The sequence below is a fragment of the Kogia breviceps genome, chromosome 1 (genome assembly GCF_026419965.1).
Source record: "Kogia breviceps isolate mKogBre1 chromosome 1, mKogBre1 haplotype 1, whole genome shotgun sequence".
In the NCBI taxonomy this organism is placed as follows: Eukaryota; Metazoa; Chordata; class Mammalia; order Artiodactyla; family Physeteridae; genus Kogia; species Kogia breviceps.
This window is the reverse complement of record NC_081310.1, coordinates 201099194-201233437: the sequence shown is the minus strand read 5'-3', so window position 1 is coordinate 201233437 and position 134244 is coordinate 201099194. Positions and strand designations below refer to the sequence as shown.

The 134244-nt window shown below is 65.9% G+C and overlaps 5 protein-coding genes across 9 annotated transcripts in view; 2 read left to right on the top strand and 3 right to left on the bottom strand.

Moving 5' to 3' along the window:
* Window positions 1-2860, top strand: part of RER1 (retention in endoplasmic reticulum sorting receptor 1) — a 10837-nt gene extending 7977 nt beyond the window's left edge. Inside the window, exons 5-7 of the mRNA XM_059065391.2 lie at window positions 14-92; window positions 1347-1482; window positions 2038-2860. Coding sequence (XP_058921374.1) covers window positions 14-92; window positions 1347-1482; window positions 2038-2127 — 305 coding nt within the window. The 3' untranslated portion in view covers window positions 2128-2860. The remainder of the gene's footprint in view (window positions 1-13; window positions 93-1346; window positions 1483-2037) is intronic.
* Window positions 2861-3799: 939 nt separating this feature from the next.
* On the bottom strand, window positions 3800-9332 carry PEX10 (peroxisomal biogenesis factor 10). Of its 2 annotated transcripts, none has more exons than XM_067018986.1 (6): window positions 9070-9332; window positions 8042-8122; window positions 7263-7647; window positions 5835-6010; window positions 5610-5745; window positions 3800-4748 (listed from the first exon to the last, which is right to left on the bottom strand). In XM_067018986.1, the coding sequence occupies exons 1-6, from the start codon at window positions 9179-9181 to the stop codon at window positions 4607-4609; spliced, it is 1032 nt and encodes a 343-aa protein (XP_066875087.1). In that variant the 5' UTR covers window positions 9182-9332; the 3' UTR covers window positions 3800-4606. The 2 variants fall into 2 exon arrangements, with proteins under 2 accessions (XP_066875087.1, XP_058921247.1); XM_059065264.2 differs by having other exon boundaries at window positions 7274-7647.
* Window positions 9333-34409: 25077 nt separating this feature from the next.
* PLCH2 (phospholipase C eta 2) lies at window positions 34410-84872 on the top strand. Its single transcript, XM_067018999.1, has 22 exons — window positions 34410-34512; window positions 61272-61418; window positions 63182-63424; window positions 63571-63701; window positions 67069-67239; window positions 68751-68844; window positions 68998-69201; window positions 69482-69602; window positions 71242-71413; window positions 71800-71907; window positions 72943-73101; window positions 75796-75882; window positions 76244-76326; window positions 76698-76795; window positions 76907-77089; window positions 77454-77561; window positions 78213-78337; window positions 78417-78501; window positions 78580-78726; window positions 79142-79221; window positions 81375-81672; window positions 83151-84872. The coding sequence occupies exons 1-22, from the start codon at window positions 34482-34484 to the stop codon at window positions 84410-84412; spliced, it is 4137 nt and encodes a 1378-aa protein (XP_066875100.1). The 5' UTR covers window positions 34410-34481; the 3' UTR covers window positions 84413-84872.
* Window positions 84873-87326: 2454 nt separating this feature from the next.
* PANK4 (pantothenate kinase 4 (inactive)) lies at window positions 87327-103008 on the bottom strand. 2 transcript variants are annotated; one of them, XR_009335894.2, is made up of 19 exons: window positions 102865-103008; window positions 99214-99296; window positions 98710-98924; window positions 98063-98246; window positions 97613-97705; window positions 97092-97245; window positions 96824-97005; window positions 96061-96142; window positions 95274-95374; window positions 92987-93142; window positions 92178-92290; window positions 91823-91910; window positions 90757-90908; window positions 89901-89956; window positions 89696-89745; window positions 89179-89249; window positions 88727-88827; window positions 88555-88623; window positions 87327-87889 (listed from the first exon to the last, which is right to left on the bottom strand). XR_009335894.2 is itself a non-coding variant. In XM_059064963.2 (19 exons), exons 1-19 carry the CDS (start codon window positions 102986-102988, stop codon window positions 87676-87678), a joined length of 2322 nt encoding a protein of 773 aa, XP_058920946.1. In that variant the 5' UTR covers window positions 102989-103008; the 3' UTR covers window positions 87327-87675. The 2 variants fall into 2 exon arrangements, 1 of the variants encoding a protein (XP_058920946.1); XM_059064963.2 differs by having other exon boundaries at window positions 89179-89283.
* Window positions 103009-105682: 2674 nt separating this feature from the next.
* Window positions 105683-106704, bottom strand: HES5 (hes family bHLH transcription factor 5). 3 transcript variants are annotated; one of them, XM_059065447.2, is made up of 3 exons: window positions 106307-106429; window positions 106066-106231; window positions 105683-105963 (listed from the first exon to the last, which is right to left on the bottom strand). In XM_059065447.2, the coding sequence occupies exons 1-3, from the start codon at window positions 106358-106360 to the stop codon at window positions 105683-105685; spliced, it is 501 nt and encodes a 166-aa protein (XP_058921430.1). In that variant the 5' UTR covers window positions 106361-106429. The 3 variants fall into 3 exon arrangements, with proteins under 3 accessions (XP_058921430.1, XP_066879155.1, XP_066879180.1); XM_067023054.1 differs by having other exon boundaries at window positions 106066-106704; XM_067023079.1 differs by having other exon boundaries at window positions 105683-106231.
* Window positions 106705-134244: the final 27540 nt, after the last annotated feature.

The window sequence follows — 134244 nt, the reverse complement described above, 5'->3', positions numbered from 1 at the left end:
TTGTGCCTTTCAGACGACGGCCCCTCGTTACCAACCAAACAGAATGAGGAGTTCCGGCCCTTCATTCGAAGGCTCCCAGAGTTTAAGTTTTGGTGAGTCATTTCCTAACGGTGGTTGTGAAGGACGCTCGTCCCCGCACGTGGCCGTGAGACGGGGGCAGGCGCTTCGGTCCCAGCGAGCCAGCAGCTTAGACTCCTTGGAGGAATGCCAGTCTGTCGTTTCCTCGTTTTGAACGTTGACTCACCCAGAACGTGAAGCGTGCCCGCTGGGCGTGGAGGGGCGTCTCGGGGCCTTGCAGTGCCCACCCCCCTCCCAAGGTAACACCGCTGCACCTCGACGCCGCAGAAAAGAGGCTGCTTCTGGGGAGGCGGGTCCCGGGTATGTGGCACACTCAGCCTCGGGGGGACGCTGCTTTGTGCACGGCGCCCCTCCCGGTGGCCTGAAGGGGGACCAGCTCTCTCCCCACTCGGTCCTCGGGCTGGCCTGGGCGTCCCCAGGCCTCCTGGAGGCAGTCACGTGTGTGTGACGTTGTGACAAGGATGAATGTAACAGGAGGATGGAGGTGACCCCTTAGTGGTGTGTGTGTGGGGGGGTGGTCTGTGAACGTGTCTGTCCTGTGTTGTCACAAAAGTGAAGGCAAAGAGCTGCCGCCCTCAGCCCGTCGTCCTGGTGCAGGGCTGGCCGTGTGGGTGCTCGGTGAGTCCCTGTGGGATGAGTGTGAAACGCTGGGCCCGGGGCTGCGGGTGTGTGTGTGTGTGGGGGATGGTGGGGGTGGTGGGGGGGTGGTGGGGTGTGTGTGTGTGTGTGTGTGTGTGTGTGTGTGTGTGTGCGTGCGTGCGTGCGCGCGCGCGCGCGCGGGCGGGGGGGTGGCAGTGGGCAAGGCCGGGTCCTGCCGCCCCCCGAGGAAAGGGGGACCAAGGGGGATTTTAAGTAGGGCTGTGACCCTGATGGGTTGGGCCCTGAGCCGGAGGGAGGGCGGCCCTGAGGCCCGACTCCACCTGCTTCCCCGGGGACACCGCTCGGCCACTGGGGGACGGCCTGCTGGGCGTGTGGGACTCAAGCCTTGAGGCTCGGACTGGATTTCTAGACGTGGGCCCCAACAGCACATGGGGGGGCACCTGTATCCCCCAGCTGCCGGCCTGGGCAGTGCCAGGGCCCCCACTGCTGTTTTACACTTTGTGTAATTTCAGAAAACTTCGAGTGTTCAAGGGACTAAGAACGCCGTGTCCGTGGTCACACGTAGTACGTCAGACACGCCACACGCAGTGCCCACCGCGCTCCGCAAGTGGAGACCCACACCCTCCTCGGGGCCGCCGTCCAGCACTGACCTTCTCTCCTTCCGTTAGGCACGCAGCGACCAAGGGCATCCTGGTGGCCATGGTCTGCACCTTCTTTGAGGCATTCAACGTCCCGGTGTTCTGGCCCATCCTGGTGATGTACTTCATCATGCTTTTCTGTATCACGATGAAGAGGCAAATAAAGGTAAAAACCCAGATGGTTCTGCACCGTGAGACAGTGCCACCAGGTACTGGTAGCTTTGGGAGAGCCGGCTCGGGCCTGAGACACGGGAGGGCCGTGTGGACCCTGCTCTCCCTGCAGGTCTGATGGGTGTGGTGCCCGCTCCCCGCCAGCACAGCACAGCCAGTTAACACCCTCAGGTCTGGCACATCATACCGCGGGACAGTCGGGGCCCAGGACCTGCCAGAGGGTGTGTTCTGCCAACATCACCCTAGAACGGGCCTGGCCAGACGGGGCGGTGCGGCTTCATCCTGGCCTCTCCCCCGACCCAACCACCTGGGCCCGGGTGCCACCCATTCTGCGTCCCCGGCCCAGTAGCACACGGGGCATCACGAAGCCCATCCCACACCCTCAGGGTTTCCAGCAGCTCGGGCGGCTCCGCTGGGCAGTGGGGGGACGAGGGTGTCCGCCGGAGCTCTGGCTCCACGCCCGGTACGTGGAGAAAGAAGGTGGGGCTCAGAGTTGGAGGGAAGATGGGTCACGGGGAAGCCGTGCTGAGACGCGTCTGCCTGTCCCCAGCACATGATCAAGTACCGGTACATCCCGTTCACGCACGGCAAGAGGACGTACAAGGGGAAGGAGGACGCGGGCAAGACGTTCGCCAGCTAGACGCGGCCGCCCTCCGCGGGCCCCGGACGGCCACAAGTTGCTGTGACGCCGTCTTCTTTCCTCACATAAAGTAGTTGATTACGAGGGAGTTATTTTCTTTTTAAAAAGGAGCTTCAATTATTTGTAACTGAAATATCAGGTTCTTGAAGAAACTGGCATTTAAACCGAATCGCGTTGATTTATTTTCCAGTGCCGGTCAGGCGTCCGGACGCTGGCCTTGCGGAGTGCAGGCCGGGCGGACAGCCGTGTGGGCTGGGGGGCGGGGGCGGGGGCCGGGTCCGCGGAAGGAGCCAGGACGCTGCCAGCTGCTGCCTCCCAGGACGCTCACCGTGGCCCCGGAGGACGCTCGCCCGTCCGCCCGGCGCGTGGAGGAGATTCTGCAGCAACTCCGGGCTCTAATGCCGGTTTCCGAATTTCATCTCGCTAGAGATGTGTTGAGTTGGCCTCTATCATGACTCAAAACTTCGTTCTTAACTACCATGATTGCTTCTGAGGGCCTGGAATTATAAATATATATATTTTAATTGTTTGAGATTATTTTGACACATTTCTTTGATACGTGAAGGGTTGTTTTAACTTAAACGTGTTTTGATGCAGCAGCCCCTTTTCAGAGACACCTGGCAGGAGCAGCCAGTTCTGTGGCTTTTAACACACGGCTTCCCACTTTCTACGGGGAAACAGCTCTGACCTGCATGTCAACTTTTTTGATGTGATAAAAACCAGTACTCAAACATTTCACCGAGTGACTTTTTAATTCCAACTTCATTAAAGACGACGTCCCTGCTCTCCTGTAGTCTTCACGTGACCCGCTACGCCTCCAGCACCGAGGGCCTGGAGGGCGGGCCGTGCTGCTGACCAGCCACACCGGTGGTCTGTTCCCACTCCCTACCGCAAGCGCCGTTTCCATCTGCCTGCGGGTTTCAGACATCGAGTGTTTACCGCCTGGCTTTTCTTTTGCCAGTTGTTGCATAGCTGAAATTGAGCTCCTCTTGCTTTTAAGAGGCCGTATGAAGACCATTTGTGTACCTGATCCTGCATTTTAACTTCATGTGTAAACGATGTCCAAATTGGTACTTTTATTACCACATTGTGGTACCTGAGGTGTCCAAATTCTATAACTTTTGTTTTCCATACTTTTTCATGGTAAATGCACAGCCCTGAAATACGAGAAATTGCAGGCACTTGGTGAGTGTAAGTAAGGGGTTTGGGGAACCGTGGAGCCTCCCCTGGGGCTCCTGCCTGTCTGGAGCAGGGCCCACGGTCACGGCCTGCCTCTGGGGCTGACCTCTGCTCACTGAGGAGTCTGGGTTCCTGCATCACGGTGCCCGCAGAGTCACATGGAGGGAGAAGCGGCCTGCGGGGGCCCCGGGAGGCCCCTTGCACGCGGGCTTCCATTCACCTCACGGCAGTAACACCCCAGCGCTTCTGTGGAACTGGTGGTATAAGGATGCCTATGGTGAAGTCCTGTCTCTGCACAGCTTAGGTAGATCTAAAAACCTGAAAATAAAAATGGTGGCAGGAAGTGTGTTGGACACAGGCGTGAGCCGGTATAGGCAAGCCAGCCCACCACCAGCTTTGGAGACCGGTGGCCTCAGTGGGTTAGGCTGGCTGGGGCCTGCCAGATGCTCCAAGCAGGAGGTGACCGCTCGTGTTGCGAGGCCAGGACGCACACTTCCATTTTCTTTTTATTTATTTAATTTTTTTTAAAATTTTTGGCTGCGTTGGGTCTTTGTTGCTGCGCGCACGCTTTCTCTAATTGCGGCGAGCAGGGGCTACTCTTCGTTGCGGCGCGTGGGCTTCTCATTGTGGTGGCTTCTCGTGGAGCAAGGGCTCTAGGCGCGTGGGCTTCAGTAGTTGTGGCATGTGGGCTCGGTAGTCGTGGCTCACGGGCTCTAGAGGGCAGGCTCAGTAGCTGGGGTGCACGGGCTTAGTTGCTCCGCGGCATGTGGGATCTTCCCGGACCAGGGCTTGAACCCATGTGCCCTGCATTGGCAGGCGGATTCTTAATCACTGCGTCACCAGGGAAGCTCTCCACTTTCTAAAACGGGAAACAAACTTGACATTCATTACAAGGCACCTGCCAAATGTGTTAGGGGGCAATCTCGGTCCTTTCCGGGAAGGGCTGTGTCCCCTTGCCCCAAAAGCCAGCTCCAGTGACAAGGGCTAAGACTCGTGGATCATTTGGGCTGGAAGACTGACCTCGCTGGGAAGGCACACCGCTCGGTCCCGGCCCGCCAGGCCCCGCCCTCGCTGTGTGCCTGGCGTTGGATACAAATGACCGGTTTGGAGAAGGGAGGAAAGTTCTGTTTAAGTGCTGGGCTATCTGGCTGGCAGCCCTGCAGGCCCTGCCCAACCTGCCCTGAAGCCATTTCACGGCCAGGTCCAGGTCCAGCGCCTGTCCTCCCTGATGGCTGGCACGGTACCTTATGTGACAAAGGATAAAAAACTTGAGAGTTTCACGATTTCTGTGCAAGTAAAGTCAACTTGTCAACCTTGAAAATAAACTTCCTCCTGACGTCAGGCAAGACTCCTGGGCTCCTCCCTTCGTCGGGTCAGCGGTAGTGCCGCAGGTAGACCAGCTTCTGGGGGAGGAACTTCTCCCTGCAGAGGGGACACTCCATCTGTGGGGGGAGGAGGAAGGTCAGGGGTTGTGACCCATACAACCCCGGGGGTCCCTCCCCCACTGGCATCTCCAGTAAAACACAGATGTACACACATCTCTATTAAGACAAAAAAAACCTTTTTTGACATAATGCAGCCAGTTGGGGTGCAGAGCAGGGACGGTGACCAGCGAGGAGATGGCCAGGCCACGGGTGACTTGGGACGAGGGAGGGCGCTTGGCCGCGGAACGACCGTGGCTGACCTGAGCCTCTCGGGGGTTTCTGGGTGTAAGCTCACGGGTCCCCCGTCCCCACCCTCAGGGCCGGGTCCCTCCTGGACCAGGAAGGTCAGCCCCTTGCCTGCCAGGCACGCGTGTGCCCTAGGGCCTCGCGGAGCTGCCTGGGCCCCACGGAGGAGGCTGCAGCCACCCGCGCCCTCCATACCCTGAGGAAGGCTCCTTGGGCAGTGTGTGGACGGGACATCCCAGTAACGAGGCGGGCTTGGCCTCAGGCCCCAAGGAGAGACGGGGCAGAGGTACACAGGGGTCTGGGACCGGCCCCTTCCTGAAGCCAGCGCAGGGGTAAGAGGTGGCAGAGCTCCCTGCTCTGGCCTCCTGGACCCCACACCCTGAGATCTCAAGGCCGAGCATGCGGCTCTCGCTCCGAGGGTCCCCAGGTGGGTGGCTGGGGCCTGCCTTTTGGGAGTGGAGCCGCCACAGCGGGCTTCCGGCCACCGCAGCTCCCTGCCTCCAGCCCAGCTGGGGGCTTTTAAAAACAGGACCCCCCCCCCCGCCCCCCACCCCGAACTAGCACGGCTGTGGAGGCAGGCAGCGGGCCCAGTGCAGCAGGGGTGGCCCGGGGGCCTATGTTCAGGACGCCCACCTTGGTGTCGGCCCAGTGGGTGATGCAGCCCCAGCAGAACAGGTGGCCGCAGGGCGTGGCCGTCGAGTACCTGCGCTCCTCCAGGCACAGGGTGCAGAGCGAGGTTCTGGAAACTGCTCTCTCCTCTGCGTAGCTCCTGGCAAGAGAGGGGGGACGACGAGACAGAACTGAGCCTGAGTTCCGTGTGGCGCTGGGTAGCCCCCGCCCTGGCACAGCCCTGCGCACCTGCGGTGGGACAGGCCACGCTGCAGCCTCCATTCCCTCTGGGCGCGCTGCCTCTGCCGGAAGCCGTAGAGCTGCAGGCCTGCGGCCAGTGCCAGGTGCAGCAGGGACACGAGCCCCAGCAGCCTGTAGCTGGCACGGGCCCGAGGGTCCTCTTCGAGCGGGTGGTGGACACGGAGCTGTCAGGGACCCGGGGGGGGGGTACAGTCACATGATCCGTTGGCACGAGGCACTGAGTGGCCCAGGGGCCAGGCCTCCCCTGTGGGACGAAGCCAAGGCCTGCCCTCTGGCTGCGGGATGGGGCAGGAGCACCTGGCAGGCTCTGTGCTGGGCAGCAGCCGGTGGGGCACAGCTGGACAGCTCAGGGCCTCACCCCCCGCGGGAGCCCAGCACTGAGCGAGGACAGCCACGAACCTCGAAGCCTGCAGTCACTAGGCTGCAGGCAAGGTGTCGCGGGGAGAGGGGGGGACGACCAGGCCTCCAAGCCTCATAGAAAAAGAACTGGCAAAGAAGCCTGAGCAGGGGCGCCCAGTGGGATGGGAGGGGCGCCAAGCGTGGCAGACCCGCTACTCAGCCCCATGGGAGGAACAGAAGCTCCCGCTTCTAGCAAAGGCCCCAGACCACCCAGGTGATGTTCTGCAGCTGGGACTCCGGCCACGTCCCCCAAGGGAAAGCTGCTTGCCCCCTGCTTCTGTCTCCTTCCCCCCAGGGAATGGGGACAGTCAGGTCAGCCAGACTGGCCAGAGGCTGGAGCCCAAGAGGCAGGGCCCTGGGTGCCTGCGTAGGAAGAGCCCCGTGGCAGCCCCCAGTGCCCTGACTGGGTTGAGCCCATGCTTCCAGGCCCCTCTGTGGCGGCAGCTTAGCAAACACCCTCCCTAACCGGTAGAGCAAGCGTGGTGAGGACTGGGGCGGGGCTGAGGAGGGGGCATGCACGTGCCGGGACAGCACTGCCAAGGAAGCCCGGAGACCCTGGAGGCAGGGGGCCCAAGGGAAGGCCCTCCGGATGAACCTGGGAGCAAGGGCGTCAGCTGAGACTGAGGAGGGTCCAAGTGCCTGTGGCGGGCAGAGCCCAGGGGAGGCTAGCGGGGATGCTGGTGGCAACAGGGTCCCTGTGGGTCACCATCAGGATGTCCCTACACCTGACCCTCTGTCTGGGCAGCCTGGAAGGGTGGGCATGGGGCCCAGGAGCCGGGGCCCCAGGCCTGTGCTCAGGGTACAGAGCGGGGCGGCCACACGTGCTGGCGGCAGGAAGACAGACTTGCCCTGCCCTCAGGGTTTATGGAAACCAGACTTGTGCAGGTCTTTCAGCAAAATGGGACCTGACAAGACCCACGTTTCCAGTGGAGGACTGCAGCTCCGGCCCTGTGGCTGTGCTCGGAGACAGAGGCCCTGAAGAGCAGTTCCCTGCAGAAGAGCGGGCCCAGGCGGCACCTGTGACTCACGTAGGTGGTGCCTGTGAACCTCTTGGCCAGGTGGTAGAAGGTGCCATGGATGTAGAACCAGGCGACGTGGAGGCGCTGGAGGCAGCTGAGGCCCTGCCTGAGCACCGACACAGCGCGCAGGAGCGCCCCCTGCTGCTGCTCCGTCAGGGCGGCCGAGCGCTGGCGCATCCAGCGCCTGGCCCCCGACGGGCCCCGGGCGCTGCCGCCATCGGCCTGCAGCTCGTGCTCCACGTGGAGCAGGGCCTGGTCCAGCAAGTAGGGCAGGACGGTGTGCAGCGCCACCAGCACCCCGCGGCGCAACCTCGAGGGCACTCGGCCCTGGGTCGGGTCCACCTGCACGATGCTGACATACTCCTCCCCGAGGGTCTGGTAGCCTGTGGGGAGAGGGACCGGTGAGAGGGACAGGCAGGGACCTGCCAGCGACTTCCTTCTCTCTACCGGGTCCCTACGATGCTCACAGCCCAGGCCCTGTGACAGGGCTCAGTGCTGGGACCCCTCTCGGGCCATGGGTTCAGCCACGGAGAAACGGTCCCAGACAGACTTGACGGGTACTTCAGAGCTCCCAGAGGCCCCGGCCTGGGCTCAGGGCCTGGCCTTCCACCTAGGGAAAGGGTTCGGGGTCCCCTCCTTCCCTGAGGCTGCATGCGGCCCAGCTCGGGGGACACTGAGAAGCACCTCCAGAAGCTTCTCACTCTGCTGGCAGCCCCTCTCCTGTCCTCTGGGCTCGGCGTGTGTTGTGGGCCTTGAGGTCCTGCCAGGGGCTGCTACCTGCCAGTGTAGTGAGGCCAAAGTAGGCGACATCCGACACCAGCTCAATCTCTCTCCTCCACTCCAGCCACTTCTTCGCACCTGAGAGGAGGAACCACATCACTTCTGAGGGGTTGGGGTGAGGGTGGTGCAGCATAAGGATTAGGAACAAGCCTCCTTCCTGCTGCCAAGGCCCAGCCCCGTTACCCTTCCACGCGGCCGAGACTGTCCTAAACCACACTCTGTTCTCTCCCTGGCCTCCTGTGCTGTCCACTCTGCTCCATCTATACCTGCCTCGTCTGGGCCACTGAGTACCTGAGAACTTACCAACCTGCAGCCACCTCCCCATCCAGGACCCGCCTGGGCAACTGCTCTAGAGCCCAGAAGGGCCACGAGGACAGTGTAGTAGAGTGACCAGGAGCTCAACCCGAGACCACCCATCCAGCATCAAATCCCAGCTCCTCACACCTCAGGAAGTTACAAGATCTCTCTGGAATCCCCGCTTCCCTGTCTCTAAGAAAGGGACTAGCAACAGGTCCCACTCACAGGGATGTGTCGAGAAAAAAAATGAGTTAACGTTCTGAAGCACGGAGAGCAGTGTCTGGCACAGAGTAAGTGAATGTGTTAGCAAAACGAATAGACGGGCCATTTGCTCTGATCGTGTCGTGTCCCTCTCCTGCTCAAAACCTGCCCATGGCTACCCGCCCGAATCTACGGCCCAGCTTCGCTTCGGCTGCTCCGAAAAGGAGCCCGCTGTCGTCTGGAATCCACCTCACGCTCTTGCCCCTCCACTGGGCTCCGACGCCGCTGCTCCACGGGAGACTCCCCGTGTCCCCAGAGCCGTGGACTCTTCCACGCCTGGTGCCTGGCCCCCACCCCCGCCCCCCGGCAGCAGGGGGCAAAGCCCGGGGCGCTCGCTCCTTCCTTCGGCTCAGGTCTTGGTGGGGCGAGCAGGGCCTGGCCGAGCCTGCGGAGGGCTGACCGGAGGGCCTGAGGCTCGTCGGCCCGCTTCGCGCCCCAACGGCCCCCGCGACCCCGCGGGGGCTCACCCGCGAGGCTGTGCAGGGCGCCGCCCGCCGCGCTCCGCAGCCTGCCACGGTAGTAGTCGTCCTTCTGCGCCGCACGGACTACCTCCGGGGGGCTGGCGGCCGCGGGGGCCATGGCCTAGGGTCGCGGGGCCGCGAGGTCCGTGGAGACCGGGGAGAACTTGGCGACCGGGGAGATCGTGGTAACCTGGGGCTGGGGGTAAGCGGATAGCCACGCCCACGCTGCGACGCCTCATGACGGCGCTGGACTCGGCGTCCGGCGCAGATCTTGTGCGTCACAGACCTTGTGCGTCACGGCGCGCGCGCGTCCCGGGGCGGGGCCTGCGGCGGGGCGGGGCTGACGGGGGCCAGCGCGTGGTAGGGCCGTGGGTTCCGTGCGCGGTCCGTACGGGGCGAACGCGGCCCGGAAGAGGAGCGGGCGCAGGGCGGGAGGGGGCGGGTACGCGGGGTGGGGGGTTGAGTGGCGCAGGGTGGCGAGCGGCCTCGGGGACAGCCCCCAGGTACTGCGAGAGGCGTCAGAGCTAGAGGGCCCGTGCCGACGCCTAGTGAGGAGGCACTTGCCCGCCCCCTGGGGCTGGAAGTAAGGAGGGCGCTCATCTCCCTCCGTGCAGTGCCCTCCGCGGGGCGCTGGCACCTCCTGTGTTCTCAAACCCGCGACCTCCACTGCGGACCCGGGAAAGGTGCTCTGCGGCCTGGGGCGGGGTAGGGAGCCCTGATTCTTGAACCGCGGTGTTTCTACTGGCGGCTGCCCAGGCCCCACAAGTGCAGACCCCGACCCCTCCCAGCTGCTCTCAAGAGGAGGGACCGAAGAGGGCCTGGGGAACTTGGAAGGCCATGCACAAGAGGGGACAGAGCTAGGAGAGCCCGGCGCCCAGGCACAGGCCACGGCTGGACTTGAGCTGCAGCCCAGGGCCGGGGGAGGGGCCTGGGGGGAGGGCAGTGGGGGAGGGGCCTGGGGGGAGGGCAGTGGGGGGGTGCCCTGAGGGCTCGGTCTGGAGCAGGTCATGACATCTGTATCTGTGCCCCAGTGGAGGGGGTGCAGGGGTACCCCAGACAGACCAGAGGGCCCTGTCCTGTGGGCACTAAGGGGAGCCGTGGGCCCAGCAGGAGAGAAAGAAGGCAAGTGGGCTGAGGGGGCGGGGGAGCCACGGGGCCCCCCTGACTTTGGCTGGGAGGGCGTGGGTTGAAACAGGCTGCAGCTCTTGGCCTCACTTCTGCTCCCATATCTGGGCGTCAGCTGTGGGTACGTGCACAGGCTGGCACAGCTCAGCGACACAGAACCAGGCCTTGGGGACAGGCTCAGAGCTTGTTGGGCTTCCACCAGGGGCAGGCAGGCACCTTTTAGAGGGAAGGGGCAGGACCTGCGTGGCCCCGCAGTGCCTCCTGTTACCGAAGCCCCCGTGTTCCTTTGGAGCGGTTCCCCTGTCTGTGTACCCAGTTTCCTAGTCGCAGAGGCCACCTGTTGCTTTGGTTTGCAGCCAGGGGTGGGCCCTCAGGTGGGGGCCAGGTGGAGACACTGAGGCCTCACAAGTTTCTGGCCAACTAACAGACTGGCCCCTGAGACCCCCTGGTCTATGGGCTTGCACAGATGGACTCAGTGTCCACTGGCACCAAGTCAGATCTGGAAGAGGTCTTGTCCCCTTTCTCAGGGTCACTGGCTGGCTCCTTAGGGAAGCCTGAGGGGTGGGGCCTGCCCAGGGCACCTCCCACTGGCTGGTCCTGGCTCCCTGCCCAGAACTGCATCTTCCCAGTCTTCTAACCAGCACAGCTGTACCGGGCAGGGCAAGGCCAGAAACAGTGTTACCGAGGGTCTGTTCTTGGGGATGTGCAGCCTGGGGTCCAGCTGGGTTCAGATCTCCCCAGTGTCCTCACTTGCTGTGGGGCTGGTTGTTTGGGGTTGCTGCTGGTGCCCCAGGGCCCCTACTGTGACTTGAGTTGGGGTCAGAGCCCAGAATGGCCAGCAGATGGTGCCGTGGGCCCATCTGCTCCACCACGTTAGCGGGTAGAATTATGGATTGGGGAGTGAGTTTCACCCCAAAGAGTGAATCTGGATCAGAACCAAAGGAGAACAGAGTGCCGACTCGCCGGGTGCAGAGCTGGCCACATGGCCAGGGAGGGAGACGAGGTGGCTTCAGAGGGAAGGCGGGTGGGAGGGACAGACAGGAGTCCCTGCCGCATCAGAAGTCAGCTCTCCGGGTCCCCTGGCAGCCAGGTGAGCGCGAGCCCTGTGCGCTGCCCGCTGTGTTCTCGGGCTCTGGGATTCCAGATGGGCTGGAGGGACGAGGGCTCTTGCTGGGGGCCTCACCGCGTGACTTCTGACCTGGCTCCTGGGACAGGAAAGGGAAGAGCGGTGTGGACTTCGGGGAAGTGGCCACTCGCGCTGGGCAGAGGTATCTGACCGGGGTCCAGCCCCAGCGTGGGGCCCTGACGTCCACTGCTGTGTACAAACCGAGCGTGCCGAGCCAGGAACCTGGTGTGACCTCGGCTGTGTGACCTCATCCACTGGGACCTCTCACACGCACTGTCTGACCTCCGGGCCTCAGTTTTCTGGTCTCGGGAATGGAGACGCCGATATAATGAGCTGATGTTTATTAAGCGTGTGCTCTGCGCGCATCAGCAAACGCAGGCTGAGTCTAAGCTTGTACTGCTCACCGCACAACAGACCAATGATAGAGAGATGAGTTGTTGGGAGAGGGAATAATGACTTTATTTAGAAAGCCAGCAGACCAAGAAGATGGTGGGCTCTTGCTCCAAAGAACCATTGTGCCTGAGTTAGAATTCAGGCTCCTTTTGTACTAAAAGGGGAGGGAGTGAAGTCAGACAGTTCCTGGTTCTGGTCAGCCTCCCGAGGGGGCGTGTGAATTTCTTCCTCCTGCAGTCATCACACGTGGGCCTGGTCAGGATGTTTCCTGTGGGCTAAACAGAGGTATTTTAGCTTAAGGCTCATTACCTGGGAAACAGGGTTCCCCCAGATGGGCCATTATGTAGAATTCACGCAGGCAGCATCCCTGTAGTGACTGACTCACTTGTAGTAGAATACAAGTGTTCTTCACCATTACATCACCACCAAGTTCATTCACTTCCTCCCATTGTCAGGTTGGTCCCGACTCCAGGACGTTCACTGAGCCTGGCTGGCGGGCGGAGCCTGGCCCTGCTGCTCCCCGCACTCTCCCAGCTCCCCAGCTCATCTCCGACCCTCCCACAGCCCCACCCAGCAGACTGGTGGGCAAGCCAGTGGCCAGCTGGTCTGTGTCCCTTTCCTGGGGGGCCGGCTTCACCCAACACGGGCTTCTTGCTTGGGTGGCTCCTGTGCCGTCGAGCCTGTCTTGGGAACACCTGTCGGGAGAAGGAAGGAGGGGCAAGGTGGGTCGGCTCGAGGCCCCTGATTCTAGCCAAGGCGGTCTCACTGTGTGAGCCCTCCCGCCCAATCCCAGGGCTCAGGGTCATCCGAGGCCGGCCGGACACGGGCTGGGTGCACCCCTGCCCTGGGACTGTGGGGTGGGGTGCTCCCAGGCAGAGCCTTCACTGGACCCCTGTATCCCCATCCTATAAGGAGGAGGGGGTGTTTCTCACTGTCAGAGAATGGCAGAGGGGCCGCTGAGGCCGAGATGCCCACCGGGTGATGGGGGTGGAGAGACACGGGTTGCTGGGCGCCAGCCTTGCTGCGGGCCTGCATCCATGACTGGGCAGGCGCCTTCGGGGTGTGGAGCAGAGGTGGGTGCTGCTGCCCTCCGTGGGGCGTAGGGGGTGGGCAGCTGCAGTTCCGGCCCCAGGCCTGGGGCCGGACTAGCCTGTTTCTCCCCTTCCCTGCAGCCAGCGCCTCGGCGGGCAGAGAGGCTGGGGAAGAGCCTTCTGCCCCCCACTGACCTTTAGAGTTCAGCACTCCCTCGGGACAAACCTGGAGAACAGGCTCCTCCGGCTGGCGGTGGTGGCCGTGGCTGGGAGGTCTGGGAACACACCTCACGCCCGGAGCTGGCCCCGAGGTGTGTGGGGTGGGGGTGCAGTGGGCACAGGGTGAGCTCGGGCCGCCTGGGGTGGGAGGGGCCGTGGGCATAGGTGGGCGGCCCCCCAGAACGGAGCTGGGACTCCCACCAACCCCTTGGGCAGAGGCCTCCCCCAGTGCAGGGGTGGACCCAGAGCGGTGCCCTGCCAGGGGCTTGTTAGGTGGGGCAGGACAGGGGCTGCCTGGGGCTTGGGCTGGTCTGGGAAGTAGTGTCACGCAGTTTCAGGGCACAGGGGCTGGCCAGGGACTCTGCCGGTGGCCAGGGCCGGTTGTCCCTGTGCTGGCCTGGGACAGGCAGGCATGATTCCTGGCCCAACAGTGTGCTGGGACTCCGTGGCTGTGGGCCACTGTCAGAGCTTCAAGGGGGCGGGACAGGAATCTGGAGCCTGAGGGGCCAAGGAGGGAAGCGGCACCATCCACATGCCATCCATGTGGCAGAGCTAAGAGTCAGAGGTCAGAGAGGCCATGCCTGGTCCAAAGCGGGCGCAGGGTGAATCCCAGGTCTGTCTGGTCCCACATCTGGATCCTAACGGCTTTGCCTGATGCCAGGGTGGGTGGGTGGGGGTGGTGTGAGTGCAATCATCATCTGGGGCTGAGCTGGTTGGTAACTAAGGCCTGGACACTAAGGGCCCAAGGAAAAGGTGATCTGGGAGGACTTCCTGGAGGAGGCGGCGGCTTTGCACTGGCAGGAGAGGGAGGGCTCCACCCAGACCAGAGACTATCCTCCCCGCGTCCCCTGGGGCTGGAGGGAGGGGGGAGAAGCCAGGACCCCGTGGGGTGGGGCACCCAGAAGAGTGAGGATTTGTGGGCACCAGGCAAAGCCAGGGCGGCCTGAGAGAGGCTGCTGGCCGCGCAGGGGTGTTGAGAGCGGCTGGCGCAGGTCACCCACATGCTCGCCTCACTCCAGCCCAGGGAAGGGCATCCACTCGGGGCTCTGCGTGCGGACGGGCACAGGGAGGTCAGGCCTGCTTGTGGGCTCTTCGTGGAGGGGGCTGCACTGGACGTTCTCTGGAGACACCCTCCCCCCATGTCACTGTCCCCATGACGGCATCCTCTTAATGGGGGCGGCCACGGGGTCTGCCACCTCTGTGCTGGAGGTGTGACCTCGGGCAGGTCCTCACCTGCCAAATGGAGGATAGAGGGTCTTACATCCTGGGCCAGGGAGCCCCCGGGACCCACGCGTGTGCGGCGCGGACGGCGTGGGCCAGCCTGAGGCTCGCTGTGACTCCTCTCACGGGTGGGCCCCGGGGGCTGAGCGGCTCGGGGTTTGCTGGGAGGCGGCGTGGGGGCCATGGGTGGTAGGGCCTCAGAGGTTTGCAAGCATCTCAGCAGCAGCAGTGCTTGGTCTTCTCAGCAGCAGCAGTGCTTGGTCTGTGGACTCGGGTGACGGTGACAAGAGTCCCCGAGGGCGTCTCCTGTCTGGCTCCCTTGTCTGTTCCCAGCGGGCGCCTGGCGTGCGGCAGCGCTCGGGGTGTCTGTGTGGACCGAGCTCCGAGGCCAGAGCGAGTGGACAGGCCCCAGTGCGTGGCGGGCACTGTCCACGGCTTGTGCTCGCCCGGAACCCGAGGCCACGGCCTGCCCTGCCGGCGCCCCGCCGGCCCGGGCTGGAAGGAACCACCGTGCCCTGGCTTGCACCTCAGCGTCCACAGGGTTCTGACTTTGGGTTTTGGGGGGGTTTGTCCTGATTCACAGAGACAGGTAGCTGCCCACGGCCAGTGCTTCTTATGGCCCCTCTGCAGCCTCGGGGTGTTTACTTTCAAAGTAGAAGAGCTGATGCTATGGAAGGCCCACAGCCTCCTCACTTCAGACGTGAGAGTTGGGAAGCAACCAGGGCCTGGGGGCTGCAAGCGTGCGGCACAGGGGCTCCCCGAGGCAGAAGCGCAGGAGCCTGGCTCGGCGTGGCCTGGGGCTTCTCCCGCGAGGCGCTGTGTGGAGACAGTGGCTCCCGGTCTGGTGGAGGCCAGAGGTCGGGGTTCCCCCGCCCGCCCCCTGCCCCGTCCCCGGAGGCCAGGGCTGAGAGGGGGCCCCAGGGCGCGTCTATTACTTTTCTCCCCCGGGTGTGGCAGCTGTGGCCGGCGCCCTCACTGGGTGCCGAGTGTGACCTCAGCGTCCCCTGTGCTCCCGCTTCATCCAAACACCAGTCCCCCTCCCCGCCCCCCCCACTGCGGCCCCTCCAGACACAAAACTTCTCAGACGGGGTACTCCCTCCGGGTCCCCCTCCACTCTCCCCGCCATGGGATCCGCTCCTGTTGGGGGTCCTGGCGCCCCCGGTGCCAGGCCCCCCAGACCGTGGTCCTCGCCTTCCCCCGAGAAGGGGTCTGCAGCGGCCACCCCATCTCGGGGCTGGTCCGGGGGTCTGTCCTGTCTGCCCGGCCTTGGGTTTCCCGCTGAATTTCAAGAGACAACAGACATCCAGGGGAAGACGGAGGGGCGAGCAGGTGCCGGCCTCTGGCCGAGAGCGGGGGACGCGGCTGGAGGCCGGCAGGGGGGCGTGGGGGCCACAGCCGGCCTCCCCCGGGGGCGTGAGGACGGCGAGGGAGGAATGGGGTCAGGGGCACGGCCCTGGGGACGGCAGAGCAGGGAGGAGCCCGGAAGTGCTCCCCTCAGCTCCCCTGGGGGACGGAGGAGGCTTCTGTCTGAGGAAGCTGGACTGGAACTGGGCACTCCAAGCCAGCCCTGGGCCCCAGGGCCAGACGGGCCCTTCTGGCTGCGGGGCCTTTGCACTTGCTGCCCCTTCTGCCTGAGGCGCCCCCTCCCACAGATGGCTCCCCCCTGAGCCCCTTCGGACCCTCCCCGACACTGGACCTTTGTGGTGAGCGAGACCTTCCTCCCTGCCAGCCTGGGTACTACTGTGGGGTGAGGGTGGGTGCAGGACCCCCCCAGCCGCCCCTGGGGCTCTGGTCAGGAGCTCTGTGTCCTTGGGTTGAGGACGCAGGGACGCAGGGACGTGCCCTGTGCCTCCCTCCTCCCCGCCCCCTACCCCAAGCCTTGACTTACCTCTTCCACTCAACAGACACCGTCCCGCCCAAAGACTCAGGATTCCATTCGGGGCCGCGGGGAGCTGGCGTCTGATGGAGGTGGTCCAGGCAGGACCTCTGCTGTCCCTTTTGGGGCCCTTCCTCTGGCCCCCGGGGGCAGTTTGACCCATTTAGCACCCTTCCCCACTGTGACGTGGAGACTGACCTCGCCACACTTTGCAGATTCTCACAGAGCACGGAAGTTGGCAGTGATGCTCTCGTGGAGAGGGTGGGGCTCAGGCAGGACAGAGGGGCTGGAGCTGCTGGGAGGCTGGGGGGGCTCCTATCTCTGTTCACAGGGTGGACCCCAGTGATTGCAGCCCGGCTCCTGTGGGGGGTGCTTCTGGCGCAGGGGTGGGGGAAGCGCCCCCAGAGGCAGGGGTCCCAGAGCGTGAAGACACAGAAGGGTCTGTGCCCATGTGCCAGGCTGGGCTCCTCCAGACCTGGCTGGTGGACACGGCGCCTGCCATCTCCTGTTGGGGAAGGGCTCTCTGTGCACCTGCTTTACGGGCCAGGAAACCAAAGCTCAGGGAGAGTTTCGTGGCTACGAAGAGGCAGAGGCTTCAAAGCAAGTTCTGACCTAGAGACGCCGGCTTCCACAGCAATCTCTTCTGCAGGCCTCGGGCACAGAGGGCTCTGGGGTCCACTCCTCTTTGCCTCCCGGCCCTGCTCTTGACTGGTGCATGGTTGACTGATTGCGTTCACCCCACCCAGCCCCTTCTTGGGACGCACTCTGATGGGTGTTCAGTGTGCACCTTTTGTTTTAGTTATTTTTCAGAATGCACACTGTGTTTTGTTGCACTTACCTTAAAAGTTTTTTTAAATACAATTTTAAAGGTACTCCATTTCCAGTTATTACAAGATATTGACTATATTCCCCGTGTTGTGCAGTACGTCCTTGTAGTCAGTCTTACCCCCAATAGTTTGTACCTCCCGATCCCCCATCCCCATAGTACCCCTCCCCCTACCGGTAACCGCTAGTTTGTTCTCTATATCCGTGTGTCTGCTGCTTTTTTCTTATATTCACTAGTTTGTTGTATTTTTTTTAGATTCCACATATAAGTGATATCATAGAGTATTTGTCTTTCTCTCTCTGACTTCCTTCACTTAGTATGATCATCTCTAGGTCCATCCATGTTGCTGCAAATGGCGTTATTTCATTCTTTGTTATGGCCGAATAATATTCCATTGTATGTATGTACCACATCTTTTTTATCCGTTCATCTGTTACGGACATGATGGACACTCAGGTTGCTTCCACATTTTGTGTTGCGATTATTTTTGATCCATATCAATGTTAGTGGTGCAAAGGTCTTGGTCTGTGGAGCCCTTTCCATTCTGAACAATTGTTGGGGACCCCGAAGAGCTTTGTGTCCGGTGGAGAGAGAGCTGGCGGGAGCCGGCTGGGAGATCTCCAGTAATTCTGTGAGCTGGTTGTTAAACATAGCCATTGTTAAAATCAAATGATGTAAAAACCATCTAAGTTCTATAAAAGCACAAGCAATCAACACGCAAAACTTAGCACTTCCTAATTGTTCACATCTTACTATTACCCATGTTCTTGTCTAGAGAGGGTTTGTGTCTGTTCCATATGAAGACTGGAAATCCCAGGGGATGGAATGTCGCCCATTTCTTGCCGACTCCGCGCTCAGTAATCTCACGGTCATAGCTTGAAATCGGCTGCGGTGGGTGTGCTGACACCATGGGCATCAGCAAACACCATCCTCAGGGCTTTCCTCCCCCGAGAGGTGGTTGGTCAGTCTCGCCCACCACACCCCTGGTTATGATCACCTGACAGTTACCACGATAGAAAGTAAAAGTGATCATTTAAAAAATAGTTATGGGGCTTCCCTGGTGGCGCAGTGGTTGAGAGTCTGCCTGCCGATGCAGGGGACGCGTGTTCGTGCCCCGGTCCGGGAGGATCCCACATGCCGCGGAGCGGCTGGGCCCGTGAGCCATGGCCGCTGAGCCTGCGCGTCTGGAGCCTGTGCTCCGCAACGGGAGAGGCCGCAACAGTGAGAGGCCCGTGTACCAAAAAAAAAAAAAAAAGTGTTATGGATGAGGCCTTACTAAAAATAACAATCAACTAATTACACGTTAATATAAATAATATTTTATGAAAATAACTTTTTTCCAAACAAAAAATTCAGTGAGAAGAGTGACATTTTTTTACATTGTTGCCAATCTCTGTCGTGTTTGGGTAGAGAACACAGCATCCCATCTGTCCCAGTGCGTTGTGCTGAAGGCTGCGGGGAAATCTGCCAGACTCAGGTAACGGTGGATATTCTCGGATGCTCTGCCAAAACTGAACCAATGAGAGCTTCTTTAAGGGAGCTGAGATGTGAAAGTTGCATCCCTATCAACGGCCATCAGGGGCTCTGTTACACTAACACCCATTGGTCTGGTTTTTGCCTGGAAAGGATCTTCACCTGTGAGTGATTTTGGATTAGCCTGTCTTGGTCATCTGGGAAATACTGGTTTGCTGAGTTCGGTGGATTTTCCAAATGTTGACACGTTTCATTAGAGCACGTTAACACCACCGCCCTCATGAGAAAAAGCCTTCACTGTCTGGAAGCTGTCAAACTCACAGTGGTGGATTCAAGTTCTTCCAAATGCTGATGTTCACGTAAGCTGTGGCTTTGATCGTTGGCGACAGATCCTGTCGTTTTATTTATTTTCTTTAGAAGTGGCACGCTTACTTCACTTGTTTTTGAGGACACTTCAAAACTGCCAGATGTCTGCACACCCATATGGCATAGCCAGTTTGCCAGCTGTTCTTTCAGGTAAAAAATGGTGTCTGTGGGCTGTGTCCGTGACCAGCTTTGTGTGTACTCGGGAGCCCTTCCCCGTGGTCTCGAACAGAATACTAGAAAGATGCGAAACCAGAGGTGGGCTTTAATCAGATTTGTCGTTCTTACTGCTCTGTCGAGGACGGGCTCAGGGACACGGCGTTTTCTTTGTTTAATCCTGAGCGCGCAGTGATGCAGGAGGTGGTGCGGCTGTGGTCCCGCAGCCTTGATCGGTGCGGAGTGTTACCCACTGTTGTGCAAACGTCAGCACGGGGAGGGAGAGTGGAATCATGAAAATAGTTCAGAACTCGTGGGCCCCCAAAGCTTTTGGGGACCCCTGGGGTTCCGTGGGCCACACTTCGGGAAGCAGTGCTCCGTGGCGTGGTCCTGGTCGTCTGCCCCATCCTGATCTCTGCTTTCTTGGCTCGGCACTGTGCTCTCAAGACGCATCTCTCTCCCGCGAGACACTCTTTCTTCCTCCTTCTAATGCCGTGTTGTTCCAAGTGTGTGTCCCCCACCCTGGGGCCTCCAGCTCCCTGACCTGACAGGGCTGCCCTGGATATCCGCCCCCCCCACACAATCCCTTGGGGACTGGAGGGGTTCTTTCTCTGGAGCAGAGCGGCTGGGTCCCAGGCTGCACACACGTGCCCTGGCTGAGTGCTCCCTGCTCTTACCCAGGACTTGCCCTCAACTAAAGCCCTTCCCTCCTGTCCCCGGGCAAGGGTCCTGCTCCATGAAGCCCCCGGACCCAGACGTGTGGCTACATCACCCAGTCACTCCCGCCGGGCCTCGTGGTCAGGGCTGCTGCCATGTGCGGCCTGGCGGGCCCTGGGTGACAGCCTCTGCGCTGGGCTCTGGCTGGCTTGACCCACTCGAGGGGGGAGGCCGGGCTTGTCAGCCTGTCGGGCTGCCAGAGCCTCCATTCTCTGCGTCCTCATCCGCTAGGTCCAGGGTGAGGCACAGGGGAGGCTCTGGCAGCAGGTGGCTCCTGGTGGAGGGTCCAGTTCCAGACTCGCAGGCCACAGGGGAGCCCTGACCTGTCACCCCGTCATCAGGGCTCCTCCACCTTGGACCCCACTCCCAGCCTGGAGGCTGTGCTGGGGTGGCAGGCATGCGGAAATAAGCAGGCTCTGTGTGGGAGGGGGCTTCGGGGGAGGCTTTGGGCAGTGAGGGTCCCACCTGGGGAGGAGACTCTGCAGGCAGCTTTCGGGGAGCGGGGAGGGGGATGGGCAAGGCTGGGGTGGGGGGCCTGGGCAGCAGACGGGCCATCCTTTTTTTTTTTTTTTTTTTTTTTTTGTGATATGCGGGCCTCTCACTGTCGTGGCTTCTCCCATTGCGAAGCACAGGCTCCAGACACGCAGGCTCAGCGGCCACGGCTCACAGGCACAGCCGCTCCGCGGCACGCGGGATCCTCCCGGACCGGGGCACGAACCCGCGTCCCCTGCATCGGCAGGCGGGCTCCCAACCACTGCGCCACCAGGGAAGCCCTCTCCTTTTGATTCCCAGATACCGTGCCATGTCAGCCCTGAGGGGCCTCGGGCCAGGTGTCCAGCCCGGGGTGGACACCATGGGGGGCCTGGACAGAGGGTCGAGAAAGGCTGGACATTGGGGGCCAGGCCCAGTGCAGCCACACCAGCTGGGCTGGGGTTGGGGGGTTGGAATTCTTTCCATGCCAGTGCTGCCAGGGCAGGATGTGGCGGCTCCACTTCCAGGGCTCTGACACAGAAGGCGGGAGGCGAGAGGCAGAGGGTGGCCGGAGGGGGGCTCGCAGTGGCCCCTGTGGCACCCTCACTGCAAGCCCGCTGCTCTGTGGAGCACGGTGAGGGGGCACCGGCGAGTTGGGATGGAAGCTGTAGCCAGTGGCCAGGCCGGGAGGCCGGGCCTGAGGGACACCTAGGCCCCCGCGGTGGGCGACGGCAGGGCGGGTGGGCGCTGTGGACTCACCGGGAACTGCTAGATGGCAGCCACTCCGTCCCGGGGCCTCGAGGCTGGGCGCTGGCCACGCTGTGGAGGCGGATCTGCCCGTCTGGGTGTGGGCGTCGCCCCCTGGGCGCTTGGGCTCGGCCGGGCCACCCTCTGGCCTATCCGGGCCTGTGCCGAGGGTCCTGATTACACGGCCGGCTTCTGAGGGGCAGGAGTCCAGTAAACCTTTCGGCCCTGTGCCCCCCGACCCGGCCTGGCTCTGAATGACGTCACCGGGACCGCTCACCCGTGGGCAGTAGCCAGTTCCCAGGCCTGACGCTGGCATCTGGGCCAGGGTCTGAGCAGAGGCTGGAGGCCTGAGAGGGGCGGTGCCCCTCCTTAGCCCGGGGGTCAGCTGTGAGAGGAGGAGGGGCCGAGCTGGGGTGGCCGGGCAGCGCCCCTGACCCTCAGCCCCTCCGCACGGGGGCCAGTGTGGCTGGAAGTGAGGGACACCGTCAGGGGCCCGGTGGGGCTCGGGAGGCGGGGCCGGGCGGCGCGGGGCTCGCGGGCACCGGTGCCGTCGGGGCCTCAGCTCGCCAGCTGCTGACCTCACGGCCCTCCGTGGCCTCGCCTCAGCTCCTGGTGGGGGCCGTGGCCTACTTCGGCTCGACTGTGCCAGCCCAGCCCAAGCCCCACGCCCGGCCCTGCTCTGGCAGACATGTCCGGGCACAGCTCCTGGGCTCCCGCCGCGGCAGGAAGCGAGGGGCCTGCTCGGAGCCCTGGCAGTAGCTGGCTCAGCGGCCAGAGCTGGCGCCGGCCTCTTGGGTTGTGTGGCCAAGGGGCCGTGGTGGTCCAGCCAGCTCGGGGGAGCCACCGCAGGTGAGCCGGGGGCCCGGGCGGTGGCGAGGGGGCGCCCAGGAGGGGAGTGGGCCTGTGGAGGGCTGTGCGGGCCCAGCCGGGCTTGGGAGGGCGAGTGGGGGGTGCGTGGCATCCCCTCTGTGCTCGTGGGACCCCGGGGGATTCCCGGGGGGGCAGGGAGGGGGATGGGCAAGGCTGGGACGGGGACCCTGGCTGTCGGGCCCTGGGGGGTAGCCGGTTCCGGGTCTGCTGCTGATCTTGGGGGGCCGGGCCAGGTGGAGGGCTTGGGGCCTGAAGCCTGCCAGGGTGAAGGAAGGGCAGACTGCCACGGGGCCCCCCTTTCCGGGTGGCTGGAGAAGGGCCACGAGGTAGGGCGGCTCTGAGGGGCCCTTGGGAGGGGGCGCTGCCCCCCACACCCGCTGTTTTTCCCACCTGGGCAGAGCGTGGCTCCGGGTGTCTGGGGGCCCGGAGTCCCGATGTCCGTTCGAGGGCCAGGCCTCAGAAGCTCCGTCCTGGGTCCGTCAGAAGAGCTCCAGAGCCCAGCGGCCAAGGCCTCCCATGCTGGCCTCTGTGGGCTCTCTGTGGCCCCCAGGGAGGAGGCTCAGAGGAGGGAGTGGGCACAGAGGAAGTCTCTGGAAGGAGCTGGCCTGGGGAGCGAGGAGGGGGCTGGCTGGGGAGGAGCTGGAAAGGGGCAGCAGGGGGTCCTGAGCAGAGGCCAGGGTGGGACTGAGCCTCTGTGGAGGCCACGCGGAGGCCGGGCGGGGCCTGGGCCCACTGGCGGTGGGGGAGCCCAGCCAGACAGCCCCAGGTCCAACGGCTGCCTGGGAGGCCAGCGTGGCCTCCACCCACTGCCCAGACCGAGTGGTGGCTGGAAGGGCCTGAGACTGCAGACCTGGGGGTGACAGTGCAGTGGGACCTGAGGGCTGGAGAAAGGGCTGAGGGGCCCACCAGAGCCTTGGGCTAATCCTGTGGTCCGTGGGGCCCCAGCGTGGCCCAGGGCCGGGCAGTGCATCCAGCACCGTCACAGCAGAGGGGGGCTGGCCGCTCTCTGTAAAATGACTCCTGTGTTGCCTTTGAAATTTATCAAGCTGTGGAACAAGTCCCAGCACAGAGAGTCAACACTTTGGTGATGCAGCCATTGATAAGATCCCCTGCCCTCTGGCTGCACCTCCTCCTCCCCCAAGGCCTCAGTGTCCCGGGTGGGGTCGTCCTCCTGCCAGACTCCCTGCCAGGCTGCCCTGCACCCCACCTTGGAGGGCTGCTTGTTGGGGGATGGCGGGGGGGGGCAGCGGAGCTGGGCTGCAATGCAGCCTCCTCCTGCCCTCCGGCCCATCACTAACCTGGACACCGGACAGGCCTCACTCACCAGCCCCGCGGCCCCTGCCTCTCTAGCAGTGATGCGCCGCAGGCCCGGCCTCCATCCCGGCAGAGGACGCTGGGGCCCCGGGGCAGAGGGGGACCTCAGAGCAGCCTCGCCCTGCCTCCCTCAGATGGCCGGCCCCAGCTGGTAATCCAGGCGAGTCCCACCTCTCAGCTGCCGCCCCGCTGCCGAGAGCCCCCGGCCCCTCCGCGATGGTGCCCTCGCCCGAGGACCCAGGCCCCGGTCTGGGGTGCAGACGGCCTTTCCTGAGCACGAACATTCTGCCTGTGGGTGAGTGAGGCCTCCGGGTCGACGGCGATGCCGTCGGGGCTCAGTGCCCCAGCGGCGTGACGTCCTGGTCCCACCTGGGGTACAGGGGCCCCACCTGCTCCTCCAGGATGGGGGGCTGCCATGGCCTGCCAGCAGTGGAACGTCCCCTGGCACACGGGGAGAGGCACAAGCAGACTTATTGGGAAGGCAGCTTGGGGGCTGCCAGCTCCCCTGCGGCTCCGCCCGGCCTGGTCAGACCCCTGCGAGCCCTGTGCTGGCTTGGGGGCCTCAGCCGGTCTCTTGGCTGCGTGTGGCGCCTCCAGGCCTCCGTGTCCTGTGGCCTGTCGGCCGGGACACTTGTGGCCTCTGGAAGCGGGTTGTGTGGGTCGAGGAGCCCGCTCTCTCTCTCTCTCTCTCTGTCAACTTTAAAAACCTTGGGACTATAGTATCCAGACGGGAAAGTGCACAGACCTCAGGGGCGCAGCTGGGTGCGGTCATGCGCTCCACCCTCCCGATTGGGGAGGGGGACATCCCGCCTGCCCTGGGGCCACCCCGCCTGCCCTGGGGCCACGCCCCCACCCCCAGCAACCCCCGGCTCACCGTGCTTCTCACGTCCAACACCCGACATTTGTTTGCTGCGTCTCGACTCCCAACTGTTGGAATCACACAGGTGCGCAGGTGGACCTGGCCAGGTGCGAGAGCCCCTGCCTGAGGGGAGGGTGGGTGCCTGGCGGTGCCCTGGTTCTCCCCGGGCAGCCCAGGCTCCACGTCCAGCCAGAGAGACCATGCCCACACCGCAGGGCAGACTTACATACCAGGCTGGGCCTGGGCCTGCGGGAGGTGGGGGGCTTATCCCCTCCCCGTCCAGGGCACCTGGCTGCTTTCTGCCCCGAGAGTCCAGCGTGTCGGGCTGAGTTGGAATTGAGGCCGCCGCAATGTGTGCGTACCCCCTACTGGCCCTGGGCCTGCCAGCCCTGACTCAAGAGCTGCAGCAAGAGGGGGGCGCTCGGCGCACCTAGGAGAGGGGATGGGTTGAGCGGGGGGGGCGGCCCAGCACTTTGGTGGGTGCAGACCTGTCTCTGGCATCTCGGCAGTGTTTCCTCCTCAGGTGTGTGGTTGGGCCGGGTGCCTGGGGACGGTCAGAAGGGCTCTGGGATCTCGCCCACCTGGAGTAGGAGACCCCAGGGGCTGCGAACTTCTGGCTGGTTTGCTGGGCCCTCTGCTGAGCGGCAGGTCCACCTCTGGCTGGGGGGGGGGGGGCGGGGCGGGCAGGGGGTTCCTTGTGACACCTCCTTGGCGGACACAGCCGCTCGTGGGACCCTGACTCAGCTCTCCGGGGATGGTCCCGGGTGAGGGGCTGCGTGGCGCCCAGCTAGCACCAGGCTTGTGGCCGCGATGACAGGTCTGCACCTCAGTGGGGGGGGTGTGCGTGTGTGTGCGCATGTGCTCACGCAAGGAGACCTGCTCTTCCTGGGCGGCCGAGGCCCCAGGAATGTGCGGTGAAGGCGAAGCGTGTGCTCCCCGTGGGCCCCGAGCTGGCCGCGACTGGTTCCTCCAACATTCCCCGGATGCGCCCGGACAGGACAGGTCTCTTCTGCCTGAGGGGCGGGGGCGGTGTCTGCTCAGAGGCGCTCAGTCCCCTGCCTGGGCTCGGGGCCCTGCTTTTCAGCTCAGTCTGGAATGGATGCCAGAGGAGGGGGTAGTTGGAATGGGGGAGCAGAGGGGAGGGGAGGCCACCGGGCCGCTACTCTGGGGAGCGGGACAGATGGAGCCTGAAGTTCTGGGCGTGCGGAGGGGCTAGGATGTCGAGGGAAGGGGGCTCGACCCTCAAACTACCGACCCCTCCCCCTGCTCCCCCTCCCCCTCCCCAGCTCCCTGTCCCCCCCAATGCCTGGCTTGCTGATGCTGCCGTCAGGCTAGGTCCTCTGCTGGGTGCGGGGCGGAGGGCAGGCCTGGGGGGGGATGCCTGATCTGGCCCTGGAGGTCCTTCCAGAAGGCTCCTGAGGCAGCCCCTGTGAGCAAGGGAGGTTTCCCAGCCACGAGGGCGGGGGAGGCGCTTGGGCCGGTGTGTGCTGGAGGCCGCCTGGGGACGCTTGGTCTCCCTGCGGTCAGAAGGCTCCTCCTCGCGTTGGACTGAAGCATGTCCAGGCTCCTCTGTGCCGCAGTGCCTGCCCTGGCTGAAGCCAGCTCTGTCCCCAGACGCCAGAATGGGGGGGGGGGCCACCGTCAGAGCGGTGCCCGGGAGGCGTGGGCCCCGGGGCTGCTCTGGAGCCCTGGCTACTTGGGCTCTGGGGCTGGGTGCAGGTGGCACCAGTGACGTTACTCGGGGCTACGTGCGTCCACGGTGCCCACGATGGGGGCAAGCCCTGCTCCAGCCCAGGCAGTGAGTGTGGCTGGTGTTCCCGTGGCGCTGTGGCTCTCATCTCGGCCTTGGGCCCTCGGCCCAGAGCAGAGCCCGTGCACTCTGGAGAGGAGCCAGCTCCTGCTGGGCCTGGCGGACAGCGTGGGGACCAGGCCCACGGGGCAGCGGACGCGGCCACACCACCACTGCGCATCTTCTCACCCCGTTCTCCTGCGTCCCTGGTAACGGGGTTCATTTGGAGCTACTTAATCCCATTCAACAGGCCGAAGGATGGGAGAATGCAAATGAACTGCCCTGAGGCTATGGATTTGGGGGTGATGTGGGAGGTGCCTGGGGCCTGGGTCTGGCCCCTCACCACACTGGGTCTTACAGCGCTGGGATGCTGGACCGTGTGTCTGAGTCTGAGTCCTTATTGGCCTGGGGCTGGAGGGGCTGGGCGGCTGTAGCCTCTGGGCCATGAGGCTAGGGGAGGGGACTCGTGTAAGTCCAGACGGCAGGAGTGCAAGCTCTGGGCGCTTCACAGTGTGTTCGGATCCGTTGCTTGATCTGGGACTTCGCACCAGCTCTACGTTGGCCTTGCCTGTGTTTTCTGTCTTCCTGGCTGTGGAGGCAGGACTTGCTCCGAGGAGATGCTTTGGAAAGTACAGAGTACACCACCTTCCTTGAGCCCGTGTGTGCGTGGGTTTCTAACAGCTCCAGGTTACCAGCTGCGTCTCTCTGTCCCCACCGCCCCCCGCCCCCACCCACTGCCACAAGCCCGGCCCTGGGGGCTTAGACCTGCTCGGCTCCCTTCTAACCTTGGCGTCTTCTTCTGGAGCCTGCTTTTTTTTTTTTTTTTTTTTGCGGTACGCGCGCCTCTCACCGCTGTGGCCTCTCCCGTTGCGGAGCACAGGCTCCGGACGCGCAGGCTCAGCGGCCACGGCTCACGGGCCCAGCCGCTCCGCGGCACGTGGGATCTTCCCGGACCGGGGCACGAACCCGCGTCCCCCGCATCGGCAGGCGGACTCTCAACCACTGCGCCGCCAGGGTAGCCCTGGAGCCTGCGGCCCCTCGGGCGTTGCCAAGCATTCAGGAGCCTCGTGCGCACTGGCTGTTACGGATGATGTGGCAGGGTAGACTCGTGCTTGCGTCTCGGTCTGTGCGTCTGGTTGTCTCCTTGGAAGCACGGCGGCCTTGGCATCTGATGTTCGCCAAGCTCTTTGAAGCTCCCGCCTTCATCTTCCTGGGCAGCCTCGGTGTCTGGTGCACTTGAGCCGGCCTCCCCCGCTGCTTTTCCAGAATCAGCCCCACCTGCTGAGGGGTCAGAGGCCTTTCCGGAGGAGGCAGGACACGGGGACTCACCTTCAGGGCGATCTGCGCCTGGGAAAAGCCATCACGGCTTCCTGGACGGTAGCAGCTTTGGGCTCCTTCATTCTCTGGACACCCCTGGGGGCCTCTGGGCAGGGACGCGCTCGCCTTGCACCGAGGGTCCTAATCCTCACGGATACAGAATGCAGCCTGGTTTGGAAGAGCAGAACCAAACCCTGCCTCTGAGTAGATAAAGTCCAAGTTACTAAGTCCAAGGGCTGTGAGTTCATCTGCTCCCCTCGGGTGCTCTTCCGTGGCCTATTAACTCTCAGTTTATGCGCAGTTCTAACAGGCAGCCCAAAGGGTCAGCTGGCCAATTTGACCCTCCAGTCCTGGAGAGTGTGGAGAGGGTCTTTCTTCCAGGAAACACCCCACCCAAGCAAGCAGAGAAGCACTTGACTGCGGGGTTTCCTAGCCAAGGGGACGGGGGACAGAACCTTTCTGGTCCGGTCCCCTCTCTGGGATCCAGCAGGCCCCTCTCCCTGGTGCCACATGCACTGATGTTCCTTGTCACGAATCCTGGGCAGGTGGTGTGGATGAAGCCATGAGTTGTTTTTGTCCTTGGGCATCTACCCTGGGACTGGGCGCACAGGGATGCCCGAGCCTCCACACACGGGGGTGGCGTGGGGGGTTCCCCCATGCCCAGAGCTCGCTGCACAGGGAAGATTTCTTCTGAGAAGTGCGGGGCTTGCAGCTCTTAACTATCCGGCATGCGTTAGAACTGGGCTGGGCCCTGGGACAGAGACCTGGCTTTGATGGCAGATGGGCAGGAGGGCCCCAGACCATCCTGCCCAGTCTGCAGGGGAACAGGCAGCCCAGGGCAGCCTGGGAAAGGGGGACGGACCTCTGGGCTCCACATCAGAGTGTAGGGAAGGGGCTGCTGCAGTTAGAAGCTGGGGATGGAGCTGGGGGCTGGTCCTCAGGATGGCTGGGGCCAGTGGACAGGCTGCAGCTGCAGCTGGGGGCCCGGGTGCTGCTTCCTGCAGGAGGAAACCTGGTCCTGGGCCAGGGGAGCAGGGGGCCCAATGCACTGGATCTGGGACTCCTCTGAGCTGACCAGTGCTGGGGGCTGGCCCTCCAACCACCCTACCCAGCCAGCCTGGCCGGAGGAAGCCGGCCGGGCCAGCAGCAAGCTTAGCAGAAGCTGCTTTGGGTTTGTAAGGTGAGGGATGTTAGGGGTGGCGGGGTGGGGGGGGCTCTCTGCAGGGACTGTGGAAGGGGCCTGGGCCCCGAAAGGGGTCCCTGGGTGGCAGAACCTCCTGGTACATGGAGCCTGGGCAGGGCAGCGCTGGGAACAGCCGCTCACCGATGGGGCTCGTGTGGGGGCTGACTCTGCCCTGGCACTGCTGTGTTTTGACAGCGGAGCCTGGGTTTCTGGAGTCTTTGGGGGTCAGGCCCGCTGCTACCGGAGGCCCAGCCCGGGCCTGGTGTGGCCCAACCTTGGGGGCTCCTGCGGTGCCCGGCGTGAGGCACTGGGAGTCTCCCCTTTGGCCTGGAGGAAGCAAGGGCCCCTCTCCTCCATCTAGCCCGGGGGCAGCAGCTCCCTGAGCTGAGCCACCCGGTGGCCCGCAGGCCCTGGCGCTCGGGAGAGCTGGGGGTGGGGTGACCCCGCGGGCTGGGCCGGCCGGCCATTCCCAGTGCCCTGCTGCCCCGCACCTGCAGACTGGGGCCTGGGGACGCGGGGCTGCCCAGGGCACGGCCTCTCCTGAGCCTGGCTGGGGGAGGAGGGGTTGGGGCCGGGAAGGACACCCCTTGGGCGGGATGTGGGCGAGGGGGGCGTGAAGTCCTGCTCGGCCCCTCCCAGGGTTCTGTGCCAGGACTCCCCCCGGAGCCCAGAGCCCAGAGCCCCTGCCCTCCCTCTGGGCTGGGCAGCCCTGTGGACTGGGGACGGCCAGCCCTCAGCGTGTGCCGGCACGGGGTGCTGGACCGGAGCAGGCCCTGCATGAGGGGCTTTGGGGTCTGCTTTCTTTCGAGCCAGACACGAGGGGTGCACTGGGGCAGCAGCCGGGCATCACTTGGCCCAGCTTGGGCCCCCTCCTCTCTGAGCATGGTCCCCCGCCCCAGAGGCTTGAGGCCCACTGGGGTGACCCCGTTCGCGGTGCCCGGGCCCCACTCCTGGCTGAGTGCACCTTAGACCTCCCAAGGCCGGCCGGACGGTTCTGCCTGAGTCTCAAACTCATCAGCATGAGAACGGGACGTCAGAGCCTCCCCAGCTTTCCAGTCTGAGTGGACAGCACCCGCCCCAGAGCCCAAGTCCTGCCCGCCAGTGTCTCGGGTCCCCGCATTTTCCTCCACCTCTACGGCCCTGCCCGTCTGAGCCACCTGGGTGTCCCGGCCCCGCTGAGGAAGGTCTGCAGCCAGGCTGCCTGCTTCCCACGGCCCCTATCCCCCCCCTCCTCTCCCCGCGCCCCCAGCCGTCTGTCTTGATGATCTTCTGGACCTGACCCGAGAACGCCTCCTCACTTTGGTCTCTAAGACCCTCTGTGATCTGGCCCCCGCATCCCCTTCCTGCCTCGCCGCCCCCCAGCCCTCTGCGCAGTCCCTCCCATCCGAGGACCCCTCCTGCTGTGCCAGGAAGCCGTCTAGTGCGGCTGTGACGGTTTTCTTAAACTGGCGAGTTGGTCGTCTCCTGCTGGTCAGTGGGCGTTGGCCTCCAGGGCAGGGCTCTTGGGATGGGGGTGCAGTGAATTCCTAGCCACCCAGCCGGGCACCCCGGGGACTCACAGAGAGCGTTTGTCAGTGGTTGCAGGAATGAAAGAACAAAAAGGTGAATGAATGAATGAATGAATGAATGAATGAACGAACGGGGCCATCACCCAGCAGACGGGCTGGCTGCTGCGTGAGAGCCACAGTTGGTTTATAACAGTGGCAGGTGCAGTAGGCCAGGGGTTTGGGCATGGGGTGAGAAGAGGGGGCAGGGCCCAGCGTCCCCTGGTCCAGAGATGCCCTGGGGTGGCCCTGGGGAGGGTCTCTGTGCTCTGGCCAGCCCCTCTCTCGTGCTCCCTCCCACTCTCCAAGGCACACTCCCCTCCCCCATGCACGTCCCTCCCTGTCACCCAGGTCCTTCCCTGCTCCCCCCAGGCCAGTGGCCCCCAGCTAGGGGAGAAGGCAGTGGTGGGCACTGAGCGTTGGGGTGGCCGCAGGGAGGGAGCTGTGCTTCTCCATCCTGTCCTGCCCCCGCCCAGGGCCACGAGGGGGCACCTCCAGCCACCCCCAGTTTGGGCAGGTCAAGGACTCTGCCCTCCTCCCTGCCCCCCACCGCAGCCCCGGGCCCCTCCTCCCCGGCCCGCTGGCCTCCACATCCACGTTGGCCGTGAGCTGCGGCTGCCGACTCTTTTCTCCCCAGCTGGCCTTGGCTCTCGTGATGGGAGCAGCCCCCCACACTCCCACCCACCTGCCCTCCAGCCCCCCACCCTCCCCGTCCACAGGCACCTGCCCTGCGGGTCCCAGGACGCGAGCGCCCCCGGGGGGTTGCCCACACGGTCTACCTCTTGCACTCAGATGTGGCTGCACTGCCTGACCCAGGGGTCCAGGCTGGCCTGGGAGAGCTGAGGCTCTTGCCCTGTGGATGGCCGTATTAGACGTGGCCTTGACCAGGCCCCCTCGGTCCTGACCCAGCTCACGGGCCCCATCCTCGTCCTGCCAGACCCACATGGAAGTGCCCACCCCTGCCAATGAAAGAGGTCCTTTGGGGGCAGGATATCTGGTCTCGGGGGGCCTGGGGCAGGTGCCTTCCTCTCTCTGCACCTCAGCTTCCCCCTCAAGGGAAAAGTAGGGTCAGGAATGAATGATTCCTAAGGGCTGGCAGTGCCCACAAAGACCTCTGGCCCATCAGACATGCCCCCCCGTCGGCACCACCTTGGTGCAGCAAAGTGCCCTGGGGGCTTGGGCAGGTGGGCCAGCCCTCCTCCTGTGCCTACGGAGATGCCTGGCGGCCACCCAGACTAACACTAGCCTGGCCAGGGCTGTCCCGGGCTCCGTATGCAGGAAGCAGGAGACGGGAGAGCTCAGTTTGTTCTGAGTTCTGATTGAGAACTAGACGTCTTCAGACCAGCTGCTGGTGAAAACTGAAACACGCTTTCTAAATTTAGCGGGCGAGAATTGCACATTCACCCGATTAAGCTTATTGATCTGGTGCGCATGCCCTCTTCTGCCCACGGCACTCACTGTGCCTTTTGCTGCCTGTGTGTGTGTCTCTGGGCCCCATGTGCTTGCTGGTGACCTCCAGCTGCAGAAAGGTTTCTGAGCCGGGCTCTCGCTGGGGCCACCTGTTACACCCAGAGCCGGGCAACGCTGCCCGTCGGGATGGTCTCTGGGTACACGGGGCAGCAGGTCAATCTGGCAAGCAGACACGCCCGAGGCTAGCTGCCAGGCTAGCTGGTGTGTTTGGGGATCGTCTTGCTGGAGACAGACTCGAAACAAGGGCAAGGCCCCTGTGACATCTCAAGGGAAGTTCTGTGATGCAGTCTCAGAGGGGGCGTGGTGCGTGGAATGACGGAACCGGGGAAGGCTTCCTGGAGGAGGGGGCCTCACTCCAGTCCTTGGGAGCCAAGTGGGAGGGGCAGAGGCCAGTGGGTGGGGCCCCCTGGGTACCCGGGCCGAGGGATCTCTGTCGAGTGACGGGAGAGCAGAGTCCCTGAGGGTTTCGAACCGGAGTAGCACTCTCAGGCCTGTGTAGGAGCAGCACGGGTAGGGTGCCTCAGAGGGAGGTCCAGAGGTCAGAGGGGGTGAAGGGGAGGCCGGATAGCAGCCCGTCTGGGAGATACAGGTAAGGAAGGGTGGCCGGGGTGGCTCTCAGCGGGGGCGATGCTGGGCGGGGCGGGGGGCAGGCTGTCTGCCCTGGCTGCTGAAGCTGCCCCCGGAGGACCTGGTGGGCGTGGTAGGCACGTGCACACACCACACACCGCGTGCAGCCTCCTTGTCTGGAGGCCCTGAGCCCCGCCTGCCCAGAGGTCCTGTGGCCTCCTTCCGGGGATTCTTGGAGTCTCTGGCGCGGAATGGAGATTTATTCCGAGGTTTCTGATTTGCATTTCAGTTTTGGTGTCGTGCAGCAGCAAGCCCGGGTTCCCTGTCTGGTCGTTGCCCTTGGTTTCCCCGTCTCTGTCTCTGGGTGTGAGTGTCTGAGTGTCTGTCTGTCCCTGGCTCTTGGGCTCTCAGCCGTGTCCCCTGGGCACAGAGGGCACATCCCTGTGGGCTGCTGGAATCTCCCTGTGCCCAGGACCGGCATCTCTGCCCCCGCGAGAGGAGGCACTCCCCCCCCCCCGCAGGGCCCCATGCTGCCTCAGAAAGGTGTGCAGGTGTGCAGGTAGGAGGTGCTGCCCGCCCGGGGTGCCCAGGGATTTTCCCCACCTGCCCGCACCCAGCCCAGCTGTCACTCAGGAAAGCCTTGGAGGGCTGGGCGTGGGCAGAGAGCAGAAGGAAGCCCCCAGCCCTGCTCGCCAGGCCCTGCTGTGAGCCCCCACTGGTGTGAATGCCGCGGGGCGTCCCGGTGGGGGTCCTGTCCCGGCCGGGCCTGGCTCCCCAGGACCTGCGGGGGCTCCTTCACTCTTACCCTGCCTTCGCTCGCGCCCCACTGAGCCCCCTGCGCGTTTCTGGGCGTCTCCATACTCCACCTTCTCAGCCATCCCGGGTCCTGGGCACCGTCCAGGTGGGGCTGGGGAGGAGGGAGAGGAGTGGGTGGCCCTGGCCCGGCCTGGGCATCAGGCCCTGACCTGGGGGGTGGGCAGAGAAGCCGCTGGAGATGGTATTCCAGGACAGGAAGCAGCCCGGAGCCACCGTGCTGGTCCTGAAGGTGGAGGGATGCCCTAATTGCTGCCTCTGCAGCTCTGGATGCATTGCTCTGACAGCCCCTCACGGAAATGTTGATGGGGTCTTTGCCTCCACTTCACAGTCCGGTGGGAGTGCCTGATGCCTCCCTGAGCGGGGGCTGCCAGAGCCAGGTCAGCCTCAGCCCAACGAAGCATCCCCAAACACACACCTGAGCACAGTTTCCAATGCAGGTGTGCAGGGCTGCACTGGGAATTGGAGCCCAGCCCTTGTCCAGCGTAGCTGGGAAGCAGGAAGCCTCGGGAGTTCAGCTGGTCCTGGCAGATGCCAAGATGCTGTCTCTCGTGAGTCAGCTTTGGCCCTGAGAGGGACCTCAGGCCCACCCTGGGGTCTGTGGCACAGCCAAGCAATCTGCTGTGTGGCTCGGGGAAAGTCAGGAACTCCTCTGGGCTGCAGCAATCTGGAAAGAACCTTAGAAACCAGCAGGTCTTATACCTGGGGAAACTGAGGCCCAGAGAGGGGAGGGGTTTAGCTGGCTACTCGTGGGTCCGCAGGGAGCTGGGACATGAGCTTGCATCTCATCTCCTGTTGTCACCAGACCAGGCCCAGCGGGTGGGATCTCGGCCTCTCTGGACACGGATGCTTGGCCGGACCTGTTCTCCTGAGCTGCCTCTCCTGCCCCTCCTCCACTTCAGCAGAAGGGAAAGAAAGGCAGGCTGTAGGGGGCTCCCAGAAGCCTGATCTGGCCGGGAGGTCCCACGAACGAGGGTCCCCAGGGTCCAGACCTCGGCTCTGTCGCTGCTTGGAGGGCCCTCCGGGACCTCGAGCGGTGAGAACCGGGCGAGCGTGCTGGGGCTGGCGCGGCCGTCGCGCGGGGGCCCGTTTGGGGAGACAAGGGGGCGGGCAGCTCTCACTACTGCCTCAGGTCTCGACGCTCTCTCCAGACTCGGGGGTCACAAGTTTCCAAGACAGCAGCGCTAAGCGCCCCTCCCCCAACCCAGGGTCGTCTGCCCCCTGGTGTGAGCTGAGCGGTACCCGGTGTCCTGAAGAGGAGCCGCTCCCGGGCTGGGCTGCCACCCCTCCCCCACCAGCTCCAGACGCTGGTGCAGGTTTCTGCACGTGCCACCTTACATCCTGGGGGAGGGGTGGTCCAGGCCCCTCGCTTCAAGCACCAGGGTGGCGGTGGTTTGGGAGCGTGGGGGGCGGTGCCTGGCAAACACCCGTCTCAAGGAGCCGAGCCGCCCGCTGTGCAAGTGCCCAGCCTCTGGAGGGCGAAGCGGTTCTCGGCCCCGCCCCCTTCCCGGTCCCGCGGCCTGGGCCAACCCGAGAGGGGATTGGAGGGGGAAGTGGCGGGTGCGGGGAGGCTGCGGGCCCGTCTCTGCGGGGCAAGTACTTTGGCCGCGGGCGCGGGGCGGGCCGGCTGGCCCCAGCGTGCGCCTGGGCTCCGCGTCCCACGCCCGCGGCTCTGCGCCGGCCGCGAGCCCGCGCCCCCGGCCCCCTCCCCGCGCGGGGCGGGCAGGGGGTGTGGTGCGGGCGGCACGAGTGACAGCGCTCTCCGCGCGCGGCGCCTCCACGGGGCGTAGTGTCAGCGCGCCGAGCCCGCCGCGCGCACAGCCCGCCGCGGGCTTCCGAGCCGGCGGGGCGATGCCGCCCGAGCCCGAGCCCCGGCCCGAGCCCGAGCCCGGGGCCAGCCGCTGACGGCGCCCCTACCCCGGCCGCCCCCGCCGCCGCCGCGGAGACAATGGACACGGGAGCCGCCCCGCGGAAGCACAGTAGGTGCCGCGCCGCTCCTGTTGCTACGCCTGGGGCTCGGTGGACGCGCGGGGGCGCCGCTGCCCTGGGCGGCGGGCCCGGCCGGCGCGGGGAGGGGCGCGCGCTGCGCCCCTCGTGCCGGCCGCCGCGGCCGCCGGGTGGGCCGAAATGCTTCGCAGGTCCAGACCCCGGAGGGGGGCCCCACCATGTTGGAGGGCTCCGGCCGGGGTGTGGGTGTCGGATGGCGCGGGGCAGGTGAGGGGTCCGGGTTCTTTCGGAGGCCTCCGGGGCGGGCTGAGGCATCTGGGGGCCGCCCCTGCGAACTTTCCTGCCCTGGTCGAGGACGGATGTCTCCCCGGGGCCCCAGAGCTGAGACTGAGCCCTGCTGAGCCCAGGCCAGGGCACCCCGCCCCCTCACTGGTTGTAGGTGGTGCACTGCCATTTGGGTCTGCGGCGCGGGGCTGGGGGAACGCTGCACAGAGAGGGGCCTGGCACATCTCCCTGGGCTGCAGGTGCCGCTTCTGGCCTTGGGCCAGCCTCTCCCAGCACTGGCAGGCAGGCGTGCGGGCGCGCGGGCGCTGCCGCTTCAGGCGGGACCCAGCAGGCTCCGGGGCAGCTCTGCCCAGGTTGTCTGCAGGTGCTGGTGGGGCCGGGAAGCAGGAAGCCCTCCTGGGGCTCTGTGCCTGCAAGCGGAGCTGTGGGGCGGGCGTCCTTGAGGGCACGTGGACACTTCCGGAACTGCCAGAGGGACGATGCCAAGGCGGCAGGAGACTCCCCAGCCCCCATCCTGCCCGGCGGCTGTTGAGGTGGACAGAGTGACCACGGATGCCCTGCTGAGGCTGGCCTTTCCCCCTTGGCCTTCTCCACCCCCCACCCATGAAAATGTGCCAGTCTGTGTCCTCTCTGTCCCTCTGTGCCTGACCTCTGAGAGGTGACACTCGGCTCCCCTGGCACTTGGTGCCCCAATGCTTCTGTCACGGGGACCCCATTTGTGATCTGCCGGGGTCCTCTGAGCCCACAGCTCAGTCCGAGAGTGGCAGCCCCAGAGGGGAGTTCTGGCAGGTCAGAGTTTGTCGTCTCCTCTCCTGGGTGGTGGGGGCAGGACCCCGGGATAATGGGAGAAATTGGCTCTAAAGACCCCCAGCAGCCCCCCGACCCTGTCATATTTCCTCCGTACTTAACCCATAGCCACATCCTCTGTGTGGCCCTGTGGGGAGGGTCTGGGGGTTCCAGAAAGGGTGGGGAGGCAGGCGGAGCATGTGCCATTGGCCGTGTCTGAGGGGTCCCCACGGCCCCCTTTCCAGAGGCCCGACCGCTCGGCGGCCCCGCCTGGCCTGCGCCTGACCAGAGGCCGCGGCCCTGTGCCCGCGGTGGGAGAGGGCTGGCCCTTTGTCGGGCCCGGCGGTGTGTGCCGCGCCTGGGGCTTCCCAGAATGGGGGGGGGGTCCGGTGGCCTTGATGCCTTGGATGTGGTGCGTCCAGGGTGTGCAGTGAACCCGAGGCTGGGCTGGGGTGTCCAGGGGTCATGCCTGACACCCAGCCACGGATGCTGCTTTTGAGGGGCAGCTGGGGGCCCTGGGAGGATGTCCAGCAGGCTGGTAGTGGCCCCTCCTGTGGGTGGCCGGCCAGGGACCCCCTCAGCCGGCGCTTGGGCCAGGTCTGCGGGGTCCCATAGGTGCCCGAGGGACTTGTGGGTGGAGAGACCCCTGCAGACCCTCTTGGGGGTTCCCCGAGGCCCTCACCCTGTGTAGCTGAGAGCTCAGCTTACATAATCACCCCGCCTGGCACACGGGCTGCCGTAAGAGCAGCAGCCAGGTTTGACAATACGAGTTGTAATTGGATTTTAATTTTTAATGTCTGCAGTAGATGGAGAGATATGGGCCCATTTGTATATACTCTGTCACCCTGCGTCTAATAGGCCGACTTCATTAGCTGCTAACCGTCGTGCCCGCCCGGCGCCCTGGTCCCCGCTCCCCGGAAGGGAGTCCGGTTTGGAGACCCACGGGTTGCCTGCCACCTGCTCCACTGCTGTCACTGCTGGGCCCGCTGTCCCCTCCCCTGTCCCGCACCCATGTCCACTGGAGCCCCCAGGCCCTGTGTGGTGGGGGGGTCACTGGGAAGGGACAGCCATCAGGGGCCACTGAAAATGCAGCTTCCTTGTGGGCTAGCTGGGGCTTTTGACCCCAAAGGCCACAGGGCACAGATGGGTCTTCCGGGCTCTGCCTGCCGCTCGCAACAGCCGGGGGCGGGAGTCAGGTCTGGTCTCCCAGGTGCCGGGGGTGGGCGTGCCCCGAGGTGCCCCCGGGACCTCCGGACAGAGCCAGGCCCCAGGCCCCAGGCAGGACCTACCTGCCTGGCCCCATGGCCCACCATAGCTTGAGGGGTCCTAGGAGGCTGGACGGCCTTCTCCCCTGCACTGCCCGCCCCTCGGATTATTCTTGGGTCTGTTGTGTAACAGGCCCGCATCCACGGCTTGGGTAGGAAGGGCTCCTGGGAGACGTCTCCAGCGCAGCCGCCCGTCAGCCGAGAGCGGAGCTTTTCTCCCTTCTGCTGCCGGGCACAAAGGGACAAAGGAGGCTGCCTGGCCGTCCAGCCCAGCCCAGGCTGTGGAGAGGGGCCCAGGGCCGGTGGCGCTCGCTCCCTGGGGCTGATCTGGCTTGGGTCTCCTCCAGCCTCCGGCCCCTGCAGCCCTCTGTATGTGTGTCCCTCTGGGGCAGAGTGGTCTGGGGGGGCCCCACCCCGCTCCTGTTCTGCGCACCCCCCCGGCTCTTCTTCCCCACTCTCTGCTCCTAGCAGCCTCTGGAGCGTTGATCTCAGGGTCTCCACCCCCACGGATCCGCTTCAGACGGGGCGGGCCGGGGGCTCCAGGAGCCTCAGGCTCAATGACAAACAAGCTGGCCCTGGGGAGGCCCCGGGTCGGGCCGTCCACTCACAGCCCGGAGCGTGTGTGGGGGAAGAGGCTGCGAAACGGTCACCTCGCCTGCATCCCGTGGGGTCAGCGTTCACGTCATCGCCTCCTCCCCCGCGGGGCTCTCGGAGATGTGCGGACCCCGGACCTCGTGCGCACACGCTCACTGCCGGGCCCCCTGGGGAAGAGGGTGCGTGGCCGGCACTTTGGGGCTCCCACTTTCCACCTGTACTCAGAGGGGGGCGCGTCCCACTGGCTGATGGGACCCAGCGGCCGGGTTGGTGCGGGGAGCTGGGAGAGACACGGGCCGGCGCTACAGGTGTGATGCAGGGATCCGGGGACCAAAGGCGGGTCCGGGGGCGTGGGGGCTTTCCCTGGGGCTTCACTTAGGACCGAACCCCCGACCCCAGGAGCCAGGAGGGCAGGGAGGTGGGGGCAGGGGGCAGTCTCTGAAATGTCCCTGCCCTGTCCCGCAGGGAGGCAGAGTCCAGGGGGCCTCGGACCTGAGCGAGGAGCCCGGTTCCCCCGCCTCGCCTCCCTTGGTCCCCTCACTGCTGTGGGACCTTGGGTCTGTCACCGAGGCGTCTGTCCTCCCGGCCCTCCCTGCCCTCCTCCGGGGAGTTATGACCAAGTGCTTCTTTAATGGAGCTCCCTGCCCACATGGGGTGGCTCCTGGGCCTGAGGCCTCTCTGTGGTCCTCGTCCTGGTGGCCTCCTGGGCAGCCAGACCCGAGCAGAGACACCCACCTCATCAGGAAGGCACTCTGCTTCCTGAACCCACGTGCCCTGCGGCCAACTCGAGAGGGCGGCACGAGTGTCCTGGGGTTTCTGGAACAAATGACCACAAACTAGAGGACTTAAAACTACAAGACTACAGACATTTACTCTCTCACATCTGGAGGCTGGAGGTCTGAGGTCAAGGTGTCGGCAGGACCGCGCTCTCTCTGAAACCTGCAGGGGAGGGTCCTTCCTGCCTCGTTCAGCTCCTGGCGGCCCCAGGCTTCCTTGACTGAAGCCTGTGTCTCCGTCTTCACATGGGCTGGTCCCCCGTGTGTCCTGTCGCCCCTCTTCTTGTGAGGACACTTGTCACTGGATTTAGGGCTCCTTTGAGTAATCCAGGATGGCCTCATCTCAAGATCCTTAACTTGATTACATCTACAAAGACCTTTTTCCAAATAAGTTCTGGGATGTAGCCGCATCTTTTGGGGGCCACCATTCAGCTCACTACAATGGTTGTGTTGTCTGCCCGCTGCACCCACTGTGAACACCTGTGAGCCAGAGGCAGGGCCCGTATCTCACCCCTCTGGGCCCCATGGGCTGAGGATGGGCTGGCATGGAATTCCCTGACAGCACGAGCAGAGCTGCCTAGGGTGGAGCCCTGCCTGCTGCTTCCTGGGGCTGCCGAGGCTCCTGGGGGAGGAGGGAAGGGGGCCCTGGCGGTCCTGGCCTCCCGGGGGATGTGGCGGCCAGGTGGGTCCTGGGCAGGGCCCTCACCCCCTCTCGGTGAATGGCTGCTCCCAGATCCCGCAGGCCCGCTGCTCATAGCGCCCCTGCTGGGGAGGGCAGGCAGGGTCTCCCAGAGGCCCCTCATCCAAAGCTGACCTCTGTGGCTGGCGGTCTGGGGGCTCCAGTGCGTCTCTGGGCCAGGAGCAGCCCGCCAGCTCCAGCGCATCGTTGGCTGCTCTGACCAGGCCCTCCTGGCCCCAGCACGGCTCTGAGCGGCCCCAGAATGGTATGTAGCGGGCTTTAGGCATTACCTGGGAGCGTGAAAAAACATATTTGAGAGAGGCGGGGGCTCCTTTAGTAGAAATACGCGTCTTAAACAGGATTCCAGGTGAGGGGTGGGTGGAGACCAGGTCTGCAGGTGGCTCTGCGCTTCCTGGGGGGGGGGCACCCTCTGCTCGGGGCTGGCCCTCCCAGGATGGGCGGGATGCGGGGGTGGGAGGGGCAGATGTGGCTTGGCTCCTGTTCTTCCACCGGCTCCCATGTGGCCTTGGGCGCGGGTTCAGCCTCACTGTCTTCACCTGTGAAATGGGCGGATAGTAGCCTGCAGAGCAGTAAAGGAGAGGCTGTGTGTGGTGCTCTGCCCTCCGCCCCCGCCTGTGGGGACCACCGCTGCCCCTCGCCCCTCTCCCGTTCCCCGAGCTCCCCTCAGCCTGTTCCCCGCCGTTCCGCAGAGCTTGGCTCTGCCCGCTGCTCTTCCCTGGAGAACCGCCAGCGCCCAGCCCCCCGGCTTCCGAGCGCTGAGCAGCGGCTGCCGGCCCCGAGGGCCCTGGGGCGTGGGTGAGCAAGGCCGCTTCTCTGCACCCAAAGCTCAGCGGAGCTCAGCCTCCACCAGGGCCCCCAAGGGAGCCCACAGCACCCGCCCAGCAGCGCCGGCACCCCGAGGCTGGTTGGAGGTGGTCCTCCCCTCCCTGTGGCTGAGCTGCCAGGCGGCCGATGCCGGGAGCCCCACCCACCAGGGCCTGGTTCTCCACCTGCAGAATGATGGTGGGGGCCCTCCTGCTCCCGGAGACGTTCTGTTTCCTCGAGCGTCGCTTCCTTCCTAGGTGGCCTTTCAGCGCAGGGCGTTGCTCTGGGCCAGTTACCAAAGGGCCCACTTTTCCAAGAGCCTCCAGTTGCCTCTCTGAGCAGCGAGGACAGGGGCCTCCAGGAGGCCCCCTGCAGCCTTCAGAAAACGGCAAAGGGGCAAATTCACAAGCCTGGTCTTGAGCCACGCGTCCCACCCACCCAGGCTCCCGGGCTGCCGCTTCCTGGGCTGTGGGTTCCTGGGCCAGACGCCGGTCTCCCCGAGCCTCAGCGTTCCCACCTGTCACAAGGGGTGCTGGCGATGGTGGGCTGCGCCCGTCAACCTGTAGCCAGGGTGAGGGACACGCTGGAAGGTGGTGATCGCTCCACCAGACCTGGAGCTTCTTTGCTCGCCCTGAGGGCACGTGGGCTCCTGTGGCTCGGCCCCTGGAAGCAGGACCCAGGGTGCCAGGCAGGGGGCAGCGGACGGGGCCCGGTGGTCCGGGAGGGAGGCCTCTCTTGGCCTCCACAGCGCCGAGGGGCCAAGGGGCCTCTCGATCCCCCAGGCCCCGCCATCTCTGGACGGGGGCCGGGAGGCGGCCCTGCCCCGGCTCCTGACTAACTGTGGGTCTGCAGCCTAGAGCTGCGTGTGCTCGGCGGTGCTGCCTCATCCCACACAGTCACTTGGGGGAGCGTCGCCAAGGGTTGCAACCTGCGCGACAGGCCAGGAGCTGCCACCAAGAAAGTGGCTAATGAAGATGGATTCGGGGGCAATGCCGGCCGCTGGGAAGCCCAGTGAACTCCTGCCTCCCCGGAAGCCCCTCCCCCTGCCCGGTAGCCTCTCTCCAGCCGCGGGAACCGGCTCCTCGGGCCACAGCTCACCCCCAGGGCTGCTACCCCGACACCCCTCGTGAGAAGGGCCGTGGGCAGCCCTGCGGGTCTGTGGTATGGACGGCCACGGCCCCTCACCCCGTGTGGGGGCTGCCCGGAGAGGGTCGCCTGCACTTGGGAGCAGAGTGCCCGTGTGGCCGTGGGTCGGACCCCTCCCCGAGGGGCTGGGTCGGCATCGCGGGGCGCAGCAGCGATGCGGTGGGCGGTGGGCCTCCGCCTCCTGCGTCCGTGGGCTCTGGGCCCCCCGCCCCGCCCCCTCGCCGCGCACCAGGGCTGCTGGGAGGTGACGACTCAGGCCCAGGCTATGGGGAGGCTCTGGCATCCGGCACGCTGTGCACAAGCGTCGTTCAGACGGAACACAGGTTCGGAGCCCCTGGACTTTGTCACCCTCCACAAATGCCAAACCCGTGCCGTGGGGCCTGTGTTCCCAGCGGCCTATGGAGGGTGGGCTGAGCAGGCCCCCCCACCCCACCCCCGGCAGCACAGGTACAGCATGGCTCCCCTGCCGGGAGGGGGCGCCCCCGGGGACTGGTGGGGGCCTGTGTCACTGTCTCCTCACGGGCACCGTGCCCGCCCTGGTTTACAAAAGGAGAGGTGAGCCCAGGGGATGGCTGGGCCTGGGTGCTGGACCGGACCCTTCAGGGAGCAAACCGGGGCTTCCCGGAGCAGTGCCTGGGCCGGGATCCCCAGCTGCCCATGCGGCCCACCCTGTGCCCGGGAGATCAGCCTGGGGGGGCGGATTTAATCTCAGCCCAGAGGCAGCAGCGCCGACCTACAGTGAGCCCCGGGGACAGGGCTGGCCAAGGCGGACCGTGGCACTGCCCCCGCTCTCCCCTCGCTGCCCAGGAGAGCAGCAGGTGGGCCTGGAGAGGTGCCTAGATAATTCCCGGTGGGGGAGGCTTGGCCAGGCCTCCCCAGCCAGAAGCGGGAACAGGCCTCCCTTCCTGGGGGCCTCGCCCATCGGTCTGGGTCTTGGGAGACCCCCTTGTGCGTGTTACTCCCAGGCCCGGAAGCCTTGGTCCTGCCGTCGCCCCATTTACATGGAGGCTGGGTGGGGTGACCTGCCGGGGTCCTGCGGCGGCAGGCAAGGAGCAGGCGAGACCCTCGGCGTCCGGTTAGCTAGGGCTGTCTGTGCACACAGCAGGCGCTCAAGGGGCGCTGGTTCCGCTTCGCTTCGTGGAAGGGGTCGTGGGGCCCGGGCATGCTGGCTGCGGTGGGGGGCTCAGGGCCGCTCCTCCTGGCACGGACAGGACCCTCCCCCCCCTGCACCGCCCTTCTGTCCACTCCCCAAGCTCCGTCCTCCCCTCTGAGGAGAGCCGTGCCCAGGGGTCCAGGTCCTGCCGTCCTTCCGGGGTCCTCGTGCCCGTGCATGCTGCCCCCAGGGATGCCGTCGCCCCACTCTCGCCAACCCCCGCAGCGGGCACCCCCCCCCCGGATGTGGCGCCCCCGAGCTGGCGTGGGCTGCTGCAGCTCCCGGTGTCCCCAGGGCTGTGGCCCACAATGGGGCGGGGGCCGCTGAGAAAGCCCTTCCTGCATTTCTCAAGTGGGGAGGGGTAGTGAGGGGAGGCCCCATCCCTGGGTGGGCAGGACTTCTGGGGCTGCCCGGGCCTGCTCCCCCAGGGGCGCAGGGAGGGGACCGTTGGGGAGCCCCTCCCCAGGCCCAGGCGGGTGGGCGCACCCCGGGGACGGGGCTGCGGGCCAGGGCACCTCTGCTGCGCGCAGCTCCCTGCAGGCCACCTGCCGCAGACGCAGATCCCGTGACCGTGGAGCGTTTCCGAGCAACCGCTTTCCAGGCCAGGCCGTGGCCCACTTCTCAGGCTGCAGCGGGATTGGCAAAGTGGAATTTCCCAACCAGCGGGCGGCGAGGGCCGGGGCTCCAGCGGAGCTCCGTTTGCCTTGGTGGCCTTGGGGGTGGAGGGGTGGGCAGGGGGTCTGCTTCCCCAGAACAAAGCCAGCCTGTGCCCCTCTGGGTGGAGCTGCGTCCCGAGGGACTGAGCAAATGGATGTCACCGTGGCCTGTCCTCGTCGCCCTCACCTGTCCAGCCTGGTGTGGCCTGTGTTGCTGTCCCCGGGGGTGGCTGCGATGAGGGGTTATTCTGTGCAGGCTCTGCGTGTCCAAGTCCTGGCCCTCTCATTCTTTAGGGGCTGGACCAGCGGTGCCCTGTATGGGCTGGGCCCCTTTACTGGCAGGGTGTGGCCTGATGGCCGGCCCCAGCCTTCCTGGGGATCCTGGGGTCGGGATCCTGGGGTGTGGGGCTCAGTAGGGCCCTTGGAGCTCCCCTCTTGGAAAAAGCCCCGAGTTTGGGGAGGGGAGGATTTGGGCTCCGGTGGGCTTCTCCAGCCATTCATGGGGTCCAATTGGCCTCTGCAGCGTCTGGGCCCTGCTGGATTCTCAGTGGCTGAAGAAGAGCCGCTGGACCTGATGTCTCAGGTACAGCCCCTGGTGGCGTGGGATGCAGGGAGCCGGCCTGTCCCAGGACGGGCCAGTGGGCACCTGGAACCGGGTGCCAGCGGCTCTGGGTCTGGCCAGTGGGCACCTGGAACTGCCAGAGACCCAGTAAGCGCCTCCTGCACCTGCCCTGGACTGATGTGCACCTGGCCCGCAAGAGGCCCCCCACCCGTTCAGCGGAGCCGGAGGACGGCCACCCGACAGGCCCACCTATGCCGCCCTCGGGTGTGGCAGGCATTGGCTGCACGTCTGGTTGGTGGGGGGAGCACAGGACACCAGAGAGGGGCGGAGGGCCCAAGAGGGGACCGGGGCGGGTGGGGGTGGGTGGAGGCCTGGGTAGCCCCACCTTCTGGAAGAGGAGAGCTCGTCCAGCACTGCCCCCCATGCTGGGGGAGCACGTCCCAGGAGGTCTTGGGGGCAGGGTTGGGGAGGCTGGGGGTCAGCCTTTGGAGGACTTTGCCGCAGTCAGGGGTGGGAGAGCACTTTCGGGGTGGCCCGTCTGCGCCTCCGCCTGCACCACTGCCTGGGGCCTTCTGTCAGCCGCTGGGGTGGGGAGGGCAGGGTCCCCCTCCCCCCTATGCCCTCACCCTCACCGCCTACCTGCCGTGGGCGGGGCAGGCATCCTCGAAGCGGGTTTGTGTGTGTGTTTGGGTGTGCGTGTGCATGTTTAGAGTATTTTTAAAGCAACTCTGCAGCTGTGCTCAACTCAGCCACATTCTCCGGTGGGAGCTCGGCACGTGGCTCATCGTGGGGTTATTTTGGGCTTGGAGTTATATTCTGTGTCTGTAAGGAGACAGCATCATTGCAGGCTGAGTTGGCGGGTACTGGGTGCACCTTGGGAAGCGGGGCCCAGAGTGAGGTGGGGCCCTTGGGGGCTGTCAGAGTGGCAAGGTGGCCATCTCCCGGGGGCTGCCCCCTTCCTCCCGCCCATGGCTTCTGATGGCCTTGCCTGGGGAGTCCTTCCCCGGCCCCGCTTGCAGGGGCTGCTCTGCAGAGACCTGCCGGCTTGAGCTGGACGGCCGAGGGGCCAGGCAGGACAGGCTCTGGGCAGTGTCTGATCCTGGGGGGCTTTTCTCAGGACAGCAGACAGTCAGGCAGATGGACAGGGACCGACAAAGGCCCAGGGAGAGTCAGCACAGCCACGTGAAGACGTGGGGCACAGGGAGCCCAGCAGCCCCCACCCCCTGGGTCTGTAGCTGCAGTTGGGGTCACCAAGCTGCCAGGACCAGATGGCACGTCAGGCCACAGCTCCAGAGCCCTGCTGGCCTTTGGTCTTCTCCGCCAGCTGCCCGGGACAGGAGGACAGGAGCGGGATGGGGGCTGCCAGGCCGTCCCTCCTAGGAAGACCTTCAAAGGGCCACAGTCCGTCTCTGGGACACGACACCCCCAGTCGTGCAGCAAGAGGCCCACCTGGCCCTGCCGGGTCGGCAAGCGCGTCGTGCACCCTGCCTCCGGGACGCCCGCTCCGGTCCTGCTGAGGCGCCAGCTGCAGCTGCGGCCCCCGTGCCTGCAGGATCTGGGGGGAGTCCCGTGGGGGGCACGTGGCTGTGTGCTCAGCCCTGACCTCGCGTCCTCTGCCACGTGCTCTCACGTCTCCTAAAAGAGACCTAAATTGCCCCCTGCACTCAGCTGTGCCTTAAAAAGCCCCGGCGGTGACTCAGCCGTCACCATTGGGCCCTGCTCCTGGAGACACATAAGGTCGCTGGAGCCGCTCGGCCTCACGGAAACCCCCAGGCAGCTCCCCAGCAGCCTCCTGTGCAGCCCGGACTATTCGTGACCGTCCCCTGGCCCCAGAGGGCGGGAGGGAAGATGGCAGGACAGGGCACTGGCCCACGTAGGGGACCCAGGCTGGACGCTGCCGCCACCTCAGGTGCCTCCCCTCCTGGGACTCGGGAGCCGGGCCTTCCTCTGACCTTGGCTTCTCCAGGGGTCTTGGTGGGAGGAGTGCCTTGCGCTTGTACACTCCCCTGTCCCCAGAGGACCAGCCCTTGGCTGGGGTAGGACCCCTCCCACCCATTCCGGGGCCGGGGCAGGGCTGTGCTGGGTGGGCCGAGAGCCGGTCCCAGAGCCACGCAGGCTCCCAGAAGGGAAGGGAACTCGGGGTTTGCTCCCACTCTTGGGACACCACGGGGGTGTACGACACCTTCCCTGGGCCTCTGCTTTGGGTCACCTGGCTAGCCTGGGTCCTGGGCCGCCGTCCTTTCCTAAGGAGTGGGGAGCCGTCCCCCAAACCCCCCGGGCTGGCCTCTCCTGTCCTCAGGCACCCATGTGTGGCTGCAGTGGCTTTCGGTCCTGCCCTGATGGTCGTTACACTGGCGAGTCCTTACCCAGGGTGGCCTGGGGTTGGGGCATTCATGGCTCTCTCATGGTGGGCTGCATGGGGACGGCCACGCTTGGAAGAAAGCCTGGACTGACTGGCTGGTGGCTCCATCCATCGGGGACGGGAATGCGGTCTGGCCCTGGGGACCTGCTCTGGGCCGGCCTGCCCCCGATTTGCTGGGGCTCCTGCCTGCCTGCCCACTCCGGGGTTGGGGGCACGTCCGGCGGTGGGGTGGGGGCTGTGAGGGACCAGGGGTTTGGGAGGCCTGCGCACCTCCGCAGCCCCGTGGGCTGTGATACAGCGTTCCTGTCCCCTCTGCTTCCATTTCCAGCTGCCAACGGCTTCTCTCCGTGTCGCCCGAATGAATGAGGCTCCCGGGGGAACTGAGGTCTGCTGAGATGGGTGGGGGGGTGAGCCTGCAGGATGGTCTTCCGCTCCTGAGGGGCACCGAGGAACTGCAGGTGGTCAGTGAGGACTCCCTGGAGGGGCCAGCTTTCCTCGAAGTGACTGCCCAGAGGCTGACCAGCGCTCACCCCATGTCAAGGGGCACCGGCGCCTGCAGGGGTGGGTGTGGCGGGGCCGTTTCCGTCCTGCCCACAGGGTGCTGGGCGCTGCTCCCCGCCCTTTGCTGGACACCCCAGTGACTCACCTGCCCCATAGGCCGACCCTCTTGCTTCTTTTCTTGCCCTGAAGAGAAAATAAACATTTGCATGTGTAGCACTTGATGGCTGCTGGGTCCACTCATCCGCTGGGGGAGCTGGGGGTGCAGAGTGTACAGGGGAGGGCAGGTGGCCAAGGGCATGGTGCCCGGGCTCCCAGTGCTGTGTCCTCCAGGGCTTGGCTCCCCCCAGGCTGCGGGTGAAAGTGCGTGTCGAGGGGACCCGTGTGGCAGTCACCATGGGGCAGGGGACGTGCCCCGTCACCACCCAAGGTCTGTCATCTTCGGGCGCCTGAGAGTGAAGGAAAGGTGGCGGGCCGGGGCTGGGGCCTCGGGGACGCGGAGCAGGAGGCTCATGGACACGGGTGCCCAGACTGACCGCTCGTGCCCTCTGCCTGGGGCCGCCGGAGGGACCCCTCCACATCCCACCAGGCACTGAACCCACGGCTGTCTGGTGGGTGGGCCCCCTGGTCGAGTAGGATCTTGGGGTCTCTGTCTTGTCTTGAGGGAAAACGGTTTCCAGGTGCCCTGGCCCCGAGCTCTGTATTCAGCACCCCCCGCCGAGTTGTGTATTCACACTCTCCCCTCCCCCAGCTGTGCGTTCACACACCCCCCACCTCCCCTGGCTCTGTGTTCACAGCCCCCCAGCTATGCATTCACACACCCCCACCTCCCCGAGCTCTGTGTTCACACACCCCCAGCTGTGCATTCACACCCCACCCCCCTGAGCTGTGCATTCACACCCCCCCACCTCCCACGGCTCTGTGTTCACACCCCCCAGCTGTGCTTTCACAACCTCCCACCTCCCTGAGCTGTGTGTTCACACACCCCCAGCTCTGTGTTCACCCCCCCCAGCTGTGCGTTCACACCCCCACCTCCCTGGGCTCTGTGTTCACACCACCCCAGCTCTGTGTTCACACCCTCCACCTCCCTGGGCTCTGTGTTCACATCCCCCCAGCTCTGTGTTCACAACTCCCCCTCCCTGAGCTGTGTGTTCATACCCCCCCACCTCCCCCGGCTCTGTGTTCACACCCCCCCAGCTCTGTGTTCACACCCCCTAGCTGTGCATTCACACCCACCCACTTCCCCGAGCTCTGTGTTCACACCCCCCCACCTCCCCGGGCTCTGTGTTCACACCCCCCCGGCTCTGTGTTCACACCCCCCCAGCTCTGTGTTCACCCCCCCCCACCTCCCCGGGCTCTGTGTTCACACCCCCAAGCTGTGCATTCACACACCCCCCACCTCCCCAGGCTCTGTGTCACACCTCACCACCTCCTCGAGCTCTGTGTTCACACACCCCCAGCTGTGCGTTCACACCCCCTACCTCCCTGGGCTCTGTGTTCACACCCCCCCAGCTCTGTGTTCACAACTCCCCCTCCCTGAGCTGTGTGTTCATACCCCCCCACCTCCCCCGGCTCTGTGTTCACAGCCCCCCCAGCTGTGCATTCACACCTCCCCGAGCTCTGTGTTCACACCCCCCAGCTGTGCATTCACACCTCAACCCCTGAGCTGTGCATTCACACCCCCCCACCTCCTTGGGCTCTGTGTTCACACACCCCCAGCTCTGTGTTCACCCCCCCCAGCTGTGCGTTCACACCCCCACCTCCCCAGACTCTGTGTTCACACCTCCAGCTGTGCATTCACACCCCACCCCCCTGAGCTGTGTGTTCACACACCTCCTCGAGCTCTGTGTTCACACTCCCCCAGCTCTGTGTTCACAACTCCCCCTCCCTGAGCTGTGTGTTCATACACCCCCACCTCCCCCGGCTCTGTGTTCACACCCCCCAGCTGTGCTTTCACAACCCCCCACCGCCCTGAGCTGTGTGTTCACAGCCCCCCCAGCTGTGCATTCACACCTCCCCGAGCTCTGTGTTCATAACCCCTCAGCTGTATGTTCACAACCCCATCTCCCGGATCTGTGTTCACACCACCTCCCCTCGGCCCCTTTGTGCCCTGAGCTGGGTCCTGGGCCGAGAGCCCTGCTCGCTGTGGTGGGCGCGGCCCAGCCAACACCACCGCCCCTGCCCCGCCCCCACCCCTGCTCTGCCTGGCGGCGGAGGCTGCTTCTGCTTTGCCCATTGCTTCCTGGCCCCAAGTGCGAAGCCTGGCACACAGCAGGTGCCTAATAACCGCTGGCTGTCGGTTGGGGGACGGGCAGTGGAACAGGTGGGAGGGGGAGGGGCAAGGGAAGATGGCCCAGGGCCACACAGGTGGCCAAACCTGGCCTGGGATGGCGGGTGCATGCCGCCTGCGCCCCCTCTGGCCCGGGAACGCGTGCAAGGCCTGCGAGCCTGGTAGCCAAAAGCAGGGCTTTGAGTGCACCTGCTTCTAATTTCAAGGATGTTTGTATTTTTAATCGATGCAAGTGGCCAAGTGGCTTCCTGTCCCCATGCCTGGGTGGCACACGGGCGCCAAGCTGGTGCAGCACAGGCTGGCGAGGCTGAAGGGGACGCCCAGGTGCTGGGGGCCTGGCCTGGCCTGCCACGGGGCAAGTGGCGGGCAGCTCCGCGCAGACCCTGCTGGGGGTGTTGGGGGTTGCCCCGGGTGGACCGGGCCAGCGACTGTGTGGCCGCGTTTGGCCCCGCATCCGGCCCCTGTCTTGGTGCCAGGCTGGCCGTGGCTCTGCCCGGCACGCATGTGGGCGCGGAATCTAGGTCAGGCTTGTGCAGGGGGGCTGGGAGGCGAGGGCAGCGCCGCCTCCCACGGGCCCTGTCCAGTGACTGGGCCGCGGCATCCTGGGGCTGGGCGCTGACCCAGTGACCCGGCCGGGCCCCCGGCTGATCGGGGCTTGAGGTTATCCTGAGGGGGCGCAGAGGGAGGCGCGTGGATGTGCTGTGGCTGCAGGTACCACTGTCCGAGTGCGCACTGGGCCCCTGGGCAGCTGGGGGCCTGGGCACGAGGGTGTGGCCTCGGCCATTCAGGCAGAGCCTTCTGGAAGCTCTTCTCCCTCCCGCCGTCCGGGGCCTCCTCTCCCTGCCAGCCCGTCGTCGCCCTGGACCGCCCCATCCTTCTCGCGTCCGCGCACGGTTCGTCTGCGGCCCCAGGCCTCTGGCCAGGTGAGGGCCTCGGCTCCCCTCCTGCCCCAGCAGCCCTGGAGGACGCTCTGCGGATGAGGACCTCCCCGGCCGGTGGGACTCCACCGCCCCTGGTGCCCCCCGAATCCAACCACTCCGGGCTGTCGTTTCCACTTTGTTTCGTTCTTCTGCCTGGGAGTGTGGCGAAGCTGGTCCCTTCCAAGTGTCTGCTGGCTCCACCAGGCCTGGGGGACCAGGAGACAGGGTCACGCTTCTCCCTCCCCAGCTGCCTCCCGAGGCCGGGTGTTGCTCAGCCCGTACTGGAGCGTCGAGTGTGTGTCTCGGGTGGTGGGGCGGGTCCGGCCACCCACGAGGGCCTCCCGAGCGGCTCAGTCCCTTAACGGGAGCCTTACCATTTACAGAGCTCTTAAACCAACCAAGAAAGCGACACTGAATTGGCTGCAGTGTTGAATAATTAATGAAACTTCCCCTGCGTGGCTGCCGGGCCGTGTCTCTCCCAGCAGCGGGGCCGTCAGCACCGTGCCGACACCCAAGTGGCTGCCTTTCCATCTTTAAACAAGTGCTCGACTCTTGGGAGAGGTGTGGCCAAGATGCGCCGTGCGCTGGCTGGGTGTGGGCCGCGGTGCCCACACTTGAGGCGGCGGGGGGGGCCAGTGTGACCTTTGGGGTGACCCAACTGGAAGGGGAGCTGCCTGGGGTCAGGGCCAGGTTCCTGGTCTCGGCTCGGCCTCTGCCTGGCCGTGAACCCCCGGGCAAGACCCCTCTGTTCAGTTTTCCTTTCGGCAAAGCGGAGAGGTTGGACCCGGTGGCCTCTGGGGCCCCTTCTCACTGGGACATTCTGAAGAAGCAGCCTTGGAGAAGCAGAATCAGGGAACGGCCGGGGCCCCTCCGCTGTGCACGGGTTTCCCGCTGCTGGTGGGTCCTCGGCAGAGCCCTGCCTGAAACTGGGCCGCAGCCTCAAATCAGTTTCTTGAGCGGGTCGTGGGGAAGTGTTTCCTTGGAGATGTATGTAGGACGGAAGTCGGAAGCCGAAATCCGAGGGGCCCCGTGGAGGTTTCTGAGGGCGTGCGTCCGCTTGTACTCCGCTGGTGGGAAGCTGATCGCTCACGGCCTCTTGCTCCCGGGGGCCGTCAGGCTCAGCGGCCCCCGCCACCCAGGCACGGGTCAGGGCCGCGCTCTTTGCACAGCGCCCCCCCCCCCCGCAAAGTGGGCATTTTTGCCCTTGGACCTTTGGCGCAAGATGGCCTGCCCCGGCTGGTACCCCGCCAGCTGCCCACGGCTCCACACTGCCCTCCAGACCTTCTTTCGTGGCCTCAGGTGGGGCTCCAGGCTGGCCACCCCCTCAGAACTGCTGGACCTTCCTCGGTTACAGACACGACGCTGAGGGCAGAGGGCGGTGAATTCCACGTGTCATGTGGAGGCTGACCCAGGCTGTGCACGGAGGTGCCCTTGCGAGCCCCTGGGCACGTGCACACACACAGGCCCTTGCGGCCCCGCAAGGCAGGAGAGGCCCCGGCCTGGTCACGGCCCACGTCTCCAGCCTCGCCCTGGGACAGGGGCTGGCTGATGGTTTTTTTTGGAGATCAGAGGTGTAGGAGTTTTTCCTGCAGGGCCACAAGAGAGGGGCTGCGTTACACCCTTCAAGTAAATCGTGAAGCTCTAGGTGGAAAGTGGGTTTCGGGCTGTGGCAGGGCACTGGCGGGCCATGGAAGTCGGGGACCCAGGTTCTGACCCCTGAGACCCTGGGCTGCCCCTGCCTCTTGGGCACACGTGGGGAGCATCAGGGCCAGGTCTGGGTGGGGCAGCCCAGGGCCGGGAGGAGGGGAGGGCTCGGCAGGGTCCCCACGCGGCCCCGGTGGTCGGGAGCGGACGGGGAGTGGCTGCCCCCCTTTGCAGAGCCTGGCCCCGGGAGCACGTGTGCAGTGTCCCCATTGTTCAGGAAAGAAAACTGAGGGGACGTGTGAGGTTTGCCCACTTGCGGGCCTGGCCGGGAACCCAGGGCTCTGGGTCCCAAGGTCCAGGCTGGCCTCTGCGTCTTAGGGCACAGTCTCCTCCCGGCGGTGCTTGGGTGGACCCAGCTGGGGCTCACGGCCAGGTCCAGCCTCAGACGGGCCCCTGTCCGGACACGGCACTTTAGACCTGGAACGCAGGGACCCCATCCCAGAGAGGGGCTAGAGGAGCAACTGTTCTAGGCTCAGTCCTCCTCCGCTGTTTTGACCTGTGAGGCCGCACCCCCTGCCCCTGCCCTGGGTGTCCAGGCCTGGGCTCTGTCACCAGGGCTGGGGAAGCGCCGGCCCTGGATGTAACCCCAGGCCTGAGCAAGGCCCTGTGCCCCGCAGTCAGGCAGGTTTATGCAGCCGGGCCTGATCCCGAAGCAGGGGTGCCGCCCCCAGGGGCAGGGTGCTGGGAGGGAGGCAGCTGAGGCTGCAGGAGGGCAGTGCGCCCGGCCGGGGACAGGAGTGGGGCTCAAGGGCACACGGCGCCCACCCCAGCGAGAGGGGCTCGGGCAGGGGCCCCGCGCCCGCTCCCCGCCACCTGTGTATTCCGGTCCCCTTCCTCAAACAAGAAGGAAGTTGAACTCCCGGGGGCCGGCAGGCCCTTCCTCCCACACACTGCTAGCCAGGCCAAAGGCTCTCAAAGGCGGGAGTTTGCTTAAACGCCCAGAAAGGCGATTGAGGAGATCAGAGTCTTAGGCATATTAACGTGTGCAGCGGGCGGGCGCGGGCCCAGGTAACGGAAATCATCTCGCTGGGCTGCGAGCGGTGCGCGGGGCTGGCGACACGGATGGATTACTCATTAGAACCTGAACCTGAGTTTCCTCCGACTTCTTCGCAGGGTGGGGCTCAGGGGCCTTTGGTCCGCTCCAGGGAGTCGAGGCCGGGCCGGCCACAGCCCCCACCCCCGGGGACCCTGTGGTCCGCACGCCCTCCCGCACGTTCTCGCTCTCTCGGGCCTGGCTTTGGCTCTGCCTCTCATCTCCTGTCCCTTGGTGCCCTCTCTCCCTGCCTCGGTTTCTCCTCTCCTGAGGGTTTGGGGCTGCTGGGCCTTTCCCAGAGGGGGCCGGACTCACCAAACCCAGGTGTGCGCTGCTGGACCGCCCCTCCCTGCTTCGCTCGCTGGCCTCTGCTCGGCTCTTGCACATTTGCACTTGGCGCCGCTGCTTGGACTGACTGGACCCCTGTCCTTGGCTTCAGCTGTAGGAGCCCCTCCTGCTGCCACCAGCGGGAACTTCAGTCAGACTTGGTGCCCGAGGGAGGGCGCTGCCCCTCCCTCCCGTGGTCTCTGCCAGCCCTGCGGACCCTGGCTGTGCTGAGCAAACACGTGACCAGCGTGGACACGGGAGGGTCACAGTGTCAGGTCACGAGGGCAGGTCCCCAGAGCCCAGGCGGTGGCCAGTCTGGCCCAAGGGCCAGGTCTCCAGGAGGGACAGCCAAGGGGGGACGGCTGCCCCTCTAAGGGAGCTGGGCAGTGGGCCCTGAGCCTTCCCTGGGTGGGATCCAGTGGTGATGGTGACAGCTGGCGTGCTCCCATCGGCACCTGGGTGCCTTGCCTGGCAAGAGGCAGTCGCCCCTTGGAAGGCGGCGACTCAGAGAGCCCTGAAGCTTGCCTGCCCGTCCCCAGACGAGGCTCCCCATTCCCTGTAAACCTCCCCAGGCCACCCCCTGGGCTGTGGGTCAGCCCTGACAGACGGGGCTTCGGGCAGAGGCGGCAGCTTTCCAAACAGCCCCCGAGGGACAGAAATCTCTTTTGTTGATGTGGGAAATGTAATTTCCCTCAGACGCTGGATGCAGCAGGTCAAACCAGAGCACGGGCCGGTTGGGGGGGGGGGGAGGCAGGCTTTGCTGGGGACCGGGACCAGGTGGGGGCTGTTCGGCACTTGCCCTCCTGAGCCTCTGCCCCTGGCTTCGCTCCCAGCAGGACCCCTCCAGGCGGCGCGCAGAGGCGGGCATGGGGGGCTGTCCTCCGGTACCCCCAGCAGCCCACCACCTCCCAGCCCCCCGGCCTGTGCAGGACCCTCGCTGGGGGTGCGTGGGAGGCAGGGAGGGAGCACAGGAGGGATCTGGATGCCCGGGGGGCTGGGCTGTCACCAGGGGCCCTGGAACCCCCACTGTTGTCATGCTGTACACCCCCCAGCAGGATGGCCAGTGAAATGTCACCCTAGCCACCTCCGGAGCGCCGAGCCTTCGTGGGGGCCCGCTGTGGGGTGGGTGACTTGTCCTGGATCCAGCCCATGGGCCTGGGAGGAGGCTCTGTGCAGTGACGTGGGGGGATGCCAGCTGGGGGACATTTGGCTCCTGGGGGGATGCAAGTGTCTATCCGCTCCGGTAGGGGGGCCAAGCCGGAGGATGGGAGGGAGGCCAGGAACAGCCGTGGGTGGTGGGCAGAGAGCCCCTGCTGGAGGAGCGCACAGCACCCCCCGCACCAAGCGCCTGCCCCTGTCCGCACCCCCGCCCCCCACTCCCAGCCCGACACGTGCCCCGCGTGCCCCATTCCACCCTCTGTGCTTCCCAGCCCGTCAGCGGCAGTGACAGCGAAGGGTTAAGGCAGGCGGGGATCCCGCGGGAGCAGCCGGGCGCGGGCAGCGCGTTGATCGGGCGTGGGCACGCGAGGGGCGCCCAGCTTGGACACGGGGGCCCACGGGGCCAGCACGCTGCCCGGGCACCCCTCAGGCTGCGCCGGTGGCAGCCGGGGTGGAGTCTGCGGGCCAGGGCGGTGCCCGGGGACCCTGGCGGGCTCAGCCGGGACCAAGGTAAGGGGCACAGGAGGGGCTCAAGGAAGAAGGCTGTGGTCGGCCCTGTGGGGGGCCCAGGACCGGGTGTTGAGCTGCCCATCGGTGACCCACCGACCCTACGGGGGCAGCGCCTGACGCCCCCGACCAGGGACCTCTCCGATGACCCCGTTCGCACCAACGCCCGCACACGTCTCCCCACCCCCGGCCCCCGGCCCCCACGTCATATCCCTGCCCGTGACCGTGCCACTCTGAAGGGCGGCGACCATCCCGACGGACAGCAATAGGCGCCCTGCGCGAGCCGACACAGCCCCCTGACCGCCACCCTGCCCCCCACGGACTTCAGCCTTGTTGGGGGTCCGATCGGGGCGTCCTGACCTGTGGGCCCCAGGGGCCAAGCCCGCTCACGCCGTCCCCATCCAGGGCCGTGGAGGCAGCCCCGAGCCTCCGTCAGCGCCACGGACAGGGCAGTGGCAGCCTCTACCCGAGGGGCCTGCCCTTGTTTGATGAACCCTGGCACCCGTGTGGCCAAGTTCCTGCTCGCATCTGCCACGCCGTCTTGATCTGGGGGCCAGGACACTGCTCCGGGCCGTCGGCACAGATCAGCAGGGCTGGCAGAGGCCCTCTGAGGCTGCCCGGAGCTGCCCGGCACCGAGGAGCTTGCGTGTGGAGGGGCCGGGCGCGTGGTGTCGGGGCCCGTCCTGCAGGGACATGGTGGGGCCGAGCTTCTCCGGAGAGCGTCTCTGTGTGTCCCCAGTGCAGCACTTGCTCCGGACCAGGGGTGAGAGTGGCAGGGAGGGAAGGCGGGGCCAGCGCCACGGCTGCAGCAGCAGTGACGTGACTCGGGCCGGACAGCAAAAGGATTTCCCGATTAAGGGCTGGGATTCCAAGGACAGTAGGAGCTGCCTTCTGGTGACTTGTCTGGGTCCTGGTGCTTCTGGACCCGATTTGTCCTGCCCTCTGATTGGCATGGACGCGGGGGAGGGCCTGGGGAGCCCCGGAAAGCACGTGTAGCAGGCAGAGGCATTACCGCCAGGCGGACTGAGGATGGGTCCCCGCCGGTGCCTCTCATGGGCTGTGTGACCTCAAGCAAGGCACCGACCCTCTCTGAGCCTCTCATGGAGGAGAGGGACAGCATGCGGTTGCCTTCATAGGGTGGCCTTGGGAAGAGTGCGCCTGGGCCGCGTGGCTGCTCCAGGAACGCCTGTCCCCTCCCGCCTCCCGAGATGAGTTGCCCTCTATGAATGGAGGACAGCGTGGAGGGTATAGAAGGGGCCGGTGGTGCAGACGTTCCCAGCTTGGCCGGGTGCTCAGGCCACCCCCGGTGCACCCACTCCCTGACCGCAGCCCCCAGCGCAGGGCAGGGTTCCCATGGGTGGGTGGTCCCTGGGGAGGGCCTGGCCCAGCACATTCCTGCCAGTCTGGCCTGCAGAGAACCCTGTGGAATCAGCGGTCTTGGGCCGGCCCGGCCTCGTTCAGAAACGCTGGGTGCAGGACGCCTGCTTGAAGACGGTGCAGGAATGGCTGCTGCCGTGTGGCCCCAGGGCCCCAAGGTCCAGGTAGCCCCGACGTAGCCAGTGTCTCCAGCCACGAGGGAGCAGCCCGGGCCTGGGAGGCGGGTGGCAGCAGGACCCGCCGTGAGCCCACCTCCGTGCCCTGTCCTCTGGGCCAAGGGCTCGGCCAGCCTCGAGGGTGGGCACGTGCGGCGTGGCCCTTATCTCCTGGGACGGCGTGCTGGGCCCCCCTCCCAGGGAGGGAGCGGTCTCAAACGTGCAGCTGAGGATGGAGCAGATAGCTGGAACCTCGGGTCCGGCCTCCAGCTGCACAGCTGATGAGCCCCGTGGGGCCGAGGTTTCGGCTCTCCCGCCACCTGTCTCCTGAACAGCCAGTGGTCCGGACCGGGAAGTGGGGTCCGGCCCCCACCGGGAAGCCCCCCTCTCCAGGGGCAGGGTGCGGGGCACGCGGGGCCCCCTCCTGTGCCGTGCCCGGGCCGGCTCCACGTTCTCTGAGAGCTGTCGGTGGGAGGGGGGCTGAGGTTGAGGATGAGCAATCGGAAATGTCTGTTTCTTCCTGGGACTTTGCTTCCAGCTCACGGGCTCCCGTGGGCCGGCCGGGCGTCCTGTGCGGGAAAGGCCGGTGCGCGTGGGCCTCCGGGTGGGGCAGCGGGTGCCCTCCCCAGGACAGGATGTTTCCGTGGCTCTGCGCGCCGTGGGGAGAGGAAGTCACCCACCTGGGCAGCCCTCGACCGGGGTTTCCACACCCGCTGGGGCAGCGTGTGCAGAGGGACCCAGGTGTGACGGGCGCCCCAGGGCCCCATCTGTGGCCCCCGTTATGCGGACAGAGGTGGCGCTGGGCCCTGCTCCCTCCAGGGTCGCCCGAGTCTGCTCTCAGGCAGCCCCCCTGGGGGGCTGTTTCTCCGGCCTTGGGACCTGGGCGCCGGGTGTGACTGCGGGAGTGGGGGTCCCAGCTGTTGTTGCTGGCCTGGCACCTTTGGGGGGCTGCTGGGGGCGCGAGGCAGGGGTCCCACACCTCCTGGTTTGGGGGGCTGAGCCCTGTGGGCTTGGGGCCTGTAGGGGGTTCACCTCCGCCTTGGCAGTGACTGGGGGCATGGCCTTTGCACCCAGCGTGCTGGGCGGCACCCCACGAGTGACGCAGCCTCCCCTGCGAGGGGCGCTCCCGCCAGTGTCCTGCAGCCCTGGGGCGTCCCCGTCTTGCACGGCAGCTGTGGTTCTGCGCCCACCTGACTCCTGGAGCGTCGGAGGAGGAGCGGGGGCTCCCCTGGGCAGCGGCCCTGCCTGAGGCAGATTAGCCGGACCTCATCTGCCTGGTCAGTGGAGGATTATGGCCTGGGGCAGCCGTGGAGACTCAGGGAGTCTGGGATGCAGGGGCCGGGCCCCCTCCCAGAACCCCTGCCCAGGAAGATGGGGGCACCCAAGCCCCCCGGGGTGGCAGCGGGAGACCCTTGATCGGCCAGTGGCTGAGAGCCCAAGGGCGTGACCTTGGGGGAGAGCTTGGGGTGGGGGCGCTTTGGCGGGGGAGGCGAGGGCACCTCCAGACTGGATCCAGCCCTGGGGAGGGAAGAGCGGGGGGACCAGGTGTGAGCTGGCTTCGAGGAGACGCAGGCTTTGGGGCGGGAGTGTGGGGCCCGGGGCCACGGAGGGGATGAGGGCAGTGACCACAGGAAGGGTGAGCAGGAAGGAGGGGGGGCATCACACGGGGCCCAGGGCACCGAGAGAGTGGGGGCCACTGGGCCTCGGCCGGGGCCACCCCTGGCCTTGCTCTGGTCCCGATGCACCCGGGGCTTTCCGGTTCCCCTTCCCCGCCGCCCATCACAGGGGCTCCGGCAGCCTGTGTCTTCCTGAGGACGCCCAGGACGGAGTCCCCTTTCCAGCTCCGGGCAGGGCCACCTCCTGCAGGGACGGAGCCAGCGCCTCCTGGGCAAGGCTCCTAACTGGGTTCGGGCATTTGATTCTGAGTCGATGACGGGACGCTGGTTCTTGTGGTCACAGCCCAGGTGCCCCGTCCTGTCTCCTCAGAGCCTCTGCACCACCTACACCCTCCCTGATGCCGGAGCCAGGGAGTGTGCCAGGCTGCCCGGCCTCTGGCGCCCTCTGGCACCCTCTGGCCCGGGCCCCGCCCCTCTGGCTGCGGAGGGAAGGCTGAAGGCCCCGGCACAGCCCAGGAGCAGTGAGGACTGGGGGGTGCTGGCCCAGCACTGCCACAGGCGGCCTGGGACACGGATTCATGCTGTCCCTGCGGTGCCTGGGCAGGGGGCACAGGGTCGGCTAGGGGCTCGTGGGCCCAGCGGCAGGAGGAACGTGAGGTCTTCGGGGCGAGACCCAGTCCTCCCCGCTGCCGCGACTGGGGTGGGTTTCTGCCCCCGGCCTGTGTCCCCTTGTCTGCCAGGCTGGCCTTCCCTGGCAGCGCCCGATGCCCGGCAGCCCCTGGCCTCCAGGAGGAGGGGATGCCGCCCGCCCCGCCTCCCCCGGTTGCCCCTCGTCTGGGCCTTAGCTGGGGGGCCTTGACTGGGCCTTGTGTCCGGTCAGCAGGCAGCAGGAAGGTCTTCCCTGGGCCCGGCCCTCCTGCCCCCGGACGGGTCGGTCATGAGCAGGGCAGCTGGCCCGGGCCAGCCCAGCCTCTGAGGGCAGAATGCTGTGAGGACTGTGCCCCCTCCACTGGGAAGGTCAGTCTTGGGGGCTGGTCCCTGGGGACTGCGGCTTCACGCCCGGGGCCTGGAGCTGGGTGGCGGAGGCACGGGGGGCTGCACCCGGGCTTGGGGACCTGCGTCCTCCAGCCAGTGCTGGGAGTAGCGGCAGGAAGGGGCCCAGGAGGCCCCGGGTCCCCCGTGGGCCACACAGGCCTGGCCAGGCAGTCCCGCCCACCTTGGCTCTCGGGCTCCCGCCCACGGGGCGCTGGGTGCTGGGGGGCAGGATACTGCTGCTTCCGTCCCACCTCCAGGCCCACTGGGACTTCAGGAACCCACCCGGAGTCCCCCTGGAGTATGAGAGATGGGGGGTGAGAGCAGGGCCTTCCCCTGGGGCACAGGCTGGGATGGAGCAGAGCCTCCAGCCTGCGGAGGGGGGTAGGGAGACCCCCTGGTAGGGCCTGAGGGTGCACCCCAGTGGGTGGTCCCACGAGGACCATCACCCCAGGCCTTACCGCTGTGGTCTTCAGGTCCCCAGGGAGACCACCTGCTCTCCTGCCTGCCGTTACTCAGCCGGGGCATGGGGGCTGGTGGCCTGGGGCCTCGGTCGGCACTGCCACCTGCCTGGTCCCCTCCCGGTCCCCGGCCGGGAGTTCCCTTGGCCTAAATCCTCTGGCCAGCTGGGCTGGATCCAGGCTTGGATTAGTGCAGGGGATTGGGTGGGGCGGGGGGGGGGGCGGGCAGAGGCCCTGCAGCTTCCCCACCTAAGGCCCTGGGGCGTTGCTTCTCCTGGGACCCCTCTGTGGTCCTGGTGGTGGGTAGGCTGGCTCGGGGGCCGTCGGGGACAGCAGGTGAGAGGCCAATGCCAGAGGCGCCTGGGAGCGGCCCTGCAGGGACCTCGGTGGGCAGTGCGGGGGAGGAAGAAGCCGAGGAGAGAGGGGGGCCCCGGGGAGCCCCGGGCTGCCTGCCACCGCCTGACCTGCCGCTGAGGTGGGGCTGGGGGCTGGCCCTCGCTGGCCTCCGTGAGCCCACCCCTGGCCACCATCAGGGCATGTCTGTCCCCTGGCCAGTTACCCCCAGCCGGACCAAGGGAACGGTGGCCTGCCTGGCGGAGGCCCTCCTCTGGGTCGGCGGGAGCGTGGCTGTGTCCCCGCGGCGGCAGCTTGGCCCACTAGGTAAGGGAGCAGCCCTGTGTGGTCATCTGGGCCGGGGACCGGCCTGCTCCTCCCTGGCCAGAGCCCCGCCCAGCCCCAGGGTCACTGGGCTCAGGAGTGGGGGGCGCTGCTCCTGGGGTTGTGAAAGGCCTGGGGGCTCCCGCCCCACCTCCATGCAAACCTGTAGCCTCCTGACCCCTCGGGTCCCCCTCTGGGGATCACGGGGCTCCGGCAGCATCCCCCGGGGTGCCTCTCTGACCACCCCCCCCACCACTCAGGGCCTGGAGGCTGAACCCCAGGCGGGCCGTGGGGAAGGAAGGGGGGGGGAGTCAGGGGTAAGGAGGGGCCGGGGCCACGGTCCTGGTGGCTGTGCGGCTGGACACTCTCTGAGGAGGTCCCTGTTATTTTGGGGGGCAGCAGCACTTTCAGCCCAGGCGTGGCGAGGCCCGCAGGCTGGTGCCAGACGTGTCGGCCCTTAGAGGCCAGCAGAGTGCCCGTCGCTGCGGTGAGACTCTGGAGGGGAGGGTGTCTGCCTTAGCGGGGCCGGCCCACGGAGGGCCCCATTCAGGTCTGCCCACCCCTCCGGCTCTCTGTTCCAGCTGGCGGATGGGGCTGATCCAGGTACCACCTTCCAGAACCCGGTTCTAGGCCTCTGGGGGCCGTCCCTGTCCCCATCCCCTCCCCCCCCCGCCCACCTGCTACCTGTGTCCGGGCAGCCACGCCGCGTCTTTACCTCCCGATGTCTCCCCTGGAGCCCAGCCTCCCTGTGCACGGCTGCAGTTCAAGGTCAGAGGTTGGCTTCCTCTGAGAAGTCCTCACTGCCTGTTCCCTCAGGCTGACACTGCCCACGGGCCTCCACGACACCCCCTGAGGGTTCCTCATCGGGGGGACCCTGTGGGTTAATTACTTGGTGCTTCGCCAGATGGTACTTCCTGGGTCCTGGGCTTTGTGTAGGCAGTTGTGAAGGGCTGGAGGGGGGCCAGGACAGACCTGTCCCTGGGACTTCTGGAGCCTGCTGCCTCTCCATCCTGGCCAGCCATGTCCTCCCCTGGTACCTGGGAGACATGCAAGCTGCAGACAGGAGGCTGAATAGATGGAGGAGGAGGAGGAGAAGGGAGGAGAGGGGAGGGGAGGGGAGGGGAGGAGGAGGGGGAGGGGAGGGGAGGAGGGGGGGAGGGGAGGAGGGGGGAGGGGAGGGGAGGAGGAGGAGGGTAGCGGAGGGGAGGGGAGAGGCAGTGGGGCCCTCTGGGGAAAGGTGTGGGCTCTGCACCTTTGCAGACCTGTGTGGGGCCTCGGCCTTGTGGAGCCTCCTCCGTGGCCTCCGGGTGGATGTGTGGTGCCACCCTTGTGGCGCGTGTGAGGAGGGCAGCTTTCCTGAAGATGCCACGGGAAGGGGATGCAGGCTCTCAGTAGTGTCTGCAGCCGGGCCGGTGAGCCCGGCCAGGCATCGTGGGGGGCCGCCTGCATGCCGCCCACCCGGGCCCACCCTGAGCCTGGCCCGGGACCTCGTTGCATAGCAGCTCCTGAGAGCGGGCCCGGCCACGCATCCGCGTGTCCTCTCGTGTGTCGTAGCCTTTGGGGCAGGTCCTGGTGGTGGAGGGGGTGCCGCTGAAGCAGGGCAGAGCTGGGGGGTGGGCAGGGTCCCATCTGGGACCTCGCCTGGCCCTTGGGCCGCAGGACCATTGTGGAGGCCAGCAGGAGGCCGGCGGGGCAGAATCGGTCCGATTCTCTGGGTGGACTCTGGCCTCTGATCAGGGTCCCAGATTGGATCTGTGACCTGGGCCGGCACCTGGGGCCACAGGCAGGCCTGGGGTCTGAGTCTGGTGCCCTGGCGGGTGGGTGGTCTCTGCACCCCCTTGAGCGCGTGGGGGGTGGGGCTGAGGCTGCGACGAGCGCAGAGGGGCTGCCGCAGCGCTCACCGGCACCCCGTCTGTGTCTGTCTGTCTGTGTCGGTCCGTCTGTGTGCCGGGTTGGCGGGCCTCCAGTGGAGCGATGTATGCGCGCCATGCAGGCGGGCACGCAGATGGTGAAGCTCCGTGGCAGCTCCAGGGGCCTGGCCCGCTTCTACTTCCTGGATGAGCATCGCTCCTGCGTCCGCTGGCGGCCCTCGCGCAAGAACGAGAAGGCCAAGAGTGAGTGGGGCGGTCCCGGGTGGGCAGGGCAGAGCCCCCAGACCAGCACCCAGGGGGGCAGAGGACCCTCCCAGAGCAGCCACTGGGCCGCTGAAGGGGCGGCAAGACCCAGAGCCCTGGACGTCCCCAGGCCCGGCCCATGGGCCCAGCTGGCCTTGGAGATCCTCGGTGACGTGTGGACGCAGCGGGGTGAGGGCCCTGGCCCCGCTGCCCGCGCAGCAGAGCCCTCTGGGACTCAGTGGAGACCGAGCAGCCCCAGCGCCCAGCCCTGCGCCAGATGCTGCGACGGGCCGAGAGGCACAAGTCCTTCGGTCTAGCTGGGGCAATAAGACCGCTCGTGGGCAGAGAGGGAGACCCTGCTGGGGACCCCGAGGGAGCGACCCCGGTGCCGCGTGCTGGTCCGGGCGGCCTGGGGTGTGAGCAACTGGCAGGCGTGTGGAGGCTGCAGAGCTGTCTGGATGGGTGGTGGCGGGTGGTGAGCTGTGAGGATTTGGGCGGGGACCAGGCTGGGGGTCCTGGGGGTCAGGAAGAGACACGTGAGTCCTTACAGGCGAGACAGGGGACTTTACGGCCCCTCCTCTGGCTTTGGCGACTGGAGAGACGCGGGTGTGTCAGGGCAGGGCCTCAGCCCCGAGGCTGCTAAGGGCGCTGCTGCCATCGTGGGGCCCAGGAGAGAGCCACGCCGTGGAGCCCCCTGGGAGGGTGCCTTGGAGGAGGGGGCCGGGACTGCCCTGTGCGCGCCCCGGGGAGGTGGAACCGCCACCGGCTGCTCAGGCAGGGGCCCCCGTGCTCCATCCGGAGCGCCTGCTCCGTGCCAGGCGCCGTTCCCAGCACTGGGCACATCCTTTGGTTGGGAGCTGAGCCGCCATGAAGCTGGTCTTTTGAGTGCGAGGTGGGTGACACCACCTAACGGTAGGATAACTTCACGTCACGCTGAGTGACGAGAAGAACACGAGATGGCAAATAGAGGGGAGCAGGTGGGTGGGGGTCGTGGAGGCCCCTCTGGGGAAGGGGTGATAGGGCAGAGACCAGCAGGCTAGGACGGGGTGAGACCAGCTGACTCTGGCCGTGGAGGGGTCCCCAGGAGGGAGGAACAGTGTGGAGGGCAGCTGTCTCCTGACTGTCAGCGCCCCCTAATCTGGGGGCCCAGAACCCCCACCCCAGCCACGAACACGCGTGCTCACGGGGCGCTGGAGAAGCGGTAGCTCCCGGGGAGGGGCGGTGGGGGTAGAAGACAGAAGGACTCGCGCACCCTTCACTGCGCGGGTGGGGAAGGGCCATCGCCATTGCACGGGACACGATAACGTCCAGGGTGGTGCCGAGCCGGGCGGGGGGTGCAGAGCCGGAGTCCCTGGCTGTGCCGAGCCCAGGGTGCCTGCTCCCAGCGGGGCCGCTGCCCAGCTGTGCCCCGACTACCTGAGAAGCGGCCCTGCCTCAGGCACAGGAGCAGACCCTACAAACGCCCTTCTCAGCTCATCTCCTTGCGGTGACTCAGCCTCTGAACGGAGGCTCCACGGAGCTGCAGGCGCCGCAGCCAGTGATGAAATTCCTGATGGCGCCTGAGCTGGTGCGCGCCAGGCGGGACCCCGCTGCCCCCCGGCCCCCACCTGCTGGTGCCAGACTTTGTTACCGAGGCGGCCCCAGGCTCAGACGGGGCGGGAAACCCCAAAGGGTCCCAGCTGTTGCTGAGAGCACCTTGGGGCCTGCGGCTGGAGGAGGCCTGGCCCCGGGGAGGGCGGTGACCGTGCCCCCCCCCCCCGCAGTCTCCATCGACTCCATCCAGGAGGTGAGCGAGGGGCGGCAGTCAGAGGTCTTCCAGCGCTGCCCCGACAGCAGCTTCGACCCCAACTGCTGCTTCAGCATCTACTACGGCAGCCACCGGGAGTCGCTGGACCTGGTCTCGCCCAGCAGCGAAGAGGCGCGCACCTGGGTCACCGGCCTGCGCTACCTCATGGCCGGCATCCGCGACGAGGACAGCCTGGCCCGCCGCCAGCGCACCCGGGACCAATATCCTCGCGGCCGGCCGGGGGGGGGGGCCGGGGACACCCCTCACTTGGGCGGGGTCCTCCACGACTTCCTGCCAGGGGAGGAGAGGGGAGGGGAGGCGTGGCCGGCCTTGCTGCACCTCCGTTGGCCCCTAACTTGGCCCCAAAGTGGCTGAAGCAGACGTTTGACGAGGCGGACAAGAACGGCGACGGCAGCCTGAGCATCGGGGAGGTCCTGCAGCTGCTGCACAAGCTGAACGTGAACCTGCCGCGGCAGAGGGTGAAGCAGATGTTCAAGGTGAGGCCGGCGGGGCCGCCAGGGGTCTCGGGCCCCGAGCGAGCGCTCCCGGGGACAGGCGTGTGTCCAGGAGCAGGCCAGCCCTGTCCAAGCTGCAGGAGGTCCCGGGCGGTGCCATCCAAGCTGCAGCAAATGGCAGGGAAGCAGCTGTCCTGCACCTGTGCGGGGCGGTCAGTCAGATGCCCCAAGCTGCGCCCTGTTCGCGGCTGTGCCGGCACCACTGCAGCAGCTCCCGGGGCCTCCCCGGGCCGGCGGACCCGGCACGTGGGCAGGCGCAGGGTCAGCGAGGGGAACCACCCACAGGACCTGCCCCCCCCATGTCCCACACTGCCCCGCGATTCCCCAGGCTTACTGGGGTGCACGGGCTCTGCCTTCTGGGCAGTGGCTCTGGTTACCCACCGCCCAGCCTGTGGTCCCCAGCCACCCCGGTGTTAGCAGTTAGGAAAATGCATCCTCAGCTGAGCGGCCGCCTTTACTGTCTGTAATTAGTTTCTCTCTTTGTGGAACCCCTGCTGGGCCGGGGGAGGAAGGCGGAGTCAGCAGGTCCTGGATCCGGGTGGGGATGGGCGGGCAGACTCCACCCTCACTCAGGCCTCGCTATCTTGCCGCCACCTGGGAAGAGGGTTCCGCGAGCTTGAACCAGGCCCTGTGCCCCAACACACACACACACACACACACACACACACACACACACACACACACACACACACACACACACAGAGCCAACAGCTCCACAAGGCTCGGCCCCCGTCTGCTCCGTTCGGGGCTCCCGTGATGGATGGGAGGCTGTGCTCGGCTGGAGCGAGGGGAGCTGGCCGGCTCAGAGCACGTGGGTACGTGCGTGAATGGCGGCGGCGCGGTGGTGTAAGCAGGATGCTCTCAGACTGCTGGGGGAGGACTGGGGGGCTCACAGGGCCCCTCCTCAAGGCCCCAGCGGCGACAGAGCCTGCCTGGGCAGTGAACAGCTGACATAGCTCAGGCCTGCAGAGCAGCCCCGCCGTTCCCTGCCTGCCCTGCTTCCAGGGGCAGCTCGGGGGTCAGCAGTCCCTTCCAGAACGGTGAGGCTGTGTCAGGGGCTCAGATTGGCCTCGGAGGCAGGACGAGAGACGAGTGGCCCCCACGGAATGGGTGCGAGTGGACACAGGCTTCCGGGGCCTGAAGGTCCACCATCAAGACCTGGCTTGAAAATGCCCCCCGCTGGGAGCTCCGGAGAGCCCATGTCCCCTGCCCCTCCTGTAAGGAGGCTGGGCCTCTCCCCCACCCCCTGGGCACGAAAGGGGCTCCCCACAAAGCCCTCTGACCAGCCCCAGGACTAGTGGTGTCGGGGCGCTTTCCAGACCGCCTCAAGAAGGACCTGCCAGTGGGGCCCTGGCAGAAGGCCAGCAGGGGCTGTAGGCCAGAAGCTGCTGACCCCAGACCCTGGGCAGCTCAGCCCCAAGTGGGCATTGTCCACGGTGCCCCTGAGTACCTGGGCCTCCCTGCCCATCTGCACGGGGCCCTCTGTGGGTGCTCGGGAGCCCAGGGAAGGAGGCCTGACCTCCAGCGGGGCAGAGCGGCTCTGATAATTAGTCACTTTTATGGTGGAGAAATCTCGATATTGTTTGCACTGCGTGGAACTGCCCTAATCAAAGGAGAGATCTGTATGGTGGGTAAAGAGTGGCTTGAGGGTAATTTCGTTAAGCCTAAAATAACCGTGGAACACAGGCCAGTCCACACCCTGGGCGGCTCTGAGGCCTGGCCCAGCAGCGCAGCTCCGGCCGGCGTGTGCTTTCAGCCGCTGCGGTTTCCCTTGGTGGAGAGGAGAGCGGCTGCATGACCACGCAGAGAGGCGTTTCTGGGGCCGAGGGCTCAGAGCCGCCTTTCGGGCCCCCGAGGGCCTCGTCACCACAAAGCATTTTCAGCCACCACCTCGGCGTGCTGCCCAGCCTGGAGCCCGCGGAGAGGCCAGGCCACCCTGCAGGGGGACACTCAGTGCATGGGCATCTCTGCCCAGCTGCAGCCACGGCCCCTGGGAGGGCCACCAGCCCGACTCTGCCCCAGAGGGGCCCTTGGACTGCACTGAGTGCCCTGCCGGGGTCTGTCCCACCAGCCCTAGACACGGGGCCGCCCCCAAACCTGGCACAAGACACAGGGGTCCTCATCTGGCCTCTGCTGGCCCCGTGTAGGTGGCCCTGGGCTGGGCCCCTCATACCAAGCCGGCCCTGTCCTGGCCTCGGTGTGAGCACCGGGTCCTGGAGGGAGATGCTCGGGCTGTGCTGGGCGCCCACCAAGGGGCCAAGCCACAGGGCCAGGGCAGGCAGGGCAGCCTTCCCAGGAGCCCGACTCTCTCTGGGGCCGGGGACATGGGGGTGGCTGCAGCCTGCAGCTGGCTCGCTGGTGATCCTTCCGGTTCAGAGGGGGCCTCGTTCCCATCTCCAGCCACCCCAGATTGTGTGGCCATAGGAGAAGAGACACTGCAGACACCCCGAGAAGCTGGCTGCACTGCTGTCCATGGTGCTGAACCGGTGCCTCTCTTAGCTGGGCAGTCGCATCCACCCCCGCCCCCCGCCCTGCTCACCGGGCTAAGGACCCAACCTGGGCACTCAGGGTCGTGAGCACCTTCCGCACTGCCCTTCTTGCCCAGATCCAGGGCCCCCCATGACCCTGTGGCACCTCAGCCTTCCTAGGGGCAGCCTGGCCTCCATCACTGGGTGCCCTTGTCCTCGGGGTCTGTCCCTGGCCTTGGCTCTTGGTGTCCCCAGGGTCTGACACCTCAGCAGGTGCTCCCTGAGTGAGTGGATTCATGAAGGAGTCTGTGGTCTCATTAGCGGCCTGGTGGGTTTGCCTGGGGGGTTCCTGTGGGTATTGTGTGAGCTGCTTTCTGGGCAAAATGAGGACAGCGGCTGAGACCAGCGTCCTCTCATCTCGGCTGTGGCAGCCAGAGCCTGGGATTCCTACATGCCCGGGGGCCCTGTGCTTTTCTAATCAATGGATGGCCAACCCTAATTACAGATCACAGCCCAGCGTAGGCATTAACTCCTGGGTGGGGTGTTGTTGGCTGCAGGGTGGGGTATTTCTCCAGGGTGGGGTGACCTTGCTGGGTTCAGATGCAGGTTGACCTTGGAAGGCTCGGAAAGGGGAAGGTGAGGTGAGATCTGTGTTAACGGGTCACTTGGTGGCTTCTTGGTGGGAGAGGCGAGGGGGAGCCCGGTGAGGACGCCGCTGCCGGGCTTGGGGAGCACTCATGAGCCCGTGACGTGGGCAGTGATGCTGGAAGGGGGAGGGGTGGTTCGACTCAGGGTTGACTGAGGAATGGGCAGCGGGGAGGCACCCTCGCGGTTGAGGCCCAGGGTGGGATGCGAGGGGACCCGGAGGCCTTGCGTTACAGGAAGCAGACACAGATGACCACCAGGGGACGCTGGGCTTTGAGGAGTTCTGTGCCTTCTACAAGATGATGTCCACCCGCCGGGACCTCTACCTGCTCATGCTGGCCTACAGCAACCACAAGGACCACCTGGGCGCCGCTGACCTGCAGCGCTTCCTGGTGGTGGAGCAGAAGGTGAGCCCCCAGCAGGAGCCGGGCTCCTGGCCGCTGTGGCCTCACCTCGGCCCCCCGGGGCGTCTGCGCCCGTGCACGGTCCCGGGGCGTCTGCGCCCGTCCACAGTGTGGCTGACAGCTTGGGGAAGCGTGGGCACCGGTCTGGCATTCGAGGCCCACTTACTGGACCTGCCTTGGCTCCGAGCACGGGCCAGCCACCAAGCTGGTGGGGAAGGAGAGTGGCTCGGCCCTGACCGCGGCCCCCCCCAGAACTTCCAGAGGGGAGCCCGTGCTTGACCACGGCCCCGACATTAGCGTCGAGCATCTCCTGGCCTAGGTCCCTTGGCCTAGCCTTCAGGCCTGGTTCGGCCATGTGGATCTGGCCGGCTCCCACCCCCAGGGCTCTGGGCCCATTGCCAACTCCCTGCAACGTTTGTCCAGCAGACGTGCAGATGCCTCTGGGTGCCAGCAGGGTGTGCCTGCCCACCGTCCCCGACCCCAGGCCACCCCATCCCTCCTGAGAGGCCGAGTGCTCCCCGGGCACTGCCTAGCTGAAGCTCAGGGTCCGGAAGCTCAGGGGTCTGGACCCCTCATCCCGGGCCCGGGTTGGGGAGGGGAAGGCCACCCCGAGGGGACAGAGCTCCCACAGGAGGGCTCGGGCCGCAGACAACTTGGGCGCGGCTGCTGTGGGCAGCACTGGGGCGAGGCTGAGGGGCTGCTGTTCCAGCAGCTGCCGTGCTCGGAGGTGGGGGGCGGGAATGTGGCCCGGGCTGGGGTAGGCAGGACGGACCCGTTGCTCCCTGACCTTTGCCCTAAGCTCTCCAGAACTCTTCCTACCGTCTGGGGCCAAAACTGCCCACCATCTGGGTGCTTTGAGCCCTGGCCCCCGACTCTGGGCCTCCTGGGTCCACCGGCTGCTCCGAGCTCTGACCCCATTTGCCCCTCCCCCTCCACTGCATGTCCACCCCCACGTTCCTGGGGACGTCCAGGTAGCCCCACTGGTGGGCCTGCCTCTGGGAGCGGGGGCTCCCGGGGGCTGCACCGTGGGCCTGGGAAATCACCCAGCCTCTGCCACACGGGCTCGGCTGCCATGCGCAGCTTTCTTGAGAGGGATTTGGGGAGGTGACAGGAGGGGCCAGGTGAGCCCCTTGGGCTCCTCCAAGGTGGGACGTGGTCCTGGCTCTCCTGCACCTTCTCACACCAGGCCTCGTTCCCTGCCAGCCCAACCTGGTCCACAGCTCTCGAGGCCCCTAACACAGCAGCGGTGGCGGGTGGCCCGGCCGATGATGCCAAAGACCCCTCCCCTGCCAAGGATCCTCAGTCAGCGCCAGCTCTTCCAAACCCAGGGGACCCTCTGTAGTCTGCTGGCCACTGAGTCCCAAGTCTCACGCCACCGGGGGTGGCCAGTGAGCCCCCCAGTCGGGGGAGCACGCCGCAGGGACCAGGGCCTCCGCCTCGTGTGGTCAGTGCCCGCGGCCCGCGGTGGGGCCGGGGATGGGCCAGCCTGGCCTCAAGCCCCTGCTCTGGCCTAGATGACGGGCGTGACCCTCGAGAGCTGCCGTGACATCATCGAGCAGTTTGAGCCCTGCCCGGAGAACAAGAGCAAGGGGACAATGGGCATCGACGGTGAGTGGGCGCCACGCGGGCCCAGCTGCGCTGCCGGGTCAGCGGGGCGCGGGGGGCTGCGCGCGGCACGGGGGCGGGTGGTCCCGGGGTGAGCCCACGGCGGGGCCGGCCCACGGGGCTGAGCCCCTGGCCCCCACCGCGCGCCCCCAGCAGGTTTCACCAACTACACTCGGAGCCCCGCCGGCGACATCTTCAACCCGGAGCACCACCGTGTACACCAGGACATGACGTGGCCGCTGAGCCACTACTTCATCACCTCGTCTCACAACACGTATCTCGTGGGCGACCAGCTCATGTCCCAGTCGAGGGTGGACATGTACGCCTGGGTCCTGCAGGCCGGCTGCCGCTGCGTGGAGGGTGAGTGCCGGGGCTCTGGGACCCGGCACGCCCCTCGGCCCCAGGGGCCGGGCCTTGGCCGTGGGCCGACGTCTCCCGTGGGAGGGCGGGGCGGCCCCGAGGAGCCCTGTGGAGTCTCTGGGCACGGTCTCTGCCCTCTGCCTGGCAGGGGCTGGGGTAGGTCTCTTGTGGTGTTAACTGCGGGACAAGAGGACCGCCTCCGGTCCGTGTCCACGGACTGTGGGTCTCTGGGCGTTGGTGGCCCGGCCCCCGGAACCCACTGCGGTCTGTCTGCGTGCAGTGGATTGCTGGGACGGGCCTGAAGGGGAGCCCATTGTGCACCACGGCTACACCCTGACCTCCAAGATCCTCTTCAAAGACGTCATCGAAACCATCAACAAATACGCCTTTGCCAAGAACGAGTGAGTGGCTGGGACTGGGGGCGCTGGCCCAGGGGGTTGGGGGGAGGGGCTCAAGGGCCTCTTCCTGCCCCTCCGGCACATCCTTTCTGCGGAGCAGTGCGACATTTTGGCGGCTGGTTTCTTGTTGAGGATGAGGGGCAGGGGAGGGGCAGAGGAGAGGGAAGGCGGTGGATGTGGGAGCAACAGCCGGGCCAGGCGGGGCGTGTGTGTCAGCGGCCCCCGGGCCACAGGCACCTGGTGTCAGACGCCTTCGACCGTGGTGGCTCTGGCACCAATTGCCCTTAAGAAGTTACTCTGTGTCCAGACTCAACTTGCTGTCACTCAGGATGGCTATAGACACTGTTGAACAAAATCCAGTTTAGTTTCTGGATATAGAAGACTGCCTCCGCCCGCTGTTACCCTCGAGTCTCAGCTCAGTGAGGCTCTCGGGCGAGGGAGGAGCGAATTGAGTGAAGGAGGGGTGGCCAAGCAAGACTGATTGAAGAACTAGAAACAGAGGTGCCCCTCCGGGAAGACGTGGCACAGGCTCTGTCTTGGAAGGGAGTGGGAGTGAGGGGCCTCTGCAGGGCCTCCTGGCCTCTGGAATTGCAGGTGAGGGGGCGTCTCAGGGCAGGGGGGCTGGGACACACAGGTCTCCTGTAGCTGCCAAGGAGCCAGGGGCCTGCTGGGGTCTCAGGACGGGGCGTGCACCTCCCATGCCAGCCTAATCTTTGTGGGCACGAGGCTCTCCCCTGAGCCTCCGTCCCCTGACTGGGAAATGGGGAGGGGAGCGCCTTTGCCCCAGGCCGTGCCTCTCCACCTCGCAGGACTGCCCATGTCTTGCTCTAGCTTATGACTTCTAGGTCTGGGTCATTTACGTTTCCTAAAAGGATTATGTTGCCTTTGGGCAAAAATCCAAGTAAATGTGCACGTGACTAAAAAGGTAAATCAAACAACCGCAGAACTTATGAAAATCGCCACACCGCACGCCCCATTCGGCACCACGTAGCTGATAATGACGTTCCCCCCAGATGGTGCGCACCAGGCTGTGTCTCCTTCCTTACTGGGCCAACATTGGGCCCCAGGGCCGTGCGCAGGACAGTGTCTTCAGTATCTCGGTGAACGGGGTTATCTCTCTCGCGGGATCATCTCTCTCGCCGTCTATCGGTTGCTCCACGCCGCACCCCAGTGTAGTCCACATCATTTCGTTTTTTTGGCTGTGCTGCGTGGCTTGTGGGATATTAGTTCCCCCACCGGAGGGGAACTAACCCTAGCCCTGTGCTCCCTGCAGTGCAAGCGCAGAGCCCTAACCCTGGACCACCAGGGAGGTCCCCCACGGCATTTTCAAACCATGACTTGCTTGAACGTTTCCTTTTGTTTTTCCTGGAGTTTCTAATTGCCTTTGTTATTTTCTTATTGGGAGAAGAAGTACATGCCTTCTTTACCCATCCCTAAGGTCTCCCAGCTCCCTTCGCCCACACTCACTCGCTTTTGAGAGCCATTGGTGGGCCCCCTCCCAGAGCGGCCGGCAGCCCCATCTTTCCTGGGCTCCTGTGAAGTAATCCTCCTCACTCAGTGGTGCAGGTGACCTGCAGTCCCACGTAGGTGAGACCTAGCCTTCCCCTGGCCTCATTCTGTTTCTCCCCTCTTGGGGCCACAGGTACCCAGTGATCCTGTCCATCGAGAACCACTGCAGTGTCGTCCAGCAGAAGAAGATGGCCCAGTATCTGACCGACATCCTTGGGGACAAGCTGGACTTGTCATCAGTAAGCAGCGAGGATGCCACCATGCTACCCTCTCCACAGATGCTCAAGGGCAAGATCCTGGTGAAGGTGAGCCCCTCCTGGGGCCAGCATCCTGCTGAGCCTCTGACCTCTGACCTCTAACCTGCAGTCAGGTCTAGGGCAAGGCCCTGCTCCAGACAGGCTGGGGTTCCGCACCATCTGTGATAGATTTGAGGGGTCAGGGCAAGCCCTGCCCCTGACCTGGCCTCCGTCTCCCCCTGGTGGTCGACCAGTTTGGGGCCTTTGGCATGCACACCCGGGCATGCCCCTCCCACGCTGCTGCTGCAAGGATGGGTGGGCTGGCCCTGCCCCCGGCCCGAGAGCCACAGGCCAGCTTGGGAAAGGCTCCTACGCTTTGCGGCTGATGCTCCTGTGGGTGCCGGCCCCCCGGAACTTCCCACAGGGCCCCTGCCAAGGTCCACCTCCTCCCCCAGGGCAAGAAGCTCCCAGCCGGCATCAGCGAGGATGCTGAGGAGGGCGAGGTGTCTGACGAGGACAGTGCAGACGAGATCGATGATGACTGCAAGCTCCTCCACGGGGACGTGAGTGGGGGTGGGGGGCCTTGGGGGCGGGGGGCTGCCGCCCTGAGCAGCTAGCTCAAGGCCTCGCTGTAGAGGGAGGTGGCAGGGACAGGGGGGCATGGGGCAGATAAGGAGGGCGATTTGCAAAGCTGCCAGGCTGCTGGGCATGCACTCGGCCGGGGCCAGTGGGGACCCCCCTGCCCACCCCTCCACACAGGACACGAACCCCGAGTTCCCAGCTAGAGGCTGTCACCTCTTCTCAGAGAGTCGCTGGGACCAGGGGCAATGCTGGGAGGCCGAGGAGTCCACAGGGGCTTTGAGCAGCCAAGGGGCAGGCGGGGGAGGGGGTGCTCTCTAATCGCCGTCTTCCCTTTTCTGGGTACCGCCAAGGTATTACTTCTCCCTGAGGGACCATGGGATGGGAAAATAATTGTGCTGCCGGCTAATTGTTTTAGAAAGCCCTGAGGCAGTGGATTCCTCCCGCTCTGGGAGGGCTTGCACGTTTCCCCGCCTGGCCAGGGGTGATAGTAAACCCTCCGTCTGTGGTGGCCACCTTGCACCCACTCCAGCCTGGGCATGGGGGTGCCCAGATGCCCAAGGCCCAGGCCCTGCCTGGAGGGTCCAAGTTCATCAGGGCCACACTGGGGGCTGTCCCCACCCCATCCATCTCCTTGAGGCGCACGGTGGCTGGTGGTGGGTTCCCAGATCCTGAGCTGCTGAGCGGCTCTCAGAGCCCGGAGCGGCCGCCGGGTGCCCGGTGAGCGGTCCACTGGGTCCCACGGGCAGCATCGTGCGCCTGAAGGAGACAGGTGTTAGAATCAGATGGGCCTGGGCTCAGGGCCCGCTCGGCACTGTCTGAGGCCCCGGGACAAATCACATGCCGGGGTGCACAGCAACGTGAAGTAGGAACGAGGCTGGGGCCGGCTCCAGGCGTGGGCTGGAGCTCACTTGGGGTGAGCGTGAAGTGGTGCTGGCCCCGCCCGAGACTGGACGCTGTCCAGCTGCTGCCCCAAGCTGGGGACCGAGGCCAAGGGGCTGGCCGTCCGCCTCTTGCAGGCCTCCACCAATCTGAAGCGTGTGGAAAACATTGCCAAGAGGAAACTGGATTCCCTAATGAAGGAGTCGAAGATTCGGGACTGTGAGGACCCCAGTGACTTCACCGTGTCCACGCTGCCCCCGCCTGGCAAACTTGGGCACAGGGCAGAGGCCAAAAAGGTGAGGGCCCTGAGGCAGGCGGGCTCGGCCTGCAGCTGGGGGAGCGGGGCCAGAGGGCGGGGCTTCTGCACACACACACCCGCCCCCCCAAACCCTGCCCACATACACACGCCTGCATGCACGCACACGCCTACACACACACACCTGTACGCACGCACACATGCACACCTGCACGCATACATGCATACACACACACCTGCCCACATACACACATGCCTGCACGCACACACGCACACCTGCACACATGCACACACACACCTGCCCCCCAAACCTGCCCACATACACACACCTGCGCACACCTGCATGCACGCACACACCTACACACACGCACACCTGCCTGCATACACACACACCTGCACACACACACGCACACCTGCATACACACACACCTGCCCGCATACACATACCCGCACACACACGCACACCTGCACGCATGCACACACCTACACACACACACCTGCCCACATACACACTCACCTGCCCACATACACACACCCCTGCACGCATGTACACCTGCACGCACGCACACACCTACACACACACCTGAACACACACACACACCTGCACACACACACACACGCGCGTGCACACACACACACCTGCACGCACACACACACACTGCCCCTGGTGTACATCTCCACTCCGGGTCCTCTAAGAGCTCACACTTGGCTGTTCCAATTATCATGAGGGACCCACAGCCATCACCATGTCTCAGGCAGATGGCCCGGGAGGGGCTGCCCTGTTTGTGTGGCCGACAGCCTGTCCCCTGGAGGCCTGCGGACAGCTCCTCTAGCCCACAGCCTCCCTTCCTGTGGGCAGGAGCGGGCTGGCGGCCCCCGGGGCACCTGCAGCTCCTTGCAGAAGAGGACCTGGGCGTAGCCTGGTGGGTCTGGAGGTGACAGGGAGGGGCTCCAGGCTCTCAGAGCCGAGTGAGTCCTGGGCAGCTGTGCAGTCCCCTGCCCGGAGGCCCTCCAGCCGCATAGGGAAGGGCCGCTGAGCTCTGGGAGGTTCCTCTGTGGGAGAACAGTGTGGGGGCCGTCAAAGCGGACGTGAAGCATATGGGGGGCGGGCCAGTGCGGCTGAGCAGTTGTGGTGCCGTCTGGAGGGGCCGGCAAACACTCGAGATGGCCACATCAGCTGAGTGGCCCGAAAGCCGGCACCCTGCCTGGGCTGTGATGGGCGGGGCAGCTGGCCTTGGGGCCAGGAGGGCGCCGGCTGGCCCCGCAGACCCCATTTTGCGAGCACAAGGCCCAGCAGGCGCTGTGTCCTGGTGGGAGGGGCTGCCCACACCCCCTGAGGGCGGCACGCGGGTGCTGCCTCCCCTGCTGAGCTTGGGGTGCATGCGGCGGGGGTGGGTGACAGCGGATTCTGGCTGCGGCCACAGCACTTCTCCAGGGTCGGGGCCAGCAGGCGCCTCTGTGCGCTTGTGCCCAGATTCAGGGGTGCTCGTGTGCTGGGTGACCACGGGGTGTAAAGAGCCAAGAGGTGTGTCAACCCCACCGGCTCCTGATACGCCGTGAACACGGCTTCCCGTGCCTCTGCCAGCTCGCGGATTTTCTGAGCGCCTCCGTTGCTGCGCCTTGGGCTGCGGACCAGCGCCCCTCCGGGCAGCCAGCCAGCGGGTGGGAGACAGTGCTCCCCAGGGGGTGGAGGAGGGGGTGGGGGCTGGCCCCGTGGCTGTCCCTACCCCTCTGCCCTCCTTGGCCGGGCCTGAGAGGCCTCGCATCTCCCACTTGAGCTCCAGGCTCCCTGCTCGGCGACCGGAACCCAGACCTCAGGGGTTCTGCTCATTTTCTGGGTGACGCCAGTGAGCCAGGCAGGGGCGTGGCCGAGGGAGGCGTGTGTGCGCAGGGGCGCCCACAGGGGGGTGCGTGTGCAGATATGTGCAGATGTGTGTGCCCCTGGCTGAAGCCCCTCCTTGACAGGGAACCTCGGCTGCGAAGCCGGCTCCCGCCCTGGTGGGCACGTCCTGAGCAAAGTTGGAAGAGTTCAGGGGTGGGGGGGGCAATCTGTGGAAGGGGCTGGGGGGCGGCTGGTGACGGCTGTGACGAGGGACCTCGGGGATGCTGGCACAGACTCCCAGCCGCTCCAGAGGTGTGACTGAGCTTCAGGATGGATGAGAGCTTTGTGTCTCGGCCCCAGAGGGGAGGGACAGGCCGGGGTGCCGCCAGGACCTCGGGTGGGGGCAGGGGCCGGGAGGGGAGCCGCCAACGCGCAAGTTCTGTGAACAGCAGCGAAGAAGCTGGTCCTGCAGCCTCAGGAGGTTCACAGTAGCCCCGAGTGCAAACGGTAACGGTAAATGGCCACAGCCCAGGGGATTGTCGAAGTAGGTTGCAAGAAGCAGGCGGGGACTCCTGAGCTGCGGGGTCCCCGTGTGAGGATTACCTAAGCGGGCACGCCGAGGAATGTTCCAGACGCGCAAGCGGCATTTATTAGGCTGTCACCGTCCGTGGGAAAAAATCAGAGCTGGGCACTCGATGCGTTTCAAATGGCGCACGGTGGGGAGCTGATATGGGCGCCGAGCGAGCAGTGTTCTCCGGCCTCTGTGCACCCCGGGGGGCTGGGCCGGCCTGGGGCCCGGCTCCCCGCTTCCTCCACGCCCCTCTCAGCTCCTCCTCTTCCAGGAAGGCGCCCGGGGCCTCTGGGAGGAGCTGCCCATCCCAACCCACCCCCGCTGTCTGTCTCTCCTCCCAGGCCGAGGAGGACGTGGAGTCTGGGGAGGAGGCCGGAACCAGCAGACAGAGCAGCCGGCTCCTCGTGGGCAGCTTCTCCAAGTGCAAGGTCTGCCAGGCTCCCGGGTGGGCTCCCTGCCCCCATGTGCCCCAGCTGTCCCCGCGCCGGCCGGAGTTGGGGGGTCTCCTCCAGGACCAAGGGCCTCTGGGATTCCTGGAGCCCTGGTCGGGGCTGGATGGAGCAGGTGCCTCGACGGCCCTCCCCTGGTCCACACTGGTTGGCGCCCAGAGTGCAGGCCACCCAGGGCCCGGGCCAAGCAGGGCGCTGCAGAGGAGGGGGCAGGCGCGGCTGCAGGGTGGGCGCCAGGACCCCAGGGCTGCGGGCCCTTCCCTCGCAGCCTCTGGCCTCTGCAGACGGGGCTCTGAGCCCGTGGCTCCGCCAGTCCTGACTCCGCCCTGGTTCTGCACAGAAAAAGAGCAGCAAGCTGAAGAAGGCAGCCAGCGTGGAGGAGGGGGACGACGACCTGGACTCCCAAGGCGGCCAGAGCCGAGGGTCAGTGCCCTGCCTCCACGCCGGGCCCTCGAGGAGGCACCGCGGCAGCAAGTGCTGAGACCGTCGTCCTGGCAACAGCAGGCGTCAGACGCGCAGGCTCAGGGACCCGCACGGTGGGGGACGGCAGTGGGGGGGGGCCCGGGGCAGGGACCCCGGGGTTCAGGGCCAGACTGGCCAGCGCGGGTCCCTGTGTTTCTCTGTAGCAGCTGTCGCGGTCGGCCACCTGCCCCCTCCCCCAGTGTCGCCTCTCAGCGCGTGCACCGCTGACCCGACGCCTGGGACACGGGGGCATAGTGGACGCCTGGCGGACGCTCCCCGGAGGCTGAACAGGGAGGGGTGCGACCCAGGTCCTGACCCCACCCCTCCCGCAGGGCCGCCAGGCAGAAGAAGACCATGAAGCTGTCCCGGGCCCTCTCAGACCTGGTCAAATACACCAAGTCCGTGGGCGTCCACGACGTGGAGATGGAGGGTGAGGGGCCACTGGGTGAGGGGCTGCCGGGTGTGGGCCCCGGGGGGTGGACATCGGGGCCCTGGGCAGGTGCTGACCTGGTGCCCTGACGCCTCCCGTCTCGCCCGGCAGTGGCGTCCAGCTGGCAGGTGTCTTCCTTCAGCGAGACCAAGGCCCAGCAGATCCTGCAGCAGAAGCCGGCTCAGTACCTGCGCTTCAACCAGCACCAGCTCTCTCGCATCTACCCCTCCTCCTACCGAGTGGATTCCAGCAACTACAACCCGCAGCCCTTCTGGAACACTGGCTGCCAGATGGGTGGGTGCCGGGGCCTGGGGCGGCCGGGCCGGTGAGGGGGCGCAGCTGGGTTCTCCGCGGCCGCTCTGCTTGCCCTTGGCTCTGGAGAACCCTCGCGGCATCCAGCCAACTTCACCAGGATGGCGCCGGGGCGGGGGCCTCAGGACCCCAGGGCAAGGCGGGAAAGACACAGGCTCCTCGGGTGCTGCGCGCGGGGCCGCCGTGCCGGCTCTGCAGGAAGTCCTGCTGGGACGCACGGCCCTGGTCGTGCCCGACGTGAGCCCCGGGGCCCCTGCTCACATAGTGGACGCGGGCTCACGGGCAGCGGCGGGGCGGGACACGCGGGCTGGGCGCTGAGCCAGCCACCTCACTCCCTTCCCCGCAGTCGCCCTGAACTACCAGTCGGAGGGGCGGATGCTCCAGCTGAACCGGGCCAAGTTCAGCGCCAACGGCAGCTGCGGCTATGTGCTCAAGCCCCAGTGCATGTGCCAGGGTGAGGCTGCGGCCCCGGGACGGGGACACGGGGGTGGCAGGGGGCGGCCACGGCGAGGCCGCCGGGCGGGTCAGGCTGGGGCACAGGGAGGCGCCGCCGTCCTGCCGGGCATCTGCAGCCCCTCCCCACCCTGCCCGGCGCGAGCGTCCCCGGGCGAGGCACCCTTGGGTGAGGCCTGCCTGGCGCTTCCTCCCTTCCGGGTCACCTCAGCTTTCTCCCCGAGGTGCTGAAGGCGACTTGTGGGTTTCCTCCCATCGTCACCCTAACCCGGCCCCCCACGCGCCCCTCGGCTTGTGCTGGGCAGCCTTCATCTCTGCCGTGGGGGCCCTTCGAGTTATCGACGTGCGCAGCCCCAGGCCCCCCGGCCTGGACCCTGTCCCCGGGCACCCGGCCCCCCACCCAGAGGCGGTGTGGCCTCGCACGGAGCCCCCGTGGTCCACCTGTGGGAGGAGCGAGCTGGGCCCACATCGTGGGGAGGTCACAGAGGCGACCGGCCTACGGCCCCCGGTGCCCACCCCTCCCCTTCCCCTCCCACACCCGGGGCTCCCATCCAGCGGATGGGGTGGGGGTGGGAGTGGATGTACTGGGGCTGCCCCGGGAGCCGGTGGTGGGTCTGCCCTGCCCGCTCAGCCTCACCCTGACCCCCCGCAGGCGTCTTCAACCCGAACTCCGAGGACCCTTTGCCCGGTCAGCTCAAGAAGCAGCTGGTGCTTCGGATCATCAGTGGACAGCAGCTCCCCAAGCCGCGGGACTCCATGCTGGGGGACCGAGGGGAGGTAGGAGGGAGGGCCTGGGGGGCCGGGGAGGGCCCGGGCGTCGGCCCGGGCCCCGGTGCCACCCTGCACTGTGCGCCAGATCATCGACCCCTTCGTGGAGGTGGAGGTCATCGGGCTCCCCGTGGACTGCAACAAGGAGCAGACGCGCGTGGTGGACAACAACGGTGAGGGCGTGGCCGGGCCGGGCCTGAGAGGCGGGGCTGGGGCAAGGGTGACAGACACCTCCTCCCGCTGGCCTCCAGGATTCAACCCCATGTGGGAGGAGACCCTGGTGTTCACGGTGCACATGCCTGAGATAGCGCTGGTGCGCTTCCTCGTCTGGGACCATGACCCCATCGGGCGTGACTTCATAGGCCAAAGGACGCTGGCCTTCAGCAGCATGATGCCAGGTGGGCGGGGACCCGTGCGGGTGGCGGAGGGCAGGGCCCTGGGCCGGTGCCCCCCGAGCGCGTCCCCCGCAGGCCAGCAGAGGGCGCCGGGACAGGGTGGGGCTCAGCTTCCTCCTGCGAGTCGGCTCCTGCCACGGGTGGACCTGGGGATACTGAGGGACCTGAGGAGGAGGAGGTTTCGAGGCCACGGCATTTTGTGGTCAGGGTGGGGGAGGGGAGCACCAGCCGCGGAGCCCCGTGGCCCCCGGAAGATGATGGCTCTGCGGGCTAGAGCAACCCCGGCAGGCTTCCTGGAGGCGGTAGAGTCCCCAGGACCGGGCTCACAGGTTGTATTCAGGGCTTTGGGACCTTTAAGTAGAGTGTGGGGGACGTGGCTGGGTAGGAGCCGTGGTGAGCATGACCCCGGCTGTTGCAGGCTATCGGCACGTGTACCTGGAGGGGATGGAAGAGGCCTCCATCTTTGTCCACGTGGCCGTCAGTGACATCAGTGGTAAGGTGAGTGCCACCTGCAAGGTCACTTGCTGTTAGCAAGGGGTGCCCCAGCCCCAGCCCCACCCCCACCCCATCCGTGTCACTGGGGCCGTGAGGCCTAGTGGTTACCTTGGTGGGCCTGTGTCTCCACCCACGAAATGCGTGGCCGGGGCCCCCGGGCGCGCCTCTATGTCCCGGGGCCAGTGTGGCCAGCAGCCTATGGAAGCTGTGGGGCCCTTCCTGGGCAGCCCCGGCCCCTCTCGTCTCTCCTGAGCCTCCCCTTCTACTGCTCGGGGCCCCCTGGTTCTCTGTCCCCCCTCGAAGGCTTCTGCCTGGCCTTGCCCCGTCCCTCACCTGCTCCCAGTACATTTGCCCCGGGACGGGGTCTCACTCCGACTGCCCCAGTCTGCAGAGCCCAGGGGTCCCTGGTTCTAAGGTTGGGGCCTAGCAAGGCTGCACGCGGTGGTCTGTCAGGCACACACGGGGGTCCACGTGGCTTCCGGTACTAACCATCTCTCTCCTGCCGTGTTCCTCGGCCCCGGGTGCCACCGACGGCGGCCCCGCAGGCCTCCCAGCTCCGTGTGCGTCCGTGGTCGCCCTGTCGGTCCTGTGTCCCCGTCTCCGCGCTCCACGCCCGCTGTTGGTGTCTCACGGCCTCACTCTGTCTCTTTGGTCTTGCAGTGGGCTTCTGTATGTCCAAAGTCTACTTTTAGAAGCACGGCCCTGTTAGGAGCTCGAAGGTACCCCAGCACGGGGGCGGCGTGGCCTGCCCGCCCCCCGCCTGCATGCTTAGGCCACCCTGTTAGCGTCCGTGAATTCCTGGTAGCGTTTGGGAGACTGTCAGCTCATGTGACATGGGTCAGGACGTGGTTCCGGGTCCCCTGGGCCATCCTCAGGCACAGAGCAGCATTTACGAGGCAGGTCCAGGACTTCAGCCAGGCCTCCTGTGTGTCCGCCCCGAGGTCTGGCCCATCTCCTCCTGCCCTTGGCCTTTCCGACTCCTGCCCCTCCCCACCCCCCTGCCCTGCCCCACCCCTCCCTGTGTCCGGTCCTCTAGCTGCCAGCCCGGCCCTCCCAGTACCCGTGCCCGCCCTCTCTCCCCGCCCTTCCCTCTGTGCTCCGCCTGCCTGTGTGCCCCCCTGATCTGTCTGTGCTTCGATGCCCAGTGCTGGAGGGGGAGGGGGGTGGGGTGGGGGCAGGGTAGATCCCAGGGACCAGGAGCTCCGAGCTTGAATTCTGGACCTTCTTCTAAATGACTTTCTAGCCAACTTTGACCAAATCGCTCTGGGTTTGGGATCTTGAATCAGACGGCTGATTCAAGCGCTGGCCGCTAACGCCTCTGCCCGGATGTGCCCCCGTGTCGCAGGGACCGTGGCTGTCTCCAGGGTCTCTGCATGTGAGGGCGCTGCCAGCCTCTCCGGTGTTGACCCAGGCACGTGCCAGCCGGTCCCGGGGACCCTGGCTGCCTTCCTCAGGCAGGGAGGCTGCGTGTGGGGAGAGGCCTCATAGGGGCGTCCCGGGCCCGGCCGTCTGGGAAGGACTGCCTGGCAGGCATCTGGAAAGGCTTCCCGGAAGAGGCAGCACCTCCAGGGGAGAGGGCCGGGCAGGAGCACGGGTGAGCCGGCCGCGGGGCCGCACCTGGCTGTGCTTGCTTCCTCGCTGGCTGTGGTGCCTGGGGCCGCGTGAGTGTGACCCGTGCTGCTCTGTCTGGTTCATACCCCGTCTTGCTCTCCACACCAGGGCCACCCTGGGGCGCCGTGCCAGCCTGCCCCGCCAGAGCTGGGGCCCCGGGGGCTGGAGGGGTAAAGAGTGCCGTGGGCACGGGGCTGGGGTCCAGGTCTCTGCTTGGAAGACCCTGGGGGGCCTCCCCGCTCCAGCCCTCCCTGGCCACCCGCCCTGAGAGCCACAGACCCTCCGCCAGCGCCCACTCCCTCCACCCTGGTGCAGGCAGGCGCCGTCCACGCTGTGCTGAGGCCACGGCCTCCGCCGCCCCTGGTAGAGCCTCCCTGGAGACCGTCCTCCTTACACACGGCCCTGAGTGGTGCCCCAAGCCAGCCGGCCCGTCGGGCCGCAGCGGGCCCTCCCGGGCCACGGCCTCCGGAGCACAGCGGGACGGGGCTGGGCGGTCCCCGGCCCCTGGTGCCCAGCCGTCGGCTATGGATCTCCTTCTCTTGCAGGTCAAGCAGGCTCTGGGCCTAAAAGGCCTGTTCCTCCGAGGCCCAAAGCCCGGCTCCCTGGACAGTCATGCTGCTGGACGGCCCCCGGCCCGGCCCTCCGTTAGCCAGCGGCTCCTGCGGCGCACGGCCAGCGCCCCAGCCAAGACTCCGAAGCCAGGCCGCCCGGCCTTCCCGGAGCTGGTCCTGGGCCCGCAGGGCGTGGGCTCTGAGGGGGAGGCCAGCGATGCGGCACGCTCCAGCCCTGGCCCGGCTCCCGAGGCCCTGGCCCCGGAGGAGCCGGGCAGCCGCAGCCCTCGAGGTAAGGCACCGGTGGAGAGGAGCCCGGTGCAGGCGCGGCCCCCGCAGGCTCCCGAGGGCCCCGGGCCTGCCGGGATGGCCACCGCCTGCATGAAGTGCGTGGTGGGCTCCTGCACCGGTGAGGACGCCGAGGGCCTGCGGACGGGGCGGCTGCCCAGCCCGGGGCCCGAGGGCAGGCACGCGGCCATCAGCCAGCAGCCCCGCGCCTGGGCGGGCTCGCTGGGGGCGCCCCACACTGCCCTCGGGAGAAGCCGAGGGGCCCGCAAGGGCCCTGGGTCCCGGCAGCCAGGGCCAGGCGGCCGCGGCTTCGTGTCCTCGGACTCCAGCAGCCCGGGCGGCCCCGAGGGGGCCCCCCGCTGGCCCGAGGGTGCCCGCAGGCAGGCGGGGGCCCTGCCGAGGGAGATGAAGGCCCTGTTCATTCAAAAGCTGGAGGAGATTAGAAGTAAGTCCCCCGTGCTCTCCACCGGTGAGCCCAGATGCTCCTCTGCACCCGTGCTGGCTCCCGCGCTGCCCCCGCATGGCCTGGCTGGCGTCCCCGCTGTGCTTCCGTGTCCAGAACCGTGGCCTCCGTGTGTTCACCGTGCCTTCGTTTCCTTGCTCCGCTGGCTGGTCCCATGGGCCCCTCAGCCCCCAGCCCCCCGTCTGACCATGATTTGCCCCGCAGGCCCCCGATGCCCCCCAGGGGCTGGGAAAGCGATTGCAGCCCTGGCCGCGGACTGGGGAGTCCGAGCCGGGTCCGCTTGCCGAGGCCTGCAGCCCAAAGGGTGGCCTCTGGAGACCAGCCCCAGTGCCCGGGCCGAGCCCCACTCCCTGGCCTGACCGCCAGGGCCCGGGGGCAGCTTCCAGGCCCTCCTCCTGCCTCCCGCTGGCCCCTGGCCGGCCCCGCAGTCCTCTGGGGAGTCTGGCCTGGGTTCCTGGCTGGGGCTCAGAGTCTAGACGTAGAGGCCTCTGTTTGCAAAGCGCGAGGGGAGCAGGTTGACCGTGGCCCTTGGCCTTGGGGACGCCCATATGAGCGGCTCTGCTCTGGACGCCCCCACCCCGGCCCCGGGGCTGGCCGTGACAGAACTGCCTGTGGCCCCTGGTCACGGGGAGCCGTCCCAGCCTGGGGAGGGCGTGCTGGAAGCTGGGCCACCCTCCCGCCCCCCTCTGTACCCGCCCAGCCTTAACGTTCGTCTGTCCACGGCCAGCCCCACCCCGGCGCTGACCACCCTCTTCTCCTTTCTGTCCCCACGCTGCCTTCCTAGTCAGGGACTGAGTGCAGCCGAGTGCCAGGTAACGGGGCCCGGCCGCCGAGGGCCCTGCGCTGCCCCGGCCCCAGGAGGACCCCGCCTGTGCTCCAGGCCCATCCCTCCCGCCAGCAGCAGCGGAGCCGGAGGGCAGGGTGGGGGCGGCTGTGAGCACGCGGAGGGGCCTGAGCACGGGGATCCTGTGGCCTTGGAATCCCGCACGCCCGACACCGGCCTCTCCCTCTCCCCACAGACGCCCACCCCTCCTCCTCCCTGTGCAGCCTGGGAACCATTGCCGAGGAGCCAGCCCGGGGTCCTGGCCCCCCGCCGCCGGGGGCCGTCTCCCACAGCCACGCTCCTGGAGGGCCCCAGTGCTCTGCAGGGCCCGGCACCAGCTCGGCGAGCCCCCCAGGGGCGACTCTGGGACCTTCCGGGCCCCTCCAGCTCGGGACCGGGATCCAAGGGAACACTGAGCCAGCCCCCGAAAGCAGGCAGCGGGCGTGCCACGGCGGGGGCCCTGCTGGGGCCGGCAAGGGGGCCCCCGGTAGCCAGACGGACGGCAGGGGCCACCCCCGGGCTCTGGGCCACGTGCCCAGAAGGGCCAAGAGCGAGGGGCAGTTCCCCTCGGAGTCCCTGGGTGGACGGTGGCCCCTGGCCGGGCCCCGCCCCGTCGTGGCCTTGGATGCCACTGGCGGTGACCAGCTATGGCAGCCGCTGGAGCCAGGCAGCCACGGTGGCAGCGTGTCCTCGTCCTCCAGCCTGTCGTCCGGTGATACGGTCATCGACCTCTCCCTGCAGGGCCTGGGCTTGGGACTTGAGAGCCTCCCAGGGGCCCCGGCGGGACGCCTGCCCCTGTGGCCCTGCTCGGCCTCGGCCGCCCGCCTGGACCTGCCCGCTGTGACCAAGAGCAAGTCCAACCCCAACCTGCAGGCTGCCGGCCAGCTGCCTGTGGGGCCTGACGAGCTGCAGCCCCGCCCCCTGGCCCCCTGGCCACCCTGGGCCCGCCACCCCCTGGGGGGCCTCCCGGACTGCACTGTGGCTGCCAAGTCCAAGAGCCTAGGGGACCTGACCGCGGACGACTTTGCCCCCCGCGTGGGGAGCCTGCGCCGCGGCCTGGGCCTGGCCGGGGGGAGGCCGGCAGGGCGGGGGGCGCGGCCGGACGCCCTGACGGAGCAGCTGCGCAGGCTCACGGGCTTCCAGCAGGCTGGGGGCATCGCACTGCCCAGCGGCGGGGGCCCGGCTGGGGAGGGGCCGGCGGGGGGCCCGGGCTTCCCGCGGCGCCCCTCCTCCCGCAGCCAGAGCCGTGTGCGCGCCATCGCCGGCCGGGCCCGCCGGGCCCAGGAGCGGCTGCGGCGGCTGCAGGGCCCGAGGGGCCCCCCGGAGGAGGAGCGGGGCAGCCCTGAGGGCGCCTGCTGCGCGGGCCAGGAGGGCTGTGGGGATGCGCCGGCCCCCGCCAAGGGCGCCACCAACCAGCTGTCGGGTGCTGCTGCCACTGGCCTCCTGCTGAGACTCTGAACAGCCCTCCCTGCAGCCCAGGGCTCGGCGGGGCCAGCGTTTGCTCGGGATGCGGAGCTGCCGCCCCCCAGGCTGCCCGCCGGTCCGGTGCAGCTGTGCCCCTCGGCCCTGCCCCTCCTCCTGGGAGGAAGGAGCCCGGCCTGGGGCAGGGTAGGGTTTTCACGACCTTTTAAGATCCGCGTACACGTAGAGAGATACTTAAATTTTTAGAGGCAAAGCTTCTACGATAAGAAAATGGTGCCGTGTCCTTTTCCCCCTTCCCCTGGTTTCAGCTGCGGGGCATGTGCGGGCGCGCGTCCGCCGGGCCCTGCCACGCGAGGAGCCCAGAGCGACCTGGAGCGCGGCCATTCCCGCCCCGACTGCTGGCTGGCTCCGCACACACTCTGCTCTGTACGGGACGTTGTCGACTCGTGTAAACTCCTGAACGCAACTGCAATAAACACGCTTGCGCTTGCTCCGAGTGGGCTGCCGGCCCGCTCCCTCTGCGGCCGCGTACCCGGTGTCGCTGGGCCGGAACCCAGAAGATGCCCCCCGCCCTCTGCCCGCAGACGGCTTGGCTGGACTGCGCCCCGGCTCAGGGCCACGAGCCCCGAACACACCCGTTCTTTTTCCCTCCCTCTCTCCCAGCCCCACCTATCGGGGGCAGACATTGGCGCTGGCAGGGACCCCAGGCCACGGGGTCCCCAGCTGTGGCGCAGCTGCTCCCGCAGTCTCTGTGCACACGGTTCCAGGACCGCCCCCTCCCTCGAGAAGCTGGGGGGCTGACTGGGTCACAAGGAGGCCTGTCTGCTCTCCCCACCCGGGCACCTGGCCTGCACAGAAGCCAGCTGAGGTGTCAGAGGCCACCCCAAGGGTGGACTCTCTCGGTACAACAGGCGGGGGCTGGGGGCAGCCCACCCACGGCTCGGCTGGGGGAGGCCTCGGGCCCCGCACCAGGATCAGCCCTACCGTCCGAGGTCGGAGGCCCTGGGGACGGTGGGCACAGGCGCTCTGTGCGGGGCTGTCTCTTGCTGTGTCCCTCATAGGCCCCAGGGACCCACGCCTGCCGCTTGCCCAAACTCAGCAAGGGCCTGGGGGGGATGGGCAGTTGCGCCAGTGCCACTTTCCTCCCAGGACCCGTCAGGCCCCTTGGAACCGGGAAGGCCCTCCTTCCTCTGGCTGGGGGAGCTCAGCCTGGGGGAGCTGTGGCCCAACCCCGGAAGGGGGGGGTCCCCAAAGCAGGGCATCTGGCCTCCTAGAATCTTGGGGGCAGTGAAGCGGAGGGGGGGGCTGGGAGGAATCTGCCAGGGCTCACAAGATATGGGGTGGGGGGTCAGCCCTTCTCCAGCCCCGGGTGGACGCTGCCTCTTGTTCCGTTACCTGCCAGGGGCTGCCCTCAGCTGCTGGGAGGCCCGGAGCCTTTCTGTCCCAGCTGAGAAAGTGACAAGGCATCGCAAGAGGGGTACCTGAGGGCAAGGCAGATGCTCAGAGCCTTGGTGCCCTACTCACTGCGGGGCCACCGCAGGCTCCCCCCCCACTCCGTCCAGCGACCCTCAGGGGAGGGCCCGGGCCCGACAGGAGGGAGGCCCAGCGAGGCGTCATGACACGGGCCGAGCTGGGCTCTGATTGGACCTCTGGAGTCCTCCTGGGCGTCCGGGCAGGGCATGCCCTGCACAGGGAGCCCCAGACCAGCTAGGACGACACTGCTCTGCCACCAGGGACGGGAGGACAGAGGGTGGCCTGGGTAGAAGATTGGCCAGGCCAGGCCTCCTAGAGGCGAGCACAGAAAACTGAGCCGTGCGCGGGTGCAGGCCGAGGGGGGGGTAAGTGAGGGGCTATGTTGCGGGTCAAGGCGGGTGAGCCTTCGTGGAAAGGGGACCACAGGGACCACCCACTGGACAGGCCTGGCCTGGGCCCTCTAGACGGCCGTGCCCCCTGCTCCCCCTGGCGGCTGCTCACAGGAAGGCCAGGGCCCTCTCTGCCGACAGAGCAAGTGCTTTGAGGTCCGTCCATCTAGGAGTGGGGGGCAGCACGTGGGTCACCCAGGGGGGCTGAGGTTCAGTGCAGGTCCCAGACCACGGAGCTCAGGCTCCCGGAAGCGAGTGCAGGGACCCTGTTTCCCTGGCCCAGCAGGGCAAGTGCGACGGGGTCTCGGGCAAGGGCGGGGCTCAGGCCCCCGCAGGGGCGGCCCCACCAGCCTTCCTCATCCTGCCCGTGCTCACGTCACTGGGCGCCGGGCAGTGGGGCTTCCTCAGTGCACAGGGCCCGGGGCCACGGCAGCAGGGCCCCCGCACAGCTCTCCGTTCCTGAGACCGATGGCACACACAGGCGGCCTCGTGGCTCCGTGGCCAGTTCTCCTGCTGCAACGTGGCGTCGAGGCTCAGGTCTGCACCCCGAAGGATGGGTCCAGCGGGCCAGGAGCCCCCGCCATCTCGCAGCACCTCCAGCACCCGGCCCAGCGAGCCCCCCACCCGCCTGCCGTTAGGCAGGGCTCTGGGCGTGGGCTCAAGGCCGTGGCGACAGAACCCACGTGGTCTGAGGTGTTCTGAGCAAGAGAGTGGACCAGCCACCAAGCCCCTGAAAGTCCTCAAGGGCCCTCGAAGCCCGTGGCCTCCTCTCAGCAGCTCCTGAGTCAGGAGTGCTGCTCAAAGCCTGTCTGTCCTTCCCGTGTGCAGCGGGGCCGGGCGGGGCGGGGGCGCAGGGGGAGGCCTTCTCCAGATAGACATGCTGGGGAGAGATGCTGGGGGCCACGTGACAGGGCAGCGGCCACGGCCCACGGGCCGAGGCGGGCCTAAGAGTTCTAGAGATAACCTAGGGAGAGACCCCACTGCTGGGCCCGCCGGGGGGAGGGGTGGGCAGGGCCCCGGGGGGGGGGGGGGCTGCCCACCCTCACACCAAACAGCGAAGGCAGAGACGCTGTTCTCACTCTGGAAACTATTTGCTGTGCCCTGACCTCAGCGTCCTGTCAGAGGCGGATACGTATATATTTATATTTATATATATATATATATGTATATATGTATATATATATAAAAGATTATTTAACAGTTAAATATATTCCAATAAGAACGTCTCACGGGACAAAAGTCGTGTCTCCCCACCACGAACACGTCAGCAATGAAGAAACGCCAAGCCCGAGGCCACGAGCGCCGAGCCCACAGCTGGGCGCGGCCGGCTCTCTCGCAGAAGCACAATATAAATATTCTGATTTGCACGCGGGTCCCCGTTGCGGCCGAGATACGTTCCTGACGCGACGGGCAGAGCAGCCCGGCCGCGCTGGCGCCTCACTCGGCCGGGACCTCGTACTTGAAGATGACGCTGAAGAGCCGGCCGCCCAGCCGCTCGGCCAGCCACGAGTTCTTGATGACGGCCAGCTTGAGGCTCTCGCAGCGCAGGGCCGCGTGGTAGTTGGTGTGGACGGCGCGGCCCATGCCCTCGATGACCACCAGGTCGGCGCCGCGCTCGCGCACCAGCACGGCCAGCCCCTCGTCCAGGCGGCTTCGGGGAGGAAGGGGGCAGTGAGAAGGGTGCAGGCGGGGGGCCTGGCGCCCCGCACTGAGCCGCACCCGGGGCAGACGCCACACCCTGCCTCCCGCCAAGGGCGGCGAGTGGCGGGAACGCCGGACACCCCCGACCCTCGGCCCCCCAGCTACGTGGGCCCTGGTTTCAGCCCGCTCCCCAGACAGCCAGCCCGGCGGCGGCCCTCCCGTTACCACAAGGAAGCCGGTTCTGAAAACTGGGCCTTAATGATACTTCTGTATCTTGAACTTTAAGGAATCTGAGTCCTTTTCATAGGTTTCTATTGTCCCTCCTTGTTGGTTAACGGGGGACCCGGAAGGGGATTAAGTCAACACTGGAGAATCGGCACGGGAACTGACTGAGGGGCTAGCGGTCCCGGAGCCCAGATGTGCCCCCCCCTTTACACGGGCCGCTCCAGCTTCTAGAAGCCCCAGGGTGGAAAGCACTACAGTGGTGAACTGATTATCTGAGGGCAATTATTCAAGGTGCGGACGCTGCCCCCCCGCTCCTTCCTCCCGGGGTCCTGAGCGCACCCTCGGCCAGGTGCCCGAGGGAAGAGGTGCCTGGACGCTGCCCAGGGCTGCGGCTGGCACAGCTGACTTCCGCAGGGGACCACGGGGACCCGGGGGCAGAGGGCCACGTACCTGAGGTCGAGACACGGGGAGCTGGAGCCAGTCTGCACGAGCAGCAGCCTCCCTCCTCTGAGTGCCGCGCTGCCAGGCACAGAGGTTGGCACCCGTGAGGCGGCGGCCAAGGAAGCTGCCCCACCGCGCCCCCGCCTCTCCGCGCCGGGCCCCAGCCTCCCGCCCCGCTTACCGGACGACGGCGTCCATGGCCGCGATGCGCTCGGCCACGATGAGGGACTCGCTGTAGGTCACGTCGTTCAAGGCGGGTCCCGAGTTGCACGCCAGGATGACCTGCGGCGGGACGCCCGAGCTCTTTAGGGACCTCGGCCGCCGGCAGCACTGAGCCAGCCTGGGCTCGCCCGCCCGCCCGCCCACCCGCCCGGGGCTGCCGGCGGAGGGGCGCGGCCTCCGGCGACCTCTCGCAGCTGGGCCGGCTCTTGGGGCAGGAGGGAGACGGCCCCGGGGCCCCACGGTCGGGCTGACCTAAGGCCCAGGACGTGACCGGCCAGGCCTCCTCCTCTGCTCCTGCCGTGCCACTGCCTACCCGGCACCTACCTGCACACGGAGGGGCCCAGGGCGCCGCCAACCCCACCGGGCACAGGGGCTGGGCAAGGGGCCCGCCACGCGGCCCTCCGCACTCACCTCCGTCCCTCTAGAGAGAAGCTCCCTGACAAAGGGGAAGACTCCCAAAATGACGTCTACTCCACTGTTATCTGCGAAAATTAAGGCACATTTGTGAGGGGGCCCCTGTAAGACAAAACCAGGACGTTCAGTTGGGAACAGGCGCGTCCAAGCGTTCCAGACACCTCCACGCTCCGCTCCCCGCGGCCGGGCCAGGGATGCCGGGCCCTGCAGGCCCTGGGGGCCCAGGGGCAGCCCCGGCCTCTTCCAGAACCGCTAGCCCGAAGGACCTGTGACCTGAGGGCAGCGACCTCATCACTGTCCCGCGGAAGCCAGGCTTGGGGCAGGGAAGTCGGCTCGTACTGGTAGCTCGGGGCGGGGGGCTGAGGGGGACGCTCCTGGGGGCCCTCGGTGCACCGCGTGCCTGCTCCCCACCCCAGGCAGCTCCATGCCTGTCGCCCGCGCCACCTCCCCGCCCATGAACCCCGCCCGGGGCCCTAGGGAGGGCACAGGACAGAGGGGGGACAGCTCCATGTACCTTCAGTCTCTGAAGCCACTTGCTGTAGGAGTCCACAAGCCAGGGCCGCTCTGTGGGACACAAGAGACGAGGTCACCCGCCCGCTGGCCTCTCCGGGGAGCCGGTCCTCACCTCCCCCCAGCTCAGCGGGGACACGCGGCCGCCTCGCTACTTCCCCCCACCGGCCCGAGTCCTGGCACTGGAGGAGAGCCCTGGGCGCCCCTACCTTGCAGCTTCCTCTTTGCCTCCTCAAACCCAAACTGGGGGTCAGATTCAAGGACACTGCACAGGGGAGGAGAAAACAAAGTCAGCAAAGCCCCGGACCGTGGCCTCCGTCGCTCCCGTGGGCCGCGAAGCCCCTCCTGAGCTGGACGAGCGCACTGTCAGCCGTCACTGGTGCCGCGTCAGCTCGAGGACGGGGGAGGTGGCGCAGGGAAGCCTCCGTGCCTGCAGCCACAGGCCAGGCCCCCGGGGAGCACCGGCCACCAGCCTCGCCCCAACGTGCCGCCCAGGGGGCAGCCAGTGCCGAGGGCGGGGAGGGGGCGGCGGCTGTCCCACGTGCCCGGGTCCGAAAGCGCACGTGGGGTGACCCAGCAAGGCCCCTGCACGGGAGCCCCGGGGAAGGCACCAGACAGGACCCTTGGGGGGCCGGGGAGACGCGTGCCCACCGCTGAACTTCACGAGGCACCTGTCTACTCCAAACACCCAGTACTGTCTAAGCCCCTTCCACACGGTCACGGTGGACGTGGAGTTTCACACTGAAAACACCCACACCTGCAGCCCTCCACGCGCCTGCTCTTGCGTGCGGGCAGGGAGGCTGGGTCCCAGCACCTGTCCCATCCGTTTCCGAGGCCACACGTGCCCAGCAAGGCCCGAGCAGCACCCCATCCCCCGAGAACCCCCGGTGCCCTCCCGCTGCCACCTCCTCGAGGGCCAGGCTGGGCCGGCCGAGGCTGGGACTGCTGGAGCCACGTGGGGCCTAGGCGTCAGTTCGGGCCCAGGGGCTGTGGCTCTGAGGCCGAGCTGGAAGGAGGAGGGGAGGGGACGGGCCCGCGGGGGCTGTGAGGACAGCGGGCACCTACTCAGAGACGGCTTTCGCTCCCCAGTCGAAGACGTTGCCCGCCAGGAGCCCTTTCACCAGGGCCAGCTGCCTCTCCTCCCAGCCCAGGGCGTCCAGAGAGTGGATGACCCTCTGGAAACACTTCAACGCCACACCGTTGTCTTTCTGCTTCACCTGCGGGAAGACGCGAATGCAGACGTGGTCTGGCCTCCCCCGGGCCCCCGGCAGAGCAGGGAGAGGAGGGCACCATGCCAGGACGCTGCGGAGAACGTCACCAACAGTGAGCCTGCTCTAGGGGACAGAAGACTCCCACGTGACGTCACTGCAGGAGACCAAACAAACCCAGATGGCGCCAGGTTAAAAGCAGCGCTGACTCGGAACAGCGCAGGCTGAGGGCAGGCGTGGGGGGCACGCTGATATCCGTGCAGGTTTGAAGTGTGCACCGAGGGCAGAGGCTCAGATGTGACTGCGCCGCGGATGAGCGCGGAGGACCCCCACCCCCGCGGGTGCCCGCTGCCCTGGCCGTGGGATCCTCAGCACCCAGCCCCGCTGTCCCCAGACGCTCCTGTGCGAGGGGAGGGAGGAGGTGGCAGGGAGCCGAGGTCGGCTGGCTCTGGACCCTGCCCACGGCTCCAGGGCACGCGGCTTCCTGGTCAAAGAGCCCAGGGAGGCACCTCCAGGCCACCAGCCAGGCCCCGGATGGCTCGTGGCCAAGACATCCTCAGGCTCCAACTCTTGAGTTTCCAGGCTGAGCTCAGGAGGCCAGGAAGAGGCGAGGGGGCCTCAGTGCCACACGCCCGGCCACCCTCTCCGGCTGCTGGTCAGAGCCCCCAGAACACGCTGCCGACGAGGTCACAGCGGTGCCGGCATCGGTCCACAGCTGTTCAGCCGGTGCTGCCGACCGAGGGGCCGCGGCCCCGCGCTCCTGGGAGATGGACCCTCACCAGGGCGGCTCCAGGAGGCAGCCTGTCGCCAGCGCCGGGGGTCAGGACTGCCAGCACACCCCCTCGCTGGACAGGACGGGACTGACACCCCGTTCCCCACGGGCCCCGCAAGCACGCGCCCACCCACGAGAAGGGGGCGCTCACCTTGGAGTAGGGGTCCGGGAAGTTGAACTCGTTCAAGCAGTGCTCCCTCGTGTCCAGGAGGCTGCGCACGGTCAGGGTCCCGTAAGCGCTGAAGACAGAGCCAGGCGGAGGGCGGCTGAGTGGGCTGCCCATAGCGCCCTCCAGCCCCAGGGGCGTCCTCGCGGCGTCCAGGCGCCAACAGGAGGAGCCAGGAGGCCAGTGGGGTGGGTGCTGAGCGTCCCCGAGTGTGTGCCAGGGGAGGGGCACAGAGCTTCCTGGGAAACTTCGAGGGACTCGGCCGTCGGGTGTGAGCGCGCGTCCCAGTACAGGCCGCCTCTCGGGGCTCTGGCCCAGGGCAAGCAGGCGGGCCACTCACAAGGGCTGGTGCCGCAGCGTCTGCAGCTTGTTCCAGTACTTCTGGCGGAACTTCTCGGCCCTCTCGGCTGCGTCCACAGAGCCTGGCTGGCTTGCCACGGCGCGTTTCACGACCTACCAAGGACGGGGCGGCCAGCAGTGCTCAGGGCAGCCTCCAGCCCGTGGACGGCAGGCATTGGTGGCAGCCACTGGGGCCATCCCTTGCCAGGTGGGAACGGGGTTGCCACCAGCCCTGACCCAAAGCTCATACCCGTGTCCTCCGATACCAGCCCCAGGGCCCACTGGACACCAGCTCCTGCTCTGCTGAGGGAACTGGTGGGTCTGGGCCATCCTCCACGTCTGTGCAGGCTCCAGAGCAGGGTGGGACCCCTCGCTCTGAAGACAGACCCCGCGGGCCTCTCTGAGGGGCGTCGTGGAGGAATGGGTGTTCCCAGGAGGCTCCCGTGGCCTTGACCCCCCTGAGCCCGGAGCCGGAGGCCAGCCACTGCTGCCCCCGAGCCCTGTGCGAACCGCTTGCTTTTTAAAGAAACACGGTAGCCGGGGAAGCCACTTGCGAGCTGATGAGGACGCAGAGAGCGCCGACGCCACGTCCTGACAAACTACTCAGTCAGGCTCCCGCCGGGGAACTATGAGTTCCACCTCAAATAAAAGGTTCCTGGAAACCCCTGTTCTCCTCCGTCCCGCCTCTCACCGCCCCTTGGGAACCTGAGACGGTCAGAGACCGCCAGGACCTCAGAGGCCCACAGCCAAACTCCTGGATGGAAGGGTGTCTTCTTCCTGGGGGTGTCCAGCCCCGGCCCAGGCCCTCACCCCGTCCAGGGCCTCCTCAAAGCACGTGAGCCAGTACTTCCGGGCCAGCGCGTCGTCCGTGAGGTCGACCGTGTCAGGCACATAGGAGGACGGGTCCAGAAGGAGAGGCAGGTTGACGAGCGGCCTCTCCAGACGGTCCATTTCCAGCAAGTCGAACTGGAAGGACGAGAAGCAGGCGGGCACGTCAGCCGTGTCTTTTCTGAAAGACCGAAACCCCCCCCTACAGGTCTTGGAACCGGCTTCTCTGCACGAAGGGAAGCTGCCGTGCGCGGCTAACCGAGAGCCCGGTTCCTCCCCGGCCCTGGGCCCTGCCCGCCTCTCACGCCCCTCTCAGCCCGGGAGAGGCCCCCACTTGTCCGGGGGCCTGAGCCCGACGCCCCGACCCTGGGTCCGCTCACGCCCTCCCTGTCTTCCTGCCACGCCCCGTGCTCTGAACCCACGCACAGCGACCGCCTTCCTGCTCCTCCCTCCCTGCCCGCTGGGCTCTGTCCTGTGGCTCCTGCCCAGGGTCGGTTCCCAGGCGAGGACACACTTCCCCTTCCCCCACGCCCCGCATCCAGACCCACTGCCCCTGCCACTCTCAGCAAGGCGGGGACGTTCGATGCCCACGCCAGTGTCTTTCCAACGAAGGGTCCTGTGTGCCTGGCCCCGTTCTCGGCTGAGAACTGTCAGGCAGCTGCTCCAGAGACGCGACAAGCGAGTGAGCTCAGGGCTCGTCCTCCAGGGACCCCTCCTGCCCCTCACCCTCCAGGGAGCTGCCCACCTGAGACCCGGCCCTGTGTTGCTGACTGGCCCACTAGCAGGGTGAGGCGGCAGGTGTGCTCGGACCAGGGGTGGTCTGGGTAAGATCCGCCCCACGAGGGAGAGATGGGCTTCGGGGACACGCCATGTGACCGCACGTTCAGCAGGGAAGGAGCCGGTGTGTCTCCCCGGGGGTCAAAGGTGGCAAAGGCTGCCTCCTGCCCGGCGGGCCTGCAGGGGCTGCCCTGCCCCCCGATGAGTGGGAGCTCAGACCTGAGCTCGGCCTGGCCTTGGCTGTGGACACCCAGAGAAACGGCCTGGTCCCCTGCCCCTGGGGATCCCCACGCCCACTCGCAGGGCCACCCCAGCACGACAGGCGCGTGGGGTGCCCAAGCTGTCACTCAGAGGGGCCGTGTTGCACGTCAGAGCTGGGTGAAAGGTTTCCGGCCCGCCCACCCATTTCACTTTGCCGTCCGTGTGGCCGGCATCCACGTCGCCCTTCGACAGGTCAGAGACGTTAAGGCCTTTCTCTGCACACCCGTCACAGCGGGCCTGGGCCTTAGCAACCCTGCCCCCGGCTCCTGCCTTTGGGAAGGGCCCAGCTACCCCCGCACGGCTGGCTGCGAAGGATGCGGTGCGGAGCTGCGGGAACTGGGGGTGCCACACGCGGGGGACCCTCCCCAGGAAGTGAGAGGCAGACGAGGCACGTTCTTGCCACGTTTACACCGATTTACAAGAGGATCTGCGTCTACGACCGAAAAGCAACTTTCCCTCCAAACGGCCAGCGACCTGTCCTGGAGGTGGCGTCCCCGACCTGTGTGGTCAGGCCAGGCCAGGCCAGGCAGCTGCAGGCCTGGGCCCGTCCTCCAGCCCCGCGTGCGATTCTGATAAGCCACCCCCGGGGTTACCAGGGACGTGATGTCAATAAGCCGGCGACAGCCCATCCAGCGATGATCTGGGCCAGGACGGGGCCACGGCGGTACCATCCCGTCCTGGCTGGGAGACCCTCTCCACACCGGCTCGGCCGGCCTGGGGAGCCCCCATCCAGACATGGTGGGCCTCACCCCAAGGGGCGACGGAGGAAAGGGTGGGATCGCCTGAGGAAACTTGCAGACTCTGCACGCTCGGTACCGCCTTGAAACCATCAGGCAGAGAACGTGGTCTAAGAGAAGGGGCCCAGGCTGGTGCCCGCGACCCATAGTTCTAACCCGATTCTGCTGTGAACGGTCCCAGAGCCCTAGGAAAGACCCCCTGTGCTCCCAAAACTTTATATTCTCCCTGCAAACAAGGCGGGGACTGCGTGGCCCCGAGGGCTCTGGCTGAACACCCCAAGAAGGTGAGACGCTACGGGAGGAACAAGGACAGCCAGCTGCAGCCTGCAAACGTCTCTCCCCGGCCCCCGAGTCTGTGGTTCCTGATCGGCCTGCAGCGGGAGGAGGCGCCTTCGAGCCCGGCCACGGCAGCACGGGGGCCCTCCGGGGACCGGCAGGAGGCCCCAGCGGAGGCGGCGCGTGTGGGACCCAGGGGCCCCCGAGCCCGTACTCACGGCGCCGCTCCTCGCGCGCTGCGTCGGGCAGAGCTCGGGCGAGGAGCTCATGAGCCCAGAGCTGCCGGCGTAGTTCTCCTCCCAGCTGTACTGGTTGGGGTCTGCGGGACAAGAGACCCGGCGTCGACCGAGGGCCGAGCGGCTCGGCAAACCTTGGGCGGCCGGACTGCCTCTGTGAGGACCAGCTGCCGAAGGCCTCCCTGCGCCAGGCGAGCCGGGGGCGTTGTCCTGTTGTGTTATTTCTTACTGGCGCGGAGACCTCTCGAGCTGAGCGGTAGCTTCCGAAAGGTATCCGCGGTTTATCTCGAGTAAGAAGCTGGACTTAGGGACGCAGTGAAGGTCTGCCTGGGCTGCTCTGATTGGCGCCGACCCCCAAGCAGTCTGCCCTGTGCTTCCTCGGGCAGAATCACGCCTGCGTTGCCTTCGCGTGTCCTTCAAAGAGGACAGAACGGATGCGTATCTGAAGCGGCAGCTGGGCAGACAGCCGGGAGGAGCCGGGGGGCCGAGGCCTTCGGAGGCGAGGCCATGTGCGCAGCCCCTGCACGGAGCCCCCGTCACTCACAAGGACCCGTGGGTTGATTACATGGCACCCACGCGAGTCGGTTTCCACCGGCCCCTCAGGAGAATCACAGCAAAGGCTCCTGCCACTGCCGGGGAGGGCCCACGAAGACACCATGTCCACCCACAGCCCTCGGCCGTCGCTTAACACGAGCAGCCACTCCGGTCACTCCCCAGGGCCTCCCGGCCTCCCGATGCCGCCGCCCAACACAGGCCACGCTGTACTCACTGTCTTGCTCGGCTCCTTTAAGAAACGCTCCTATGGCGCCCAGGTAGCCTTCGTGCCTCAAGAACAGCGCCTGGACCTCCCCCTGCCACGGAGACGCCCCTGAAGCGCCACTCAGCCCAAGGCTGCAAGTCCACCCGACACAGGTGGCCTCCCTCCCAACTCGGCTCTTGTCCACGGGGCTGTACACACGCGCGGAATTCAAGGGCCCATCGTTTAGAGCAGCGGCCCCCAGCGTTTTTGGCACCAGGGACCGGTTTCACGGAAGACGACGTTTCCATGGACGGGCGTGGGGTGGGGGGCGGGGGGCGTGATGGTTCGGGCGGTCATGCGCGCCACGGGCAGCGGGCTGCTTCCTAACAGGCTGCAGACCTGTACCGGTCCGCGGCCCGGGGCGTGGGGAGCCCCGGTTCACGGGGTGAGTAACTTCTTCCACAGAACGGAAACCCACCCAGCTCCCCACGCTTGCTGGGGGCCACACCCCTGCACGCCGTGCCCGACACCTAGAAGCTCACCTGGAGCCGGCGGACAGTGGGAGGCGGTCCCTAGACCCCACCCCCGGCAACGCGCCAAACTCAGGGCTGGCCACGGCGCCCCAAGCGCAGGATGCCTGGAGCCAGTGGGTGGGAAGGGGCTGGGGGCAGGGGCTTGGGGGCGCTCAGCTGGGTCCCGCCTTGCTCCCGTCCCCCCTCAGGCCTGCGAGTTTGGAGACACGGGGCCAGGCCAGGGGCGGGCAGAGCAGAGGAAGGACGCGGCGGCCCGTTACCTTGGAGAAGAAGTTGATGCTGTAGGTGATGGTGCGCATGGTGACGGGGTGGCCGCGGATGAAAAAGCCGCCGAAGTACACCCGGTCCAAGCAGTGGAGCTTGGCGTACAGGCAGGCGAGCTGCCCGATGTCATTGCTGATCATGTGCAGCAGGCTCTTGGCCATGTCCTCCTTGGAGAACTCTGGGGGGACGGAAGCAGCGCGCTGGGCAAGCGGCCAGGTGGGCGCCACGCGCCTCCGAGAGGGAGAGCGGGCGAGAGGCCGGTACCTGTGTCCGCGGTGGCCGACTTCCCGAAGCTGCTCGCGATGAGGTTGCCGCTCAGCCCCAGGGTCTGGTGGGCCCCTCCGTAGATGTCCTGCACCAGCATGTCCACGTTCGTGTGCTGGCCTCTGGAAGCCAGATGCAGCAGCTCGTCAAACTTCTGCGGGGACAGAGCAGACGGCAGCGCCTGAGGAGCTGCAAGCTGGCGGAGCCCACGGCCCTGGACGAGCCCATGGAAGGAGGCCGGCCGCCGCGCTGGGTAGGGAAGGCCCTCTCCTGTCACGTCCCAGAGGTGTGGAGACGGGCAGCCTCTGTGGACCACCCAGCTGGGTGGCACTCTGGCCACTTGGACGCCCACCCTTCGGAGACTCGGGAAGCAGGACGAGGTACAGGGAAGAGCCACTTTCACAACAATCCCAGCCAAGCACAAGCCTCCGACCCCACAGCCGCCAACCCTTTCCTGAGGGGACCAGGAGACAGGCTGTTCCGTGGAGCCAGGAGCACCCTCCTAGAGCTGCCCCAAATACCTTCGTTTTGGTGAGCAGAGCCCCAAGCCCCCAGAAGGTGCCGCCCCCGATGGAGCTGCCGCCGATCCACTCGAACCTGTCCTCTGTCTCCACCTGGAGCGAAACGGGGGCAGGTGCGTCAGCAAGGGGGCCCCCAGCCACTGCCCAGCAGGTCCGGGGTACGCGGTGGCTCAGGGGTGCGTCCCCCGCCCTGGGCGGCGGCGCTCTTGAAGGCCGAGTCTGGGTGGGCTCGGCAGGTGCTCGCGCTGGAAGTAGGGGGCCCACCTCCCCGCGGACCGCCTGCGCCAGGCACTCCGCGTGCGGCCTCGCGCCCGCGAGCGCCAGAGGCAGGCCTGGGTCGGTGTCCGCCTCCCCGTGCCCGCGTGCTAGGGCCCCGCACGGCTCCGACACGCGGCCAGCGGTCAACAAAGCGCTGCGGAGGCCCGTCCTCTCCCACGAGCCAGGCCCCACCTTCACGATAGACACCCCAGAGCCGATGCTGACTAGGAGGTACGGGAAAACGCTGGGGTGGTTGGTCTGAAACCGGAACTCGGGGTTGGAGCCCTTCTGGTACACGAAGGCCTCGTGCGGGATGTTCTTCAGCACGAAGTTGCAGCCCTTGATCAAGCAGGTCATCACGTCCTCCTTGTCAACCCTGCCAGGGAGCAGCCCAGCCACTGGCACCAGCACGGGCCACGGCACGAATGGCCCCGGCCTTCCCGCCCCCGTGGCAGGGCCGCGGCCCCGGGACCCTCCGCCCAGCGGGACGGCGAGCACCGCGTCACCGCGGGAACGGGGCCGACTTGGTCTCGGGGCTCCGTTCCTTTCCTTTCAGCCCTCGCCTCTCCCCACCCACCACCTTCAGTCCCCCGAGCCTTCCTGAGTTTCGGCCACCTGAATCCCACCGCAGCCGGCCCAGAGCTTGGCCTCAGGCCCGTGGCCACCCACCAGCCACCCGGAGCCTCACTGGGTCCTGAGGTCTTAGGAACCCCCAGAGCCGGGCGAACGGGCTGGTGCAAGAGATGGGCCACTGCGGCCGCCACGTCAGGGCCTGACCCCGTGAGCGGAGGCCAAGCGGCCCCCGAGCTCCCCCTCCCCGCCCCGAGGTCCCCACTCACTTCAGCTGCAGCTTCTCTTCGATGAGGTCTTTGAACTTGTACGCCCCGCCCCCCGTCGCCTGGATGACCTTGGTCTCGGTGTTGACCAGGTGGTCTTTGATGAAGTCCAGGCAGGCTTCTATGTAGGTGTTCTCGAACTTGACAAAGTGCAGCCTGGCGGTAACCTCCTCCTGGACGGAGATCTCGTAGGGCGGCTCGTGGTCCTGCCCTGCGTCCTGGGGGTGAGGTTGGGGAACCCGCGTGTGTGCACTGCCTCGGGGAGGGGGCGACGCTGAGGTGCAGCCCGTGAGCACCCTTAGCAGCGCCGACGACGTCCGCCCGCCCCGCAGTCCGGGGGGGTCGATGCCGACGCAGGTGGGACACTCGGGGGGTGGGAGGCACGAGCAGGCGGGGGTGCTCTTGCCAGGCCTGGGATGGAAGGGGAACTAAGCTGGGAGCATGGAGGGAGGGGCATCGGCACTAGAAGCTTCCAGGGCCTGCCCGGGGTCCTCCCAGGAGGCTCACCTTGTCTGAGTGGTCGAAGGACCGCACTTTGGCAACTTTGTGCTGCACGGTGGAGTAGTAGGCCAGCTTGGTCAGCGACCCGCCTACGGGGGAGACACAGATGCAGCGGATTCAGAAGCGGCTGGAAGGGACCCGAGGCTGCCCTTCCACCGGCCCGCCTGCGCCAGACCTGGCTCCTGCCCACAAGGAGTTTGGTGCTACTTGCACTTGAAAGCCCTGCAGGGCACCAGACAGAGGAAGGGAGTGAGCTGTGAGACCTAAACACGCTCCGCCTTCCTTGAAAAGCTCTGTTCCTCCTCAGGGCCCAGACCGAAACGGAGATTGTCCGCTTCTCCACCAGCACTGAGTCCTTGATGAGCAAGGAACCTGCTGTTTCTGGGTGACTCGGCGATCCTCAGTGGTTTAGGAAAATTCTGTTTCAGACTCTGATCTTGAGGATGAACCAAAGGAAAAAGCTGACAAATCCACGTCCGTGGAAAGAGGTGGAGAAGGCAATGCAAAGAGCCTTTCCCACAGCGGGTGGGCGGGGGAGGGGCCGTTTTCACCAGGAATGTGCAAGGGGTTGGAGAGCGGCAGCTGAGGCCCAGACTCACCAGGGAGGCCCTGCAGAGGGCGGTGGGGACTTGTTAACGCCCCTGGGAAGCCTGGATGCCCCTGGCGTGTGACCAGGGACAGAATATCATGAAGCAGATGAGGCCTTTGGGCAAGTTAAAAAGATGCCCTGAGCAGTCCTTCTGGAGGAGGAGCTCTGTCTGGTGAGCCCCTCTCCTGAGTCAGAGAGGAGGCATCTGGGAGGCTACAGGTGATTCACGGCTGTGAAAGCCACGAACGGCAGAGAGAGAGAAAGAAGGTTCAGCTCTGCCAGGTGACCTCGGAACAGACTGTTTCCTAGGAGGCCCGACAAAAGTAAGGGGGAAACCCCTTGCCTTGAGAAGGCGGCTAAAATGATTTAACAACTGTTGTTTTGTGACAAAGCACTAAGGGAATACACCACAAACGCTCAAGTCGGAAACACAGATTTGGAAACACAGTATCCGAAGGCCAAAGCTCTTCCAGGAAAGAAAAACCAAAGCCCAGCTTCCGAGACCAGTCACACCTGTCCCATCGGAGCCGCCCGCCTGGCGGTGTGGATGTGGACGGGGCCTCCCGGGACGTCCCGCGACCTGGCCTCGCTGGGCCACGTTTGGTCACTGAACACCGTCGTCCTGGGCTTGCTCTCATGCCCAGACCGTGAGCTTAAGACACAGAACTTGGCCTTAAGCCCCCTTGTCCCTCCTCCCTGCCCCCAATCCTGGCCTGGCCCAGAGCATCTTTTACTGAAATGCTTGTTGCCCGGTTCACCTCTGTGAATAAGTCGTTTCCTAAAAAGACAGGCAATGCAAAGTTACCCAGGTCACAGAAATCCATTCCAGACAGTGTGCTCTTCCAGTCAGCTATAAATCACAACCAAAACACACAGTGTTGGGGTTTTGGGGGGGGGGCCGTGGGGGGTGAGCTGGGTACTGTGCACCACACACCACGCACCCCCCAGCGGGGCGAAGCCCGGCACTGCCCTGACTTGTCTCCCCCCGCAGCCGGGAGACAGCGGATGGGGCACGGGGCTGCGAGCGGAGCAGTGCGGTCGGTCTGAGCCAGGGTGAGTTCAGAGCAGCACAGGGGCGCCTGCGGGAGCCCACCTGCGCTCAGGGTCCCTCGCGATTAGAGTGAACGCCAGCTCGGCCCGGGGCCGCGCACGTCACACCTGACGAGGGCAGTGACCACGCGGCCAGCACAGTCCCACGCGCTCTGGTGGACGCCAGGGGCTCTCCAGGCCACCCCACCCCGTGCTCCACCCCGGGGCCCACAGCAACCTCGACTGATGGGAGGAACCTGAGCCAAGACCCGCCAGTTCATCCAGAACCCCCGGGCCCGGTGCGGGGCTGTCCTTCCACGCCAGGCACCTCCGTGCACATCCCTGCCCTGTGGCCCCTTCTGCTTCACCCAAGGGACCCTCCCTCCGCCCAGCAGAAACCTGGAGTCAAGTCAGCTTCACGTACGTGTTGACCCAAAGCGTCCCTGAGGCTTTGGAAGCAGGGACTCCACCCGCAGAGAGGGGTGCCCCGTCAGAGCTGGACTGAGAGGCTTGCGGAGGGGAGGAAACCGGCACCCTGCGTGTGAACCACACCGCTGACGAGCGCTCCGGCTTTGCGGATGCCTGGGTGGGGGACCCCTGCCCTGAGCCGTGACCTCCCATCAGCGACACTAACAAAAGTCGGTCCTTGTGAATTCCCTGGCGGTCCAGTGGTTGGGACTCTGCGCCCTCACTGCCGAGGGCCCGGGTTCAATCCCTGGTCAGAGAACGAAGACCCCGCAAACCTCGCAGGGTGGCCAAACCCCGCCCGCCCCCCCAAAAAACCACAAATGTCTGTCCTTAGTAGCAATGAACATGTCTTTTAAAGAACCAGACAGAGGACCCAGGGCCAGGGGGAAATTTCAGAGAGGAAATAAACACGGACACTGAAAATACGCCTTTGAGTGTCCTTCTGCCAAGGAACCCTGACAGGGCTTGGCCCTGGAGGACAGGCAGCCACTCCTTCCGCGCCACAAGCTAGGGCCACGCAGAACGACCCCGGTAAGCCCTGTGGCCAGCCAATTTTCGGGGGCGCTTCAGAAACGTTAGGTGCCGACCCGTCGGATCAGAGCCCCCAGGGTTAGGGCAGCAGCATCAAGCGCGGAAGCTCCGAGCACACGGCCACAGGACTGCCATCCCATCAGGAGTGCACGGGGCTCCGAGGACAGCGGAAGGGCCCCGAGGGGCTGACTTGAGCCCCCAGGCGGCTCCTCCTCGCTCATCGTCTCTGGCCCAACGTCCAGCCGGGCACCGTTCTGGCGGGTCCCCTTCGGGGGGACGACCTCAGGCTCACAGCTGCCCTCGCCCGCCCTCTGCCTGGCTCCGCCCGGCCTCCGGCTTTGCAGGTGGGGGCTCAGGACGCTCCCCACTTCCCTGGACGCCGCTCCCCTCCCCCTCGCCCAAGGTCAGGAGAGCGGGGCGGGCCAACCCCTCCGGGGAGAAGCGCACGGTCCGTCCCTGCATTCACTGAGCGGCCACGGCGGGCCAGGCGCGTGGGGGTCCCGGGCCGGAGGTCACGGACCGGCCGCGGGCCGCCCGGGTATCCGCGCCTCAGCGTCCACATCTGAGAAAGCGGTCGGCGGGAGTCGTCAACGCGTCGGAGAGGGAAGGAGGGCCCTGCGAGGGGCGGGGCTCGGGGGGTGCTTCCGACCTGAGGTCTGCGCCCAGGTCCTCCAAAGCCCCGGCCCCAGACACCCGGCCCCCGATCTCCGGCAGGCGGGGAGCTGCGCCGCCCGGCGGCCGACCCCCACCCCCGCTCCCGAGGCGGGATGCCTGAGGGGCAGCCAGGCCGCCTCTCCCGCGGGACTACGAGCCCCTGCATGCCCCGCTCCGGCCGCGCGGCGCCTGCCGGGAGCTGTAGTCCGGCTGCCTCGGCGAGCGGGCGCCGCCGGCTGCCCGCGGACTACAAGGCCCGACAGGCCGTGCGCGCCGACGGCCCGCGCCCCGCCCTTCGTCCTTGCCACCGCCCCGGCCCGCCGGCCTCGCTGCCCGCACCCGCGCCCGCCCCCGCCGCCCCGCTCCCCGCGCCCGCCCGCGGCGACCTATGTCTATGGCGAAGCGCTTGGCGTTCTCCAGGTTGCGGAAGATCTCGTCGGGGGGCAGTGTGATGCTCTTGTCCAGGCTGTCCCCGCTGCTCCCGCTGCCGCTCGCTCCACACTCCGCCATTTTGAATGTGCTCGGCCAGCCTAATCAGCCATGGAGATATATGCGCATATATTTGACTGCTAAACGCCTCCCGCGCATAGATTATGCTAATGAGCGCTCGGGCCGGCCCTCGCCCCTCCCGCCGCCGCGGCGGTGGCGGCGGGAGGGCCGACTCAGGCAGGCGGGCGCGGGTCCCCCAGACAGGACAGCGAGGCAGCTCAACACAAAACCTCTGGGCTGTCGTCGTCTTTGTTGTTCCTTCACTGAGTTGGCCGGATGCTGACCTCAAATGATATGAGCTAGTGCAGAGGGGGCACCTGGGGTTTGGAGACCACCAGGGTAATCGGTTTCTTTAGTGACTGCGGTTGTGAGTCTGGCACCTGCACGTGAAGACACTTGGGACCCACCAGCTTGGTTCCCTAGGAGTGCAGGACCGTGGGTGTTCAAAACCCTTTGCAAACAGGGGGAGTTGGGGACGCTGCCCTCTAGAAGCCTTTCTCACCCCGCCCAGAGTGGGAGCTACCCTTGCAGCTGGGCAAGATGTGTGAATGATGGTGAGATCCTCAGAAAGTGCGGGGGGAAAGCCGGACAGCCGTCCTGGAGGAGGCCATTTTCTGGCAAAAGAGGGAGTCTGTGGGAGTTTGCAGGGAACAAGCTGAGAAAGCTTCCACATGGTGTTGGGGACAGGCTTCCAGGGCTAGTCTCTGGGAAGGTGTGGAGGCTCTTCTTAAGGGGCGTGTACCCCTCAAAGGCAGTGGGCGCTTTGCAGAAGAGCCCAGTGTTGGAAGCATGCCGAGGGCCCACGGTGGCTTTGGCACCTGCCTCCTAGGTGACCCTGGTCCAGTTACTTTGAGTCTCTGGACCTCAGCCTCTGTCTGAGCATGCCACCAGCTGGCTGACCAGGTCAGCCTGACCAGGAGGTACACCCACGAGGACAGAGATTGCCCCCGCTAAGTTCAATGATGTACCTACCGCACAAGCAATAAACGTGAGGGGTGTGAGAGGGGCTTCCCACCCCTTGCTCACCACTCCCACGGCTCAGCAGGGACCCCAGGGGCCACTAGCAGTACTGGCCTGGAAGGGGTGCTATGGACCTCCGCTGCAGAGTGGACAGAAAGGGACGGAAGGCAGAGCAAAGAGAGGTGCCAAGCAGGAACGAGGGAGGGCCAGTCTGGGTACCTCTGTATCCCTGCAGACTCAACCGACACCCCGGGCCTGCCTAAAAATAGGTGCCCTTTCTGAGGCCGGGGCCTGCCCTTGGCAGGTTCATTGCCGGCACTGCCTGTTTTCGGCCTCGGTGAGCGGTCCACCTGCAGGAAGGCAGGGCAGCTGGCCCCCTGTGGGCCAGCCGAGAAAGTTACCCCAGGAGCTTGTCCCAGGACAGGGCCGCCGGGCAGGGAGGACCGTGGAGGGGCAAACACCTTCTGTGTGTTTGGCCCAGCTAAACCCTTTTTGCTGCAGCAAGAGAGGTCTGCTGCAGGCTGTGGCTTTGGGGTTGCTCTCAGCTGGACAGAGCTGGACATTCCTGTCACTTCGCCACCACCCCCACCTGCAGGGAGCTATAGTGAGCCGTCTAGGGCTGGAAGCCAGGTCCCCCGCCACATCCCCAACCTACTGCACACGGGGGACCTAATGTGTTCCGTGAGGCCCCCTCCCTTGCAGCCTGCCTCTCCCCTGCTTCCCTGCCTCTCACTCACTTTCCGCCACCCAACCCCGTTTCTCCCCGGCCTCCCGGCCTGACCCCTCACCCCTCACTTCCAGCTTCTCCTTCCCTGCCTGTCACCTCTGCTTCCCCCCTCCGGGCTTCTCCTCTGCCTGCCCTCCTCCCTCCCCTCTCCCTTCAGCAGGAGCCCAGCCCTTCTTCCTGTGTCCAGGGGGTCACTGGCAAGGACACTGCCCACCTGTGGCTGCATACCAAGATAGTACCCACTCCTCGTCATCCCTGCAGACCCGCCTGCCCGGTGGCCACCAAGGACACGTGTGAGGCACAGGAGACAGACAGCGGAGGGGGCTGAACTAGTCGGATTTTATTAGAAGTCTTGATAGAGCAGTCCCGTGGCTCCCACGTGACTGAGAGTTCAAATTCTGAGTACGAAGTTGTGCCCACGCGCACCCACCCACACGGGAATCCTTTAAGGATCGTGGTGGAGACCCCCAGCCGCCCCACACAGCCCCGGTGTGAGCCCCGACCAGACAGCAAAGCATGCCCAGGGGCCCTGCGCCCACGGCTCTGCCCTGTCCTTCCACGCCCATCCAGGCTGACACTCTCGTTCCTACGAGGATACACCTTGAGTTCCGCCTTCACAAAAGGCAAATGTGCCCACGGCACGGCCTGCGCCAGGCCCACTGGCCTGGCAGCACCGGATCTGAAGAAAGCCCTCTACGCATGGGGCGCCGGCTGGCCGAGCCCCGCCGCCTACAAATATCATAGAACCCCGGCAGTGGGGACTTCCCAGAAGTCACTTGCTGAAATGCAAACACAGAGCAACCCCATGGGGTCAGACATTTGGCAGAAGATGGGCCCTGAATGACAAGGACACTGCGCGCACATTCTCTGAGAATGGCCCTCCTGCTGGCCCGCCAGCCTGGAGAAAGAGCCTTCCGGAGAAGGGGCCAGTCCGAGCCAGGGGCGGCACGGACGATGGGGAGGCCCTTCCCGCTGCCAGAGGAACGCGCTGGCCCTCTGGTCCTCCGGGCAGGGCGGCCGCCCGCGGGTCACCACGGCCGCCAGAGGCCGCAGGCGGGCTGGCGCGCGGCGGCGGCGGCGGCGGCGGCCTTGGCCGGGGCGGGCGCGGGCGCGGAGCCAGGCGCCTTGGGCTCCTTGGCGGGCGCAGCCGGCGCGGCCGGCGGGCGCTGGAAGTGGTAGAGCAGCTTCATCTGCGTGTCGCTGGCCGCGTGCAGCGTCAGGAACTGCACGGCCTCCTGCAGGCACCACGAGTAGCCCTCGCTGTAGTCCTGGTGCAGGCTCTTGGGGCCGGCGGCGGCGGCGGCGAAGGCTGCGGGGAGCCGGGGCGGCGGTGAGCGGGGCCGGGGAGCCCGGGGCGCGGGGCGGGGCGGGGGTCGCGCGGGCCGGGGCTCCCGGGCGCCGGGCGGCTCACCTTTGCTGTGTTTCAGGTAGCTGACGGCCATCTCCAGGATGTCGGCCTTCTCCAGCTTGGAGTTGGGCTGGTGGCGCGCGAACTCCTGCTCCAGCAGCAGCTTCAGCTGCTCGATGCTGCTGTTGATGCGGTCGCGGCGCATCTTCTCCACCACCGGCTTCCGCAGCTGCGGGCGGGAGGAGGGGGCGTCAGCGGGGCCGCGCCAGCGCGGGGGCCGCAGGGGCCGCGGCCGCGCACTTACTCGGTTTTTCTCTTTGGGGCTGAGCAGCTCCACGGCCACGGTGCTGGGGGCCATGCCTGGCGCGGGGAGAGGCGAGGAGGCGAGGAAGCAGGGAGCGGAGCGGGCGCGTCCCGTGCTGGCGCGGGCCCCGGCCGCTATATAGGCGCGGGCGGCGGGCTGGCGCCTGGGGCCCGGGCGCCGCGGCCGTTCCCACACTCCGCGGCCAATGGCGGCGCGGGCCGCACAAAGGCGCCGGCCCATTAGCGCACGCTAAATTGCCTGTGAATTGGCGCGGGCACAATGGGAGCTCCCCGAGGAGCAGGTGGGCCGCGCTGCACAATGTCCGGGCTGTGGGAACGCGCTCGCCCTCATTAGCATCCCGGGGCCTGATGCTGGGAGCCCCGCGCCTCAATGTGCTGCCTTTTCCCAGGCCGCGGGGACAAGGGTGGGGGCAGGAAGGAGCTGCGCTCCTCCCCTCCCCTCCCTCCCCTCCCCCCTTCCCCTCTCCTCTCCCTTCTCCCCCCTCCCCAGCGACTCCCTGCTGCTGGCTGGCAGAGGCCAGGAGCCCAGATAAGGGGAAGCTTTAGAATGCACAAGTGCGGCCGCTTCCAGGAGGATGGGCACCGTCCCTGACAGGCGAGGGGGGCGGAGGAAGCCGCACTTTTCCTGAACAGACACAGTCACCTCCCTCTGCACAGGTGGAAGAGGGGCCCAGGCTCTCAGGATCAGACCTACTGGCACATGTGGCAAGTCCCCAGGCTGTCACCTGCGACACGTGACTTCAGAGCTAGAAAATGGGCTGCCACGCCTCCCTGGCTGGGCTCTGGGTAGCTTCAGGGAGCCAGAGTACCCGAAACGCCCAGCACGGAGCCTGGCACCTAGGCGGTCCCCCCCCCCCCCCCGGGAGCTGCACTCCCTCCTCCCTGGAGCAGTTCATCAGCCTGTGGCATCTGGGGTGCTCTGAATCAGCAGGTGGCCTCCAGGGTCCCACCCCACCCCCATCTGGATGGGAGTCTGACCGCGGCTGTCCGTGGAGCACGGGAGGGCGCGTGGCTCCGGGCGTGCTCCGTACAGGTGTGTGGTCACTGCTCCCGCGTGACTCGGGGGAAGCCTCGGCTGCATTGCTACCCTCTGCACTGTCTTAGGAGCACTTGTAGGGCTTGCTGTCCCTAGGCATTTTGCCTGTGGTGAGGAAGCGGGTGCCAGGTGGCAGACATGAGGCTCCTGCCTGGAGCCCCCACAAACGCTGTACCTGCTCAGACCCACCGGAGGAACCGCTGATCCCGGTACTTGGTCAGCCCAGCTGAGGGCCAGCCGCTGCCTGAGGGGCCACCAGCCCCACCCTGGGTCCCTAGGGGAGGGCTTGTTGGGAGCCCCCCTCCACCCAAAACAATCACTTTACTTTGATTCTCTGCAGCCGGGAATCCAGTTCTGCAGGGACTGCGGGAGGGGGAGGGGCTGGGACTACCTTCTAGGAGGCAGGCGGGACCCAGCAAGGTCCAAAGAGAAGGCGGGGCTTCAGCTCGGGGAGCCAGCGGCTGGCATCAGGGTGCGTCAGCCAGAGTCTAGATCCAGGAGCCCAGCTCCTTGGACGGCAGCCACGTCCGAGTGCAGCTGGGAATTGCAGGGCCTTAACAAGGGTCTTGGCAGTGACTCACGGCCACGAGGGGCCTGCTCGGTGGACCTGCTCAAGAAGTCCGCAGCACAAGGAGCCTTTGGGGACCCGGGAAGCAGGAGGACGGTGTCAGGACGGCCAGGGCAGGCTTGGCTTGGAGCCAGCACAGGGCAGCCCCAAGAGCCTGCTGGTCACCCACTGGGATGGATTAGGCTGGGGGGTCCCCGGGGGGAACCTTCAGGTGACTTTGGAAAGGAGTGGAGGGCAGCCCCATTCACCCTTTGGCACCTGCTCTTCCCCCAGAGCACCTCTCTTGAAGGGGAAACAGGCCCCAGGCTGGCTTTGGGAGGTGGGTGACCCCTGAGCCTGGGCTCCTCTCAAGCAGGTGGACCCCCTACCACAGATATCCGGCCCGATGAGGTTTGATGCGGAAGGGCAGAGGGCACCCGGGCAAGCTGGGATGGGCGTGCTGGAGACGTGTGCTCTGCCCTCTGCTCCACAGCCCTGGCTGGCACTGTCGGCGTGGGCTGGCAGATCCCACAGGCTGCAAGGGGCACCCGGCGACGCTCGGTGGAGCCATTTTTGCACCCAAAGCGGGGCTTGCGCTGGGCGACCGGCACGTTTTGGTGGGTCCCTCGCCTGCCTGTGGACTCCCTGGGGGGGGACTGTCGGGGGGAGGGCAGGATGTCTTAGTTGCCTGTGTCCCCATCGCCCACACCCTGCCAGCCCAGCACCTGGCTCCAAGGAGGAGCTTGGCCAAGGAAGAGGGGATGCAGGGACAAGGGGCGTGTGCTTGACGGCCTGGCTGCTGGCAGCCGGGGCCCCAGGGCTCTGCCCGGAACCCCCAGCTTCAGAGGGGCAGCTGGCCACCTCCCCCAAGCCAGCTCTCGGCCCAAAGGAGACACGTGCCAGAGATGCAGTCCAGCCCCTACCCCACCCCACCCCACCCCAGCTGCACGCCCACCCGCAGTGGGCCAGGGTGGAGGTGAGGGTGGCGGGTGGGCCGTGGGGGGCTGACTCCTCCCGCCTTCCTCCCCTCCTCCCTCCCCCTGGACAGTAGCAGCTTTGATCCAATTTTGAGTTGTGGGAAATATGAAATGAATGGTGTTAAATCTCAGCCCGGCCGGATGAAAGGCTTGATCCCTCCCCAAGTGCGGGCCAGATGGCAGCGCGGCCTCCAAGGCACACGCCTGGCCTTTGTGGGCCGTTTAACACTGTGAATGGGGCCAAAGTGTGGGAAAGTCGCTGGGCTCCCGGCTCACACGTCCGTCCGAGGTGAGTGGCCCAGCGGCCTGGGGGGGCTGCGGAGGAGGGAGGAGCGGGGGAGAGCCCAGGGCCTCTGCTGGCTGGCGGGCTTAGCGGAAGCGTCCCAGACCGTGGAGGGGGCTCGGATCCTCCGCTTTGGCTGCCCCCAGCAGCTGGGGGGGCGGGGAGAGTTTGTCCTGCCCCCACCCTGGAGAGCTCAGTAAGTCTAGGGTGGGGTGAGGTGTCTAGAAACAGCCACTGAGGCAAGGTGCCGGCTGTGGATGTGGGGCTCCAGGCCAAACCCACAGGCTGGGTATGATTATGGCAGAATTCAGGAATTTAGGATCACAACCCATTTCTTTTTTCTTTAAAAAAAACATTAATCATGTATTTATCTTTGGCTACGTTGGGTCTCTGTTGCTGCGCGCAGGCTTTCTCTAGTTGCGGCGAGCGGGGGCTACTCTTCGTTGCGGTGCGCTGGCTTCTCATTGCGGTGGCTTCTCTTGTTGCGGAGCACGGGCTCTAGGCACGCAGGCTCAGTAGTTGTGGCGCATGGGCTCAGCAGTTGTGGTTCGCGGGCTCTAGAGCGCGGGCTCAGTAGTTGTGGTGCAGGGGCTTAGTTGCTCCGCGACATGTGGGATCTTCCTGGATCGGGGCTCGAACCCGTGTCCCCTGCATCGGCAGGCGGATTCGTAACCCCTGCGCCACCAGGGAAACCCCATAACCCATTTCTAAATACACCACACCCCAACTCCACCCCTCCCAGGCTGACCGCAAAGCAAAGGGCACCGTGATGGGGGTGGTGCTCCAGGGGCACTTGCCCCCCATGACAAGGGAGGTCTTCTCATAGGGATGGTGCAGCTGCGGTGGTAAACAGTGTGGTGGTTCCTCCAAAATTAAACGTAGAATTACCATGTGACGTGGCAATTCCACTTGTGCTCTGTACCCAAAAGAATTGAAAGTGGGGTCTCAAAGAGACCCTCGTATACCCATGTTCACAGAAGCGTTATTCACAATCACCAAGAGGTAGAAGCAACACGTGTCCATCAACAGATGAATGGATAAGTCCATTCATACGACAGAATGTTATTCAGCCTTAAAAAGACAGGCGATTCTGATACCTGCTCCAACGTGGCTGACCTTGAAGACACCGTGCCGAGCGAAATGAGCCAGCCGCGAAAGGACACATCCTACATGATCCCGCTTCTGTGACGTCCCTGGAGGAGTCACACAGAGACAGAAAGGAAGAGAGCGGGGCCGGGGGCTGGGGGAGGGGGTGGGCAGTGAGCGTTTCATGGGGGCAGAGTGTCAGTTTGGGAAGATGAGAAAGTTCTGGAGACGACGGTGGTGATGTTTGTACAACAGCGCGCGTGTGCTTAACGCCACTGAGCTGTGCGCTTATAAATAATTAAAGTTATTTTATGTTATGTGTATTTTACCACAATTTAAAAAAAAAATAAAAAAGGAGGACTCCTTGGAGAAGAGCCACACACTCCCTCCCCCCTCCCCAATCCAGCCCCAAGTGACCCTGCCCTGGACCTCCCAGTGCCCTGCAGGCTGGACCGGTGTGGAAGGGACACTGCTGCACCAACTGGCCTCTGCCCAGATCCGCACTGCCGCCTCCGCCTCCGCCTGGGGCCAGATTCCCCGGAGCAGGTTGTGCCGTCCACAGGGTGCTGTGAAGTCCCAGGTTGTGGACAACCTGGGTGTTTCTGGTCCCAGGAGGGTTTCCTTCTTGGGGTATGGGGAGTGGGCAGGCTGGCCTTCTGGGAGAGGAGGGACAGTGACAACCCCCTGTGACACCCCCATGTGCCACCACAAGGACGCCAGGCTGTGCACAGCCCAGAGACTGGTGCCCCCTGGGGTGGTTCTGTGCCACGGCTCTCGCCCCAAGCCCATCCGAACTCGGTGCTGTGCCCCTCTCCTGCCCTCCGGTGGCTCCCAGCGGGGGCCCCGGCCGGCCCTCCATCACCGGCCGGTCCACCTGCGGTGGCCACGGAAAGAGCGCCCAGGACAGCAGGGAGGCGCCCGGCGCGGGTGTGAAGGGACGAGGCTGGACTGGGTGCTGCTCACAATTGCCCCCAGCCAGGCAGGCCTCTGGGAGCACTGGAGAGGCAGTGTCTATAGGTTGCTGAGTCCGTCTGGGGGTGGGGAGGGGGTTTGGGGTCTCTCCTTGGGGATCCAGGAGGGAGCTGGATGGGGGTAAGAGTCCCAGTTTCTGAGCATCTGCTAAGCACCGGGCGGGGAACAGGAATCTGCCTTCTTAGAACTGCCCTGTGAGGGGAGTGTCCCTGCCCCATTTCACAGACAGGAACCAGAGGGGTTCTGAGCATTTTTAATTATTATTACATACTAGGCAGGGCTAAGAGCTCTGGTATATTTCCCAGGCTAGACCTGCCTGGGGACCAGGCAGTATTATTACTTCCTTCTTCCAAGTGCTCCCAGGCACCGAGAAGTTGCTGAGGCCGCTGGAGGGTGAGGGTGGGGGCTGTGGGACTTGGACCTGTGGAGATGGGATGGGGGAGGGGAAGGGGCTCAGAGCCCGGGCTGTGGGCCTGGGGCGCTGACGTGAGTGGCGCCTGCCGTGGAGAGGGAACCGGTGGGGGGTGACATGCGTCTCCCCCGTGGCGTGCAGGAGCAGCCGCACGGATCCCTCGATCCCCTGGTCGGAGTCTTGTTCCAGATGGCGGGTGGCCAGGACCATGGACAAAGGGCGGCCGCAGCTCCCAGGCGGCCTGCGAGGCACGCAGCTGCCTTTGTCGCCGCGCAGGCGGAGGGTCCAGAGTGTGGGAACCTCCGGCTGCGTGGCTGCTCTGGGGGAGGGGTGCTCTGGGGGGGTGGTGAGAGGAAACCCCGCCCTCCACTCCCCAGCACCCCTCTGCCCTAGCTCCCCGCGCCCCCAGAACCAGGCCAAAGACCTGGATGCGAGAGGGGGCTCTTTCCTCCCTCCTAGCTGCGGGACTCTTCCCTTCCCTGGGGCAGCGGACACCTGGGCACACCTGGGCTGAGACGGGACTGAGGCCTGGCCCCTGCCCTGCGGGGTGGACGGGGGCTGAACTTGGGACTGGGGAGACCTTGCACTTAGGAGGTCACTTTGGGGGTGTAGTTAGCCCACCACGGAGTTACATCGAAGACCGAGTGTCCACCTGACATTGGCAAAGAGATGGAGGGAACCTCCCAAATGCTGACATTTTGGGGGCCAGAAACTTGGTTAGTTTTTCTTATGTCTGCTTTCTCCAGATTTTCTTGAAGGAGTGTCTACTGTTTGAATAATTTCTAAAAAGACACGTTTAGGCTCCCACAGGGGCCCCAGGGAGCAAGGGGGCGTCTTGGGGAAAGCTTGAGACACTGACATTTTTTCAGAAGAGCTCTGGATGTAGGGCGATGAAGGGAAAGGCAGGGTTGCCAAGGGAGGGCTTCCTGGAGGAGGTGATGCCTGAGGAGTTCCTTGAAGGGAGGCTGGGTGTGTCCCAGGTGAGGAATTCTGGGAAGCTTTATCCAGGAAAAGAGAATGGTGGGATACAGACCTGGGGGTGAGCGGAAGCAGGCACCAGAAGTGTCCAAGAATGGCTGGAAGAGGCTCCCCCGTGTGTGCACCTGTGCACGTGCGCCATGCACGTGTGCCCGCCCGTGTGTGTGCCACACCCGTGTGCCCTTGCATGCGTGCCTGTGAACGCACACCCGTGCCTGGGCTCTGGAGACAAAGGGCCTGGCACTGCCCCCCGGCCCCTCAGCTTGGCCCGCTTTCCTTGGCGGGTCAACGTGCGGACACACCTCAGGCGTCCTCTCCTCCCTGCCCACTGCCCGGCGTTAGAGGCCCCGACGGGAGGGGGGCCTGAGTTGGGCGGCGCGCTGCTCTGGGCACCCCTCCTGGAGTAGGTGGACGCTGGGCCCCGGGTGGGTGTGAGGAAAGCCCTGTCTGTCAGCAGCCCCTCTCCTGCACCGTCTAGGGGTCAGTGCCCTGCCCAGTGTGGCACCCTGGCTCATCCAGGCCTCCAGCGACGTTCAGAGGCGGGAAGGATGATCCCCGTTTCACGGGGGAAGCCGAGGAAGCTGAGATGTTGAGGGTGCGATAGCCTGCCAAAAGGCCTGTGGCCGCGGACGGCCAGCACCCTACCTGGGAGTGGGCTGTGGTCCTGGGCCACGTGGTGGGTCAGTCAGCCCCAGAGCCCAGACGGGGGCTGGGGGTTCAGGGTGGCCGGGGAGGGGCCTTCCCTCCAGCGCAGCCCTCCATGCTCAGGAGCAGCCCCTCCTCCCCAGGGTAATGCTGGACCCAAGGGGGGGCTTGGAGTCCAGTGATAGTGGGTGGGGGGCGCTCACACAGAGTGGGAACCTGAGGCCCTGAGGAAGCGGGGCAGCGGCCAGATACCTTCTCTCACCTCGGCCTGGAGCCCCCATAAAGGAAGCCAGGCTGCAGAGGGGTGGCCCCCAGACCGCTCCCCAGGGCAGCTGGGGCTGTAGACAGCTTCTCAGCCGAGTCTGGGTGCCGCTGGGTGGGGGTTTCCTGGTGGCAGAGCCCATTCAGCCCCAGGACAGAGAGCAGGCTGCAGGGCGTGATTTGGGGAGGGGGCGTGTCTGCCATCCCGTCTCCACATCTCCTCTGTCAGGGGTTGGGCATCTTATCATCCTAGGTGGACACCGGTCAACCCTGGAGGCCGCGCTGCCCCCAGCTCACGGGGCGCTAACGTAAAGCTGGCATTTACTGAGCGCCTGCTGCACGCCGAGCCCCAGAGGAGCGGCTTTGTATCTGGACAGCAGCTCTGGGATCGAAGGATGATTGTTATCCTGTCCATCGCACAGATGAGGAAACTGAAGCTTCGAAAGGCGAGGGCACTGGCCCAAGGCCACAGAGGGAGCCAGGCAGCTGGGGCCCTGCAGCTCTTCTCGCCCACAGGTCAGAGGAGGTGGAGGCTCCAGGGGCAGAGGCAGGGGCGGGCAGCTTTGTCTTCTGCACCCGCCTCCTCCCTACCCACCCCTTAGCTCCCGCCTAGAGTTTTTCTCTCGCACCCTAAGGCCCCAGAGCCCCTGCCCAGGCCTGCCCCTGGGGGTCAGACGCTCAGCCTCTGTCTTGCAGCTGTTCCCTAAGCTCCGAGTTTTCCAGGCTGGGCCCCCATCCAAAGCGGGCTGGTTTCCAGGTTGCCATTGGGAGCAAAACCAGTGCCCGTGATGGCACCTTCGCCCTGGGTGCTGAGTGGGACCAAGATGCCCTTCCCTTGCTTGGTTGACTCCTCAGCTGGCTCCCAGTTTCTGGGGTCTGTACTGCCCCCCCCCCCCCCCCGTGTAGACACAGGCCGTCCTCGCTGAAGAAAGTCTCCCTCCCTCTGATGCTTCAGTGGTGCACTGCCAGGAGCTGGGTCTCAGGGGAGAGGGACTGGGCGGGAAGGGCACAGGGGATGTCCAGGCTGAGGCTGGGCTCTGCCCTGGGCTTTCTGTGGTCTCACTTTACCTGTGTAGCATGGGCTTTCCCTGCTAAGACCACCTGAGGGAGGGACTGGCCCCAGGTTGCTGGAGATGACCGAGGGTGGCCAAAGCGGGGCTGGGGCATTGCTGGCCCCCCCCCGGCCCAGAAGGAGCCCCCACTGCTGGGGCTGATCGCATGGGCTGCCTGTGGCTCTCGCCTGAAGTATGGCCAGTGCACCGAGTCGGGGCCACGGGGCCACGGGACAGGGCCCTCCGTGCCCCAGGCCCACGCAGCAGCCTCTCCCTCTGCGGCGGAAGCCACTGGGGGCTCCGAGCCTGGAGGGACGCTCAGGAAGGCTTGTGTGCAGGTGCCCAGGAGGTAGGGCTGGGCTGGGGCTGCAGCTGTCCGTTTCTGCGGCTTGCCTGGCCCGGGTCTGGCCAGCTGGGGGGTCAGGTCACACACCTGATGACTCGATCAGGTTCTGTGATTCGGGGGGCTTGGACGCTTCCTCCGAAGCTGCCCTTAGATGGCTGCCCAGCTTCCCCCACCCCCTTCTCTCATCTCACCGAGGTCAGGCTCTACCCTGAGACCTGACTGTGGGTTTGGGGCAGGGTGTCCGTAGATCTGAGGCACCCCTGCCCTCCAAGGCGGGGTGGCGGGCGGGGGAGAGACGGTAGTTAGCCAGTTTCTGCAGTCCTGTCAAGTCCGCAGGCCAGACTTGGGGACCCCCGCTTTTGGGGACCAAACCAGGCCCCAGGTTCCCAAAAGGGCTGCGCTTCAGACTTGGCAGACATGGGCATAGACCCCAGGCTCGTTCAACCCCCGCTCCCGGGGCCTCAGTCTCCCAGGTGTAACGCGGGGGCCAGGGCGGTGGCCCCGGGGACGCGTAGAGGCGGGCGGGTGGGAAAGCGCGGAAGCCGCGCGTCTCATGGGCGCCTCCGGATTAGGGGCCGCGCGGGCCCACGTGGCCGCGCCCCGCCCCCTCCCCGCGAGGCCGGGGCAGGGCCGGGTCGCTGTCCCCAGCTGGTTAAAAACCCCTTGGTGTCAGAGAGCAGCTCGTTCCCAACCTCTGAAAGGCAGACAAGCCCTTTATTGCTCTATTATAACGCGGAGCCAGATGGTCTTTTGGGAGTTGCCCCCCCGCGCCCCCCGCGGCCGCCCTCATTCATTCAGAGGCAGAGCCCGGCACTAATGCCGCGGGGGGCAGGCACACGCTTCCGCGGCCGCCGCGCAGTGTGGGAACCGCCGGGCCGCGCGGACCCACAGCCCGCCGGCCGCGGGAGGGGCGCGGAGGGCCGCGGGAGGGGCGCGGGAGGGGCGCGGAGGGGCGCGCGCATCGCGGCTCCCGGCGGCGGCGGGGCTGCGCGGCGCCCGGCGGAGGGCTCGCGGGTCGGGGCCTGGGGCCGGAGGACTCCCGGAGGCCCCTCCCGGGCTGGCTCGGCCCCGGGTGACCCGGGTAGGCCATGAACCCCACCGGTGCCTCGGTAGCGCACACCTGCTGGCTTTGGGAGGGTCCTCCCGTTTGAGGACTGAGCAGGCAGCAGGCCCCTCACCATTTGTGCGCCTTCCGGGAAGGACTCTGTTACATTTTAAAATCCTTAAAAAAACACCCAAAGGAGAAAAATAGTTTGAGGCAAGTGAAAATGAGATGGAATTCAAATTTCGGCATGCAGAAATAAAATTTTACTGGCACACAGCCAGGCCATTCCTTTACTATGAGGAGAGCTGCTTTCCTGATGCGAGACGGAGTCGAGTGGGTGAAACAGTCACCTAAACGCTAACATATTTACTGTGGGGCAGGTTTGCCCCACCTGCAGGGCGGAATGGCACCCGTCACGCCGCTGTGTTAACTGCTGTCCTTACCACCCCCGGCGGCGGCGGCGGCGGCGGCGGCGGCGGGGGTGGGGGGGGGCTTGCCCCGCCCATCCCTCTAGCTTCTGGGGCTGGTGTGGGAGCCCCATTGTACAGGTAAGCAAACTGAGGCCCAGGTGGTGGCTGAGGCCAGACCGGACCCTGGGTTAGGGCAGATGGGGCAGCCCCGCCCCCCCGGAGAAAGCACCAAGGTGGTCACTCAGCCCCCAGGCCCTTGTGCTTCCTCCACGGCCTGCGGGGAGTCTTCCCCGTCACACCCGCTGGGTGGGTCCGGGCCTCGCCCCCTCCCCGAGCGTGTGTGCTACTGCACACCCGGGGAAGATCCACTTTGTCCTAAGAGCATCCAGCCCCCCCTCCCTGACTAAGGTCGCTTTCACACAGCTGCCCCCACTTTCTCATCGGGGGCCCTAGACTGACTCGTCCACTCCTTTCCTCCCCCAGCAGTCCAGCTGTGGGCCTGCTGGAGACCAGGCGGCCTGCCCTGCGCCTTGTTTTCCCCACTGATTGTCGCGTTGGCCCGGCTGATCTTTAGGGAGCTCCCCTGCCTCCTGGTCAGGTCACTGGGAGCTTGCGAAACAAGCACGGGGGTGGGGGTACCCTGCTTTCTTGAGGGGCGGGAAGTGCAAGAGGGCAGCAACTTGGAGGAAGAGGGCTTTAGAGGCTGGCAGGGGAGGACAAAGGGCCCCATGGGGGTTGGGGGCTGCCCGCTGGTGGATCAGTTATGGGGGCTGGGGTGGGAAGGGGACCTGCAGCTCTGGGCCGCTGAGCTTGGAAGTCCTTTCTCTTTGCCTCGCCGGGCTGACCCAGGCCCGCCTCCCCCCATCCTAGGATGGCTGAAAGGAGAGAAGAACCCCAGCCCTGCAGGTACCGTCCCAGCCGGGACCCTGGGCTCCCAGGTATCATGGAGACCTGAGGGATCACAGATGTGGGACTCAGTCTCCATGCCCTTCATGGTCATTGCTCCCTGATCCCTGGACGCCCCAGCTCCTCGCCAACCCCCACAGGACGGCTGCCCTGACGCCAAACAACAACTCCATCGGCATTCCCTGTGGGTACCTGCTGGGGCTCCCCCCTCCTGCAGCCCCCACATTATGACTGGCAGTCAGAGCCAGCTGTCAGGGGCTCTGGGCTTCCAGCCCACTGTGGGGACCCCTCAGTGAGGCCCAGCAGTGGCCCAGGGAACACCTGATGCTCTACAGCCACTGGGCTGGGGGTCTCCTTGGACCCACTCCGTGGGGCAGGGGACATGGCACCCTGGTTCACAGGTGAAGGCAAGTGTGGCCAAATCAGTCCTGGGCTCCCAGCTGGCTGAAAGCTTAGGGGGGGAGGCCAGAGCAAGGCTGCCCAGCCCCAGCTGGGCAGTGGTGACCCACTTGAAGTAGCTGCTCTGTGCCAGGCAGGGTGTCCAGAGCCCGGCGCGGGGTGGGGCTCGGGGGTACTGGGTAGAGCTGAGGGCTCGGGAATCTGGCCCTCCCTTCTTTGCTTGTCCCTGAGTTTGGCAGTGGCCTCATCCTGCCTCCTGCCCCTGCCCTCCAGGACTCAGATTGCTCCGGTCTCAGCCAGAGGTGTCCAGAAGGCCTCCACCTGGGCTCGTCCCGTAGGCTCTGGGCCCCATGGGGCAGCCGCCACCTACCCTGGAGCCCACTCCCATGGGAGAGTGAGGACTGCCCCTGTCAGTCCCCCAAGGGCCTCTGCTTCTCTGCCTGTGCAGAGAACTCCAGTGGTCTCGCGGGCCTCATGGAGCCCTGTTTGTCTGATGCTACTTGAGAAGGCCCAGGAGCACGGGGCACGGGGGTGGGGGGGGTGTGTGTGGGCTGCCCGCCGCTGTGCCACCGGGTCTTGGCTCTGGGGCTCCCTCTCCACCGGCAGCAGCCGCCCCAGAGCCCTGCCCGCCCCCAGTCTTGCGAGAGTGAGAGTTCGGGCGGGAGGCCCGCTCCGGGTGGCTTCCCACACCCCGCCCCCCTGCCGAGGACATTCATCCGGCACAAAAGGCGCGTGCCCGGCGACAAACTCATTTACATGGGCCGCCTGGCTTTGTGTGCAGAGCTGCGGGCCCAGAGGCCATCTGGGGAGCAGTCGTCCCAGCGGGGCGGGGCCCCGGGTTGCCTTTGAAGGTTGGGGAAGCGGCAGTGGCTGGAAGGCCACACATCTGGCCCAGCGTCGCCTTCCTGCCCCACAGCCCCCGGGTGTCCCGTGCACGCCCGGCCTGGCATCGCTAGGCATGACAGCATGACGGCAGGAGGCAGGGCCAGGGGACCAGGGGGCCACCTGCCTCCCTGCACCCAGCCCTTCGGATTGCTACCCCTTGGACACGCCCGCCAGAGAGCCTCCGGAGCCAGCATGGACTTGGGACAGCGCTGTGGGCTCAGGATTCAAATCCAGGTGCTGTCGCTTAGTACTTGGGTTCTCTGGACCTCAGTATCTTTATCTGTAAAATGGGCCTAATGACAGCCCACTGTGGGTATGTGCTGAGGATGGGGGGAGGGGACAAAAGCAGAGTATTCAGCTGGCCTCGCAGCCGCTGCTGGTATTAACACCAGGGTCACCCTGAGCCTTTGCCTCCGCCCACCCCACTTGGTTCCGGTTCTTGGGTGGGTGATCCCCGCCTACGTCTGCGCCACCTGGAAGGAAGCCAGATGATGGAACAGGGAAAGGCCAGGCACGGGGCCAAGGTGCACCCAGGACAGGGTGACCTCAGCAGGGAGCTGGGCCTGCTCTATCCCCTGCTCTGTGGAGCAGGAGTGGTCCTGCCTCCCTCTCGGGATTCCAAGCAATTCCAGGGAGAAGGTGCACGTCCCGCTCAGCCTGCATGCAGTAGGTGCTAAATAAGTGTGCCCGCCCTCCCCTTCCAGGCCTCCTGACCTCATCCCTGGGCCTGCCCTGAGTCAGCCCAGTGTGGGCACAGCCCCGAGCATGACCTTCTGCTGACCAGCCCCCCAAAGGGCCAGGGGCCTGGCCAATCAGAGGGGAGAGCCCCAGAGGGGCATGGTGGGCGGCATGCGGTTCTGAGCCTGGCAGCTGGACGGCTGGGGGCAGGGTTTCCACCCAGGGGACACGTCCTGGCCAAGGGGCTTGTAGGGCCAGGGCTTGGTGGACAGGACCTCTGCGGAGGCGCCCTGCCCCCACCCCTGCTGGGAGGGATGTCCTTGAGAGGGTGTCCTGCAGGCCCCAAGATAATCCCTGCCTTTGAGAGGCTGTGAGAGGCTGGCCCGGGGACTTTCCCACAGCCCCACATAAAGGCCGGGCCGCCAGCTGCTCTCCCACAAAAGGCTCCCAGCCTTTCAGGGCCCGGAGGCAGGCGGGGTGAGCAGAGGCTCAGCCGCAGCCTACCTGGCCACCCCCAAGCAGTGCCTGTGTCTATGGGCGGCGCCTGCCCACTGACCACCGAGGGCCCAGCGGTCCCTGGGGCTGGGCACTTGGGACAGCCTTGTGGGGCCACCCGGGCCAGCCACTCGCCCCGCCCCCCCCGCCATTTGCCCGAGGCTGGCACGGTTCCTGGGCCCCATCACTCATCGTGGGCCTCCTCGCTCGGACCCTCACATTCCTGCTGCTGTGCCTGCTGCTGCCACAGGGCTGCCCGCCCGGCCCCCCCCGCCCCCCGCCATCCACGCTGGGCCATCACCTCGCTGGCACACTGCCTTGCTTCCCTCACCTCCATTGACTTTGAAACCCTCACCCACCCCAACCCCGTTCTGCCCCACAGTGCCGGTGACAGGAGGGGGACATGGTGGGTGGGTGCAGAGGGCTGGGCAAGACCTCCTCCCTGACCTTAGCTTCCTCATCTGACGTGCGGGACAGAACTGCCACTTTCCTGGGCCGGTGTGAGAGCCCCCTAAGTTCAGCTGTTTAAAAATAGCAGGTCCTGGAGAAGCGGGGGTGGGGTTGGCAGGGAGGGGAGGCAGGGTACCGGGCCCCAGGAATTAGCTGCCCAGAGCACATCAGAAGAGGACCAGCCTGGGGGAGGCCGGGGGAGGCCGGGGGAGCTTCCTGGAGGAGGTAGCAGCTGGAGCCTGGCTTCTCAAAAGCAAGGGAGAGGGTAGGAACTCCCAGGGGCAGAGGTGCTGGCCCAGTCCGGGGGCCCTGACCCCTGGGTGCAGCTCTGCTGGTGGGACCCTTCTCAGATTAGGATGTGTCTCCATGCTGCCCCCATATCCTGGGCGGCCCCGGCACCACTTTTGTCACCCAGTGAGAATGGCCGGCTCCAGCAGGTTCCCTAGCTGAGAGAGCTCCTGGTCAGGTGTGAGGAACTGGAGTGGTTCATAAGAGGGACCAAGGGTGTCACCGGTGGACAGGCAGTGACCAGAGGGTGGCCAGTGGGGACGCTTGTCCTTGGTGTCAGGGAAGGAGCTGCTCCGTATGCTAAGACCCCAGGGAAGGACCCTCCTGGCCCTGCATCCTGGGGAGGCTGTTGGACCGCTGGGGGCCGGTCTGTGGGGCTTTGAGGGCTGGACTCAGGGGCAGGGCATCCAGCTTGCGCCCCACGTGTCCCCGACCGCCCTGCCCACGCCCCCACCTGCTGGGGGCGGAGGCACGTCCTTACCCAGCCCAGCGGCCTCTGGTGTCCCGAGCTTTGTCCAGCTCCAGCCACCGATTGGCTGCCGAGAGTGGGGAGGTGGGGAAGCCCGATTGCCCTTGGGCCCCCCCACCCCGACCCAGTCCCATAAAGGCGCCACCACTACCGCCTTCCTGCCACCCTCCTATGCCAGGCGCTCCAGCCCCTCGTGCCCGGCGGCAGGCGTGGCCCCGTGAGTACGCCCAAAGTGAAGCCCAATCAGGGTCTGGTGTGACAGCAGCACAGGGCGGCCCCGGGGGTCCCGGCAGGGTACTGCGGACGCCACGCCACCGCTCTGCTCTCCCTCCTGCTCGCGACGCTTGCGCTGGGGAAGGGACATCACGGAGACGGAGGTGGCACCCTCCCTGGTGAGCTCCGCGCCCGGCCTGGGGGGAGTGGAAGGGGCTGTGACGGGGGTGTCACCCAAACCGGGGGCTCGGCGCCCCGCCAGTCCCCGCTCCCCCTGCGCGGTCACCAGCTGGGCTCACTCTTTGCAGCACCCCAACTCTGAGAGCACCGCGGATGGATCCAGGGAAGGCACGGCGCGCAGCCTTCCTGAACTCTCCCATCACCAGGCGAGAGGATGGAGACTCAGGCGGAGCCGAAGAGCGACTTGCAGAAGAACACCCCCTCTCCCGCCGCCCCAGAGCAGCACGCCCACGCAGCCCCCTCCCACACGGGTCCGGGTGAGGCCCTGGTGGGGACTTTGCCAGGCCCCTTGGACCCAAAGGAGAGGGCCCGGGCTGGCCAGGCGCAGCGCTCCTCCTGAAGAAAGGAATGTGGTTCCCATCCTTTTTCTGCCCGCGCCAGGGCCAGGGTTGAGCAGCCTGCCACTGGTGGGGCCGTCAGCTGCAGGCAGTGCCTGGGGCTTAACCTTGAAGGAGAGGTCCTGGGGACAAGGGTTTTGTATGTTGCAAATGCTGTAACTGGTCAAGACCGGCCGTGGCAGGGAAGTGGGGAGGGGCCTGGGGGAGGGAAGGTGTGCCTGGTCGTCCCAGGCTCTGCAGTTGGACCTCTGCTTCTTCCAGGCCAGGAAAGGGCTGGATGCTTTACGTTAGAGAGGGAGTGGGCTGGGGGGATGCTGTGCATTTGAAGGGTGTGGCCACCTGCCGGACACCAGTGGGGGCAAGGGGCATGTGAGATCCCCGTGGGATGCAGGTGTATGCATTGCGGATGCGTGCAGGGGACATACCGTGTATGTCTCAGAGCTGGATAACATGGGGCTTGAATAAAAGTTCTGGTCTGCAGACTCCCCCTGGGTCTCTGCCCCACCCCCAAGCTGACCACCACCCCTGAGATTCAGGGCCCCTGCCCAGCGCATGGGGGTGGGGAACTGGGCCTGCTGGGGTGGGGCACTGTGCCAGGGTATCCTGGGCTAGACCTCTGGAACCGTGGTCAGTGCCCAGCCCACTCCCCTGTCCCCTAATGACAAAGGAGAGCCTCGGGATGCTCTGAGCCAGCCACGGCTCCCTTCCTCCCCAGGCCTCCTGGGGGGAGCCTCCGTTTCTGTGGGCCCCGCAGGGTGCCCAAGTCGTGGGTTCCAAGGCAGGAACATCACTGTCCCCAGATCACAGCAGAGCATTCCGAGACCTTGCTGACTCAGGGGCCCTGCCATGTACACACCAGGAGTCGGGGGTGGGCCGGTGCCCTTCAGCAGTGGGGGCTCGCCCTGACCTCCTTCGCCCCCTCCCTGCCCCTGCCGTGGCCGCCCAGCATGACGGAGCGGAGCAAGGAGTGGACCTCCCCGCATACCTCTTCCTGGCCCCCAAATCTCGCCCCCCCGTTTACTCCCCACCTTCTCCCACGTGGCAGCAGGGCTGAGAAGTGTCCCGCCCTGAACCCGACAGGAGGGGGCGTGGGGTCCCAGTCTTAAAGGGGGTGTGGCCCCGGACCCCTGCCCACCAGCTCCCTGACCCCGCGGTGGAGGCTAAAGCCCTCCCAGGAGAGACCGGGGCACAGGTGTGGGCTTTGCTGCCCCCTGGCGTCTCGCGGCCTGGCCCTGCCGCCTGGCAGCTCCCGGGAAGGGAAGGGCGCCGAGGCCTCTCCCGCGGCGGAGGCGGCGGCGGCGGCGGCGGCGGCGGCGGCGGCGGCGGCGGAGGCGGAGGAGGAGGAGGAGGAGGAGGAGGAGGAGGAGGAGGAGGAGGAGGAGGAGGAGGAGGAGGAGGAGGAGGAGGAGGAGGAGGAGGAGGAAGAAGAGGAGGAGGAGGAGGGCTCCTCGGCTCAAGCCTGCCCGAGCCCCGGGTGTGTGCGGGGCACGGTGGGTGGGGACAGGCAGCCAGGGACCGCCCCGGCCTGGGCGGGCCTTCAGGCAAGTTCTGGGAAAGGGGTGGGGTTACGCTGAGACCAGAGGGGCGTCACCTTCCGGGAAGCACCGCCCCGTGGGCGGGGGGCAGGGGCCGGCGTCACGCGGAGAGGGACCAGAGAGGGAGGTCAGCGGGCCGGGGTGGGTGGTGAGCATAGCAGCCTGCGGCCGCCTTGTGGATACCGCAGCTGCCTCTGTGCCTGAAGCAGCTCCAGATCATGGGGTCGTGAGCCGCTCCCACCCCGATTAAGGTGCCCACCTCTGAGCCCCCTTGTCCACACTCAGGATTCTAGTGACCCTGTCTAGCAGCACATCACTCCTCTGGGGGAGGGGATACAGCCCCAGTGGGCCACGCCTGTGCCCCATTCCCTGGCAGGCAGTAGGTGCTTAATAGATGTGGGCTAAACAGAGCATGGCTTTCTGGAGGCTTGAGGAGCCTGGACTCAGGGTAAGGCCGCGCTGGCTCGGGGCCCTCCAGCTTCCCCAAGGGGGGGGCAGAGACCCCCAGCCACGCAGCGGGCGACCACTGGGTGCCTGGGCCGATGCCCCCTCCTCTCCCCGCCAGCCTATCTCAGGGCCTTTGCCCAGGGGCAGGGCTGGGGCCGTGGACACGCCCCCTGCTTCTGGGTCACTTGGGCGGTTGGTCCTTGTGGCTGGATGGCGAATCCAGGGACCCGATCTGTCACCTGTCAGATATGTCAGCAGCAGTATGGGGCCGGTCCCCCTGACGAGATGGATTATTTGGGAGTCGATCGAGGGCTTGTGCGGAGGACCTTCTATGGGACACAGGAACGCAGGTGTGGGACGTACACTGAGTGAGGAACGGGAGAGCGGCCCCGCCTTGGGTGTCAATTCTGTGGCCTTAAGGACGTAAACTTTGCTGTGCAGCCTTCGCCACCATCCGTCTCCAGAACTTTTCACCATCTCAGTAGAAACTCTCTCCCCATTAAACACTCACTCCCCCTTTCCCCTCTCCCGGTGGCCCTGGTGGCCCTTCTTCCACCTGCTGTCTCTGTGAACTTGGCTACTCCAGACACCTCCCATACCTGGAATTAGTCGGTACTTGTCTTTTGGTGACGGCTTATTTCACGTTGCATCATGTCCTCAAGGGTCATCCACCCTGCAGCAGGTGTCAGAGCTTCATGTGCCATTCTTCTGTGGCTGGATTCCCAGGTGTCCTCCACCTTTTGGTGATGGGGTGACTAATGCTGCTTTGCCACATGGGTGTACAGAGCCCTGGACGTGGCCGGGAAGAGCTGGGCCTGATTCATTCCTGAGCCCTGCAGTCCAAGACGGAGGGGTGGGGGCCCAGGGTGGAGAGTGGGGAATGGGGGTGGTGGTGCAGCGGACAGGGAGTGCCTGGCAGGGCTCCCTTCTGGGGACATCGTGGGGCCCCGCGGGGCTGGCCTGGTGACCTGGCCTTGACCAGCAGTGAATGTGAATCTGTGTCCTGATCAGCCTTTTTCTTGTAAAAGTGAAACTTACGGTTACCCAAACTCACACCATGCAGAAGAGGATAGAGGAGAAAGCGGACGTTGTCTGTGGCAGTCCCCTATCCCCCCCAACCCCATTGCCCCCCATCGCCCCCAGCCCCAGCCCCGGAAGCACACCTGGCGCTTTGCAGGACATGGAGAAGCACACGCACGCAGGCGGGACTTCTGTGGTCCACGACCTCGGCTGGGCCTCTCTGTCCCTTCTGCCATCTCTTGGCCTCCCTGTCCTCAAGGCTGGGATGTCCGTGTGCACACTTTTGTGTGTGGGTGTCCCAGATCTTTTAGCAAATCGACCCCCCGGTTCTGCCCCAGCAAGAGGAAGAACATCTGTTCATCTTGTTGCTACTTCACCCAAAGAACCCCAATATTAGCCAGGGTGCTGCAGCCAAGTGCTGGGAGCGCGCCCACATCCCATGAGGATGTGGTGAGGGTGTCCCAGTGAGGGTGTTAGACAGGAATTTGGGGTGTGGCGGTGTGCAGGGTGATTGGGGGAGGGTTCAAGGGAGCAAGCTGCGCTGGATGGAGCGCTCTTGATGCCGAAAACTCGTCCTCTGTGCACCAGTGCCGAATCAAGTCTCAGAGACAGAGTCTGGGTGAAATAGAGAAGAATAGCTTTATTGCTGTGCCAGGCAAAGGGGCACAGTGGGCTCATGCCCTGAAAAATTATGTGCCAGCCTGGGGGCATTTGGTGAGGAGTTTTATAGCCATGGTTCAAGGGCGGGGTTGCTGTTAAGGATCAGGGCGTGTGCAGGGCCTGCACTCCTTTAATCTGGCCTCAGGTGGTCTCCTCCCTTGTCTCCGCATCCCCTCCCTTCCCTGATTAGCAACTGCTCGAATCTGCCCTTTGGAACCCAGGGAAGGTCATGGAGGCTGGAGTCTATCCCCTACAAACAAGAAACGGGGGACACAGAAAGGCTTCCGTGCCCAGGAGCCCCAAAGGCTCCTGTTCGGTTTCACTGTCAGGGGCTGGGTAAGTCCGTGGTGGGGCGTCTCAGTACGTCTCATCCAGGATGTCAGTGGCTGGAGCGGGGCTGGAGCTGTGGGTGTGGAAGGAAGGAGCTGCGGTCATCGCATCAGCCTGGTCACTTTTGTGCGGTGACGGTGCTTGAGTTCAGTCTGAGGTCAGACCTGGTCAGCGTGTCCCTGCGGGTGTTGACGTGCTGTGACGCGGTTCAGTTCACCAGGAGGGCAGTGATGCTGGCTGGAAGCCCCGGGTGGCTTTCCTCCACCTCACCGTTGCCCAGCGGATTTGTTCCAAGTGCCCTCTTGAGGCCAGGCGCTGGCGACATAGCAGGGGAGAGAGTTCCCTGCCCTTGGGAACTGGCGTTCTGCTCGGAGACTGTTTGCTCTGAATTCACGTGTTGAAGCGCTGACCCCCAGGGTGGCTGGATCTGGAGACAGGGCTCTCAGCAGGTGGTTCCAGTTAAAGGAGCTCGAAAGGCAGGAGCCCTAATCCCGTAAGACCGGTGTCCTTGTACGAAGAGAGACGCAGGGATGTGCACAGAGAAAAGGCCAGGTGAGGTCGTGGCAAGAAGGCAGCCATTGGCAAGCCAAGGAGGGAGGCCTCAGACCAACCCTGTGACACCTTGATCTCAGACTTCCAGCCTCCAGACCCGAGAGAAATAAGTTCTCGTTGTTTAAGCCCTCCAGCCCCAGCTACGTTGCCATGGCAGCCCTTGCCACTCACCCCCGCCCATTCCAGGCAGGCCCCAGCCTTGGTCCAAGCATCCCTGATTGGCTGCCACTCTAGCTTATATCTGCCTGCTCCCGATTTCGCGTCCATGCGGTCGTGCAGCCTGGCTCCTTTGGGCCTGGTTCTTCACTCAGCATAGTGGCTGCAAGGTTCCTCCGTGATGCTGTGCGTATCAAAATTCATTTTCTCATTACCGACTAGTGTGCCGTTGTATGAATATGCCACACTTTGCATATCCACTCACCTGTCTGTCGGGGTGGTTTCCTGCTCTTGGTTATTACCAGGAAAGCTGCTCTGAACTTCTCTAAACGAGTTCTGGTGTGGACACGTGCTCTCATTTCTCTTTGTTATTTACCCAGGAGGGGAATTGCTGGGTCCTATGGTAGGTTTGTGTGTAACTTCGTAACAATTTGCCAGTCCGTTGTCCAAAGTGTCCGTTCTACTTTCCATTTCCACCGGGAGTGCTGAGAGACGCAGTGGCTCCAAACGCTCGTCAACACTTGGTCAGACTTTACTCTCGGCCGTTCCGGTGGTTTTAGTTGGGGTCTCCCTGCTGACTGATGATGTTGCCCCTCTTTGCTGGCGCTGTCTATGCGTCTTCTCTGGTTTGAAGGATCTGTTCAAATCTCTTGCAAATTGGGTTGTTTGTCTTACTGAGTTGGAAGAATTATATCTTTTGGATCCAAGATACATGTGATGTGAATATCTTCTCCTGGCAGGTGGTTTGCCTTAGCTCCAGCCTCCCTACAGGAGGGGCCATGGCCGGCATCGTGTCGCCACCCGCTCCAGGCCTCACCAGGAGTGGGCCCTGCCACATCGCTCAGCACACATCCTTCCTCAGAGAACGCCTTTCTCACCTTGTCCCTCCCACCCCCGCAGGGCTCCTATTCATCCTTCAGAGCCCTGCCTGGCATCTGCTGCCTATAAGTGAGCCTTCACCACATGAAGCTACTCTGGCTTTTAGACTCAGCTTCCTCACTAGACCACGAGCCCCAGGAGGGTGGGGTCCAGGATGCTTTGCCTATCAGCCCCATGCCCAGCCTGGGGCTGCCACAGAGCAGGGGGAGCTGAGGCTAGCCTGAACGCAGAGGAGAGGAAGGGGAGCCTCCAGAGTGGGGCTTGGGATGCCCCGTCCTCCCGCCCCCCAGGACTGTGGCTCATCTCACAATGTCTCTCCACCCTCAAGACCCTGGAAATCTCCCTCTCAAGAAGAGAGGGGAAATGTGATCAGGAGTTTCCAGGAGTCGATCTGGAGGTGTCTTGACAGGGTGGCCGGGGTGTTGGGTGACACAGTGGGAGAGGCAGCCCCCTTGAGGGCACAGTTGGGGCTGTGGGAGGATCTCGAGGGGACAGCGGGTGATGGGGGCTGGAGGTGGGGCTCCTCCAGCTGCGGTAGAACGGGGATGGGGGAGAGGCTCAGCCTTGTGTCAGGGTCTGTGATCCTGCCTGGGCACAGCCCTCCCCTGGGCCCTGAGGGTGCAGGGGTGTCTCTGGCACAGGCTCTGGCTCAGTCAGGAGAGGGGAGAGAAGGCCCTGGGTCCCAGTGCCACAGTCACACAGGGAAGTGGAAGGAGAGGCCCTGGGATGCGGGCTCTGCCTCTATCCCCCCCAAGTATAGATTGGGTGCAGGAGCCCCACGGAGCCTCAGACAGACACAGGGCTCTCTGGGGGACACTCTCCGATCCTGCCCTGCCTGCTGATTCTGGGGGCCTGGGGCCGAGGGAGGAGAGGGGACACCCAGCAGATGACAGCCAGAGATGGCGACACACGGTGAGTGGGGAAGGGCCGCGCCCCAGCCTCCTCCAACGATGCAGGGATGCCCCTTCCCCTTTACTGGAAACCCCCAGGTGGGCTGCAGCCAGCGGACAGGTAAATAGCAGGGCAGGAGCCCAATCTGTGAGGCCCTCCCAGGGGGATGGGAGCCTGTGCCGGTGGGCGTCTCACAGGGGCTCCCAAGCCTCTGGGTCACCCTTGTCCTCCCCCCTGCCTCAGACTCCTGGAGTCGGTGGGGCTGGGCTGGCCGTACTGGGGGACAGGGGCTGGTGGTTAGCTCTGCGTCTGAGCTCTGGGAAGCTTTGCAAACAGGATGGTATTCAATCCCCTGCCCCCCAACCCCCGTGGCTGCACCCCTGCCCTGTCCCTTCCCTGGCACCCAGGCTCTCCTCCCCAGGCTCCCCTGGAAATGGAAGTAGGTGGTGACCATGAGGACATGGTGGCCGCTGGCCAGTTCTACTGGTGTAGCTCCTGCCTGGGGAGATCCAGGCAAAGCTGGCTGACCCCACGTGCCTGCAGTCTGGCGACACGCGCACCTGCCGGTGGGGTCCCCACCCTCCCGGCGTCCTGCTCCAGTGTCATGTGAGGTGGGGCTCTTCACACCCTCCTTCTGCAGCCCGGAGGCACAAGATGGGGGCAGTGGTGGTCCCCACCCCCAGGCCTGGCCCTGTTCACCAGCTCTGAGGGCAGCGGTGGAGCTGAGAAGCCTGGGTGGGGAGAGCCCCGAGCCCCACGGGACGGGAAGCTCGGGGTTCGGGTCTGAGCACAGTTTGCACAGGGCACTCTGCGCAAGGCACATCCCCTTCTGAGCCCCTGTCTCCCCGTCAGTGAAACGGAGCAAAATTACCCAGCCCTGCCCCTTTCCAGGGACAGGTGGGGTGTGGACAAGGTGGGGAGGCCCCCTGGTCATCAAAGATGGCAGAGTACACGCTGCCGCGTCCCCTGGGACTCCGCAGAGCTGTCCTCAGGAACGCGCAGGAGGAGACAGCCGGACTCACAGCCTGGCAGGGGCGGGGACGCGCATGTGGCACCCTGCGTGGGGGCGGGGACTTTCACCTGTGGAGGCTGGGACAGGTAAAGGGAAGCCAAGCCGGGCCCCCTTTGTGGGCTCAGTGCTGTGGGGTCAGAGCCCTGCGCGGAGCCCAGATGCCCTTTGGGGGGCCACCCGCTTCTACAGGAACTGAAATGTGGCTGCTAATGCACAGGGGCGGGGCCCGGAAGCTGGCACTGGGTGGGGCAGGAGGCCCTGTGCCGGGCGGCTGCACCAGTGGGGGCCTGACCTCCCCCCTTACACGCCCCTCCCCTCCCCCCCCGCCCCCGGTCGGCGGCTCGCACCCCCGGCCTGACTCTGGTCTCCCCACCTCTCCCCCGCACGCAGCCTGCACCCCCCGTCTGAGCTGTCGCCGACGGGGCCTGATACCCCAGCAGCTGTGGGCCCAGGGAACCCTGGGGGCTGGAGAGCAAACACTTCCTGCCGCAGGCGACCCCTCCTCCCTGGCTTTCTGGGGGACCGTAGCCAGGGTATGAATGGTCCTGTGGAGGGACAGGGAGCCTCTGCGAGGCGGGGGGCTGCCACCCTGGTGCCCGGTGTCCAAGGGTAACGCTTGGAGCCTGGGGAGACCCCTGAGCTTGCCTCCCTGTCCCACCACCCAGCAGTGTCCCCACTCCTGCCCCCTGGGTGTGCCCCGGTGACCCCTCCCTCCCCATCCCGGCCTGGTCCATGTCCCTGTCCTGACCTCACATGGGCCTCTGTCCCCCAGTATCTGGCTCTCCCGGGCTGACCCAGGCCCTGGCACCCTGTGCCCCTGACCTCACGAGAGCCAGGCCCACCACCAGCAGAAACTGCCCTCTGCAGGCCCCTGCGCCGCAGCCCCATTCGGGAGTCTCAGGTGAGCCCGCTGCAGGCGAGGATGCTCCCTGGCCTGGCTGCTCTTGGAAAGCCTGGCTGGGATGTGCCCTTGGGGTGGGGCTCTGCAGCAGGCAGCCGGTCTCCGCCCACAGCTGGCAGCCCTGTCCTGGGGGAAAAGCCCAGACGTTCCTGCAGGGGGCGGAGACCACCGCCTCCTGGCCAGCGTGGCTCACCTGCCAGAGTCCAGGCCGTTACTCCTCGGGGTGGGGGGGCCCTGACTGCCAGGCAGAGCCAGCCCTGGAACCAGGGCCCCAGCGTGGCCTCCCCCAGCCCCGGGCCCAGAGCGGCCTGTCTCCCCGACTGTGCAGGCCTGGGGGCCTCCCCTGCTCGGATGCTTCTGGATCCCCAGGGCTCAGCAGGCCCAGCAGAGGCCAGCAGGGAGGCTGGCATGCCGTCCAGACCGCAGGGCCTTGGGCTCCCTGAGGGTGGCGTTGGCACACTGCCAGGCGGGGGCAGCCAAGACCTGAGCGGCATATGGTCATATACTCAGGCATCCCGAGCCTGTCCTGGGTCCGCCCGCGGCATCCCTGCAGGGCATGGCCGGAGGCAGGGGCTGCTGCCCCATTTCACAGAGAGAGAGACTGAGGCGCGGTGCCATCCCCCTTAGGTGCTGTACCTCCTCCTCCCGGGCGGGCTCCCCACTGGGCCCTGGATGGCCCTGGGCAAAGAGGAGGAGGCGGAGGCCGAATGCTGCCCGAGTGCAGCCCTGGAGGGACCCTCTCTGTGGGGCGGGTTTGGGGGCCCAGCACTGTGGGCTGAGGGTAGAGCCCCCCGCCCCTTCCCTGTCCAGGAGCCCCTCCGTTCACAGCGCCCACCACCAGGAAGCCCCTGGCAGGGGGCACAGACGGCAGGAGTGGGCCATGAGCCCCGTAGGGCGCCCCTGTGATAGAACCAGGCCCAGGTGTCCCAGGAGGGCTCCACGTTCTCCCAGAACCATCTGACTTCTCCCAGCATGGTCACCATGGGGTGGGGAAGAGCCCAGGTGCCTTTAGGTCACTGTGGATGGGGTTGTACCTGCCGGGGGTGTCCAGTGATGGGTGGGCTCCCTCCGGCCCTCCCAGCCCTGAGTGCCCTGGATCCCTGGGCTGCAGGGTACCGGGTGAAGCAGCCCTGTGGGGAGTTGCTCCCTGCAACCCCAGGACCTCCATGGCCCACCCCAATGCCTGAGGGAGGGTCTGCAGTGCCAAGTCTGTGACCCGGGTAGGAAAGCTGACCCCGGCCCCCAGGTCCTGCTACTGCCCCACCCCCGACACGTGGAGGACCAGGTGCTGCCCCCGGCCCGGCCCCAGCCCGCCTCCTGGGAATGTTCCCTGCCGGGAGCCTCGGGCCTCTGTCCACACCTGTCTGACCCCCAGAGGAGGCCAGAGCCTCCAAATGAGGAAACGGAGCAGAACACGACTCCAACTTAGAAATCCCTTCCAAATGTGATGTTCACATAAGGCCACATTCAGGCCCATCCGGTCCAGTCCCAGCCCCGCGAGGGAGGTGCCCACAGGTCCGTCCTCCAGATGAGCATCTGGGGCTCAGAGGGCCGGGGACTGGGGGGCAGGGCGCCAGGAAGGGCTAGTGGCTGCCTCCTCACAGGCCGGCTCAGCGAGTGGGCAGCTCAGGAGTGCGGGGGTGCTCAGACCTCCTGCAGCTGACGGGGAGGCGTGTGTGAGGGGTCTGCAAAGCCCCCTGAGCAGCGGCCCCTCCCTCTGCTGGGTGGAGCCTGAAGCGAGCTCAGGGGGGGTCCCACCAGCTCCCCTCGCCTCTACACTCGGGCCTGGGGGTGCTGAAGCTCCCAGCAGGCACGGCTCGAGGGATCTCAGACGCCTGCATCCGGACCCGTTGATCAGCAGGCTGGCCCCTCCCAGCGATCTCGGTTGCAGCGTCCTCCACGGCCTCTGCGGTGCCATCCGGCAGGGCCTGGAGCGCCGCGTCCACTTCTGCATCCTGCTGGACACACTCAGCTCCAGCCCGGCTCCAGCCCCCAGGTGTCCCAGGGACCCCATTGGTATGGGAGGAGTTGTGTCTCTCTTCCCAGCTTAGCAGGCAGGGCTGTAGACTAAGGACTTAAGACCATCAGAGGCCTGGGAGCATCTACCCACCCCAGCAGCACCACCTCCAGTTGTGGGGACAGGTGTTAATACCCGGATGGAGAGTCTCCCTTTGGCGGGTCTTCCTGTGAAACAGAGACACACATCAGGAGGAGCCAAACAGAGATGTGGGGCCTCTCCCCAAGAGACTGAGCTTTTCGGAGACAGGCCAGGCCACTGCAGACAGGGCTTCCTGCTGGCCTGACCCCCAGAGGCCGAGGACACACGAAGAGATAGAGGGGCAAACCTGCCCACCTCCTCAGTTGCCAAACCCTGGTCCCTAACTCCAATTTGACCATCAGGCACAGACAGGGGGTCAGCACGTCAGAGGGGAGGTTCCCCCCCACCCCTCAAGGAGCAGGTGCCACAGAATTGGGGTGAGAAGGGACACTGGCCACTGCCCGGCTGGTCTGCTCAGAGCCTGGAACCCGAGACCTCTCTGCACCTTGGGGGACTTCAGGTGAGGACACAGCAATGATTTGCTGACACACCCAGAGATGGTCGCTGACCTCCCTGATTTGGATATCTTTGCTGAGTACCTGCTCCCTTTTGGGTGTGCGCGGGGCCTCCCAAAGGCCAGAGCTGGGTCTACACAGGCTGGATCTTGGTGTCCAGCTGGGACCTGGTGCAGACGAGGAGCCCAGAGTAGGGCAGATTAGAGAAGAAGGGAATAAATGAACGAACAAGTAAAGGAGTGAAGGACACTTAGGCTCTTGGTGGGGACACAGCCTTGACAACGGGGCTCCTAACCCTTTATCCCAGTGCTTCTCCCAGCTGCTTGCAGCCTGCCGTGTGCCCCCACTGCCCCCTCAGGGAGGATGGGAGCTCAGAGTTCATGGCTGTGAGTAGGCATCAGGGAGGAAGAGGGCTCTCCATCCTGTCCCCCTACCACTGAGAGATCCCATGACATGGTGGCTCTGGCTCTGTGGGAGGTCCACATCCCTAAGGGGCAAGGAATGCTGGAGATACTCTTGGGGTCTGCCTCTCTAGATGTGAGGGAAAGAGCGTGGAGGGTCTCTGGGCTGTGACTCCTCGGGACCTGAGCCCTGACAGGACCACAGGCTCTGCTCACCAGGTAGCCTTCCGGTTTTCACGCGTTGCCGGTATATTATGACAAGTCCCCCAAGAACGACGGGGATGAGAACCACAAGAGAAACGCTCCAGGAGGAACATGTCACGTGATGTGCTGCTGCTCCCAGGGTTTGCTTCCAACTCAGAAGGGTTGCCGCACTTTGGAGGGAGGAGAGGCGGGATGTGGAGCCGCACACATGGCACAGGGATGCCTGATGCTCACAGAGATCCAGGAGGTACCCCGGCCCCCGGGGCTGCGCTGCTGGGTTTGGGAACTGGGGCATTTTCCCCTTGTTTCTCCTTCCCTGCTGCGCAAAGGAGCCCCTGCTGCTACTAGCTTCTGCACGGCCTGCGCTTTCTGCCTTCCAGACCCAGAAACTGAAATCCTTCTCTTTTTGGCATAGTAACTTGGTTTTGCAGCCTGGACCTTCAGCCACTCCCAGCACCCTCATCCTCCCAGGCCCAAGGGCAGGCTAAGGAGGCAGCAGCACCCCCTTGGGTCTCACTTTTTCCCCTCTCTCTTGGGAGGTCCTGTGGAATACAGTGTGGTATCAAGAGGGGGACTCCCCCCTCCCCAAACCCAGGGCAGGCTGCTTGCTGCCCCTTCATTCTCCAGCCTTGTCCAGGGCCTGGAGCTGTCTGTGGGCCCTGGGGAGTGAGGCCGAGTGCCAGGAACCGCAGACCCTCGGAGGGGGGGTTGCGGGCCATGCCCAGGTGGGACCCCGCCGTCCCCTCAGCCTCTGTGACAAGGGCCCTCATCGGTAAGATTGGGTGACACTGAAAGGTGTCAGAGGGCTGTCGCGGGGAAAAAACAAGACAAATTCGCAAGGCACCTAGTAAACTGCTGTTATCCCTTTCGGGTCCCTTTCACCCAAAGTTTGGGGGTTAAAGGCAGATATTTAGCTGGCATGAAATTGACAGTATTTTATGATTAAAGCCAACACGGACGTGTAAC

Bases quoted from the DNA above. Each gene is read 5' to 3' on its own strand.
- PLCH2 (XM_067018999.1), top strand. From the start codon at position 34,482: ATGGACACGGGAGCCGCCCCGCGGAAGCACA. The intron at 69,202-69,481 runs GTGAGTGCCGGG...GTCTGCGTGCAG, and splicing joins CGGCTGCCGCTGCGTGGAGG to TGGATTGCTGGGACGGGCCT. The intron at 78,338-78,416 runs GTAGGAGGGAGG...ACTGTGCGCCAG, and splicing joins TGCTGGGGGACCGAGGGGAG to ATCATCGACCCCTTCGTGGA.
- HES5 (XM_067023054.1), bottom strand. From the start codon at position 106,546: ATGGGCCGGCGCCTTTGTGCGGCCCGCGCCGCCATTGGCCGCGGAGTG. The intron at 105,964-106,065 runs GTGAGCCGCCCG...GGCTCCCCGCAG, and splicing joins CTACCTGAAACACAGCAAAG to CCTTCGCCGCCGCCGCCGCC.
- PEX10 (XM_067018986.1), bottom strand. From the start codon at position 9,181: ATGGCCCCCGCGGCCGCCAGCCCCCCGGAGGTAGTCCGTGCGGCGCAG. The intron at 8,123-9,069 runs GTGAGCCCCCGC...TCCTCCTCTCAG, and splicing joins CGCCCTGCACAGCCTCGCGG to GTGCGAAGAAGTGGCTGGAG. The intron at 5,746-5,834 runs GTGCGCAGGGCT...CTCTCTTGCCAG, and splicing joins CGTGGCCTGTCCCACCGCAG to GAGCTACGCAGAGGAGAGAG.
- PANK4 (XM_059064963.2), bottom strand. From the start codon at position 102,988: ATGGCGGAGTGTGGAGCGAGCGGCAGCGGGAGCAGCGGGGACAGCCTG. The intron at 97,706-98,062 runs GTGGGGCCTGGC...GTTTCGCTCCAG, and splicing joins CTGGGGTGTCTATCGTGAAG to GTGGAGACAGAGGACAGGTT. The intron at 89,284-89,695 runs GTACATGGAGCT...TTTGTCTTACAG, and splicing joins AGTGGCTTCAGAGACTGAAG to GGGCCCCCTCACAAATGTGC.